This window comes from Coloeus monedula (assembly GCF_965178545.1).
Source record: "Coloeus monedula genome assembly, chromosome: 12".
NCBI lineage: Eukaryota > Metazoa > Chordata > Aves > Passeriformes > Corvidae > Coloeus > Coloeus monedula.
In genome coordinates, this window is record NC_138792.1 from 810,880 (window position 1) to 930,603 (window position 119,724).

General features: G+C 61.2%; 8 protein-coding genes across 14 annotated transcripts; 6 read left to right on the plus strand and 2 right to left on the minus strand.

Annotated features, from left to right (window-relative positions):
• Positions 1-9,741: 9,741 nt before the first annotated feature.
• On the plus strand, positions 9,742-38,949 carry NHSL2 (NHS like 2; the record flags this gene model as incomplete). 3 transcript variants are annotated; one of them, XM_082289202.1, is made up of 8 exons in its annotated part: positions 9,742-9,997; positions 29,934-30,086; positions 30,902-31,038; positions 31,129-31,333; positions 32,199-32,330; positions 33,503-35,692; positions 35,789-35,921; positions 36,269-38,949. In XM_082289202.1, the coding sequence occupies 8 exons, from the start codon at positions 9,742-9,744 to the stop codon at positions 36,579-36,581; spliced, it is 3,519 nt and encodes a 1,172-aa protein (XP_082145328.1). In that variant the 3' UTR covers positions 36,582-38,949. The 3 variants fall into 3 exon arrangements, with proteins under 3 accessions (XP_082145328.1, XP_082145329.1, XP_082145330.1); XM_082289203.1 differs by lacking the exon at positions 9,742-9,997 and adding an exon at positions 23,978-24,091; XM_082289204.1 differs by lacking the exons at positions 9,742-9,997; positions 32,199-32,330 and adding an exon at positions 23,978-24,091.
• A 641-nt stretch (positions 38,950-39,590) lies between these two features.
• PIN4 (peptidylprolyl cis/trans isomerase, NIMA-interacting 4) lies at positions 39,591-40,520 on the plus strand. Its single transcript, XM_082289438.1, has 4 exons — positions 39,591-39,679; positions 39,846-39,916; positions 40,066-40,185; positions 40,345-40,520. The coding sequence occupies exons 1-4, from the start codon at positions 39,646-39,648 to the stop codon at positions 40,501-40,503; spliced, it is 384 nt and encodes a 127-aa protein (XP_082145564.1). The 5' UTR covers positions 39,591-39,645; the 3' UTR covers positions 40,504-40,520.
• Positions 40,521-43,696: 3,176 nt separating this feature from the next.
• Positions 43,697-47,689, minus strand: ERCC6L (ERCC excision repair 6 like, spindle assembly checkpoint helicase; the record flags this gene model as incomplete). Its single annotated transcript, XM_082289753.1, has 2 exons — positions 43,697-47,495; positions 47,640-47,689. 2 exons carry the CDS (start codon positions 47,687-47,689, stop codon positions 43,697-43,699), a joined length of 3,849 nt encoding a protein of 1,282 aa, XP_082145879.1.
• A 379-nt stretch (positions 47,690-48,068) lies between these two features.
• On the plus strand, positions 48,069-69,890 carry OCRL (OCRL inositol polyphosphate-5-phosphatase). Of its 4 annotated transcripts, none has more exons than XM_082289684.1 (24): positions 48,069-48,138; positions 48,232-48,311; positions 48,775-48,854; positions 49,703-49,741; positions 50,165-50,275; positions 50,348-50,431; positions 50,742-50,862; positions 50,951-51,112; positions 51,996-52,097; positions 52,530-52,644; positions 54,399-54,515; positions 54,654-54,841; positions 56,174-56,285; positions 57,739-57,848; positions 58,784-58,919; positions 60,099-60,209; positions 60,512-60,677; positions 60,873-61,108; positions 64,505-64,528; positions 66,714-66,833; positions 67,049-67,133; positions 67,572-67,699; positions 68,269-68,380; positions 68,483-69,890. In XM_082289684.1, the coding sequence occupies exons 1-24, from the start codon at positions 48,106-48,108 to the stop codon at positions 68,605-68,607; spliced, it is 2,697 nt and encodes an 898-aa protein (XP_082145810.1). In that variant the 5' UTR covers positions 48,069-48,105; the 3' UTR covers positions 68,608-69,890. The 4 variants fall into 4 exon arrangements, with proteins under 4 accessions (XP_082145810.1, XP_082145811.1, XP_082145812.1 ...); XM_082289685.1 differs by having other exon boundaries at positions 50,168-50,275; XM_082289686.1 differs by lacking the exon at positions 50,348-50,431.
• Positions 69,891-79,111: 9,221 nt separating this feature from the next.
• On the plus strand, positions 79,112-84,785 carry XPNPEP2 (X-prolyl aminopeptidase 2; the record flags this gene model as incomplete). Its single annotated transcript, XM_082289252.1, has 21 exons — positions 79,112-79,157; positions 79,922-79,995; positions 80,084-80,194; positions 80,281-80,344; positions 80,491-80,595; positions 80,734-80,820; positions 80,921-81,067; positions 81,182-81,283; positions 81,391-81,472; positions 81,849-82,044; positions 82,176-82,265; positions 82,367-82,476; positions 82,563-82,640; positions 82,728-82,799; positions 82,904-82,964; positions 83,111-83,180; positions 83,294-83,398; positions 83,773-83,832; positions 84,010-84,086; positions 84,213-84,311; positions 84,585-84,785. The coding sequence occupies 21 exons, from the start codon at positions 79,112-79,114 to the stop codon at positions 84,783-84,785; spliced, it is 2,037 nt and encodes a 678-aa protein (XP_082145378.1).
• An 813-nt stretch (positions 84,786-85,598) lies between these two features.
• Positions 85,599-89,886, plus strand: SASH3 (SAM and SH3 domain containing 3; the record flags this gene model as incomplete). Its single annotated transcript, XM_082289611.1, has 8 exons — positions 85,599-85,715; positions 87,920-88,012; positions 88,249-88,398; positions 88,477-88,627; positions 88,701-88,849; positions 88,950-89,156; positions 89,440-89,590; positions 89,699-89,886. Exons 1-8 carry the CDS (start codon positions 85,662-85,664, stop codon positions 89,884-89,886), a joined length of 1,143 nt encoding a protein of 380 aa, XP_082145737.1. The 5' UTR covers positions 85,599-85,661.
• Positions 89,887-90,162: 276 nt separating this feature from the next.
• Positions 90,163-103,399, minus strand: ZDHHC9 (zDHHC palmitoyltransferase 9). Of its 2 annotated transcripts, none has more exons than XM_082289416.1 (10): positions 103,333-103,399; positions 102,675-102,965; positions 95,789-95,949; positions 95,075-95,233; positions 94,121-94,258; positions 93,947-93,995; positions 93,577-93,679; positions 93,340-93,443; positions 93,061-93,226; positions 90,163-92,327 (listed from the first exon to the last, which is right to left on the minus strand). In XM_082289416.1, the coding sequence occupies exons 2-10, from the start codon at positions 102,839-102,841 to the stop codon at positions 92,223-92,225; spliced, it is 1,152 nt and encodes a 383-aa protein (XP_082145542.1). In that variant the 5' UTR covers positions 102,842-102,965; positions 103,333-103,399; the 3' UTR covers positions 90,163-92,222. The 2 variants fall into 2 exon arrangements, with proteins under 2 accessions (XP_082145542.1, XP_082145541.1); XM_082289415.1 differs by having other exon boundaries at positions 95,075-95,266.
• A 1,439-nt stretch (positions 103,400-104,838) lies between these two features.
• On the plus strand, positions 104,839-110,590 carry UTP14A (UTP14A small subunit processome component; the record flags this gene model as incomplete). Its single annotated transcript, XM_082289630.1, has 14 exons — positions 104,839-104,997; positions 105,236-105,300; positions 105,499-105,563; positions 105,676-105,818; positions 105,910-106,065; positions 106,967-107,086; positions 107,235-107,329; positions 107,414-107,537; positions 107,620-107,697; positions 108,128-108,476; positions 108,629-109,086; positions 109,413-109,600; positions 109,668-109,767; positions 110,106-110,590. The coding sequence occupies 14 exons, from the start codon at positions 104,839-104,841 to the stop codon at positions 110,469-110,471; spliced, it is 2,466 nt and encodes an 821-aa protein (XP_082145756.1). The 3' UTR covers positions 110,472-110,590.
• Between the last annotated feature and the right edge of the window lie 9,134 nt (positions 110,591-119,724).

A 119,724-nucleotide genomic window follows, 5' to 3' on the forward strand; every position in this document is an offset into this window, starting at 1 on the left:
TCACTCCAGCCCACGAGGACCGGTGAGGGATTTCTTCTGGCAGCCTCAGGCACCCCGCGGGCATTGCCAGACGCCCCAAGCTGGCTGCCGAGAGTCCCTCAGTGGTGCCAGACAAAGCTCCAGAGCACAGCTCCGGTCCCTGAGGGCAGATGGGGCACAGTCCCTGTGCTGAGGTGCTCACCAGCCTCCCATCCAAGCATGTACCACCTAACCAAGAACACCTGGGAGGATGCTGACCCCCCTCTGCCCAGCCCTGCAGGGGGATATCGGCTGGGAGCAGAGCTGGCAGCCCCCGTGGCTCTGCAAGGTGCTGCCCACCGTCCTCGGAGGTGCCTGGGGGCTCCAGCCCGCAGCTGGCACATCCCAGAGCTGTTCCTGGCACGCACAGGAGCCACGGGGTGTGGACTCGGCAGCAGCTCCAGACGTGCGTGTGCACCCCCGTGTCCGTGTAACACCTGCAGTGCTCATCCCACACGCACACAAATAAACCACGATAACGATGAGCATCAGCTTGTGAGTGAAGCAGTGAGGGAAAAATAAAAGCAGTTTGCAACAGGAGCACCAAAACCCACCCCGGTGAGGCTCTGCGCCTGCATAAATCACCTGGTGACTGACAGAGCTGTCACTGGGGCTGACAGGAGCACGGCCCAGGAGCAGTTATCCCGGGCTCAGGTATCAATTACCATTGCTAATCCTGAAACGGAGACCAGCTGATGCTAACAGGGGACCGGGAATTAAACCGCCACAAGTTAAACCATCAAGTGCCTCTTCTGGTTGTTTTTGCCAGAAATGTTGAGTTTGAAATGGCCAGAAATGCTGGGACATCAACGACACAACTGCTGTGAGATAAAAGGAGAAATCTAAACCATCAACTTTTGTCTCGGGTGGATCTGCTTGTAAATGGAAATAGAGGCATTTCCACCCCACATCCCAACCCTCCCTCCATCCCACCTCCCACCCCACCTTCACCACCGGTGGTGGAACGACACTGCGGGGCTGCTGTGGACGCATCTGACTCCTCAGTACAGCTCCCTCAGGGAAGGAGCAGGCCTTCAGCTGGAGTCCAGGCTGGTCTCATCTGTACTTCTGCGGAGGGAGATGAGTAATGGGGTCAGGGATCATCTGGTTGCTATTTTTAGGTATTTTCTGGATTCCGACTTCAGTTGCACTGCAGAGCCCCGAGCTCCCTGCACTGCCTGCTTCCCACTGGGATGTCTGAGTGGGATGAGATGCCGAAGGAGTGCCAGACCCGCTGATTTATTGATTTCCCGACAAAAGAAATCACAGCTCCACCCATTCCCTGCCATCGCTGTCCTCCCTCTCCAGCCTTGGCTGCTCCATTCCCCCTGGAGCTGCTGCACAGCCCTGGGCTGGATGGGAGCATCCTCTGCCCCTTCACACCCTGCCGGGAGGGGCTTTAGGGGCTGCATGGGCAGTGAGTGGGCAGAGGCTGCACGTGCCCCCAGCATTTTGGGGCCCGGTGGTTGTGTCTTGAGGCAGGAGGAAGGGCCCTGAGCAGTGAGAGGTTTAAGGTGGATTTGCTGGATGAGCTCTTCCTCCAAAAAGAGCTTTTTAACCCAAAAGTGAAGCTTTACCTGAAGAGAAACTGGAACAAGTGGCTTTTGAAGGTGTGGGAGGCTCAGAACAGCTGAGTGCGTCAGAGCAGGGATGAAAAGGGATCATAAATAAGCCTGCACCCATGGCAGGTCCTCTCCTCCCTGTCTACTTCCCACCAGCTCCGTCTTTCAGGAGTTACCGCAGCCCTTCAGAACCCCACCAGCTGCCCAGGAGGAGCGGGAGCCTGAGCCAGAGGCAGGAGGAGAGAACCAGAGTGAGGTCCAGGATTTTAGCAGGAGGGGGAAAGCAACTGGAAAAGAACAGGCCAGGGGGGACCAGCACCCAAATCCAGAGCTCTGGGCCATCAGCAACACTGGCAGCGCGTCAGGCCGTGAGGAATATTTTCCTTCTCTCTTCTGGGCCAAATCCCTTCCCAGGCAGTGCCGCTCGGCAGCTCCAGAGCGATTGCACAGTGACACCCGCAGGAGAGCCCCGAACGCTGTCCCCACCGCAGCCGGGCACCGTGCCCGTGCCAGGATGGAGCTGACGGGGACACCCCGGCGGAGATGACAGGGACATCCTCACAGAGGAGCTCTGCGGAGCCGCCCAGGAGCGAGCTCGGAGTCAAACTCTCCCTTCCGTGGTCTCCGCTGGTGCTGGACACGTGCACGTGAAGAGAATTAAATAACTAATTTCTGTTCTAGAAATATGTATTGTGATACCAGAAGGTAACACTATTTATTTTCAGGTAGTGACCCCCCGGGCCCTATAAATATTTATATGAAGCCAGTGGAAAACATGCTGGTAATGTAGCATGCCTTTAAGGTACACGGTGCATGTGAAGCAGCTCATATTAATTGGATATATTGCTGCACCACACAGGGCTGCGGTTCAGCCATTCACAGCCACATCAAAGTTTGGATTAGGACAGGACTCAGTGTGAAGCCCAAAATGTAAAGTCACATTTTGGCAGAGAGGTGCTTTGCTCTAAGCCCCCCCCAACTCCATGCGTGTGGAGGTGACTCCTCCCTGTTCCCTGCCCTGGTGTGAGTCCAGCTGGGGCAGAGCCAGGCGAGTGCTGATGGACAGAGGTCCTGCCCGTCTGGGATCAGCCACGGCTCCCCTCTCCTGCCCAGGCTCCTCCTGCTCCATGTGTTTCTGTTTCACAGGGCTTGGTGGGATGTTCTCCCACTTGGAGGACGCTGTGGTGTAGGAACAACACTCCCCAGTTCAGCATCCCCACCGAGACTCTCCAAACCACAGTGCCACTCTCTCAAGTCCAATTGTTCCCCTGGCACTGCCAAGTTCACCACTAAACCAAGTGCCACGGAGTCATGGAATCATGAAATCACAAATGGTGACTTTGAATTCACCATGCAAGAGCAGCATCTGGAGTTGAGGGACTCGCTGTGCCCTCACTGATGCACAGCACCCGTGTGTGTGACCTCACTGGCACCACAGTCTGACCCAGTGCTGCTGGGACGTGCTGCTCGGCAGGCGGGCAAAGGGAGATTTCGGAACCAGATGGATAGCAAAGGGGGATGGGAGAGTGCAAGAAGAGGAGCTTTGGCCTTTGCCATGGCTCTGAGGTCTGGGGTGTTGATCTAGGCAAGGTTCAGCACAGGATCCAGCCGCTGGATGAGACTCAAGAGCCTTATCAAGGGCTGCTGTGTTCCCTCTGCTCCAGAGCAGAGCTGGCAGCAAAGCAGGAGGAGACTGTGATTCCCTGGCATCCTGACAGGGAGAAGTTCTCACCAGCATTTATTTAACCTGCTGAGAGACACCTGGTGAGCGACAGGACAGCAGTGATGATGTTCATCACACTCCTAATCGGGGTGGGGAGTGCGACTGCTCTGGCAGAACCGGGAGAGCAAATTAGGGAGCAGGAGACGTTTATTGTCGTAGTGGGAAGTGACAGTGACCAGTCACCCTGAGTGAGACTCCTCCTCCACGTGCTAACAGGGCAGAACGAGCCACCCCGCGTGGGATGGGGGATGTAACACGTGGACCCCAATTCTTCCTGGCTTAGCCTACAGGCATCAGCACAGCTGGCTCCCGTGAGCCAGGACAATGGTGATCCCACGGAGGGGACACATCCTGGTGTCCTCCTACAAGGATGGGTCAGTTGCCACCACAGAGCAGCATGAGGGGCTCCACCACTGGGGGACACAGCCCCATGACAAATGTCCCCGAGTGCCGTGTAGCCATGTGTGATCTGCAGACTGGCAAAATCTTGGAGCCTTTGGAGCAGGAACATTCACAGACCATCTCCAACCCTGCACCAGCAATGCACCAACACTGCCAGGGACAGGAGTAGAGCTGTGCCTGCCCCTGGGCCAGCTCCTGGTTTGGAGCTCACCTGACACTGTCCTCTGTCCTGCCATGGGTACAGATCAGATCTGGTTCTCCCGGAGCCTGTGGATGCACGTCCTCCCACACCACTGCCAACCCCCTCCCAGCCTCAACCCATGGATTTTAAACAGGTGGAAAATTTAAAAAAAAAAAAATCTATGTACTCAGAAAAAACTAATTTCACGTGTAAGAGTAAATTACCTTAAGGATTAAATCAAGAATAAATGAAAATGTTACTGTGAGCTGCCACATGCCTGGAACCTCTGCCTCAGGAGAACAGGGTGAGTAATTCTGAGTACACAGCAGGATCCATCCATGGGGCCTCTGCATGAGTGACTCCTTATTAAAATCATTAAACAATCCCAGGTATTCAGACAGCATCAAAGTGATGTTTCCTTCCTGACACAAACACCTGCACTGTGTCAATTACAGGAACTGTGTCCTCTGCCCCGCAGATGGAATTTTGCTGGCGGGTTTTGTCCAATAATTATTATTTTGCAGCAGTTTATTTAAGCACTCGCTCCCCATAGCCAGCATGTCCAGTAACTCGATGGCAAGGTGTTCACACCTCTCCAGCTACAGAAAAGAGTTTGGAAACAAGGCAAAGGCACACAGAAAGCAAAAGGAACAGCCCTTGGCACTTACCTGCCACCTGTGTTTGTTATTCTGCAGCACAGGGCTCAGGGGGCCCAGGGGCTCACCACAAAGCAAGCACAGCACATGCTGTCCGGGTGTGGAAGGAAATCTGGAGGGAGTAAACTCAAAAAACCATGAAACCTGTGAAGTCCACATCGCTTCCTCACTGAAGTGCAGCGTTCCATCCTGACATTCCCTCCCCAGGAGGGACGGGGTGCCAGGAGTCTGCACAAACACCCACCCGGGGCATCGGTGGGTTCAGCATCCCGGGCAGGAGGAGCTGAGGTTTGTAGGGAATCAAAACCAATTTGGTGTACAGCAGTGACTCAGCAGATGTAATAATGTGATTCTACAAAAAGGGAGACGTTCATTGCTGATCTGCTCTCAAAATTCTCCCCTGGGAGGGTGGGCAGGCCCTGGCACAGGGTGCCCAGAGCAGCTGTGGCTGCCCTGTTCCTGGGAAGTGTCCAAGGCCAGGCTGGACGTTGGGGCTTGGAGCAGCCCGGGATAGTGGCAGGTGTCCCTGCCCATGGCAGGGGGTGGAATGAGATGCCCTTTAATGTTCCTTCCAACCCAAACCATTCCATGATTCTATGAACATTCATCCTGTTACTGCAGCCTCTGCTCTGCCTGGCAGCAACTCACACACCTGGAACCAAAACATCACCGGGCCCTGAAGGAGTTACAGGCCAGCAAGTTTGTGTTTGTTCCTGGAAAATGGCTTTAAATTGTGATTAAAAATAGGCTAATGGAGCACAGATGGGATGACATAGATTCTGTGATGGAAAATGTGTCAGTGTCTCCAAAACATCCCTGGTACTGCTCCCAGCAGGGGGTTTGGATGGCTGGGGTAGCCAGAGGGCTGCAGGACTACGGACAGGTAGGAGCCAGGGGAAAGGTGCCTGTGTGGAAAAAATTATTTGAACAGAAAACTAAAGCACCCGATATTCAATTTTTCGTGAACATTTCCACCATGGATCTCATCACTGCGCATGTTAATGCTTTCCACAGCACTCTGGAAAGGACAAAGAGCTGGAGAGCGCAGCCCAGTCCCTGGATGACACAGAGGGAAGTTAATTGAACCCAGAAAGTCCATTGCACCTCTGACCAGCCAGGCCAGGGAGCTGGAGGATGAGTTTGTAGCTGAACATTCACTTCAATGAACAAGTGATTCAGCACCTGCATTTCAGGAGCGCAAAGCCTGGCCCCTGTGGAGCGCGCTGTGGGGACTGCCAGGGTGGGAGGGAGTGGATTTGGATGGAAAAGGAGCTGCTATAATGATTAGGAGCATGTGTGAGCCAAGAACAGGGAATGCTGTAGCACATTTTGGTGGCAAATGACATCAGAGATGGTTGTGGGAGACACCCTTGGGGTGTTGGCTGTGCCAATTAATTTTTAGCAGGAGGACAGGGAATGGGAGGTGGTGAGAGCTGGATCCATGGTCCTGGCTGGGGACATCTCAGGCTCCTTGGATGAAGTTCTGAAGAAATTGTGTTTAGCTTGGGAAATGAAGTGAACTGTGTGGGAGAAAAGCTTGATCCCAGGTGCTGCTCCCTGTCCTGCCTCAGTGTCCTGGGCCATAGGATCGTGTCTGAGCAGGCCCGTGGCCCCGGCAGCCTGTGTGTCCCTGCTGGCATCTGCTCGGCACCATCGCTTGAGATGGCCAGAGGAGACACAGGAGAGCAGGGAAGCTGCAGAACTGTCGGGCTTTGGAGCAGGACAGGAAAGGGACTTGCCAGAAGCACCACAAAGGCTCCGAGGCCACGGAGAGGGGCATGGCCAGGCAGCCTGCTCTGGAGATGTTTATCCACGGCTCGGGCACATGGAGCAGCCTCAGCTGCTGCCCCACAGAATCGCTGCCCCACAGCAAAGCCTGGGAGAGCAAATCAACGTGGAAGGGAGCAAACGGGGACAGGACCTGGTCTTGGGGCGTGTGACTGCGGTGGGGATCCCGCACGGTGCCCAGGAGGGTCCAGTGCTGCCTCCTCGCTGAGGAAGAGATCCCACCAACACCGCTCCAACCTGTCCCTTATGTTCTTCTCACCAAGAGCTGCTTTAGAAGCATCCACGGTGCAAATCTTGGCAGAGAGCACCCTCCAGTGGGCACTGGGAGGCCAGTAGGATCCCCACGCCGGGAACGGGGGGATCCTGCACCCGTGCAGCACGAGTGAGCCCCTGGTGAGGGTGGTGAGGCAGCCGGAGCAGCTCCCGTCAGCTCTGCGTGAGGAGCCACGCTTGGCTCACCTGCATGGCTGTGGACTCCAGCCGAGTGCTGCCCTGGAGCCGGAGGTCTTGGAGCAATAAGAAGCCGTTCTGCAAAAGCAGAGAATTTGGCTGTTGAACACAGAACCCCTTGGGGTTGGTCCAGCCAGTGACGCTGCTCTGGATTTACCAGCATCCAGGGATGCGGTATGGGACAGGCAGTTGTGTGGAGCCGATGATCCTCACTCCATCGCCAGATGTTCAGTGAGAAGACGCCAGGCAGAGGCAGTGGGAGTCCTCAGGATGAATCGGGGAGAAGGTCAGGACCGCCTGCTGACCCCCTCCAGGGTCTGGGCGCCACCATCCCCGGACGCCCTCCACCCAAAGCCCCAGAAAGCCCACCCGAGGTATCCCCTCTGGGCACGCCGTGTGCCCTTGCTCGGACGGGGCTCTCCCTGCGGGGCGGAGCGGAGCCAGAGCAGGGAAAGCGATGCCTGAGACATCTGGTTATAATCAGCGTTTGCAGAACTGGCCTCGCTCCTGCCCGGCCACTGGCCAGCGGGGCTGTTTCCCACGGGATGCCGAGCCCGTCGCTCCCCGCCAGGGTTTCGCACATCCGGAACAGCAACTGCATCCCGGAGCAGCCCTGGATCCCGGCCCTCCTCCGCCGAGGGGGTTCTCCGCAGGGAAACACAACAAGGCTCTGGCACTGCTTCTCCCGGGATCCCTCCCTGGGGCCTGTCCACAGCTCCAGAGCCATCACGGGGCTGTGGCTCCTCGTTTCCAGCCCTCCCACCCTGGCCAGCCCCACTCCTGATCATCAGAATAATGTGGTGACTTCATGGTGCAGCTTACTTCACATGGAAAGGGTCCTTGTCATTTTCTCACGCTAAATATTTGACATAAGACTTCAAGAAAACACAATCCATTTAGGAAAAAAAAAGCCAGTTTAAGTTGCTAAGCGACCAGATTTTTGTCATTTATTGAGGTTGCTGCACTATGTGATGGTTTTATGAATCCCTTGGCTCCCAGAGTCCAGATCTCAGTTCACACTCGATGGCAAGGTGTTCACACCTCTCCAACTACAGAAGAAGGTTTGGAAATGAGACAAAGGCACACAGAAAGCAAAAGAAAAAGCCCTTGGCACTTACCTGGCTTAAAATCCTGTTGGCTAAGCCAGCCTCGAGACCTGGGCACTGCTGCCACAACAAACCTGCGTCATGAGGCAGAACAAGAGAAAACCACCTCAAAACCAGACAAAAAATTGGATAAATTCAATTTTTGGGAGGGTTTCTTGCCCTTGCCCTGACCAGCAGGACAGTGCCCAAGTGGGTGTTGTGGCTGCTGGGAAGGACAGTTCAGACCTCGTGCTCGTGTTTCCAAACACACAGATCTGTGCTGGAAAAACCACAGAAACAGGGACATTGTCCATGTGCTCCCTCTCGGCCGGCAGTGGGAGAGGTCAGGGCTGGGAAGGGCGGGTGGGCTGGGAATGGGGAGTGAGCAGAGCCCTGATGGGGTCCAGATGCTCTCCTTACCCGGATGATGATTCATGACCGAGGCTGGCCAAGCCAAGAGAATCGGGCTGACTTCACCCTCCTCATGTCCTAGCGGGGTGTGACCCCATGCCTCAGTTTCCCCATCTGTGCTGGGAACAGAGCCAAGGCACCAGCGCTCCTCAGCTCCTTCTGCCTCGATTGTATCCAGGCAGGTGGCAGCCACCACAGTCCATCAGCCCAGGGAATGACGCATGGGAGAGCTCCAAGGCTCCTGGAGGAGACCTTGTTCAGCTCTCTGCACAGACAGCAGCTCAGGGCACCTCATGAAGCTGAAAGGGGAAAGGAGAGAAGGAAAGGGAAAGGGAAAGGGAAAGGGAAAGGGAAAAGGAAAGGGAAAGGGAAAGGGAAAGGGAAAGGGAAAGGGAAAGGGAAAGGGAAAGGGAAAGGATAGTTCTCAGTGGAAGCAGCCCCATGGAGCTGGGTTTGGATGCACAAACGTTTACACAAACCCAAGCAGAGTAGGAATAGTTCAGGAGTCCAGCAAGGTTCACCATGCACGGAGAAACGGTATCACAGGAAATTCCCAGTAGGGATTCTAGTCCTTCTGTGTTCCAGGCAACTGGAGCTGCCAGGGATGGGGTGCTGGGCCATCTGGATTGGAGGTTACACCCACCACAGCTGCTCTTCTCTCAGCTTTTGCTGCGCCCTCCCTGCTGCCAGGAGCCATGCAGCCTGGAGCTCCCCGGGGCTGGGCAGCCAGGACATCCCCACTGCACCCTGGTGCCATCCCGGGGACACCCAAATATTGGCTTTAGCAGGCGCTGGAGCAGGGAGGACGGGGAGGGAGCAGTTTCTGGAGCAGAACACCCACGGGAAATGCGGGGGAAATGCGGGATTAACGGCCTGTCCTGCTGCGGCTGCTGGGTGCTGCCCACCTCGAGGGACCCTGAAGCCCGGGGAGGCCGGGACAGGACTCGGGGAGGCCCCACAGGCCCCGGGTCCCGGCACAGGAGGGGCGGCTGCAGCTGGAGACAGAGCCGGAGGGGCCCGTGCCCCTGGGAATGGGAACGCGGCGGGGAATTGTCGCTACCGGAGGGTGTCCGTGTCCTTCGGAATGGCATCGGGAGGGAAGGGCCGGCCCCGAGGGATCCCTGTGCCCCAGCCCGAGCAGCGCCAGCTCCGGGGCTCCGGCCCCAGCCAGCCCGCAGCGTCTCCGCAGCTCCTCCCGCCGGGGCCGCTCTCTCCCTCCCGAGTGCCGCCGTGCCCCGCCGCCGGCCCGAGCATCCCCGAGCGGGGCCGCCCCTCCCTCCCCTTCCTCCTCCTCCTCCTCCTCCCACAGACCGGCTCCGAGCCCCGGCGCTGCTGCCGGACCACAGCCCTCGCAGCCGCGGGGCTCGACGGGGGGAACAGTGCCTGGCTGGGCTGAACCGAACCGGGCCGGGGGGCAACCGGGCCGGGGGAAACAGAGCTGATCCGCCCCGAGCCAATCCGCCCCATGCCGTTCTACCGACGGAGCGTGGCAGTGCGGGTCCGGCCGGCGGGGCCGCTGACCGATCTGCGGGACACCTGCAGCCTGGCGGCTCTCGCCCTGCTGCGGCAGCTGGCCGAGCTCTGCGGCCACTCGGTCGCTCTCCTGGGGGACATCGAGGGCCACCTGCGGGCGCTGGCCCGTCGCGCCGCCCGCCTGCACCGCCGCGCCGCCCGCCTGCAGTCGCTGCTGCGGGGCCGCCCGCTCCGCGCCGCCGCCACAGGTAAGGGGACACCCCCGTGGGACGGGGGACCCTGCGGGCCCCATGCCGGGGGTAGCGCTGCTGGGGCCGCTTCCCGCTCCCAGGGGTTCCGCTCCCTGCCCCAGTGCCGGAGGGCTGCGCTGCTGCCCCTCCGATGTGGTCACCCCGTGTGATGTGGTCACCGCGGGTGACCCGCGCCGGCTCCTGCTTTCGGGGCCCATCATCCCTGCTCCGTCAGCAGGGAGGTCTGGGGGAGCGGGGTAGGGGTGGCAATGCCTCACCAAGGCCCATGGTGCCAGTGGCCAGGGAACCGTGTCGGGCATGGGGGTGCGGGTGTCATTGGGATGCCAGGGCACTGGGGTGAGGCCAGGACAACCCTGCACCCGTTCCCTCTGCCCGGACTTTATTTCCCTGCTCTCAGTGGGCATTTTCCAGGCTGCCAGCCAAGCACACCTCACGCTGTGTCTGCAATTACGGGGGGCTGTTTTGGGAAAGCAGGGACACAGGGCTGTCAGGGCTGTGTGTCCCCCCACACTGTCCCTGCCTCAGGTGCTCCGCCTCATCCTGGGGCAGGTGACCAAGGGGGCTGTCCTGTCCAGCGTGGGGCAGTTTTCACTCGGGGTGTTTTGTATATGGGGAAAATGCTGGGTTGTCACCCAGGCATCCTGGCAGCTCGTCCCCTCTCCTGGCAGCCAGCGGGGTTTGGGTTCCCTTGGACTGCTTCCACTTCCCATTCCAAGCATTTCGGTCTGGCACAGGCTGCTGTGCTGGGTCAGGAACAGGCAGTGTGCCGTTTCGGGAGATCTTAAAATAAGCTCGTTTTGGAGTTGTTTATAGAAGTTTGTTTTAAAGGCTTTGCGGGGCGGGGAGGGCAGTGCTGCTCCAGCACGTTCCCCTCAAGCACCGCGCGTTTCCCAGGCCCTTGGCAGAGCGTGTGCCTCTGCTTTCGGCAAATCCCCTCGCAAGAGCTCCCTTGCTGCTCCATCTGCCTGGAGCCATGGGAAATCACTGACAGATCCTCACAGCTTGCGTCCGGGATGCCGGGAGCGAGCGGAGCACCCGGCCTGGCCTGGGAGCTGCGCTGCTCCTGCAAATGCTGCAGACCCGTCATCAGACAGAGAAGCGGCTCCCACCGTCCTGTGCATCGACCAGGACAAATAAGGGGACAGCGAGGTTTCACAGTCACCCAAGCTGACCCGTGCAGTGCACCAGCGTGTGCCAAACCCGGCAGCATCCTCCCTGTACGTGCTGGACCAGGGTCTGCTGGAGGAGGAGCTGATCGTGCCGGTGACCAGATGGTCCCTCACTGCCTGTGTCTGGCCAGCAGGTTGGGACTGCTCCAGGTGGCCACAGGAGTATTGTGTGTGTGCCACCGTGGTGGCAGGAGGGAGGATAGTGTGGGGGGACAGGGGAAGACAACATGGAGGAGATGGTGTAGGGGACAGGGGACAGCAGAGTGACAGCGTGGGGGGGTGGTGGGGGTATGGTCGGGGGACGCCTGCAGCTGCTGCTGTGGGCAGGTGGAGCGTGCAGCCCCACGCTGTGTGTTCAGCTAATTCCATGGAGTTTCTTACGGAGCAACACCACAGGTAGCTGCAGGTGTGTGTGTAAGGCAGCAGCAAATTGTCCTCCTGTGCTACAGCTCCTCGTTAGAACCATGAATATGCATGTATGTAGATGTGCTGGGCTGGCTCAGGGCTGGGGTCAGAGGCATGTAGTGGTAAAAATGCTGTGATTTATCTTGTGGGAAGAGATGGGGCAGCGTGAACAGAGCCAAGCTCACCACGCCTCCTCTTCATTCCTGCTCAGTGGCACAGAGGCTTAGGAGGTTCATTTCCCCCTGCATCCTAAGGGAGCAAGGGAGCACAGCCCACAGCGTCCTCCCACCTGCTCCACATCCATCCACCACCAGCCAGCGGGATGCAAGAGCTTCCAGTGTGACCGAACTTACTTGGGTAAAGAACAAAATTCTGACTGGTATTTCAGTGGCAGTTTGTTTTGCTCCAGCATCAGCCCATGGTGTGGGATCAGATCACGTCTTGGGGGGCCGGGAGCTCCTTATGAGCTCCCGATGCTGCAGGAGAGTGGTGGCTGCCCAGGGCTTACCACTGAGCTGCAGCACAGCAGGGACCCAGGAGTGAGGAGCAAACACTTAACAATGCCCCACGCTGGATTTGGGGTTTATTTTCTCCTCCATTTTCATTTATTGAAGAGGATCCAATGGCAAAAATCACATTTCCCCTCTTAAAATTGAACGGAAGGCCATGGAAGATGCTCCGGGGGGAGTTCACCCTGCACCAGTCATGCCCTGGCGCAGCCTCTGCTCAGCCAGCATGGGTCCAGGTCACAGCCTGCCTGGCCAGCTTGTAAGGACTGTGGTGGCTTGCCCTTCCCAAGCATGGTCCTTGTGCCAGCTCCCAGATTTGGGCATCCTCAGTCAGCTCACAAGCCTTTGCCTGGTTTTGGTTCCTACCAGACAGGTTTAGAAAGATTCAAGAGCCACGGGCCTCCTCACCCCACGGCTGGGGAGTTCAGGTCACCACTGTGCAGCAGAACGCGTCCATTGGTGTTCCCAGAGGCTGTGAGCTGAGGGAGCTCATCCTCCTCAGGAAGGGGAGATGCCAGTGGAGCAGTGTTGCTTCCAGATGAAGAAATCACACAGCAAAGGGCTGGGGAAACACTTGTCCGACAAGGCAGCGTGGCTGTTTCCAGCAGGAGACAGCAGCCAACGGCTGTTGGATTCCTCTGCTCTTATTCACCCGCAGTGGTGGGAGTGGGGAGGGCGCACGCTGGGAGCTGGGAGCTGGGAGCTGGGAGCTGGGAGCATCCCTCATCCCTTGGTGCAAGGATGCCATGTCTGGGGACAGGGTCCCACTGCAGCCAGGGCAGAACAGGGACCAGGCTCCCTGTCCCCCTCCCATGAGCACAGCCACGTCCTGGAGGGTGACACTCACCAGGATGGCTCAGCCTCTCCCGCTGGGACCCTGCAGCTCCAGAAATAAATCTCAGCGAAGCAGAGGATGGGGCCGGCGCCGAGAGCTATTCGAGGCACAGTCCCTGAAGAGCTGCAGGACGATTCTCTGGAAGAAACCCCAGGCTGTGCTGGCAGGAGCAGCTGTTTACTGCTCCTGCTGAAATGTGCAGCGTTCCCATCCTCTGACCTCCCAGTCTTCTCTGAAAGCAGCCCTCGAGATAGAGCTGCCGGCCAGCCAGGGCTGCTGCCCCCCACGCCCTCTGCTCAGCTCTTCCCTTGCTGAGCTGGCACAGATATTTTCCCCCAGATTCTGCAACTGGATTTTAAAAAATTAGCAAAAAAAGAAAAAAAAAAACAACCCCTTCTGACACACCAGAGTTTCCTGCCAGGCTGAAGTGGCTGGTCTGTCCTTCAGTCCCAGGGACAGGGGACAGGGGCTGCAGCCATGACCATGTGAACCTACCAGAGCCCCACTCCTTTGACCCCACAGCTGCCCTCGTCAGCACCTGCCCATGGGATCAGTGCCCTTCAAGTTGGAACAAAGTGCCAGGAATGGTGCAGGGCTCTTGGTGCAGGGCTCTCACTGCAGGGCCACGGGGAGGAGATGTCCCAAATTCTGGGGATGAGAAGGGTCGGTTTGGAGTGAGCCATGGTCTCAGTTCACCCTGATGCTCTCTTCCCCAGCAGCCCTGACCTGCCGTGGCCAAACCACCACTGTGAAGGGGCACTTGGAGCCTTCTTAGCCACCAGGACAGGCTGTGGCCAGTGTGGGGTGAGGGTTGCTCACCCCACAGAAGTGCCAAAGCCTCACAGTAGTGCCAGAGAGGCTTATGGGGGTCCCTCTCAGGAGCCCAGCACTGCTCATCCCAGCCACAACCCACTGCAGCCTCCTCTGCAGGGCAGAGCAGCTCCTAAAACTCTTCCAGACCTCCAAGACATTTTGTCTGCCTGCATTTCCCCAAGCCAGTGGTGATTTCAGTGTCAGAGGGGTGAGCACGTCTCCCCAGGCTGCTGGTGTGGGCGGGAAGTGGGATGCTGACCAAGGCTGGATAGTTGGCTCAGCTGCCGGAGGAGGGGGAGTGGGGCCACACCCTCCCCTTAGCAGGAACCGTCTGACGGCTCAGCGAGAGATGGATGCATGGATGGATGGATGGATGGAAGGATAACACACGGCTCCCACCGGCCCTGCTCTGGCTGAAAGCTGTCCTCGGCAGTGGGCTGATGACCACTCCCCGAAAATGTGTGCTGCAGGCAGCGTGAGGGGCAGGACACCCCAACCCTGCTGCCAGCAGCTCCCCACACTGCTGACATTCCTGCAAGGAAGGGGCAGCCCTGGCTGGGCTTTTCCAACCTCCAGGGTCACAGTTTCCCCAGGCTCCCCTGGCCGTGGGTGTGGGGCTCCTGCAGAGCCTGGCCATGCTGGGGAGACACGTGGGACATCCTGAGAGCTGGTGTTGAGGACAGCATCTCCAGCTCGTTGCTGCGACCTCCCTGCTGGGGTTTTGTCAGGGCTGAGATTCCTGCTTGGATGGATGCAAACCTTGATTCCAAAAAAAGTGTTTTCACCCTTGGGTGGTGTTTTGGAAGGATTCATGTGACAGCTGAGCTGGTGGCCCTTGCTCAGGAGCTGGGCTGTGGCCCTCAGGGGCAGTAGGTCCTTAGGGACAGCAGGTCCTCTGGACACCCATCACCCAGTGAGAAGTGCATGAAAGCACAAGGGAACACAGCCACTGCTGTCCCCTCGCAGCCTTGCACACCCCTGGTGTTTCTGATTCCTCCTGCCTGGGCCCGGCTCTGCAGAAGAAACTCCACGAGCACCAGTGTTCCTGGTTCTTCCTAGGAAGCACTTACAGCCCCACATTGGCTGGGAATATGGCAACACTTACGGACCAGGAACATGGATTGGCTTCAACTATGTGTCTCCTTGGAGCCTGCGTCATCCTAAAGCAGCGTGTGGGATGTGTTCACCTCCGTGTGGAAGCAAGAGCTGGAGCGTGCCTTGGCAGCCGGTTCTCCAGCTGTAGGGAGCTCCGTGGTGCTCCATGGAGGCAGAGGTGGGAGTGCAGGATGGCTCCCCATGGCACCCGAGCAAGTCATCCATGCAGCGAGGCACCAGTGGCTGTGGGGCTGTGCCTCGGAGAGCAGATGACCCTTGGGGAGGGACACAGGAGCCCACCAGGGACCCACCTGGCTGCCTAGGAACCCAGCAGTCCCTTGGGGATGCGTATCCAACTCCCAGCCAGGCCTGTGCTCCCCAGGTGCCCAGCACCGTGCCTGCTGGCCATGCCCATTGCCCTGCAGGTGCTGGCACGGGGCCGGCCACACGCCAGTCCCTGCGTGTGCACGGGAGCCACTGGCTGCCAGCACAAGTCTGGATTGAGCAGGAGCTGGCGCAGCGCCCAATGGGCCAAGGATGCTGGCAAGGAGAATCTTCTCCTTAGCCGTGCCAGCAGGCTCTGCCACCCTCCTCCTGCTCTCCCGCTGGCCGCCCACCTTGGCACCAGGATGCCGCTGGCAGGGAATCAGGCTGGCACCTTGGGCAGCGGCGGGCGTGGGGCTCTGCTTGAGTACCCATCAGCACGGGGGTGACCATTCCCTGTCTGTCTGCCGGAGCCTGACCCCTCACGGATGCCAGCCTGGCACAGCACAGTGTCTGGCAGCATGGAGCTGTGTGGCATGGGGAGACTGAGCCTGGTGGGCAGTGCAGGCATCAGGAGAGGATCATTACTCCTTGACTTAATTAATGGCAGCAGATCGAAGTAGACAGGGAACAAGGTAATTCTCCCCATTACCCAGACAGTGGCTGTGAGCAGCCACTTCCTCCCTTCCTGGCACCCTGAGTCTCCAGCTGCATCCATATGGAGCAGCATGGCCCCACCGTGAGCTTGGATCCTGACCCAGTGCCCCCATAGCCAGGCAGGAGGACAGGGACAGCAGGGCACCTCGCACCCCAGTGCAGAGCAAACCCCACTGGCACACGAGTGTTTGTGGCTCTGCACGTCTGCGTGTGCTCACGTGTGTCTGTCGCAGAGATGGGGGCTCCTGGCGTGCTGGGGGTGCCGGGCTCTGTGCTGTCAGCGCTCCTGGAAGGAAGGATGCTCCTGGGTTGTCTCGTGCTTGGTCTGTGCTCTGTGGAAATGGGGGGGAGTCTCTCCTGCTGTGGGGTCAGCCCTGAGATCACCTCCCCCTGTGTCAGGATTTTGTTCCAGTGCTTTTTCATCCCTCCCAACTGGCTGCCGTGGCTGTGGCTGCCCAGTGCCCACACCTCTCTGCCGGACACGGCTTGTCCATCACCATCCAGTCGTTGCCATCCCCAGGGCCTGTCACGCAGCTGTGCCCTGCGAGTGGGGAGAGCGGATCCCCCATTGCACACCCAGCATGGGGTGCCCTCTCGTCCAGAGCATGAGAAGGTTCTGGCCATCCCCCGGGTGTTCCCCTCCCCGCAGCTGCAGCCCGTGGCCTCCCGGGTGGTCCTGGCTGTCAGGCAGAGCGTGGGCTGTCGAGGCCACCTGCAAGGGACTGCCTGTGTGGGACCAGTTCCCTTCCTGCCGCACTGGGACCCCAGCCAAGGGCAGGGGGGGATGGACAGCCACCTCCCTGACAGCCATGGGGTGCTGCCATCCCCAGGAAACCTTCACCTGGCCGCCTGACCCCTGCTAGTTACAGGAGGGTCAGCTGGCACTGCCCACAGCACCCACGCAGGCTGGCACAGCCGACAGCAGAGGTGGTGGATGCCATCTCCTCTCCCGGGGACCCACCAATCGCACCCCCTTGCTATGGCTCCCAGACCCACCGGAAAGACGCCAGCTGGCAGGATGCTCCATCCCCGCTCAATCTCCACGGCTCCAGCACCCGCGGCAGGGATGTGTAGCTATGTCTTTAAGAAGGGCCTGGGCTGGGGTGGGAGAAGCGTTTCCATCCAGCCTTTCTCCAGAAACCTGGTTCGAGTTAGTGCGAGCAAGCGACTGCCAGAGCTGGCGCTGTGGCCGCCTCCCGCTCCCGGCCAGGGCAGCCGCCAGTCCATCCCGGCCATGGGGGCTCGGAGCATCCGCTGAGGTGTGGGGCAGCCGCCGTACCCCCTGGCCTTGGGCCCGGAGGGAGAGGGAGAGGAGGAGGCAGAGTTGGGTAAGTAAGAGTTTTGTCCTTTCCTGGCTGTGGGACTCCCTGCCCCGCCCAGGGAGGGCCTGGGAGCGCCGCAGGACAAGGGCAGAGAGTCGGGGGTGCATGACCTGGTGGCTGTCACTGCAGGTGGGGGCAGGCAGCAGCAGCCCCGGGGCTGGCACAGCCGCCTGGCCGGCTCCTGGTTCCTGTCTGTGCGCACCGCGCCGTGGGGATGGTGGGATGGGGCCAGCTGGGCACCCAGCGCCCATCCCGCGAGGGCTCGCAGGCGGGACACACCGATGGTGGCAGTGGGCAGAGCCCCGGGAGGGGTGCGGTGCCCTCTGCTCCTTGGCAGTGCCCGTGCCCAGCACAAGGACTGGATGTGTCCCTTCTCTTCTTCCTCACCCACTCGGGCTGGGACAGGAAGCCTCCTCAGAGGGAGGAAGGTGCACGGAAGGTGCAGAGGGGCTGGGGGAACCAGTGGCAGTGCGGGGGAGGTGCCAATACCACCCCTGGCACCCCACGTCTTCCGTAAAGGGCTCACAAATGACAGGTACCAGTGATGGTGGCACGGCACGTGGTGGCAGCCTGGCTCCGCGCTGGTCTCTGGCACAGCTGTTTTGGAGGGCATTCAGAGGAAGCTCTGGGGGTGTGGGTGCAGGCTGTGGAGTGATCAGGGCTGAGGTCCCCCTGTCGCCTCTGCCTGACCCCACACACAGCTTCATGCCGAGCTCTCGCACTGCGCGGGAGGCAGCAGAGCCAGGTGACTGCATCCTCCAGCCCTGGCACACCGGGAACAGGGAGGGCACCGCTGACAGTGCCGGTCCTGGGCAGGACGGTCAGGCCCCCAGAGCAGTTACCAGGACACAGAGCAAGGAAATATGTCTGGTGCACTGAAGGAATCCCAGGAATGCAGAGCCTGGAGGGGACTCGAGGTGGCACAAAGGTACCACGGCAGCTCCAGCCCTGCACGCAGATCCCCTGCCAGGCCTCGAGGGGCAGCTTGGGGGTCACCTTCAGCGGGGCAACACAAGATGTTGTGGGGCTCGGTGTCGCAGCTCTGCCCTCCAGCTTGGCCGGGACCCTGCCGGTGGCTCTGCTGGGACCTGGGACCTCTCAGGGTCCAATACAGCCCTGGGACTCGTCATGGTGCCGGCGCGGGGCTGGGAGCCCTGGCCCCGGCTCTGGCCCGGCCCCAAGCCGTTGTTCTCCAATGAGCTCATCTGCCTCGCTGATTGTGAGCTTTAATATGGCCTCTTGGCCCGAAAATAACCAGCTCGGCCACTTAGCAAGCGTTTATGGCTCCTTCACAGCTGGGTTCTCTGCCAGGAGGGGTCTGCTCCGGGAACGCAGAGCGGGGCCACCCTCACGCTCAGCCGGACGGAGCCGTGGCACCAGCAGTTCCCCGCGCCCTCCTGCCCCTCGAGCCTGGCACGGTGAGCCCGGGGTCCTGGATGAGCCCAGATTTGTCCGGGCTCCCAGGAGCCGTGTGGCCGGGACGGCGCAGGCAGCCTTGTGTGCCCGCGGGGCTAGAGGAGGATGCGGGGTCTGGGGCTGCCCCGCACAAGGAGACCAGCGGCTCGGAGTGATGGGCACCTTGCCTGGCTCCCCAGGGCAGGCAGCAGGACAATGGCCACGCTGTCGGATCGCAGCCCCACAGAGGGGTGTTTGTGCAGGGGCCGCTGCCCCCCTGCCTGACACCCTGTGCTGGGTTTGGCTCGGGCTTGGGGAAATGGCAGAAAGTATTTTCCCGATGGAATTTCTGCGAACCACCCCCAACTCGCCCCAGTCCTTCGCCTTCCTGGGGAGTGCAGAGGCTGGGTGAGGTGGGTGGGAGCCAGCCTGCGCTGCCTGCAGCCCCACACCCGGATCCCTGTGAGCTGAGGCACTGCCACAGCCCAGCCCCAGAAAAGGGACACAGCATGGGCACCGGGGTTCCACCATGGGTGCCACCATGGGGCCCCCGCACTGCTGCGGCTGTCACACCCACCTGCTCCCACATCAGTCACACAAACTGCTCCTTGCACCGAGTACTGATCCAATTTGTGGCTGTTTCCATAACAACCTCCCAGCGCTTTCTGGTCCTTTCTGTTGCTATACGGATGCCGAGATCCGATGTGTCAGGGATGCTCCGTCCTGGGACACAGAGGCTGGGCTGAGCCATCCCAATAATGCCTCTTGGCTCCCAGGGGTGAAGGGCTGCGCAAGTGGGGGGCCTTGGCATGCTGGACAGGTTTCCCCACTCTGGAAAAGGTTTTTTCCCCATCAGAGGGATATGATGAGGTTTGGGCCAGGGGAAGGAACCCAAGGGCAGCAGCTGATCCAAGACTCTTGGGGGTCCCTGCATGCAGCCAAGCTTTGTGCACTCATGGCACTGCCTGGGACACTCAGTGCCGAGAATAGAGACCTTGGAGGTACTGGCAGACAGAGACGACCCTGTTTCTCCTACCTGAGATGACATCACCCCCAGGCCTGGCTCTTGCAATGACCTGCAGCTCTCACACAGGGTTCCTGAGCGGACCCAGCCCCAAAGCTCTTCCCACACCTCCCGATTCCCTCTGTGCACGGCTCCAGCTGCTCTTGCAGCTGACCTCTGCCTCTCGGCAGAAGTCCCCAACCCCTTGCCTCCAAGCATCCCCTGCTCAGCCACCCACCCCACAGGGCCAGCATCGGGGTCCCCACGCAGCCCCAACACCCCTGGTGTGCTCAGCGCCAGGACCTCCCACGCAGCCCCATGGCCTCAGGGGTGCCCAGCCCTGGCACCACCTCATCCTCACCACTCCGGGGGTGTCCAGCCCCAGGACTCCCCCCACTCATCCCTAAACCAGACAACTCCCCAGGGGCTACCCAGCCCCAGGGCCCCCGACCCAATCCCATCACGCTGGGGGCTGTCCAGCCCTGGTATCCCCACACTATTGGTCTGAGGGTGCCCAGCCCCGGGACCGCCCCACGATCACCCTGGTACCCCACAGCTCTACCTCCCCGGAGGGTGTCCAGCCCCGGTACCGCCATCCCCATCACCCCAGCCCCGATCCCCCCGCCCCATCCCCATCACCCCGGCATTCCCCATCCCCGCGCCGCCCCCGCCCGGCCCCCGCAGCCGCCGCCATTGGGCGCCCGTTCGGCTCCGAGGGGGCGGCGGGGCGGGGGCCGGTGCCGGTGCCGGTGCCAGTGCCGGTGCCAGTGCCGCCCGGCGCGGCTCGGCTCGGCTCGGCTCGGCTCGGCTCGGCTCGGCTCGGCTCGGCTCGGCTGGGCTCGGAGCGGCGCGGAGCGGAGCGATGCGGCCCGGCCCGGCCCGGCCCGCGGCTCCTCCCCGCGCGGCGCGGCGGGCCCGGCGGGGGGCGGCCGGGGGGCGGCCCGGGGGCGGCGGCGCGCGGAGCCCGGGCCGGGCGGCGGCGGAGGATGGGCAACGCGCAGCGGAAGGGGCCGCGCAGCCAGCGGCGGGGCAGGATGCGCTCGGCAACAGGTACCGGGCGGGGCGGGACCGAACCTGCGCCCCCGCCGCCCCCGGGAGCGCCGCCACCCCCGCGACCCCCGGCTGCGGCGGCGGGGAGGGGGCGGCTCGGGCTGGGCTCGGGCTGCGGCTCGGCACTCCTGGCTCCCCGCTCCCGGTGGGTCGCTTGGAGGACACGGGCAGAGGTCACCCCGGCCGAGGCTTGGCCTCGACGGGGACGGCGCGGGATGGGGCCGGCGGTGGGGCCACCACGGTCCCCCAGCGTGTGGGACAGGTGCTGGCCCGTACCCCGAGCTGCGGGGAGCCAACCCCGGGTTACAGGGAGCCAGCTCCATGCAGTAGGGAACCAGCCCTGGGCACGGGGAGCCGTCCCAAAGGTGTGGGGAGCCAGCCCTGGGCAAGGGGAGGCAGCCCCAAGGTGTGGGGAGCCAGCCCCGGCAGTGGGGAGCCCTTGTAGTTGCTCTCCCTGGAGCTGGGCCCACCCAGGCAGGAGCCCAGTGCCGGTGTAGCCCCCGCAGCCCAGCTCCCTTCTCCCACACACCGCAGTGGTGGTGGGTGTCTGGGGGCTCTGTACCACAAACAATCTCGGGGAGGCGGACAGCCCTGCAGCTCTGCAGGGAGCTGTTTGAGGGGGAGCAGAGGGAGCAGAGGGAGCAGAGGACTCACTTGGGGCTGGGAGCGGGCAGTGAGGGCAGGTGCCCTCTGAGGAAGCCGGGTCAGACAAGCGGGACCTGTCTGGTCACTCCTCTGTCCCCACGTAGCTGGTCCAGGCAGTTCAGCAACCTTCCCAAGGGCTCCAGCTCTTCTTCCAACCCAGCTCCTGGGAATGCCAGAAGAGCCAGGAGCCGGGGTCTGCCACAACTCTGGCGCCAGGCCCGCCGGAGCCCCGGAGTCCCAGAGTGCAGCATGCTGGGCTCTGCTGGCCGCAGCTCCTGCTGCCCTTTCCCTGCCTGCTGGCTTGGGAGCGGGACACAGCAGTGTGGGCAGCATCAGGGAGCTGCCAGCCCTGGGAGAGACCTCGGCAAGATTGCTTAGAAACTGCAGGAGAATGGGGACTGCTTGTCACAGCCCAAATGACTGTCACAGCTTAATAATCAGTGGGCAGAGAGGGTGGCAGCACAGCCTGGTGCTGTCTAATTTTGCAACCGCTGTTTAACGGTGGGTGCAAAGCACTGAAATGGGGCACAAGAACTTTGAGTTGCACAGGAGGGGACCAGGAGAGATGCTGAGCTGCGGGTCAGAGGGGTGTGGGATATGGGGCTGCTCGGTATCCACCACATCACCCTTGGCTCCTCTCTGCGGGGCATGGGAAGTGGGCAGTGATTGGACTGCAGGACTCAGAGGGACCATGGGATGCTGGCCCGTTCCTTCCTGGGAGGCAGGCAGTGCCCAGCCCGCAGGATGCTGCCCTGCAAGTCATCAGGGATGAGGGATGCTGTGCTGGCCACTACCCAGCACAGTGCCCTCGGCTCCCATCTGCAGGCATGGAAGATGAGCAGTGCCCAGACCATCGGATGCTGCTCTGCTCCCTGCCTGCCTCTCCCACCTGGTGTCACTCAGAGGAGAGAACTAATCACACTTCTGGACTGTCAAAGGAATTCTTGGAGCTGCGGGAAGGGCCCAAGGGGGATTGTGGGGCCAGGCCCTGGCCAGAGCTGGCTCATCTCTGTCATGAGGCACAGGTCACAGCTCCCTGCCAGACTGGAGATCTCCATCAGATCTCCCTCTGGTGCCTGGTCTCCCTGAGGAGACCTGCATCTGGCTGCTGGGGGCAGGGAGGAGTGAGATTTGGCACTGCATAGCCCAAAACTCGTCTTGGGTGTAAAGCTCGAGCAAATATTTGGACACTCACAGGGCTGCCGGAAGCTTGGTGCCTGGGCATTCCTGAGCAGTTGCGCACAGGCTTCCATGCAGAGAGGTGGCAGCAGGTCCAGGCTGGAGCTTATCTGCCAAGGGGAGGGAGCTGGGGCTCCATAAGGAGCAGCCCTGTGGTGGGTGTGGGTCGCTGGTGGGGTGGGATGTGCTAGCAGGGCAGGGACCTGCCATAGTGGGATGCACCTTGTCTCACCTCAGGCAGGGTCAGCCTTCTGCCCCCTGCATGGGGAGCGTGCAGAAGGGTCTTACGCTGCATCTGGGGTCCAGGATCCGGCTTTCTTTGTGGCCCATCAGGCTGGGAATGGCTGCATTGATCTGGAGCAAGTGACCCCTTGCTCTGTCCTCTTGGCCAGTACACGTCTCTTTGGCTCCTGTGGCACTGGCGGGGGGCTCGCAGCCACCTGCACTCCTTCATCACATGCCAGAGGAGCCGAGTGGGACGAGCCCCAGCCCCTGGCTTGTGTGTGTGGTGATGTTCGGAGCGGCACCTCAGAGCAGACAGCATCTTTGTGGGCTGCTGGCACAGCTGTGATGACTTTTCAGGTCTCTGCCTGGTGGTCTGGTGGACTGGGAGGTCTCCAGTTACTGCATCTCTCTTCACTGGCACTACAGCTGCAAGATGGGTCCCAGAGGAAGCACTGGCCATGGGGGAAGGTGTCCTTTGCCCTTCTGCCCCTGTCCATCGGAGCCATGTGTCTGGGTTGCCAGGGGAAAATGCTGGCATTCGCCATCCTTCACCCATCCCGTCGTTTGGGTCTGCAGCATCGCTGGGTGCCTGGCATGGGGTGGATGGGTGGCAAGCCCAGCCCCCGGCAAGGCATGTGCTCCACGTGCTGCCCCCAGGGCCCCAAAGCCGATCCCTGAATGAAGCCCGGGCTTGGGGCAGCATTCTCAGCTCTGCTGCAGCCCTGGCTCCCAGGAGCCTCCATCCTCTGGGAGAAGCCAGCTGAGCTTTACAAAGCCCTGGGGCACTGGGAAAGTGCTCCCTGAGGAGCCTTTGCTCCAGGCGTTGGAAGGAGCTGAAGTGAGACAAAGCTCTGGGAGCTCTGGCAGCTCCCAGGTCAGAGCCAGGGGGTGCAGAGGGGCCCCTGGTTTGTTAGCTGTAAGGGCTGGGGTGCTGGCGGGCAGTGGCTCAGCCAGGCCGGGGACAGCAACAGGCTGCAGGCGCTGGTTTCCCCATGAGGATTCTTGTCCGATTGCTCCGTGCAGGAATGGCCGTGCTCTGCTGGGAGGACGAGCCCCCATGTGCTGTGTCCCCCCAGGTCGCCCAACACTCTCAGACGGTGCTTCAGCCACAGCTGGGGGATGTGTTGGTTCCGTGATCCTGTCCAGCTCAGGGAGTCCAGCCTGTCCTGGTGATAGCATCCCTCTCCAGGTGCTGCACAGAGAGGGAGGTGCATCCCTGGGCGATCCGCCGTGAGGGCGGGTGGATGTGGGACGGGCTATGCAGAGCCACAGTCCCTCCACCATCCTTCCCCGGGGAAGGAAGAGGGGCCGGGGCTAGGACAATGGGCTGTGGCACTGACTCAAACAGCCAGTTCCTGGTCGCTTCCTCTCCCCGCTGGAGCTGGAGGCAGCAAGGACGGGGAAGCTCAGTGCTCTCGGCCTGGTTTGAGGCAGGAGCTCCTGGGTGGCTGGAGCGAGCGGCCTCCCTCAGCACTCACAGCCATGGCCAAGGTGGAGTGGCTCCTGGCACCCTGGCACCGGGCAGGTAAGGCAGGCAGCAGGGCAGGGCTGGGGCGGGCAGTGGGGGCGGTGGGATCTGCAGGCACTGCTCACTCTGCAGGGCAGGACCCTGGGCTGGGGGCAGCTGCTGGGCCTTGACCCTCTGGAGGCCATGCAATAGCCCCAGGGCCAGTGCTATCCAGCAGTACCAGTCTTGTCCCACCCTTCCCAGCCTGACCTGAGCTGTGGAGTGTCCCTGTCCCTTTTAAATCTTCTGCCATTCCCCAGCCTGGTGGGGTATCCTTGCTCTTGACAAAGCAAGAGAAAGACAGAGACTCCCAGCCCATGTGTCCCACTGACCACTCATCAGTGCTGCAGGGACAGATCCTGCCTGTCCTGGTGCTACGGTGCCCTCCTGGCAGCTTCCACGTGCTGGTGGCAGCAAGAGGGAGGACCGTGGGGCCACGGACCGTGGGTCGACACAGGCATCACAGACACCCAGGACCCTTGCTGTTGTCACTGCTCTCGCTCCTGCTGTAGCTGATTTCAGGTCTCAGGCCCCTTTGTCCCAGGGCCTCTGGCCACATTCCCCTCTCAGGCGACTTCCTCACATTGTCCCGGCCCCGCGGAGTGTAAAACCAGCCGGGCACAGGGGAAGCCGTGCTTTCCTGGAAGGACCCCTCTGGAAGCAGCCTCTGGCACAGGCATCTGACACTGGGCAGAGTGGTGAGCACTGCCTGGGCTTCCGTGTGCCACCGAACAGTCCCAGCCAGGCTGGGGATGTCACCGTGGGATGGCTGGTGGGCAGCCAGCCATGGCCACCCTGTGCCCAGTGGTTCCTTCGGCCATGACGCGGCAATGGTGGGCTGCCAGGACCGGCTGGGGCTGACAGGTTGCCATGCCAGGCTTCCTGAGGCTCTCAGGAGAGATTTGTGCCTGGAGTTTTGCTGGGAAGCACGGGAGAGTGAGGGTTGCAGTATGAGAAGGCTGCCAGGGAGCCTCGGCAGGGCTGGGGGAGGGCTCTGGCTGCTGGTCCTACTGCCCATGGTGAAGGGCTTGGTATGGGAATCCGGGTCCAGCCAGACTCTGGGGCTCCAGTGCCTGCCCCAGTGCTGCTGCTCCGGCCCCGGGAGCAGTGGGTCTGAGCCCCTTGTCAGGGAGCAGCCTGAGTCCACCTTGGCTGGTGTGGTCCCGGGCCAAGCCCCGCTGCCAGTGTGGCCGCAGGTGGTTCCCATCCCCACAGCATGGGCAAATGGCACGCTGGGCTCCTCCTGGACCAGCCTCGCCAGCCAGATCCTGCAGCACACGCACCTCCCCTCTACCAAAACTCCCTGACTGGGGCCCATCACACTGCCGGGACCGAATGTCCTTGCACACTGCAACTCTGAGTCCTGCCGATGGACAGGGACATTATTGAATGGTTTGCTGCTAGTGGTTTTCATAGAAACCTCTCACATAATCCAGCCTTCTCCCCATGAACTGAGGGACCCCCACAGCTGCCAAATCCACCCTGCCAGCAACTTCTGCAGTGCCCTTGTCTCCCATCAGTACAAAAATTGGCTGATTCCTTGTTAAATGGAGCTTGGAAGAGCCGAAAGCCTCTGGCAGATCTGGTGTGTCGAGACAGTGTCATTTCTCTGTGCCTGTGGTCCTGCTGGGCACCTGTGTGGGAGCACAGGGCTGTGCTGTACCAGGGTCCTGGCATGGCCAAGCTGGGGTCTGGGCATGGCACCTCTGAAAGGCTTCCAGCCCTCTGGCCTCAACCACCAGCAGGTCAGACACCTGTGCAGGTGGCCCTGCCTCACTGGGGGCTTGGACCTGTGCCACCAGACATGTGACAGTGGGAGGTGACCTGGAGAGGGTCAGGTTTGGACAGGGCACAGTCTCTTGGCTTTCGCAGTGAGGGCTCATCCCAGGCACAGCGTGTGCAAGCGGCACACGGGGCCGGTCTGCTCAGTGAGCACCGCTGCCCTGTGGCACTGGGCCTGAGGGTGTCAGCAGGGTGTCACTTCAGGATTTCATTCAGACCTGGGCGGGCATCCGGCCCTGGAGCTGCCGTGCACGCGGATGCGGCTCCACATCCCGCGGGGAGCTGGTCCGGCAGGTCGGGTTCGGCAGGGGGTGAGCTTGGGACAGGAGGTGTTTGTGCGGCCGCTGCCAGCTCCCTCTGTGTGCTCTTTTCCCTTCCTCTCCACTCGCTGTGGAGCAGCATGCGCCTGGCTCCGTACCACGGGAATGTCACCAAGCTGCACGCGCCGGCCGTGAGCAGTCCGGTACCGGGGCAGGCCACGGCACTTGCTTGAAGCCGGTGGCACACGGCGCGGGCACTGCGGCACACGGCTCCGGCCAGCGAGCTCGGGGGACTGTCAGGTTCATTGTCGGCCCCAGGTTCGCTGCCCTCGCCCTCCGGCGTGCTCAGCGCTCCGGCCTGGCGGCAGCTGCCGCTGTGCCCGTACCCGTTGCCATGGCTGCTCTGCTGATGGCGCATCGCCTGCTGCTGCCGTTACATCATTGCTGCCAGTGCTCCACGCTGGCAGAGAGGGTCCCAGCAGCTCCAGACGCATCCCCGGCATCTCCTGCGCGTGGGGAGCGAGCCTGAGAGGGAGAAGTTTGGCGGTGAATTCAAGCAAGAGGCATCGTCTCACAGGAGCTTCGGCCTGGATTGAAACAGCTCTGATGGCTCTGTCAAATATCTCCCTGTGGATTCGGGATGCCTGGGCTGTGGGTGAGTAGGGATGCTGGCATGGAGCAGGGGTGACTCAGGAGATGCTGAAGGGCTGGGGGTCCTGCAGGGATGCTCTTCCCGCAGGAGAGAGTGGAGCTCAGCTCCCCTTCAAGTGAACTTCCCTGGAATTCAGCCTCGGTCCTTGTGTACCCGCCATGGCCACAAGACCCCGAGCCTGGACACTGACTCACGCTCAGCAGGACTCTGAGGCTGCAGCATAGGCTGTGGCTGATGGTGCTGACTCTGGGAACATCCCAGGCAGATGTCCATTGGCAGGCAGAGTCGGTGATGCTGCCTGCTCCTCTCCACAAGCCCTGGGACCAGGAGGGGGCCTGGTGCCAGCAGGGAGCATGGTGAACCCCCACCAGCCATGCCTCAGTTTTCCTCAGCAGCAAGGCTGGCCAGGCTCAGGTCGAGACTGCTGGAGTTGGTGGGGTGGAGCTGTCCCTCTGGCTCTGCTGTCCCTCTGCCTCCGCTGTGCCAGAATGCCTTTCATCTCCCGCAGGCATTCACCACAGGGTGCGAGCCCCTCAGAGGTATTTCATGCTCTGAGCCTGTCTCTGATAAGCGTGGTGGGAGGGTCGCTGCCAAGGGCACTGGCTCAGCTCAGCGGCACTATCCCCGCCAGCTGCTGTGTCCTCCTGCCGGACACTCCTGCTTGGCTGGGGCATCCAGTGCCCCCAGATGGGGGTGTCAGCTGGGCTTCCGTGGACGCTTCCGACATGCCCTTGTACTGAGCCTGCATCAGGCTGCTCCCAAATACTGCCCATGCCTTGGGAGCATTGTGGCTGTGGCACTGAATCGGGACTGCCGGCTCCTTACTCCCCGTCGCCGAGCTGCAGCGTGGCGCTGGGCTGTGAGTGCTACTCCCAAAACACCCCCAGAGCCACTGCTCCCAAAACAGCCTCAGCGTGGCTGCTCTCGGGGAGCCAAAGCCTCAGCATGCTGCTCACTCTGGCACAGTGCTGTCCTTGCGGTGCAAGCCTGGGGCATCTGGGTGCCAGGAGAGTGCTCGGCTCATCCGTTCTTTCCCCCAGCCCTTCTCCCCAGCTGGGAGATGGAACCCGTGATGCCCACGCCTTGGCAATGCCAGCACCTCGGCACTGCCAGCACCTCGGCAGTGCCTGCAGCACTGCCCACACCGGCGCAGGACTGCACTGGGTCACTCAGTCCCAAACGAGCACGCGTCGGTGAAGAGGGGGAAGCTCCATGGGGAGGACCCCGGCGCTGCGTGTTCCCCTTCTGGCCGAGGCTGTCCCCGCTGCAGGGCAGGGTGCTGGGCGTGGGTGCTGCCGCGTTTCCGCCGCGCCCAGGGCGGCCCCGGCTCTGGTGCTGTGGTTTGCCCACGCGGTCGGAGCCCAGGGTGGGTGCCGGGGTGGCTCGGCAGCACGGCCGAGGTGCGGAGGTGAGCTCCCGTGCTCCGGGGAGGGCGGCAGCGGCTTGGAGAGGTGCAGGGGCAGCAGGGGGCTGCTCAGGATGTCCCCGAGTCCTTGGTGGGGCGCGGCTGCAGGGGGATATATGGGCAGAAGGTGAGGAGCATCAGCTGTGCTGAGGCCAAAGGCTGGGGCTGTGTGAGCCAGGCAGGGGGTGCAGCAAGCCAGGAGTTGGGGTGCACCCTTGCGGTGTTCTCAGAAGTGCTGCGGCAGCAGTGGATCCCCCACCTCGCCAAAAACAGCAGGCTGGGGTCTGGGGTCTGCAGAGGTGAAGGTGTGGTCTCTGCCCCTGGCACTGTGGGTCAGGTTTTTGGGGAGATGCCCAGCCGTGTCTTGTGCACGGGCACACACATGCACACATGCGCCCCAACACCTCTTGGTTGGTATGGAAACGACTCAAATTATTTAGAGGAGGAAGAAGGGGAAAAAAAAAGGAAAAACCCGGTGTTAAGGCCCGTCGTTATGGAAACAAATTATAAAAGTAACTAGGCTGGGGACATGGCACCTTGCTTTGGGGTGCTGGGCGTTGTGCGGGCTCTGTCAGCTGGGGGAAGGGTGGGCATGAGGGCACCCAGGGGCACGAGAGTACTGTAGGCAGGAGGGCATCTGGGGGCAGGAAGGCACCATGGGCAGCAGGGGGATGCTCATGATGCAGTGCAGATGAGCTGGGCCACAGCTGCCTGACTACTGGGGGCAGAGGGAAATGTGGCTTGTTCTGGGGGTCCCACACCTGTTTTGGGGCCACTCCCCTTCCCAGGTAAATGGGATTGCTTCTGCTGCCTCCGCTGGGGCCTGGCACGGAGCAGGCTTTGGCAGCAGGGCAGTGGTGTGGTCCTGGGGCCCGGCACTGCACTGCAGGTGGCAGAGGGGAAGTGTTTGTCCCACACTGGTAATCAGAGCGTCTCAGCTGATGGGGATGGGGATGGGGACAAGGACTGTGCAGCGGAGGATGACCCTGAATCCCCAGGGATGAGTCCCTGGTCATCCATATCCCTGTGTAAAGCTCCCAGAGACCCGCTCAGTGCCTGCTGGGGCGCAGGTGCCCTCGGAGGCAGCATGCCAGCAGTGGCACTGCCTCGGCTCCATGCTGGGTACAAACCCACACCCGCTCCGAGCAGTGGTGCCAGGGCTGTGGTGTTCCCATGGCAAAGCCTGTTTGTGGGAGCAGCACTCAGCTCCCCACAGGGCCAGTTCACTGCCGAGCCCAGATCCTGCTCCCAGGGACTTTTCCACCCATTGAGGTGTTTCAGAGGGTCTGAGCAGTCCTCACAGAGGCTTCCTTCCCTGGAGAGCTTTGGGGGTGTCCAGGCCAGGGCAGGGCATGTGAGCCCCGAGCTGCAGTGCAATGGGAGCGATGGGTCCCTGGCTCCTGCCTTTCAGCTGCAGCTTCTTCTCCTCCGCAGCCAGGACGTTGCTCCACCAGAGCGTGCAGCGTTTCCTGCGCCCGGGCGCGGTTAGGCACGGGTGGCAGGGCTGGCTTCCTTCCCCAATTTCAGCCAGTTCCCTTCTTGGCAGCCCTCAGGGGCAGTGTCCAGCCCCCAAAGCAGTGGCCGTGATGAGGGCTGGTCCCAGCGGGCAGCAGCCTGCCAGGGTGGGACACAGCCACATCCCGGCATTGCTGGAGAGCTGGGGTGGGATGAGTGCTGTGCTGGCACAGCGTTATCCCACAGCAGCACCCGCAGGGAAGCCGCCCCCCACCTGCCTCTAACCCCACTCTCTCCCCCCTGCAGCCACCTCTAACCTGGACCTCGAGAGCAAGAAAGGCGCTCCCACCAAGCTGCCATGGCAGCAGCCTGTGAACGTCTTCCTGGCAGCTGGGCGCCCGCCGGGCATGGAGCAGCTGCACCAGGAGGCCCAGCTCAACCTCCAGAGCTTGCTGCAAGGTAGCAGGGAGAGGGGCTGGGGGAGGGTGTTGGGTGGGTGCTGCCCTGGCTAGGTGATCACCCTGAGACTGTGAGCTCATCTCCCACATGCATGTCTGAGCCACTCCTCGGACCTCACCAGGCTGCAGGAGTTGGGTCCTGGGGGGTCCCAGCCTCCAGTAGCCCCTCACTGACCTCTGCTCCCAAGTCACTGCTGCAGGTGCCAAAGCAACTGGGACCAGGATCACCTGCTGGGGCCACCAGGGCACCCATGAGCCCCACCAGAGCACAGTTCTCACGAGGGCCTCAGGGACCTGCCACTGATCTGCCTAACTGGATCAACGTGTCCAGTGGTTTTTGTTTCCTTCCAATCTCTGGCCCAGGCTGTCACGCAGCCCTGGCGCGGATGCTCCTCAGGCATCAGATGAGATCAGCAGCTCAGCCATCCCCCAGCTTGTAATCTCATTAAGTCAGCCTGAGCAGCACTGCTTTCCGCCAGTCCACAGCCACCAGCATTAATTAGCTCAACAATTACAGGATGGGGACACACTGAGTTCCTGGCTGTCCCCAGTGGGGCTGTTTCCCAGCGAGACCCACCACATCCCCTGACTGCGCCCCGGGAGGAGCAGGGCCAGCTGCTGGGATCTTTGTGCTTCTTCAGTTCTCCCAGACCCTCCTTGGGGTCTCCCTTCCTCACCTTCTGAGCTGCCACTTCTGAGCAGAGATGGCTAGCTAGGCTGGGAACAGCCAGAGGGGATAGTCACCATCCCTTCACACGTCCCCTGCTCCGGGGTCTGGCAGCAGGAGGAGAGTCCCAGGTGCCGTTTTTCTTGCAGAGGAGTATGAGGAGCAGTACACCGAGAGCAGGGTCACCGGGCAGACCTTCCGCGCTGCTGGACACCTGCCCCCCGACACCTCCCCTGAGCCGTCACCTCGACCCCCACCTGCCAAGCGCCTTGAGTTCGTGCTTATGGTGAGTTCTGGGGTGGCGGGGTGGGCAGCAAGTCCCTGTTTGTGTTCCACCCTTGTCCCTTTGGTGGCTGACGTGCCTTTCTCCCTGTAGCCCCCGAGCCAGCGAGAGGCTGAAGAGGAGAGCACCAGCAGCACTGCGCTTGGTGCTCGGCCCCCTGACACCTCCCTGAGCCTCCCCACCAGCCCGGACAAGCAGCCCCCCTGGCCCAGGGCCTTCCCGCTGCCCACCGTGGAGGAGAAGCAGTGGCACCAGCCCAGCTCCATCCAGACCAACATCGTCCCCATCAATGTCTCGGGTAGGGCAGCACCCCATGGCGCGGAGGGGGGACATGGGGTGCAGGCAGAGATGTGCCCCAGCAGCCATCTGGGGCAGGGGTGGGTGGTGGGAGGGGGCTGTGGCTGTGAGCTGTGTCCCTGTGGGTTAGGTGGGTACCAGGGCAGAGAGGGGATAGCAGGGATATGCTGGCATCCATCATTCCCAGCCATCCCTTGTGCCGTCTGCAGCTTTGTGTGTCTGGTCCGCTGGCCATGCTGCTGGCAGGTCTCGCATCCCCAGTGTAATGCCCCGCCAGCCAGGCCTGTTGTCTCCCGGGCTCTCACCACACGCCGTGCACCTGGCCTGTCTTACCTTCCTCCTGTCTGTCCATCTGCTCATCCTCTTGGGGCCACACCTCCCAGCAGCGTGGTCCTGCCCAGTCCCTGCAGACACAGGTGCCACGCTCTGGTCAGAGTCTGGGGCTGCTGGCTGGGTGAGGTGCGCCTTCTGAAGGGCAGAGATGTCTGTCCACCCTTTCCCTCCATCATGGAGAGCTGTGCCAGGGCCACACTGGTGCCTCTCCATGGCTCATGTACATGTCCCCAGTGTAGCTCAGCACAGCAGTGTGGGGTCCAGCACAGACCAGTGCCTGTCACGCAGCACAGGGCTGGTCTCTGCAGCTTTCCATCCATCCCACCTCCATCTGCAGCATTTCCCACCGTGCCTCCATGTCCCCCGTGCTTGCCCCACATGGCTCACACCATCCTCCTGCCATCCCACACTCCCACCTGTGTCACCATGCCAGGCTGGGGACAGGCAGAGAACATGGGTGAGGAGGGGGCCGAGCTCCCGCCCCGGCAGCGGCTCCCGGCACCGCGGCGTACCGCTGTTTGTTTTGGCTACAGGGCAGCACTTTGCTAGGCACGCGAGTGCTCGTCACTCCCTGTTTAACACAGAGACCGCGATGAACCCAAAGTCCACCCTGCGGCGTAGACGGACCATTATTGGATTCCCTAACCTGTCCCTGCGAGACCAAGGTGACGGCAAGAACCGCGCAGGCGGCACCTGGGCAGGGCTGGCACTCCCCTGAGCTGCCCTGACGGGCAGCACAGCCATCCTGGGGCTGGCAGCCAGCCCGGGCACAGACGGGGCTCCCGGGGACACCCCGCCCGCGGGAGGTGCAGGCACCCCACTGACTGCGCCCTCCCAAGGCACCGAGGTGCTGGGCACACTGGTGACACCAGGCAGGCCTGGGGCTGGCATGGCATCGGGGGCAGCCCCTGCACCCTGAGTCAGGGTTCTGAGACAGGAGTCACCCAGCCTCGGCTCCAACAGCTCCCTGTGCCCACCTTCCCTGTGGGCAGACCCTGTCGCAGGGTGCCATGGCCATGGGGCACACACCTGGCCAGGTCTTTGCTGGGGCTGGTGAGCTGGCCATGCCAGTGCTCAGGGTGTGTGTGTGAGAGTGCCTGGAGTGCTTCCAGGCTGGCGTTGGACCCTTGGGAACAGCAGCCACTGAGGCTCAGGGGCTCTCTCCTGCTGTCCCCTATGGAAGGTGTAGAGAAATCAGAGCCAGCCTGTCTGTGGAGGCGGGTAGGGACAGGGGGAGAAGCCACAGCACCAGCTGCTTCAAGGTGGTTTTCACGGGGTAGAAGGAAGGTTTCTTCCCATGACAGTGGTCAGACCATCAACTGGTTGTCACAGCTCCTCCCTTGGAGTCGATCAGACCTCAGCCCACCACGGCCTTGAGCATCCCTGTCTGCTGGGGGTGCTCAGAGTGGGGCTCCAGGTTCCTTCTCCATCCTGGCTGTGCTGAGGTGAGGTGGCACTGAGAGCCACCACAGGGCTCCAGGCTCCTTTCCCATCCCAGAGGGGCTGTGATGGGGTGGCACTGTGAGCCACCATGTCCCTCCCTGTCCCAGCTGGCAGTGCCTGACCTGGCTCCTCCTGTTCCCCATCTGTGTCCCCCCCCATGGAGCAGCACCAGGGCAACACTTTGGTTGCCATGGGACTGATGTCCCCATGGATGGAGCCTTCTGCCATGGCTGCTGATTTGCCATGGCACATTCCAGCCAACAGATCCACATTTTATGCCTGGGCAGAGGTACAGCCTCAGGACTGGCCACGGGCTGGGACGGCGTGCGGGGCAGGGCCGTGTCCCTGTGAGTGAGGCAGGATGGTGCTCAGCAGGCTGTGTCTCTCCCCGCAGGCAGCGCCAACGGCCCCACGTCCAGCACACACACTCCCATCGTTGAGTCCCTGTCCTGCAGCTTCGTGCCTGAGACCACGAGTGGGGGGACAACGCCCCAGGAGATTGGCCCTCGCCAGCCCCTCTCGGCCCCGCTGAGGAAGACCTTCAGTGACCTCGGGGCCCGCTGCTGCCAGCCACTTGCTGCCATGGATGGGGCAGCCAACCCCTGTGCCAGTGCCTGCAATGGGACACAGGGCACCCCTTTTCCCCCGCCCTGGAGTGCCCTGGGTTATGGGAGCCCCCCCCACCACACCACTGGCCCAGGCAAGGGGCCCACCTGCACCTCCCCAGGCGGCTCCATCCCGTCGCCCAGCCCAGGTTCACCCGCCGCCTCCACCTCCTTCTTCATCGCCACAGAAGAGCACATGGGCAGCAACGGGCCCAGCTTCTTCTCCGGCCCAGTGCCTGCTTCCCCCCCCAGCTCTGGGTGCGTCCAGGAAGCCAAGGGGAATTTCTTGCCGGGAAGTCGAGAGGAGCCGGAGCCAGCAGCAGGGCCGGTGCAGCTGGAGGTGGAGCGGGCAGGGTGCCGGTTCCGTGAGCGGTCACTGTCGGTGCCCACTGACTCGGGGTCCCTCTGCTCTGTGGACATCGCATACGCCGAGACCCGGCGGGGCAGCGCCAACTACGCCCTGAGCTACCCCAGTGCCAGCTCCGAGGGCAGCACCAGCACTGACAACATCTCCCTGGGGCTGGAGCCTGAGGGGCAGCGGCGGCGGCGCTCCAAGAGCATCTCCCTGAAGAAGGCCAAGAAGAAGCCCTCGCCACCCACACGCAGCGTCTCGCTGATCAAAGAGGGGCAGGACGGTGATGTGGGGCTCAGTGCGGCACTGCCCAAGGACCAGCGGCCCAAGAGCCTGTGCATCCCACCGGAGCTCCAGGGTCACCGGCTGGTGCACGCCGACCCGCAGGGGAGTGCAGGGAGGGAGCCCAACAGCACAGCCACCCCCCACCAGTGGCATCTCACGGACTGGAAGGCCGGCAGTGATCCCTACCAGTCCCTCTCTGGCTCAAGCACGACCACAGGGACCACGGCCGTTGAGTGTGCCAAGACACGGGGCAGCTCCGAGTCCCTCGTGTCCCCTTCAGTCTCCAGGGCCACAACGCCCTCCCAGCTCTCAGCCGAGGCAGACCTCAAGACCTCCTCTCCAGGCAGGCCCACGGGGCTGATGTCCCCATCCAGCGGGTACTCCAGTCAGTCAGAGACCCCAACCCCCACCGTCCCCACCTCCACCATCCTCGGGCACTCCCCGCACCAGGTGCGTGTGAGGCCACTGGTCCCTGAGAGGAAATCCTCTCTGCCCCCCACGTCCCCCATGGAGAGGAGCCCCAAGGCCAGGCTATCCTTCGACCTCCCACTGACCCCACCCGCCCACCTCGACCTCTCAGGGCTGAAGATCTCCCTGAAGGGGAAGACGAAGGTCAGCCGGCACCACTCTGACTCCACCTTTGGCACCAAGCTGGCCCAGAAGACCAGTCCCATCACACCCATCATGCCCGTGGTGACACAGTCTGACCTGCGCTCCGTCCGCCTCCGCTCCATCAGCCGCTCAGAGCCAGAGGACAACACCGACGGCCCAGAGCACATGGACGAGCCAGCACGCGTCCCCTGCCCAGGGCCGGAGAGGAAAGTGAAGCCACCTGTGGCGGAGAAGCCACCACTGGCCAGGCGCCCCCCGTGCATCCTGCCCAAGCCCCTGGTTCTGCGGGAGGAGGGTCCCCTGTCCCCCAAATCCCCGCCAGGCACTGCCGCCAAGGAGGAGGGGGTGCCACAGGATGCCGTCGTGGTGCTGCGGAGAGGGGAGCTGAGGAGGGGTCTGGGGGAGCCCCACTTGTCCCTGACCCCGGCAGGACCCCGGCGGCTCTCGCAGGGCAGCCTGGACGAGCTGCGGCCGGAGCGCAGCGGTGCCGAGGGGGAGCGCAGGAAGGCCAAGGTGCCGCCGCCAGTGCCCAAAAAGCCCAGCGTGCTGTACCTGCCGCTCATCCCGGCCCCGGCACAGCTGGGAGCTGGTGTGGGGGACCTGCCACCCACCCCCAGCCCCATCATCACGCTGGACACTGAGCCCACCTGCTGCGACCCTGAGGCTGAGGATCCGCCGTCCCCCAAGGCTGTGGGCACCACGCCTGCCAGCGAGCCTGCCTCAGAGCAAGGTGAGGGTCTCCCCACCCCTGTGGTGGGATCACCCCAGGGATAGGGGTTCCCCATGCTGCACAGGGGATTCACTGCTGTCTCCTCCCTGCCCACAGGCAGCTCAGCAGAGGCTGGCACAGAGGAGAAGAGTTTTGCCAGCGACAAGACAGCCGAGTCCATCGTGGAGGAGGACGATGAGGTGTTCACGACGTCCCGCACCACGGAGGATCTCTTCACAGTGATCCACAGGTAAGGCTGGTGCAGGCACTGGAGGGCATAGCCCTTGTGCCCACTGTGTCCCACCACTGTCACAGCACCGGGTGTTGTGTCCCCCCACCACGACACCTCCGTTTTCCATACTGGGGCCAATGTTCGTCCCTGGGGACAGCCCGGTTGCTGCTGCCTTGAGTGCAGTGCAGCCAGACTAGGCCACCAGCAGGGAGGGTCCAGATTAGTCCCACCTTCCAGGAGCACCACCTGCCATGCTCGTGTTGCCACCTTGCTCCAGCAGAGCAGGATGGGCACTGCTGTGCCCCTCGCTCTGGGGCCTCATCCCACCCCCAGGCTGCTCCCACCCGTGTCCCTTTGTTGCCTAGGTCGAAGAGGAAGGTCTTGGGGCGGAAAGAGCCTGGTGACACCTTCAGCAGCCGACCCACCGCCCACTCACCTGTAAAGACTTCAGGCTCCTCAGCTGGCGAGTCCCTGGCAGCAGCAGGCAGCAGTGGGAAGTCTTCCAGCAGGAATGAGGATTTTAAAGCCCTGCTCCAGAAGAAGAGCAGCAAAACCAGCCCTGGTACTCGGCCATCTGCCGCTGAACTGCTCAAGACCACGAACCCGCTGGCCCGGAGGGTCATCACAGAGTTTGCCCCTGAGCTGGACGGTGCAAACAGCCCCAAAAGCCAGCCCTGACCATGCAGGGGCCCTCCAGCCGGAGGGGTGGCGATGGCTGCAGAGGGAGCGCTGCTGCAAAGGGCTGTCCTGGCTGCTCGGGAGCCCCTGTGTCCTGCTGGGGGGTTCTTCTGCTTTTGTTCCCTACTTGGAGAGCTGCTGGCAGAGAGGCAGTGGCTGGAGCCCAAACTCTCATGACTCTGGGCCCTTCCCACGGGGGAAGCGGCTGGGACTGGCCCTGGCTGAGCCCGTTCCAGGGATTGAAGGCGCCTGCCCAGGAAGCAGAACAGAATCACAGCCCCAGGTGTTGTCCCATGCCCGCAGCAAAGCAGCTTGAGACTCTTTGGTCCCTTCGGCATGTGGTACTTTAAACAGCTTTTCTAATGCACAGTGGTGGTGATGTTTGATTCTCTTCCCTTTGACATTGTACCTTGAGTTTCCCATGCAGAGGTCCCTTGGATGAATTCAGCTGGACACACAGAGATGCACTTTGGGAAGACGCCAGGGGTTTGGCTGGATCTGTGGTTGCTTTCGAAGAGTCACAGGAGGTTCCCTGTCGTTGCCCTGAGCATCCTCCCTGTCACACGGGGAACTGGCACCCGGCGTCCACAGCCAGCGCCACCACCTCAAGCAAAACCCCCACCCCTTGAAAGCCCCCAAAATGCTGCATTTTGGAGCTCCTCAGCTCTCAGTCCAAAAACAAACCCCGGGGTCACCTCCACTGCCAGCGGCCCTGGCCTCACTGCACAGGGGGTCCGGCAGCCACCCCACTCCCCACCAGCCCCCGCACCGGGGGTCCTGCACCCCGCTGCCGCCCGGGGCGATGGGGGTGCTGTGCCATGGGAAGGAAGCTCGTCCCCAGCTCTGCCTCCTGCATCTCCCGGACAGACGCTGCGACAACTTCTCCTGCTGCCCCGGCCACCGGAGGCCCTGGGATGCTACCGAGATGGTGGCTGGAATCCAGATGGATATCACCTGAGCCACCTCCCTGGTGACTCCTGGGGTCCCCCCCGGGTTGCTCACCACTCACCCGTGCCCGCTGGCCACCAGGGAGCTGAGCAAGGCCGAGTGGGACACGTGCCATCAGGGCACGTGCACGGGGCCATGGAGGAGGGTTTGCACGTCCCTGGGTGGGATTTGTCCCCCCCACCTGCAGCTGCCTCTTCCTGGCTTGGCTCCAGCATGGGGGCCCCAGCTGCCAGTAACAGAGGCCGTGGTGTGGGGCTCCAGGGCAGGGCAGGGAGGAAACACAGAGCTACAAGCAGGAGCACGGCCATGTGCCCAGAGAAACAGGAAGGGCCAGCCGCAGCTGACAAGGAAACAGGGTGTTAGGGAAATTTCCGCTTTATTTCTTGATGTATTTCCACTCACTCCAGCCCTCCTGTGCTGGGACGGAGCAGTGCAGTGGGTCCAGGCAGCAGCAGGGCACCACGGGGTCTTTGCCCCACCAGGAGCATCCCCGGGGAGCACAGCCTGGGCAAACACCTCCCCTTCCTTGCCCCCACTCTGGATCTAATCGCACTGAGGCTTCAGTTGGTTCTCCTCTCCTCCTCCCTCCTGGTACTTGCCCATCTCTCCTCTCCCAGGGCTGCAGATTTAAGCCTGTAATTAAGAGCCAGGCTGAGAAACTCAGGAAAAAAAAAAAAAAAAGGACAAAAAAAATAGCTCTAATGAATGTCCACATTTCACCCCATCCTGCAGCCCCAGCCAGTGGCAGGGTGCTGGTGCGGGATGGGGCCAGGGCACATCTTGGGAAGCTCTGGGGACGGGTACATTTTGCACATGACTGCTCAGGAAACCAGGGACAGAGCCGGCAAAGGGGGCTGGGGGCGAGCACGGGGCAGGGACCCCCCTGCAACACCCCCAGCACCACTGGCAGCTGGAGTGGCCCGTGCTGCCGGGGGGAATGTCCAAGTGGGCCAGAGGTCAACTGTGGGACAGAGACTGGCCGTGGAATGGAGATCGGAATGGAAATTGGCCATGGGATGGAGATCCTAATTTCCCTGGCTGGAGGAACATGCTCTTCCTGGGGCTCTTCCTGAGGCTCTTCCTGGCTCAGTGCTCGTCCCTGGCCGCTCGCTCCCTGCTCGCTCTGGCTGCGGCTGTTCCGCTGGGAGGGCAGCGGGGTCCCGGGAGGAGCGCGGTCGGCAGGACAGCCCTGCCCGGGGTGGGGGCCGCCAAGGTGCCAACTACGGAATGTTGTACTTTTTATCTCGCCAGCTTGGTAAAGTGCTCCCTGCTGCCCGCCTGTGCCTGTGCTTCTGTGGGCTGCCGAGGGACCGGCGCTGGGGAGGTGGGCACGCCCTGACACCCCCGGGTGGCTCCGGGGGAGCCCGGCCCCATCAGCCGCGGCCCGGCGGCTCTGGGGGAGGCACAGGGACACCGAGGGGCCAGGGACAGCCCAGGCTGGGCACTGGGCACAGGCCGGAGCGCGGGCCGGGGATGGTGTGAGGGGCTGAGGGTGGACTTGGCGTCCTGGGCGCGGGTGGGATGGGTGGGAGGGAGAGGGACAGGGACAGGGACAAGGACAGCCCAGGGGGCAGCTGGGGGCAGCGCCGGGCACTGGCTACAGGCCGAGGGCAGGACTGAAGTGGGGAGGGGTGGACTGGGAGTGGACTTGGCACCCTGGGGCAGGTGGGGTGGATGAGAGGGATAGCCTAGAGTGTGGGGGACAGCCCTGGGCGGGCGCTGGGTACGGCCGTGGATGCCGAGCGCAGCTCTGTGCACCGGGCGGCTGCAGCCCCCGCCGGGCGGGCACAGCCCCGTGTCCGACAGCCCCGTGTCCCGCAGCCCCGTGTCCGACAGCCCCGTGTCCGACAGCCCCGTGTCCCGCAGCCCCGTGTCCGACAGCCCCGTGTCCCGCAGCCCCGTGTCCCGCAGCCCCGTGTCCGACAGCCCCGTGTCCCGCAGCCCCGTGTCCCGCAGCCCCGTGTCCGACAGCCCCGTGTCCCGCAGCCCCCGCCCGTCGCGGCCCCGCGCGGCGGCTCCATCCCGGCGCGGCGCGGGCAGCCGGGGGCCTCGGGGCGGGGCAGGGGCGGCCCCCGCCCGGCGCGGCGCGGGCAGCTCGGGGCCTTACGGCGGCAAGATGGCTCCGAAGGGGAAAGGCAAAGCCGGGAAGGGTGAGCGGGGCTGGGCGGCACCGGGACCGGGACTGGCCGGGCGGGGACCCGGGGGCGGCACCGGCACCGGCCGGGCGGGGGACCGGGGGCGGTGGGGGCCGAGCCGGTCTCAGAGCCCGGCAGAGGCGGCGAGGACCGGGCCGGTCTCAGGGTGCTCGGTTCACAGGCGGCGACAGCGGCGGCGGCAGCAGCGAGGGCAAAGCACAGGGCCCGAAGGGAGGCGGCAGCGCCGTTAAGGTGAGCGCGGGGGGCGGCGGGGGCCAGGCGGGGTGCGGGTTCTCCGCTCCGCCCCCGCGCCTGGAGGCTCGTCCCGCCCGCCGGCTCCGCTCGCCACAGCCCCGCTCGCCACAGCCCCGCTCGCCACAGCCCCGCTGCCCTCTCTCCAGGTTCGGCACATCCTGTGCGAGAAGCACGGCCGGGCCATGGAGGCCATGGAGAAGCTGAAGGCCGGGCAGCGCTTTAGCGAGGTGGCGGCACAGTACAGCGAGGACAAGGCCAGGCAAGGGGTGAGTGCTGCACCCGGGACGGGGCAGGGGGGCCGGGCAGCGCTGCGGGAGCCTGGGCCTGCTCCTCAGCGCTGTCAGCACGGACCCGCCCCACGGCCGCATCACCCACCCTCCCTGCACTGAATCTCAAAGCTTAACCCCGACGGTCCCTTCCTGCAGGGAGACCTGGGCTGGATGACCAGAGGCTCCATGGTGGGACCATTCCAGGAGGCAGCGTTTGCCCTGCCTGTGAGCAGCATGGACAAGCCCGTGTACACAGACCCTCCCGTCAAGACCAAGTTTGGATACCACATTATCATGGTGGAAGGCAGAAAATAAAACATGAATGATCACGATGACCTTGTTGACTGCTTGAATCCTGAGTCCCAGACACCTTGGCCTTGGAGCAAGTCGGGCACAACCAGCAACATGTCTGGAGGCAGCTGGCTGTCCCTGCCCACTGTGCTGGCAGAGCAGGGCCCTGCCTAGAAAGGTAAAGTGTCCCTGGGAAGGGTGAAACAAGAGCCTTTTACAGATACTGAAGCCCCTGTTGCCTGGCAGGCCAGCCTCTTGCTTCTCCTGCTGTGGAGATAATGGTCTGTCAGCAGAATGAGGTGCCCAGGCTTTTTAATCTGCAAACAGAAAGGGACAGAGGGGTCCCCAGGGCTTGGTCTCCATCTCCATCCTCCCCAGGAGGGTGCAGACAGCTCCCGTGGTGCAGCTGTGCTCCGGGGCTGCAGGACAGTCCCTTCAGTGAAGGGTGGGTAACACTGCAGCTGGGTCAGGCCAGGCAGGGAAGGGAGCTGGGGGCAGGAGGGAAGGAAGAGCTCTCCTGAGCACAGACTCACCTCTTCCTATAGCTCCACCTTGCCCACTCAGAGCTGGGGGAAGAAATTGGATAACTCAGGTCTGAATAAGCAAAAAGCCACTAAACGCTTGTGTGCCGCTTCCTGCGCTCCCCTGTGCTGTGGGGTGTGCAAGTGAAGCAGCCCAGCAGGTTCCTGCCATCTCAGGAATCCATCCCAGAGCCGGGATCCCCTTCCTGCCCACAGAGCCCCCAAACCAGCCATGGTGCCAGCAGCAGGCACCAGCTTTGTTTACAGGTGAGCACCATGCACAGAGCTCGGAAATGAGGAAACATCAAAGAACAAAAGGCCCTTCCAGAGATTCCACAGGAGGAAGAGGTGAGGTGAAACCTTCTCTTCCCTCCCTTTTCAGGGCGTTGGTTTTGCTGAGTATGGAAAGCTCAGAGAAGCCAACAATGGCTTGCTGTGGAGGGCAGACAGGCTGCTCAGAGCAGACACTGCCCCATTTAATGGTGCTCTATTAATAAACCACTTGTTTCCAGGCTACCAGAGCTCTGTTCTCTCTTTTGGCAAAAGCATGTTGGCACAACTGCACCAGCAGAATTAGGTCCGTGTTTGCTGTGGTTCTGAGTACAAAGAGCTCCTCTCCCAAACTGCACAGCTCAGCCAGGTGTGGAGTCCTGTGCTGCGGTGGGGCATTGCAGAAGGCAGCGTGCCATGGCACAAGGAAACATCCAGATCTGCTGCTGTGCTGTCACCAGCTGAGACTGGCAGGAGTCAGTCCCAGTGATGAGCACACCAGACTGGGGCTGTGTTGGTGAGGGGCAGGGTGGGGGTGCAGAGTCACTCAGAGCCAGAACCAGGAGCTTTTGAGCTGCTGGTTTGTGGGATGGAGCACTCTAAACCAGTTTGCTGACAATACTGAGCTGTGTGGTGTGGTCACACACTGGAAGGGAAGGATGGATCCAGAGGGACCTGGACAGGCTGGAGAGGTGGGACCACGTGAAAAGTACAAGGTCCTGCACCTGAGTCAGGGCATTCACGGGCACAGCTGCAGATTGGGCAGAGAAGGGATTGAGAACAGCCCTGGGAGAAGGGCTTGGCAATGATGGTTAATGAAAAACTCCCCATGAGCCAGCAGTGAGCACTCTCAGCCCAGAAACTCCCCATGTCGTGGGCTACATCCAGAGGAACATGGGCAGCAGGTGAGGGAGGGGATTCTCCCCCTCTACTCTGCACTCCTGAGACCCCACCTAGGGTCCTGCAGACAGTTCAGGGGCCCCCAATATAAGAAGGACATGGAACTGTTGGAGCAAGTCTAGAAGAGGCCATGAAGTTGATAAGGAGTGGAGCATCTCCCTGTGATGAAAGGCCGAGAGAGTTGGGGCTGTTCAGCCTGGGGAAGGTTGTATGGACACCTCATAGCCCATTTCAGTATCTGAAGGGGCTCTTTACCCAGAACTGGAATGACAGGATAAGGAGTAATGGATTCAGGCTGACAGAGGGCAGGGTTAGAAGGGATATTGGGAAGAAATCCTTCCCTGTGAGGGTGATCAAACATTGGCACAGGTCACCCAGAGAAACTGTGGCTGCCCCATCCGTGGAAGTGTTTCAAGGCCAGGCTTGGAGCAACCTGGTCTAGTGGAAGGAGTCCCTGCTTGTGGCAAGGGTTGGAACTGGAAGGTCTTTAAGGTCCCTCCCAACCCAAACCATTCCATGAACTACAAACCCTCTTCATAGCTTCATCCTGCCTCCAGGACCTGAGAGAAATACTTAATGTAACAGAGCTCAGCTGTGTGTGGGGAGAGGGTTACAGGATTTCCTTAGCAGAAAAAGTAGTTAAACCCAGTATATGCTGCTGGTACCTCAGGCTTCACTGTCCAGACAGAGGGAAAGGGGAGTGGGAGCTGGGAGGGGGACAAATAAGGCCAGCCTAGAGCCTCCTTTGAAGTCCTTGGCTCCTCCAGCAACACCAAAGGGTTTGAAGCTTTCAGCACTTTGCAGCAGTCAAGGTCTAATTGTGTTCCAGCCCCACAGCCCCCCATGCACACACCTGGCAGGGGGCTCAGAAGGGCCCCTACACTGGCTGTTACAGCTGGTGCCAGGCAGATGCTGTGCTGGTCTCCACTGCTCTGCTTCCTCCACTGTTTGGAGAAATTAGAGCAGCAGACATCTTTTAAATCTTTTAACTTTTCCACAGCCAATCCATTCTCAAACCATCTTACACCCAGGTTGCAGGAGTTTCCTTTGCACCAGCATTCAGCTCACCCAAATGGTGGGTGACCTTCAGGCACCCAAACTGGCTTATTTAAAACCCAGAAGGAGGGAGGAACCACAGCAGCCCAAGGCTGGGCTGTACAGTGACTGTGGGACTGCACTGTCCCCATCTTCTCAGGGGAGAGGAGCGACAGAACCTGGAGGGTAGAAAGGTGAAGCCAGGGCTGCCAGCATGGAGAGGGGTTTAGACATCAACAATACCTTTTTTTTTAATTAAATAATCAGACAGGAACATGAACCATTTTCACCTTTGTGAGCTGACTCCACAGTGAAGTTCCCTCCCCAGCATCCAACACCTGGATGTTTGGACTGTTTCCTCAAGCAGGAGGTGCTGAATTTGCTCAGTATACAGCAGCCACCAGCCTGGAGCTGACTCAGGGATCCCGGGGCCGTGGTGCAGACACACGGGAACGAGGAGCAGCCAGACTGTCTTCACAGAGCCACACATGTCACTTCTGGGCCAGCTGTCTGTACAAGTTCAGAGTCAGAAGCATAACTTCAGGATCTCCACTTTTTATGTCAAGAGCTTGCAGGAAGCAGTCCAACGCCTCCTGGAGTTTTCCATCATTCTGAAGTTTCTTCCCACTGTGCACCAAAGTGTCGTAATCTCCTGCAGCAGGAGAGGAGCTCTGCCCAATGCCTTTTTCAGACCTGTTTTCCTGGGTGAAGCAGTCAATCTGCTCACCCGACTGGAGCTCAGCGTCACCCGTGGATTCCTCCTGAGATGACTCCGTCTCCTCTGCCTCGGACTGCTCAGATTCCACACTGTCTGTGTGGAAGGACCCTTTACTTGTATCAAGGGTTTCTCCAGTAGGTTCTTCTTCAGTCTCAGCAGATTCCCCAGTGCACTCCTCAGCTTCTTCTTCCACAAACCTGTCTTGCTCCTCATCACTGTCATCGTCATCTTCCTCATCAGTGGTTCCCATGATTTCACCAATGTCCTCCACCTCATCTACCAACCTGCTGATGAACGAGTGTCTGGAAGCATTAGACCTGCTACCACTGTTATTTGGTTGGGGAGAAAAGATGCCTTTAGCTCTATTGGTGTCATATTTAGGGGTGGAAGAGCTAATTCCTTCTGGAACTCGGTGCCAAGCGCTGTCCGAGGGAGAGGAGGGCACTTGTTCAGGCTGATCTTCACTCTCACTGTCTGAAGCAATTCTGTTTAAGCGTTTCTTCCTACCAAAAGTAAAGAGACCACTGCTTTCCTCTGATGCTTCACTCCCTTGCAGAAAGGCATTTGGCTCTTCCTCAGCTGTGGGAGAGCGTTCGCCGTGGCTACTGGTCTCACTTGGCCAAGTTTTGGTTGGAGATTCTTTGTCTGGAGATTTACACAAGCTTTCTGCCTGGAGTTGTATGCTCTCCTTCTCAGGGTGTTCCACTGATCCTTCTCCATTTGAGGCATCCTGCCATTCCTCTTCAGATTCTTCCAGAACCAGATTGAAGTCAACTTGATCCTGGAGAGAAGGAGCAGATGTACCCTCCAAGCTGTGTTCCAACACGTGAGACTTGTAGAGCTCAGCATCGATTTCTGGTGTAACATTTGATAAACTCAGCACTGCAGAAGCAGAAGCTGGCTCAGGAACATTGTTCTGCTCCGTCCCCAGGGGAGTGTGTGGGTCAAGTACCTGAACTGACAGTTCTGCATCCCTTTTAGGATCGTCAGCCATGCCAGACTTGGAGGGATTGTGACAATGCCCAGACAAGTCATTCCTCGCCTTGGCCAAGCTGTCTGAATGTACCTGTGAATGCTGTTTCTCTTGGGGGCTTTGACTCTCATCAAGTGCAGGGGATGATGGTGTAATGCTAGATTCAGGATTTTGCTCAGATTCTTGTTTACCAGATTGTTCTGCTGTCTTGCTGGTATCGAGCACTTTTGTCTCCATACTGGACACATCTTGTACCAGTTTCTCTTCATCCCAGTCGGCAAGAGTCAGAGTTGTCATTTTGGAGCTGACATCGAGCACCTGGGCCTCCTCATCCTCTGTAAGATCAATTGCTTTGCCTTTTTCATGTGCATCAGCTACTGGTGGTGAAACAAAGTGATTTTTGTCATTCAACCCTGGAGACAACTTCTTAGGCCTGGAAACTGATCCCGATGGTCTTTGCCACATCTCTTCACAAGCATTTCTCATCCCCTCCATCCTCTGATCTCTGAGCTGGGACTCCAGCTGGACCAGCTCGTGGGCTTTCTGTACCCTCCGCTGGATGTACTGATGAGCTTCCTCACTCTCCACCTGCTCCTCGTGAGCCATCTCCTTTGTGTAGATCAGGTCGTGGTCGGAAATGCCAAACATTGCCAGGGAATGCAGGTAAGCAAGGTGCTCATCCAGCTGCAGATCAGACTTCCTTTGCATGGCGTGCAGGGACTGCAGCTGGATCTGAGTCGCAGACGTCCGAGTATCTTCCAGCGTGAACAGCTCCCTTAGTTCCTGTTTGGAGAAATAACGGAATGGGTTCTTTTTGTCACCAGTGGTCTGTCTGATTAAAGAGTCCTTGAATACCTGCCGCCTGTATATCTTCTCTTCCACGGTGCCGCAGGTGATCAGTCTGTAAATCACTACATTCTCTTTTTGCCCAATCCTGTAAGCTCTGTCCACAGCCTGAGCATCGGTTGCTGGATTCCAGCTGGGATCAAAGATCACCACTCGGCTGGCTGCTGTCAAGGTTATGCCGACACCCCCAACCTGCGTGGTGAGCAGGAAGACAGAGTAGTCCGTGTTGCTCTGGAAGGCGTTGATGCGCCTCTCCCGCTCCGTCAGGTGGGTCACCGTGCCATCGATGCGCAGGATCTGGAATTGTCGGCGAGACAGAACGAGCTCTATGATATCCAGCATCTTCCTCGACTGTGAGAACACCAGGGTTCGGTGTCCCTCTTCTCTCAGCCGTTCCAGCAGCCCCACAAGGAACTGCATCTTTCCAGATTCCTGGATCACAGTCTCATCAGAGAGATGATCTATTTTGTTCATGCCTGGAAGCATACCTGCTTCCATCCTGTAATCCTGCTCGGAGCCCTCCTGCTCTTCCAAGCCCAGCTGGAGACAGGCTCTCGCAGACAGAAGCCTGGGGTGGTCACAGAGTTTCTTCAGGACTGTCAGCTCAGCCAAAGGTGATCGGGTTGTCATCAGCACTTCCTTCACATGATCCAGGCAGAGAAAGTTCCTGTAGATTTCTTCCTGCACCGGTGCCAGGTACACCCACACAACAAAGTCATTTTTCCTAGTGAGAGATGGCATGACAGGGGCCTTGTTCTCACTTGGATCCTCAGGAAGAGGAGCATCCACTTTATCAGCATGATAGCTTTTGATGTCTTCCTTGGTCCTTCTGAGGAAATAGGGCTTTATAATGGCCATGAGATTCTCCGATATCTTTAGCCCCAGTGCTTTCTCACCTGGAGTCGCATCCTTCTCCCTTGCCCTGGTAATGGGATTCTCATATTCCATTTTAAAAGTTTTGGCAGTTCCCAGGAGGGAGCCTTGGCAGGCAAAGTCAAACAGGGACCACATTTCCCGCAGGTTGTTCTGCACAGGGGTGCCTGTGAGCAGGACGCGGTGCTGGGCTGGGATCGCGTACACACACTTGGTCGTTTTGTTTGACGGGCACTTGATCTTATGTGCTTCATCGAGAATGACATAGTCCCAGACAAACTCCTCCTCGTGGCGGCTGGCCAGCTGCTTCCAATTGTTTATGAGCATCTGGTAGCTCGTGATGACGATGCCATTCTTCCTCTGGACCCTCTCCAGGTTCCTGGTGCGCTCTGTCTTGCTGTTGCCGTGGAACTCCTTGACGCGTAGGCCAGGGGTCCAGCGAGCGAACTCAGCCAGCCAGCTGCTGACCAGGGTGGTGGGCATGATGAGCAGGACGTGCTGGACAAGCTCGGCGTCAAACATACCCGAGAGGAAGGCAATCACCTGGATGGTCTTGCCCAGGCCCATGTCATCTGCCAGGATGCCACCAGGCTTGCCCTCCCGGTGCAGGCGGTACAGGAACGCAACACCTTCCCGCTGGTGCTGGAACAGCTTCCCGTGCATCTCCCCGTAGATCAGCAGGCCGCTGCCGCACACGTCCACGAAGCCCTCATCCTCCTCCTCCTCCTGCTCCTGCTCGGCCGCCGCCAGCGCCTCCTCCACGCGCTGCATGCGGCCCCGCAGCTTCTCGCTGGGGCGGATGGCGGCCGCCAGCCGGAACAGCCGCAGCGCCTCCTCCAGCTCCCCGTCGCTCGCCGCCGCCTTCGCGCTGGTCACGAGCCTGGGGGAGTCACCGTGAGAACCGGGCGGCCAGGCCCGGGCTACACCCGGGAGGACCGGCCTGCCACCGCCACCCCCGACCCCATCCCAGCCCGCCCACGGGCCCCCCGCAGTCTCCCGGCCGTTCAGCCCCGTTCCCGCTCACCTCCGGTACTGCTCCTCCTCCGCCGCCGCTCCCGGCCCAGGGGCGGCCATGGCGCTCCCGCTGCCGCCCTGCGCTTCAAACCCGGCCCTTCCCGTCCTGCACCGCGCCACATGTAAATCACCATCGCTCGCAGCCAATCAACGCCGGGGGCGGCAGTAAGGGGGCGGGGCCGAGAGCTGCCCTCGCCTCCTCCGGGGCGGGGGACACCGGGACCAGCGCCGGTCCCGTCCGGTGCCTTTCCCGCCGCGTGCTGGGAACCGAGCTGCGGGACATCCAGGGGCGCCCCACAGGCCCACAAGTCCCCCCCGCTCCCCGTGCCCTCCCGGTTCCTGCCGCGCCATCGGTGCACGCCGCGGGCGCGGGCGGCGGGGTCCTCCCGCCAGCAGGGGGCGCGGCGGCGGCGGCGGGTGCCGCTCTGCTCCGCGCCCGTGACCAGCGCGGAGTCGCCGGGAGACCGAGCGCCGCCATGGAGGCGCGCGCCGCGGGCTGCGGCCTGCTCGTATCCACCGGGCGCGGCGGGGCCGGGCGGGCGCGGGCGGCGGGGCGGGCCGGGCCGGGCCGGGGAGCCGAGCTTTCCTTAACTGCGGCGCAGAGCGTTGCCGGCGCGGAGGTGCGGGCTGGGCGGCGGGAGCCGTGTGTGCTCGGCCTGGAGCGGCGGGCCGGCCGCTACGGGTGAGTGCGAGCCCGGCGGGGCCCGGCTCGCCTCGGTTGGCCCCGCCGCGGCGGGGCTCGGGGCGGGACGCGCCGTGCCCGGGCCCGGCTCGGTTCTCCGCTGAGCTGCCGCAGCCGTCGTGACTCTCGGGAGCCCTGCGTGCCGTGCCCTGCGGGCGGGGAGCTGCCGGACCGGCGCTCCGGGGGTGCCTTCCCCGCTCCCCGGTGCTCCTGCGGCAGCCGGAGCCGCTGCGGCCCCGGTGCTGGACCTGCCCCGTGGCAGGGAGAGTGCAGCAGCTCTTACTTCTCCCCCCGGCTGTCCGCGTCCTGCACGGTCTCGCCTTCGTTGCCTTTTTCCTCCTCCTGCCCCAGAAGCTTAGCGATAGAAATCAAACATTGTGTCTCTGTACACACAGCTCCCGTTTGTGTGTGCGTGAACAGGGCGTTGCTGCCGGGTCTTTACAAGCCTTCCTTCTGTCTGCAGGGTCGTTATTCGCTCCCAGGAGAAAGAAAACTCTGATCCGGATTATATTCCCATCAATAGCCGCTTTAAATGTGTGCAAGGTACTGACTGCTGGGGGAAAGGCTGAGAATCTCCTGCTGTTCATCCACAAACCCCAAATTTAGTGGTGTTTCCTGAACTGCCTCCTGAGCCAGTGGCTTTCCCTGTGAAACAGCAACTCACATTTTATGGAATCCCCTTGTTCCTCATCCAAGCAGGTTGTCAGCCCACGTCAGCATGCAGTTGTGAGGAACTTGGCTGCCTCCAATGCGTGGTGGGCTTGGCATCACACAGAGCCAACACATGCAGAACCTGGTTTCCGGGTCTGGAATTTGGTGTCTGTCTCTTGGGCTTCTCTGCTATGCCAGGAGTTGGGAGCTGTTGCCTGATTTCTGCATGTTTACATCTAAATTTCCATAAGTTGTAGCAAGCTCTCAGCTCCCAACAGCTACATGTTGGATGAGGAAAGGCTTTAGGCCTTGTCTTGGAAGGACTTAAATAGCAGCAAGTGGCCCTGGGGCAAATCCTTGTCAGGAGTAAAAGCACCTTTTCCTGGATTTGCTGATCCCTTGTGTGCAGTTTGGTGATGTTCTGCCCCGGTCTTGCTCTGTAGAGGAGCTCTGAAGCTCCTTGTCAAGTTGGTCTTTCCCAAAGTAGATGCACTGGTGGGGAAGAACCGTCCAGGTGTATGAAAACTGTGTGGTGGGAATCTCCCTGGGACACTTGTTGGGAGGTGCCTGTCCAGCTTCTCTCTGCCAGAACTGTTAGGAACGTACGGATGTAAATTAGAGCTCTTTGTTCCTCTGTCAGGACTCTTTTATGGCTGGTAGCAGGCAGTGTAATTATATGAGTCCTCAATTACTGCAGCATCCAGTGTGAGCTCTACTGATCCTGGTTTTCTCTTTTCTAGAGGCAGAAGAAACTCTGCTGATTGATATAGCTACAAACAGTAAGTTTTATAAGAGCAGTGGTGCGGCTAAAGGTCCTGTCAGGGAACAGCCACTGGTGCTTGTCTTGCCTTCCAGTCTTCCCCCAGGCTCTGTGTTTGTCCTCTGCTCAAACAGGGATTGTTTTCCCTCTGATGTTGTCATCTGGCTCTGTCAGACACTCGGTTGTCATGACAGACAAGGTTTGAAATGCAAATGATTGAAATGTTTGCAATTTTTCTTCCTGGTTTTAGAGCTCTTCTCTTCAAGATTGCAGTAGGGAGAAGGATTCCTAAAGCCAGGAGAATGTGCTAGGGATACCCCCAGCAGGGTGGGGGGACCTCAGAAACGCAGGGAGAGTAACTTAGGTGCAGGTTTCCATCACAAACAACACCTGGAAGCTCTCTGTGAGGCAGCCTGGGCTGACTCAGTGAGTGTGTTTGAAGCAGGCTGCAAGGTCCGGATACAGGGCGACGAGACGCCGGAGCGGCTCTTCGAGATCCCTGACGAGGAGCGCTGCTTGGGATTCCTGTCAGAAGTGCAGAGCATTCAGGAAGGTGAGCAGGCTTGCACCTGTGCATGTGAAATCCTCTGCCAGCAGTTTCTGACAGGGATGGGCTTTTTTCCAGCCCAGCTGAAAGCATCTCTTCCTGAACCTAAGGACTCATCCATCTGGCATCAGGTGGAGAAGAGCCTCACAGGTCTATCTCCAGGTACAGTTGGCTTTGCTCTGGGGCCTCTGCAATGCTGGGGTGCCCAGGGTGGGAGCTGAGTCTGGCCCTGCTCCCTTGTCTGTTAATTCCTTCCAGAGTGCTATTTTCACCCTTGGTTTCTGCATGTTAAGCTCCTTCCTGCCTTGACTTGTGGTTAGTGCCCCTTTCTCCCATTTCCAGTGTCACACAGTTGATACATTCCTACTATCATTTGGTTTTTTGCTTTCTGTGGAGTTACGTTTTTTTCCTTCTTGATCTGAGGTTTTTCGAATTGTTTCTGAGGGTGTTTTTCTTGGATTTTTCGTTGCAGGAGCTCTGGGATTTGAGGATGACTTCAACACTCTGAGCCTAGAGGAGAAAAGGAACATGCAAAACCACCAAACGGGATCTCGGCGGGAGCCCCCGCCTCCTCCTGTCCCTCAGAATAAGCAGTAAGTAAGGCGAGGGATCTGTTCCCTTTTTCACTTTTCTTCCTAGACAGCAGAACTGATTCTAGTGCTGCTCTCACCTCCTTCCTAGATCTCACCGAGAGAGAGAAGGTACATCCAGAGACCAGCCCAAGGTGACCAACACGATGCGTAAGATGTTTTTGCCCAGCACGCAGTCGGGCCAGAGAGAGGGGCTCATCAAACATGTGCTGGCCAAGAGGGAGAAGGCCTACATCAACCTGCACAACTTCAGGTGAGACCTGGGAGGGAAGGACAGCTGCAGGATCTCTCCTGTGAGCTCAGATCTCACCCAGGATTGGCCCTGGCAGCTGCTGATGGGTTGCAGCTCAGGTGGCCAGTGAGGATGGTACAGCCCAAGAGTCACCAAGTTTCCATGGGGCAGCTGCTCCTTTTGCCTTCTCTGTGTGTGTGTCAGATCTCCTGAGCCTTGGTGAGGCTGGAGCAGGTGGGCAGAGAGGGTGAAGACAGATGTCCCACCATAGTGTCGCGGTGTTGCCCCTTGTGGTGGTAGAAGAGCCGGATGTTTGCTGGTGGAATGTCTTACTCCAAGAGGAGTGTGCTGGGAGTGAGCCAAGACTGGGAGAATTTTTGAGGAGCAGCTGAGGGAGCAGGGGAGGCTCAGCCTGGAGAAAAGGAGGTTCAGGGGGGACCTTCTGGCTTTCCCCAACTCCCTGAGAGGAGGGTGGAGCCGGGGGGGGTCAGAGGCTCTGCTCCCAGGGAACAAGGGAGAGTACAATAGGAAATGGCCCCAAACTGCACCAAGGAAGATTCAGGTTGGACACGAGGAGGAATTTCTCCATGGAAAGGGTGGTCAGGCACTGGAAGGGGCTGCTCAGGGAGATGGTGGAGGCCCCATCCCTGGAGATGTCTAAGGAACACCTGGACGTGGCACTCAGTGCTCTGGGCTGGGTGACAGGGTGGGCATCGGGCACAGGTTGGACTCCATGATCTGGAGATCTTTTCCAGCCTCAATGCTTCTGTGAATTTCAGTTCCTCCATGGCTGGCCTGGCCCCGTGCAGGGACAGCTCAGAGTATGTGCTTCCAGCCGGAACACTGCTGTGCTGCTGTGGTTTTCATTGTGTTTTCTAACAGCTCAGCTGCTCTTGTGTTGTAGGTTCTTTGTGGGAACATGGAATGTGAATGGGCAGTCTCCTGACAGCTTCTTGAATCCATGGCTGGTGTGTGACATGGAGCCTCCAGACTTCTACTGCATCGGGTGAGCAGCTGGGGGGATCCTTGTTGCTCTTGCTGGGATCCAGGAGGGCCGGGTTTGGTTCAGGTTCCTGTTGTGCTCTCACAGGCTGCACAGAGCTGAGCTCTGTCTCACAGGGGCTGTCTGAGGGCAAAAAGCCATCGGATGAGGCAGAGGATCAGGTTGAACAAAGCTGGCATGACAGAATAGATTTTCCTGGGGGCATCCACACAGCTCGCTCATTGTCCTCTGCCTAAAGTAATGTTTCTCAGGGAGAGGGTTGCTGGGGGGTTTGGGGTAGGATCTCAGAAGCACTGTGGGGAAATTCTACTTCTTCATTTAGCAAGTGGCCATAAAGAGCTGTTCCTCCAAGGGCTGTTGCTGGAGGTTTCACATTCTCGTAGGAAGAGGGGTATGTGCAGGAGGGCTGGCGGTGTTAAGCTCTTGGGTTTCCAGGTTTCAGGAGCTGGACCTCAGCACGGAGGCTTTTTTCTACTTTGATTCCATGAAGGAGCAGGAGTGGCTGTCTGCTGTCGAGAGGGCCCTGCACCCTAAGGCCAAATACAAGAAAGTGAGTTCTGCTCAGTGGTGTGGGGTCTTCTCATGGAGCTGGCATGATGGGAAGGAAAAAGGAAAAGGGCTTCCCCTTTCCTCACCTGTCCAAGGAGCAAACCGAGGGTGATACTGGGCATGTGCATGCCTAGGCATGTGTCAAATGTGCCAAGTTAAATGTGGAGTCTGTTTCTGTACCACAGTTGTAGGGAAATACTGTGCTTTGAAATAGAAATTTGTAAAAGTGGGGATCACAATACCTTTATCAAATAGGAGCATGCCAGGGAAGCATCAGGTTCAAATTCTCTACTTGTATTACCTTCTCATCCTGTAGTATAGAAGCCAGGTGTGTCCTGAGCTGGTAAACTGAATGAACAGCTTTTCCCTGAAGGAATAGATGATTTATGAAGTGAAATCTTCCAGATGCTGCTGCCTTGGGTCAGAATTGCTTCAACTGTGGCAGCAGGACTTTGTTCTGGCTGGTTTAGAGCAAGACATTGGTTTTATCTCTGCTGTGACAAACCTTTCTGCTGTGGGGACGAGTTCGGAATACATGAAGAGGTTTCCCCTTCCTCCTTAGCCCATGTGTTTGCTGTCACAGCCCATCCTGCTTGCTCTGAGCTAAGCTCAGGGGCAGGTGTTACAGGGAATGGAGCAGGGAAGAGAGCATCTTGCTGAACTGAGACCTGTCAAGAGGAGCCAGGAGTCATGGCCTGAACTGCAGAGAGGCTCCTGCTCCCTTCCCTCCCTTTGCTTCACTTGAGTTTTGAGTGAATTTCTCCCACCTTGGTGAAAGGGAGAGCACAGGATATGGCTGAAGGAGGGGGAAGGGGCTGAAGCTGTAGATAAGGCTTGTGGTCACTTGCAAATTCTGCTCCTGCAGAGCAGAGTCAGTGCTGGGCCCTCGCAGCTGAATTCCCTGCTCTCAGCTTCTTTCCTCACGCCATAGACTTAATCCCAACACATGTGAATTTTTCTGTGCATAGAGGTGAGCATGCAGACTGTGCTCAAGCAGGTGAGGCCTGGTCGCTGTTTCAGAGTGGTGATACCACTGTTCTGGAGGTGCAGGAAGGTCACAGGCTGGGCAGTGTTGGCTTAGCACATGTAAAAGATCAGCAGCAGACCTGAGATCCCCACTGGGACAGGGCACATGAGCACGGTGTTAACCCCTGTGGGCTGAGCTCTGCAGGAGCAGGTCACTGCTCAGATCCAGAGAGGCCCTTGGCTTTAGGGAACGAGTGTTTCCTGTAAATGAGTCAGCCTGTGTGGCTCAGAGATGCCTTTTGCTACCCCATGTATCAGGCACGTCTGCCTCAGGGAAATAAGAGCATCTCTGTCCATTCCCCTCTGCACTGGAGTCTGGAGTAAGCCAAGGTGAGCTCTGACTCCTGCTGCACCTGCAGCCTCAGGACAGCCCCAGCTCTGGGCCTGGCTGGAGCACTCGGGGGCTTCCCTGCTTGTGCTGGTTGGAGCACGGCAAGGGTGAGACCTGGGGCACAAACCTGCTGCGCGTTTGTTCAGTTCCTCTTTGCCCACCCTGTTGTGTGGGAACGCAGTGAGCTCAGCACTGCTTACAGCTCCTGGGGGGTGACAGATGGACCCCAAGAACCCTGCTGTGGACAGGAGACCCTTTGGGTTCTGTTGTTGCAATTAGGGACTGAGTACAGAACACGAGGAACAGGGAGAGCAGAGCAGTAGAGCATCAGGCAGAGCAGATCAGAACTGCATTCCCACGGCCTTTCTGGGGACTCCGGATCCCGTTTATTTCTGCAGGTGCAAATGGTCCGCCTGGTTGGGATGATGTTGCTCATATTTGCTAAGAAGGATCATCTGAGCAATATCAGAGAGGTTGTGACAGAGTCTGTGGGCACAGGAGTCATGGGAAAGATGGTGAGTCACTGAGGCCAGCTTGTTGCTTCCCTGTAGCCATGCAAGAAGTGGCACAGTCTGGTTTGGTTCACCTGTGCCATCCCAGTCCCCTCCCCGTGCCTCACCTGCTCCAGCCCCACTGGTCCTTCCTGTCCCCAGGGCAACAAGGGTGGTGTGGCCATCAGGTTCATGTTCTACAACACCACCTTCTGTGTCGTCAACTCCCACCTGGCTGCCCACGTGGAGGACTTTGAGCGCCGAAACCAGGACTACAAGGACATCTGTGCCCGGATGAGCTTCATGATCCCCAGTGACAGCCTGTCTGAGCTCAACATCATGAAGCACGAGTGAGTTGTACCCTTGTGAAGTGGTGTCGAGCAACCCAAGTCAAGTCAGAATTGCAGCAACAGGAGGTTTCATGCAGATAAGTTTTCTGGCTTGATGAAATAATTTGAAGTCCCAAGGGCTGTGGTGTGCTGCAGTTCCTGCAGACAAACTGGTCACCTCCTTGCTGCGGTGCCTTGTGCACCCTGTCCCCAACATCCCTCTCCTTGCATTTGTGTGTAACTTCCTTTTCAGCAGGCCTAAGCAGAATACAAATGGTTGGTACTTCTGTAACTAATACTTAAACCATTTAAAAATGTAGAGTGGATTAGTACAGAAAAAAACTTCAAATATTAGATTATCCTTCATAATCCACTAATGGAAATGTTGAGGTTTGGCTGTAAACAGGAAGAGCTTTGGTACTAGTGAGGGGTTTAAATTTTAATCTTTAAATGAAACTTTTATGGAGTAAAGAGCAAGTCCCATGAGTGTTTCTTAGGTGCTGATAACAAGAAGGCTATAGGCCTGTTTGGAGCCCTGGAGAGGAGCAGGGTGGGAGCTGGTGCTGGTGAGGTGTGGCTGATGGCTGAGATGGGAAACAATGCCCAGGAGGTTGTAAACTCCAGGAACCTAAATCTGCTCCTGCTAATTCTGCATCAGGCGGTCTTGGCTCAGCAGGTGGTGCAGCAGTGGCCTGCTCTGGCTGAAGGAAAGGCAGTGAGAAAACAACAGGTAAAAACAGGGTGTCACATGAGGGACAACCCTGCAGATACAGGTGCCTCACCTGTCCCACTGGCTGACAGGCTGGCTCTGCTTAATGAGCTCCACCATTGCCCTCTTCTTAACATGAGAAGAGCCTCAATACCACCTGGATTTTGTGTGGTGTTGCTTCATTGGAGAGTCAGTGCTGTTCTCTGGCTTGTTTCATGCTGAGACAAATGCGTTACCTCCTACTAAACCAAGCCTTCAATCTTTTGGGAATTCCAGAGGAGATGGACTTAGTCCTGTATGATCTGCTGTCACTAGAAACTTCTCCTGTTGGGTTCAATCTTTAATGTCTCCTTTGTGTCTTCCACATGTCTCAGCCTTAATGTGGTTTACAAAAGGGAGCTGTTAACTGCTGGTCTGCTCCCAACGTTCTTCCCTGTGAGGGTGGGGAGGCCCTGGCACAGGGTGCCCAGAGAAGTTGTGGCTGCCCCATTCCTGGAATTGTCCAAGGCCAGGTTGGACAGGGCTTGGAGCAACCTGGGACAGTGGAAGTTGTCCCTTCCCATGGCAGGGGGCTGGAACAAGATGAGCTTTAAGCTCGTTTCCAAACCAGACCATTTTGATTGTATGTGTATCTTTGTTTGCAGTGTTGTTATCTGGCTGGGAGACCTGAACTACAGGCTGTGTCTGCCAGATGCCAGTGAAGTGAAGAATCTCATCAGCAAGAACGAGCTTCAGAAGCTGCTGATGTATGACCAGGTCAGTGAATTCGCTCACGTTCACCCCATCCCTGGGAGGTCACCTTGGTCTGCTTGGGAGGATCTGGCAGACATGGAGCTGGGGAAGGGGCTGGAGCACAGATCTGATGAGGAGCAGCTGGGGGCCTCAGCCTGGAGAAAAGAAGGCTCAGGGGGATGTTCTCTCTCTCTACAACTCCCTGAGAGGAGGGTGCAGCCAGGTGGGGGTTGGTCTCTTCTCCCAGGTAACAACTGGCAGGACAAGAGGAAACAGCCTCAGGTTGTGCTGGGAAAGGTTCAGGTTGGATATTAGGGAAATTTTTTTAATGGAAACTGCTGTCCAGGCATGGCACAGACTGCCCAGGGCAGTGATGTCCCTGTTCCTGGAGGGATTTAACAGACACGTAGATGTGTCACTTGGGGCCATAGGTTAGTTGTGGCCTTGACAGTGCTGGGGGAACAGTTGGGCTCAATGGTTTTGGAGGGCTTTTCCAACCTACATAATTCAGTGACACACGGCAATAAGGGTGTGGACATAAACACAGACACTGGACCCCAAGAGGGTGTGCTGGTTCCAACAACCCCCTAAAGAAAGGGGATCCATGCTGGGGTAACTGGGTGACTCAGGTAGTCACTGTGTAAGTGTGTCTGTGTCTCAGTGCAGGAATTCTCTCTTAAGTACAAACTACAAGCTGAACACAGGCATTTGTAACAGCAACAAAAGCTGCTGTGATCGGTGTTGTGGAAGAGGTATTGATTTGGAGCCCAGATCTGCTCAGCCAGTTTGACCTGAATTCTGTGCTGTCGCCTTCCCTGCTCGGCGCTTCCCTGCAGCACACGGAAACTGGCAGCAGGTGCCTTTTGGGTGAAGGGTTGCACCTGGGAAACATAAACATGAGCAACAATGGTGCAATATCACCTCTGACACAGTTTCACAGGAAATTTGATTGATTGTCCTCTGTAGCTCATTTTTGCTGTACTGCAGAGCTTCGTGCAGGAAGCAGCTGTAGCTCAGGTCTTAGTGAGGAAAACATCCAGGAGATTTTTCAGAAGGGGAAAGGAGCAAAAGAGGGTGGTGTCAGGTTGTCAGGTGAGTGCAATGCTGGAGGCTCTTGCTAAAATGGCTGGTGGGGAAAGATTAGTGATGGCAATCTTAATCCTGAAAACTGATGAAGGCATTTAGTAATTAATATTTCCCTTAACTCTTATTTGATGCTGCCTGCATGGTCTGGCGAGCAGTACCCATTTGTACTCGGTGTGTTTGGAAAACAGTCCACTTATGGGTTGAATTTTTACCACTGTTTAAGCTGTGAGGTCCGAGAGGCAGTTTGGGGGTGTCTGTGAATCCCACAGAATGGCCACAGGCTGTAGTTGCTCTGCCTGTAGATTGCTCTCTGACACTGCTGTGGCAGGGGAGGGTTTCTTGGGTTTGGTTTGGATTTTTTTCTTTTTAAAGCTTTCTTTTTCTGCTTTAGCTGAATATTCAGCGCACTCAGAAGAAAGCATTTGCAGATTTCATGGAGGGAGAAATTAAATTCATCCCCACGTATAAATATGACTCTAAAACAGATCGCTGGGACTCCAGGTACATTGGCTGCCACTGGGTGTATTTACCTGTGACATAAAACGTGTTTTCTCACAAAACTTGATTTCCTGCTTTCTAGAGCTGCGAATCCCTGTCAGTGTTATGTTTGGCCTTCCCTTCTTTCCCGCTTTCTGCCATAAGCAGCCCCTGTGTACGTTGACCAGGGACATCCCTTAAACCTCTGTTGCTGCTGATCCTGCTGGATGAAGGCAGGTGAAGTGTGAGCTCAGGTGACCCTGCACTGGAGGCTTTTTCTATTGCCAGGGACAGGCAAAGAGTATAAAAAAGGAATTGAAGAGCTAAGGAAACGGGCTCTCTGAGTCACCCTGTCCCCTGACTTGCACACCCACAGGGTGGCTGCACTGCGATAGCAGCTGTGGTTCCCACTTGGTGCCTCCCACAGACATGGCTGCATCCGCTGCAGGGGCTGCTGCAGAGGGAGAAACTCCCAAGAAGGACTTTCAAACCATGTGGTGATTGAATTTGACTCTGCTGTGTTTATGAATCAGCGCAGTAGTTAATCTGAAGAAGGATAACCCAGGATTCAGGCTTCATAATGTGATAGTAATCACTGAGTAGAGTTTCCGTAGTGGAAACAGTATGAGTGGGTTGGATTGTGGGCAGAAAGGTCTGGCAGCAAAAGAAAGTCATGTACTTGGGTCACAGCACACATGGGTTCAGGCTGTGGAAATGGGCTTGACTGAGGGTTATTTTGTTTCCTGGTGCTGGAAAGGATGGGAATTTTATCTGCTGTGTTGGGAAAGGGGAGGAGAGCAGAAGAAATAACAGAATTCAAGTTGGGGTAAGTGATAGGAGTTCATCCCATCACTCCTGTGGTTATGTGGGTGGGTGGAACTGCCTTGTTGGGAAGAGGAACAGCTTGGATGGCTTGATAGGATTGTTGGATTCCCCTGGTAACCTGTTTTTCTTTGTAGTGGGAAGTGTCGTGTGCCAGCGTGGTGTGATCGGATCCTTTGGAGAGGCGGGAACATCAATCAGCTCCGGTACTGCAGTCACATGGACCTCAAGACCAGTGACCACAAGCCCGTCAGCGCCCTTTTCCGCATCGGGGTAGGTTTGTGTGTACCTTGGGGCAGCATCCCAGCACTGGCCGGCATTCCAGGCATTGCTTTGGGAGGCGGTGATGGAGTCAGGGCACCTCTGCTAAGGCTGGTGCAAGAGCACAGATGAGCCCAGCTGGGGCCTGCCTGCTGTGAGGGTGCTGCATCTGGCAGCACTGGAATGGGTGAGTCCCGCTGTTCCCTCCTCCACAGGGAGACACAGCAGCAGCCTGGGCCTGGCAGTACCTGTGCTGCATGGGATGTGTCATCTGGTTCACACCTGAACATCTTCAGTGGAGAGTGGCAGCAAATTTGGGTTTTCTGGTGCAGTAAATGGGGACACTCCATGTCCATTTTTGCTACCTCCTGCTCCCTGGGTGGCTCAGGTCTCACAGAATGGGTCAGGTTGGAAGGGACCACTGTGGGTTGTCTGGTCCCACCTCCCTGCTCCAGCAGGGCCATCCCAGAGCACATGGCATGGGATTGTGTCTGAGCAGTTCTGGACAGTGAAGAAGTTCTTCCACATGTTCAGGTGGAACTTCTTGGGATCAGTTCCTGCCCGTTCCTCTTGTGCCATTGCTGGGCCCCACAGAGCAGAGCTGGGCCCTGCTCAGAGCCCTCCCTGCAGACAGGGACAGACAGGGCTGAGGGTCCCTCTCAGCTGTGTCTCCTCTTGAGGGTGAACAGCCTCAGCTCCTTCAGCCTTTCCCTGTGAGGGAGATGTTCCAAGCCCTTCAGCATCTCTGTAGCTTTTGCTGGCCCTGCTCCAGGCGCTCCATGTCTCTCCAGTACTGGGGAGCTCAGATCTGGATACAGCACTCCATGTGTGCCTCACCTGGGCTGAGTAGAATATGCTGAGTCTGTTTAAAGAAAAGCCTTTCTCCTTTCCCTCTGGAGAATCATGAGGAATGCTGCAGCATGCCAATGCTGTCCTACAGAGGTCACCTCCCGTGATCTCCCAGGTGTGTGACCAGTGGCCAGACAGACGCTGGTAACATCTGCAGGGGTGAAATCTGTGTAAAGTTGCAGATGCAGCTTGGGGCTGCCCCCACGTGTGTGAGTTCTCAGCCTTCCAGCTGCACAAGCCAGTGCTTAGAGAAATAATTCACTTCTGCGGTTTGCTCATGATCAAGAGAGTTCCTGTGAAAGCCAGTCAGAAGCTTTGCTGAGTGTTTTTTCTCTCCCACAGGTGAAGGTTGTGGATGAGCAGAAGTATCGGAAGCTGTTCGAAGACATTGTTCGTATAATGGACAGGATGGAGAATGACTTTCTTCCTTCCCTGGAGCTGAGCAGGAGAGAGGTGAGGATGAAACTGGAGTCATTGGAGTCACTGTCCAAGCACAGCAGCCTTCAAAGTGCCAGAACTACTTCCAAAGACTTTGGTTCAATAAACTGGATTATAGGAAATTGAACTCCATCCTTTATCATATGATCAGAAATTGGGTTAGAGAGGACATGTTGTCTTGGCTCCTTGGCAGGACTTCTGTGAGGAATTCTGCACTGGGTGGGCTCCTCGCAGCCATGGAGGGGCCACTGCAGAGTCTGGGGGCCATATCCTGGCCACTAATATCACTTATCACTTGATTTCTCTTTGCTCTGCAGTTTGAGTTTGAGAACGTGAAGTTCCGTCAGCTGCAGAAACAGAAGTTCCAGATTACCAATAACGGGCAGGTCACCTGTCACTTCTCCTTCATCCCAAAGCTCAATGACAGCCACTACTGCAAGCCATGGCTTCGGGCCGAGCCTTGTGAAGGTTACCTGGAGCCAGGTGAGCGTACTGCTGCAGACCCCCCATCCCATCTCCATGTAGTCCTTCCTGTCTTTCCTGTGTCCCACCTTTCTTGCCATCAGTCTTGTCTGTGTGTCTTGTCTGTTGTGGCCTTTGTCCCTGCCACTGTATGTTTGTCCTTGTCATCCCCTTTTGGAGTGTCCACGTGCTCTTGAGAGCTCCGGTGTGTTGCAGACGAGAGCACAGAAATCTCCCTGGATGTGTACGTCAGCAAGGACTCAGTCACCCTCCTGAACTCTGGTGAGGATAAAATCGAGGATATTCTTGTCCTGCACTTGGACCGAGGGAAGGACTATTTCCTGACCATCAGTGGGACCTACCTGCCCAGCTGCTTTGGCACCTCGCTCGAGGCCTTGTGCCGGATGAAGCGACCGATCCGAGAAGTTCCAGTCACCAAACTCATAGACCTGGTGAGTTCTGAAGCAGCTCTTTTAACCCAGAGAGGCCTGATTCCCTTCTGACTGCTCCCAAAAGCAGGAGTAGTGCCTGCAGTTCGGGTCGGCTGTGCTGGCTCTGAGCTGAGCGACTTCACAGAGCTTGAGGTGCTCTTTTATTCTTCCCTTCTACCCCAGCCAATGGCTTTTGACAGCTTGTACTTTATCCCTTTTTCCTGAGTAGGCTCATCAAATATTGTTTGATGGGACAAAAAAGTGATCCCAGCACCTCATGTTGGCGTTACTGGTGCTGGCAGGCTCAGCTGAGTGGCACTACTGTGTCATAAGAGATGTGATTGAGGTCCTCTCCTCCATGGTACCAGGGCTACTTCTGCCGTGATGAGTGCCCTGGGAGCCTTTTCCTTCTGGATGCATTCCTACTGCTCAGGGGAAGGAGCAAGCAGAAGCAGGAGGACTGAAGGAAGTCTGTGGTGTGGGTGTGGGGTGCTGAAGGACGCAGCTCACAGATGAGCAGCGTCACGGCCTCTCTGGCCATTTCCTCCCACACCAACCACAGTGAGAGAGATAAGCCTTGGGTGAGAGATAACTCATCAGTGAGAGGTCTCTGTGGTGCAGCAAACTGTTCCTCCCCCCAGCCTTTGCCAGCCCCCAGCATCAATATTGCTCCTCCCAAAGCTCATTGTGTGCGTGAGAGAGGGTGTAGTTGTGCCCTAGTCACCTCTTGTCCTTTGGCTACTCTCATAACTGTTTCTGGAGTTAAGTCCCATTTTGGGAATGTAATTCTGATTTCCAGGCTGGTTTCATTCATCTTTCCTTACTGCCTTACCTGGCTGTGTTCCAGTGAGGTGCAGCAGCTCCTGGGTGCCAGTTCATGTCCCCATTCGTGTTCAGCCAGGAGAGTCATTTCCTTCCGTCCACCTGAAAGCTCAGCCCCATTGTTTGAGTCTCTCTGCCATGTGATATCTTTCCTCTCCTCTCCTATCTCACAGTTTCACCTTTACATGAGGGGTTTTTTATCCAGTAAGCTGCTGCCTTTCCACCTCTGTGGATTTTCCAGCTTCCACTCCCATTGCTTCCACATTTTCTCTTTCCTTCAGCAGTTGTCCGGTGCCTCTCCCTGCCTCTTCCAGTTCCCATCTTTTTTGTAGGTATCTACTTTTCTCACAAGTTCAGTATACAGAAAAGTCAGTTTTATACCAGAATTTTGACTTTGTAACACACAATCAGGCTAGGCAGGATCAAGGTGGCAAGATACAGTGTTCACCTCCTCAGATCAAGCAACTGATCCAGGCTTCAGGCTCCTCAGATTTCTCAGGATTTGGTTGAAAGTCACTCTTGTTCTAGAAGTGAGTCTGGAACATTTCACTGGCCTTGGTTGCTTTTCCACCTGCTTCTTCCGGCTCAGCACCAACTTCTTGCTTGATACAGAGGAACTTGGGGCCCTGACTCTTGGCTCTGCTCTCACAGACACACTGTTAGATCTGTAAGAGTACTTGGAGGATTCTTCTCCTTCCTTTACCTATAGATTTCTTTCTCCTGTTATTCAGTGAAACATCTAGAAATACAGGAGCAAAACGATCAGCAAAGAGCACCTGCCCCAGTGTCTGCAGCAGGGACACAGCTCTCCTTATGGACACAGGGGATATTTTAAGGTTTTTGGTTCTGATTTTACCTGTGAGCTGAGAAATCCTTGGAGCCAGGCCAAGCTGAGCACTTAGTGCCTGGTGGTGGTGCAGGTCCTGCCTGCCCTGCAACCTGGAGCATTTGGGTGCAGTTCCCCAAATTTTGGTGCTGCTCAGGCTGTGTGAGGCTGGCACTGTCTGTGCCTTAAGAACCTCCTGCAGTTGCATGGTGTTAGGGCTCATCCTTCGCTGCATCCAGTGTTTTCCTCAGCCTGGCTAGACTTCGTCTGTGGTTTTCAGTGGAGAGAGGTCTGGAGACTCAGTCACTAAGGGGCTGAGGTAGGTGGGTGCAGGGTAGCACAGTGTAGGTGGGAGTTTGTGTGGGAATGGCTCTCCTGGTTCTCCCAGGAGAGAGACACTGACACGGCTGCTGTCACTGGAGCACCTCTCCTTTGGGATTTCAGTATTAGTGTCATCCTGTTTTTTCTTGAGATCCTGCTGTGGGTTTTAAAAAGCCTCTCGAAGAACCCCTGTCAGGAACAGGTGAATCTTGTGGAGCAGATTGTGCTGAAGTCTCAACATTAGGGAGAAATTGTTCCCTGTAAGGGTGGGGAGGCCCTGGCACAGTTTGCCCAGGCTGTAAGGGGCTTGAAGTAAACTGGGATAGTGCAAGATGTCCCTGCCCATCTCAGGGGGTGGAACAAGATGAGCTTTAAGGTCCCTCCCAACCCAAACCATTCTGTGATTCTGTGGAGAGGTGAGCAGCCAGGCTCAGGTTGGGGGGTGAGGCTGGAGATGACTCACCCGTTACAAAACGGGCAGGTGGCTGTCTGCCCTCCCAAACCTGTGACCGTGTGCCTCCCCCTGTGCCTCAGGAGAGAAACCTGTGCCAGCTCCTGTTCTGAGCAAGCTGTTCCCAGGAAGAGGCCGGTCTGTTGTGGCTCTGTTAGAGCTCAGGGAGCCCCCAAAGCAAGCAGGCACTGCAGAGGCCACGGGGACCCTGAGATGCCACTCCCTCCTGGTGTCCCTGTGCCATGGGAGCTGCAGCTGCTCCCGGCTCGGCCTGGAGTGCTCTGGGGCTGTTCCCACCCTGAGAGGTTGATCTGCCAAGGCTCAGCACGGGCAGCCGGCTTCTGTTCCCTCCTGCAGACCCCATGAGCCGTGTGCAGCCGGCCCTGGCTGTACAGGGATGGCTGTTTGGGGATGCTGAGGGCTTGGCTGTGCTGCCGGAGGGCTTGGCACACTCCTCTCTGTACTGGGCTAATGCTCTTAGGCTGCAGCAGCAGCAGCCGGGTTTGAGCACAAACCCTCATTTCCCTGACCGTACCCAAAGCTGCTTAGGGGCCCTGTGAGCTCCACAGCTGCCACACACTCAGAAACACAGATTTAGCCCAGGGAATGTTTTATCTCTGGCCTGGTCACAAGGGAAGATGGCTGAAATAACACAGGGACAGTGATTCTGACCAGGGAACTTCTTCTTGGCAGACATGTCTCACCTGCCCATGGCCCAGCTGTTGGCCAGTGAACGGCACTGTCCAAGCCCCTTGGAGGGGTTTCCAGAAATCCTGACGACGTTGTGCATCATGTGAGCGGGATTGTTGCTAATTGGCAGGCAAATCTCTCACCAGGTTTAATTTTGGCCATGTCAGCAAAATGTGTGAAGGACCTGGTGTTCAGTGGGTTCTTATAATGCAAATTAGGCTTCTGCTTAATCAGAAGAGTTGATCCAAGAGTGCTTTCTCCCTCTTAACCACACTTTTTCCTCTCCTCTCTTTCCTGCTGCTCTCAGGAAGAAGACAGCTTCTTAGAAAAGGTAACACAAGCAATTGCTGTGTGGCAGTCTGCTTCTCAGTGGTGTGTTTGTAAAGAATGAGAGCTTTTCCCCTGTTTTCTGTGGCAGAGGGAAGGGGAGGGGAGCACAGAGGGGACACTGCCAGCAAAGCTTCTTAGCACAGCTGTGGGCTGGATGAGAGCACAGAGAAGCACATAGTGACCCCGGATCCAAGCTCAACTGAGATGTTAAAGCTTACCAAATTTGCTTTGGGGGAAAAAAATTGCTCTCCTGATCCTGACAGCAGTGCTGGATATTCCCAAAAAGATTGGCAGCCTTTGACAGACCAGAGATAGCTCTGACCATAAGGTGGAATTCACAACATCCTCTCAGACCTGTGGGAAGAGGGCTGGAGTAGGAAACTGAGGTCTTTTGTTCCTTCTATCTTGTTGTGTCCCTGTGGAGGCCGAGGGAGGGCCTTGTGCAGGAGGTGGATGTTTCTGTGCCTCCTCGAGCAGTGGAGCTGGGGCTGCTGGCTCTGATGGCCACAATGCCCGAGCAGGATCACTGCTTCTCTTGGCACCCGTGCTCGGTGCTGGAGCCAAGAAAGGAAAGCATGTCCTTGGAAGAGCAAGTGGGAGATGTTGGGGGTGTTCCTGCTCTCCCTGCGCTGCCTCTGACATTTGTAACTTGTTTGAGCTGGTTCTGTGCTGGCTTCCCGGTCCGAGGGAGTTGTTCCTCCCTGGGCTGTCAGCGCAGCGGCAGAGTGAAACAGGAGAGGGAAGGAATGTTCCCTCTCTTAAGAGGGGATCGAGCTCCCGTGTTTAACTGCATGAAGCTCAGTCTCCTCCTGGCAGGGGAGAAGGGGGACGGATGTGGTGCCATCCTTCTTGGGAGCACATTCCCGTGGGAAGGACGTGGCCGTGCCTCCCTTCCTCACACGCGGCAGGAGAGGGCGCCCGGGGCCCGGCCAACGCGCACCCGCCTCCTGCTCCTGCTCCTGCTCCTGCTCCTCCTCCCTTCCTTCCCCTCTGCCCCGAGGCACTTCGAGCCTTCTCTTCCCTGAGAACCTGGGATCTCCTGCCTGGGGGTCTCCACAGCTCTCCCAACCATGACAAGGGCTGCTCGAGCGCTTGGCTCCAGCGATGCCCTGGCACAGGGGGTTTCTGTGGAAGAGCCTCAGCCCTGGAAGAGTGTCCACAACCCTGGGAGAGGGTCTGCAGCTCTCCCCCTTTCCCTCTTAGAGGAAGTCTCTATTGCTCTTGCCTGACATGCTGCTTCCCGACCTTCCCAGTGCATGTGGCTGAGCGAGGCAGCCGTGACTCCTCATCTGCCAGTGGGGTCAGACCTAGTGCTGTGCAGGGCAGAGCTATGCTGTGCCATGTGGCAAGTGGGGCTACTGCCTGTGCCACCAGGGCTCGTGTCAACCCAGGGTGTCTGGGGGCATAGCGGGGAAGCTGCCCCCAGCTGCTGGCAGTGGCTGTGTGTGCTGCAGGGACAGCTATGCCAGTTGTCGCCTCAGCTGGAGTGAAGTGCTTTCTGTGTGGCTTGTGGACTCCTCTGCTGGTGGCGGGGTCGTGTTCCTGCTTGTGCTGGTTCCTGGGTGCTTTGGGAGTGCTGGGCATGGCTTCCTCCTTGGAGGTCACAGGAATGTGAGTGATGGTGAAGTGAGAGTAAAATCCAGAATGTGGATCCGGTTAAAGCCTGGTGTGATGGAGACATCTGAGCCATGGAGCTCGTCAGCTGCTCCACATGAGTAAGCAGGAGCTGTGACCGTGGTGGTGTGTGCTCAGCGAGACCTCTCCTTGGGAAAACCAGGGAAGAAACTTCAGGAATCAGGACGGTTCCAGAGCCCTGAGAGCAGCCATGGCTGGAGCACACCTGGAGTCAGGGGAGACGTGGGATGAGCGGGGCCGGGGCTGGGCTCCCCAGCGCGGCAGCTCCCGCGGCACAAGGGCTGCGGGGTGGGAGCTGGGATGGGGCCGGGGCACCGTGGGCAGCCAGAGCCCCCTCCCGGGGGGCTGAGGGGGCTGGGGCTGTTGGAGAGACCGGGCAGGTTGTTCCATGGGGCAGCAGGAGGGAGAGGAGCCAGGGCCTGTGGAGCAGTGGCTGGTGCTGTGAAAGTGAGTCAGGGCTGGAGCACCCCAGGGTCCTGCTGCTTCCCCTCTCACGGCTTTCCCTACCAGGGACTAAGATTTCCCTGAGCCCTTGTGTGCTTTCTCCCCAGGAGAAATCCATCCTGCAGATGGGCTCCCTGGACAGCGAGGAGTCTACTGAGGTGCCACTGCAGGTGCCAAAGGAGATCTGGCTCTTGGTGGACCACCTGTTCAAGCATGCCCTCCACCAGGTGAGAGGGATGGAGAGGGAGAGGGCCTCTGCCACACTGGAGCTCTCCTGGTGACCTGGTTCCTCACAAGCACCTGGGGATCAACTCGAGTTAGGACAGGGCTTTTCCCTGTGCTCAAGGCACTGGCTGGGTGTCCCAGGGTTCACCTTCCAGTCACCATGTGCCTCAGCCTTTGTGGGGGAGGTAACTATCCATCACTGTGCTGTTTCTGACAGGAGGACCTGTTCCAGACTCCAGGCATGCAGGATGAGTTGGAGCAGATCATTGAGTGCCTGGACACCAGCATTCCTGAGACAATCCGTATCCTTCCGTGGTGGATCTCAGTTCTGCTGGGAGGGTTCGCTCTCACGAGAACTTGTCTGTCACCTTTACCTGGCAGGGATAGGCTCCCCTTGGTCCCCCTACAACCTCTCTGAAAGCTGAATCTGTGCTGGCCAAAGCAGCCAGGGGGCTCTGGAAGATTCTGCAGGGCTGTGCCAAGTGCAGGAGCTGGGATACTGAGGAGCATGGTCTGGAGAAGAGGCTAATGGAGCAGGGGGCTCCTGTGCAGCCAGAGGGTGGGAAACGCAGTGCAGGGTGGATGGAGCAGTGTTCTTCATAGATGCGAGACAGTGGAGGAGAAGGCGGAGGAGGAGAGGTTCCACAGGCAGGGAAGTTGCATGACCTCCAAGGAGATGAGCATCTGGGGAGGGAGGGGATCTTTCTGCTCAGCATGACCCTTGATTCCCAGCGGTCCAGCGGGCAGTAATCACTCTGTGGCTGAGGCTCTCCTCATCTTCCTGGAGGCTCTGCCGGAGCCTGTGATCTGCTATGAGCTGTACCAGCGGTGCCTGGATGTGTCCCACAGCAGCCGGCTGTGCCGACAGGTGCGGGGCTGTGCCGGCGTGTGGGGCTGCTGCCGTGGGCTGTGCCGTGGCCCTGGGCCCGCCTGGCTCCTGCTCCCTACCCAGGGGCTGGCAGTGGCTATGGGAGAGTAGGCAGCTCTTCCAAAGAGACCCCAAGTGAGCCCTGTCTCACCCCGAGCACCTGGGGAACAGGAGCCTGAGGGAGGGGCTGAGCCTCCCCTGGTCCTGAGGGCTTGAGCACCTGCTCAGAGCTACAATTCCTGTCCTTCCATGGAGGACTGTGCATGGCTCTTACCAGCTGGTGGGGCAGCAGGCCAGGCCAAGCATGTCCCTGGGCAGAGGGGGAAGTTTTGGGGCGGTGAGAGCTGGGATCTGACTGGAAACAAGCAGGAAGCAGCCCCAGGGCAGTGGGGGCTTTTTCCTGGTGATACAGCTTTCCTTGAAGCAGTGTCACCAGGAGCCACAGCCCACAAGTGCCATCAGCACTGGGCTGCAGCTGTGGGTAAGTTGCTCTGGAGCCCGGAGTGCTGCGTGTGCCCAGGCTGCAGTGGTGGGAGCTGGGAGAGCTTCCTGACACCATTTCCTGGCAGGTGATCCTTCAACTGCCGAGCTGCCACCGCAATGTGTTTCGGTACCTAATGTCCTTCCTCCGGGAGCTGCTCAGGTACTCAGACGACAACAACGTCAGTGCCACCATGATCGGTGAGTGTTGTTCCTCTGCAGCCCTTGCTCCATCCCAGCTTCCTCCTGCACCTCCCAAGGTCTTCGCTCCTCACCAGTGATGGATTTTACCTGCCTCCACAGCTGCCCTGTTCTCCAGCCTCCTCCTGCGCCCTCCGCCCAACCTGATGGCCAGGCAGACCCAGCAGGACCGCCAGCGTGCCATCAACTTCCTCTACAGCTTCCTGCTCACTGGGGACGAAGAATGACTCCTGCCGTGTGCCAAAGCCGGGGCCTGCGCTGCAGCCGGGCCTCTCACAGCTCTGAGGGGTAAAGGCTCGAAGCTCTCCAAGTGCCGTGTTTACAGTCGGAAGGGACGCGTTCCCCCTCCCTGCCATGCCACACCTCACACTGCAGAGGACCTGCACGCTCATTGCACTGCCATCCACCGCTGGAGCCTCCCCTTGTGTGCGGGAGCCAGGTGGATCTGTCGATAGCCGAGCACTGTGCCAGCGCCCATCGTCCCGTGGCAGTATCACCAGCTCCCCCAGTCACGCTTCTCTCTGTGTCACACCCATCTCCCAAGAGCTGCTGTGGAGAAGGGTGGGGATGGCTGGTGCTCTCGGAGGCCGTGGCACACGCGTCCCTCCGGTGCCGGGTGCATGTGCTGGTGCATACACCGCCCCAGACTGCTGTGGGACATGTGCCACCTTCTGCCACACAGCCCTGCCAGCCCTGATGCCGTCACTGTGCTATGGACCGTGCTGACCCAGGAAGGTTGTTCGGACGTTCAGCCTCTCCCCTTCAGCAGGGCCTTTCCCCTCTCCCCTCCCTCCCAGGACACAGGGCCCTGGCACACGGGTCTGTCCCTGCACCCTTCGTTCTGCCCTCATTATCTTGTCCCTTCCGTGCCCCAGCTTCCCCTAGGGACACAGGATCGTGGGTGGCTCATAGTGGCCAGGGTCAGGCAGAGCCATGAGCTGCCCTCTGCTCCTCCTGGGCTCTCCTGTGCATCTTCAACAGGATGGGACTGCTGTTCCTCCAGCCCAGCCTACAGTGTGGGGGTAGGACAGGCTTGGGTAACTAGGTGCCACTGGATGGAGTCCATTCTCTCCTCCCCAGGGTGCTAGCAGAGGGTGCAGGTTTGGGGGGGTGAAGGGAGCCAGAAATGCTCGTTGTGGGCCAGAGGAGCAGCTGGGGGGCTGTGCTGGGGGGCTGCAGTACAAGGGTGATGTACAGCTGGCTGAGGGCACAGCCCTCTGTAGGGGTGGTGACTGAGGGTACAAGAGTGGCCTGTCCCACTGAAACACTAAGAGGCCTGTGGGGCCATTTGGCCTCAGGTGCAGGAGGCCAAAGCCAAGGGGAGGGGGCTGCAGTTGTAGAGCCCCGCCGGTGCCTGGGCTTAGCCCAGGGTGTCGTGTGGCCCTGCGGTCCCCATGCACAGGCTGAGCTGCCGTGGGCTCCCTTCCCTTCTGCCTTTTTCTTTTCCTTAAAATTTTTAAATTACATAATTTATTGGGAAACCGTTCGTTCCAAATAAACCTCCATTGTGCAAGGCCTGGGGGTTGCACCGGGCCCCCCTTACGCAGCTCTGCACCACCACGGAGCCCTGGCCAGAGCTCCAGGCCCGCTCCAGGGGCAGCCGAGGGCTGGGCTCTCCCCCAGCCACTCCAGCAGTGTGCTGGGCACAGCTGGGGGACAGGAGCAGAGGGTCCCATGCCGCTGTTTCCTGCTGGCTGAGCTCCTGCGTGCACCCCTGATGTGCTGACACCGTCAGCCCAGCGCTGGTGGCCCGTCCGGCAGTGGGTGGTGGCATGTACCACACCGGGATGGAGATGGCACTGGCTCTGGCCAGGGCAGTGGGTGCAGCAGGGTGCCGGTGCCCTGTGTGGCACACGGCTTTGGCAGCCCTGGGCACTGATGCCTGTGGTGCCTGAGGCGCTGCTGGGCCAGCGAGGGGAGCGGTGGTGGAGAAAGCCCGCACGTCCTGCCGCAGGAAATGGCAGCCGGTGTCATCTCCATCTGCTTCCTTCCGGCTCCTTGGGAGCAGGGCTGTGCCTGGGCAGCTGCTCCCGTGCTGTCACGGAGGGGACCAGCGCAAGGTGCCGGCATTGTTCCCGCAGCAGCCACATTCCTGCCACTGCCGGCGGAAATGCCGGAGCGAGCGAAGGCCTGATGCTCCCTGGGGATGGGACAAAGCCTAGGCCTGCCCATCCTCCTCCTTGGGAGGGCACAGGGATCCTTGTGGGGGACCCTGGAGGCTGTTGGGGTGCAGCTCTGGGGGTCTCACACATGCATCAGCACACCAGGAACATGGGCACTGAGGGATGCTGGCGGTGCCCAGATGGTGGGGCTGGAGGAGCTGGTCGTGTGTCACAGCCACACCGAGCATCCCTTGCCAGCCCTGGGTGGGCAGTGAGCTCTCCCTGTTCCCCCCAGGGGCATCCAGAGGTCCCCAAGGACTGCAGGGCTCCTGCGACTGCTGCAGCCCTCTCCCAGTGCCCCTGGCATCCCTGCTAAGTGAGCTGGGACCTGCAGACCCCATCCTTGCCCTGCTGGGACAGACCCTGCTTGCACACACAGGAGCAGGACTGCCCTGTGCCCACTGCCCACTCTGCCCCAGCTCCCTGTTGCAGTGCAGGGGCTCTGGCACTGCCGTGGCACACGGGGCACAGGGAGAACGGCCGAGCTCAGCAGCTCCCACCTGCCTGCGGGCAGCAGGCCAGGCCAGGAAGAGCCAGAGATTCCTTAGGTCTCCCGGCTCAGAAGCTTTTCCTCCTTCCATGCTGGCCACAGCCCAACCGGGAGGTCCTCCCTGGCCTCCTCCTTCCAGGCTGGCGCAGGAGGGCTGGGGTCAGGGCTCAGCTGTGCAGCCCCTGGCCACAGCCCAAGCACTTGGGGCTGGGCGATGCCTGGGGGACGTGGGACATCGCTGCCTTGCTGGCACAGCCGTGGCAGTCGCTCCTCAGGTCTGCTGGGCCCCCCACTGCCTGTCCTGCCCATGCCCAGGCAGGGACCTCACCAAATCTCTTGGGCAAGGTGCCTGCTGCTGCAGCTGGGGAGGCAAACCACGGGCATTGAGGGGTGGTTTGAAGTGCAGGGGGAGAGCACTCCCAGTTCAAACCAGTAGCAGCAGCACTGTAGGCTGGCAATGGAGGAATGATAACCCCCCCCAGCATCCCAGAGCTGGAGCTGGGGGCATCTGGGAGGGACTGTGGCTGGGGCACCATGTCCCAGCTCTGGGAGGCTGCTGGGGCTGGAAAACTGGGCATGAGGGCCAGGACAGGACTGGGCAGTGAGTGGGCAACCCTTGTGCACCCACGCAGACCATCATGGGGGCACCGGCAGTGGCTCCTGGGGGCTTTGTGGGGTAGCTGGCGGTGGTTGATGGGGTGGCCAGCAGGGGTGAAGGTCAGTGGCAGTGGCTCCTGGAGTGGCTGTGAGGCAGGGTGAGGGTGGCAGGGCCTTCCAGGGACCCTGGGTGGCGGTGGTGGCTCGGAGGGCCTGCGGCTGGCAGTCGGTGGCTCGCTGGCCGTGCAGGGTGGCAGTCGGTGGCTCGCAGGCCCCGCGGGTGGCAGTCGGTGGCTCGCTGGCCGTGCAGGGTGGCAGTCGGTGGCTCGCAGGCTGTGCAGGGTGGCAGTGGTGGCTCGCTGGCCGTGCAGGGTGGCAATGGTGGCTCGCAGGCTGTGCAGGGTGGCAGTGGTGGCTCGCTGGCCGTGCAGGGTGGCGGTCGGTGGCTCGCAGGCCCCGCGGGTGGCGGTGGTGGCTCGCAGGCCGTGCGGCGGGCGCGGTGGCCGCGTGGCGGGAGCGCTGGCACTGGGCCGGGGCGTGCATCCCGCCCGGTCCCGGCGGATGAGCTCATGGAGGCCAGCTGGGTCCCGGCGCTTCCCCAGGCCCCGCTCCCAGCCCAGCTGCAGCCCTTCCGCTCCTCCGCAGCCCCTTAACCCCCTCCCCGCCGGCACTGCCGACCCCTGCCCACAGCCCCGCGCCCGGGGCATCCCCCTGCAGACACTGCGGGGAGTGCAGGGCCCCGCATGGGCACCGCCTCCCTCAGGGCTCCCAGCCACGGCTGGGGGTGTCCTGTCCCGTGGGGTCCCCTCCCTTCGCAGGGCTCAGCCCCTCCTCCCCACCCGCAGGGTCCTACAGGGACCCTCAGTCCCTGAGCCTTGACCCTCCTGCCCCCCACACGGGCCCTGCTCACACCCAGCCCCGTGGGGTGGGGACACCAAGATGGGGATGCAAGGATGGGGACACGGAGGAGAGGAATGCCAGGGATACCCGGGACAGGGAGGGATAGCAGTGACTGAACACAAGGGACAGGGATGCCCGGGATGGAGGTGGCAGTACCCAGCACTCACAGCTGCCTGGGTGTACAGGGCTGTGGGGCAGCTGCCCAGGGCTGGTGGGGTCAGGGGGAAAGGGAGGATCCAGCAAACCACCCAGAGTGTCCAACAGCAGTGCAGTCATACGGAACTAGTGAGAGCTGTGACCAGGACTGCTGGTGCCCCAGCCCCTCTCCCCTTCTTGCCCAAGGGACCAGCATCCCTGTGCCCTTCCAGCATCCCCTCCTCCATCTCTCAGCCTCTCTGACCTGTGTTTTCCCACTCTCCTCGCCAATTCCACAGGCTCAGCACATGGCTTCACTCCTTGCTGAGCACCTTCTCTGCTAGCAGTGGGCTGGGGAAGGGGCTGCCAGCACCCCCAGTGCCTATAGACAGCCCCAGGAGGGAGCAGAGGGACCTGAGATCCCTCCCCACCAGCAGGAGAGCAACCCCTACCTGCCCTTCCAGAAATCAGCATTTACTGAGTTAACAATCATAACTCTTTATTATAAAGATATATTTACATGGAATAAATCTTTACAGACACAGGAGATGATCAGCAGGGCCCAGCTCAGAGCCAGGGCCCCTCCTTTGGTGTATGGCAGAGCTGGACAGAGCCCCCAGTGCCCCCCTGTTCCTGCTGTCCCACGGCGTGAAGCAGAGGGGCCCAGGGCCCCAGAGCATGTCCTGGGTGGGCACCCCACAGCACAGGGGTCCCCGGGAGGTGGGTCTGCCAGTGGGAAAGGGAGGGCAGCTCACCCAGGGTGTGGGATGAGCACCAGGGGAATAAATAGACCCAGGACAAGCTCTGTGCTCCCCCCTGGCGTGGGGGTGACAGACAGGGCTGGGGCAGGACCCCGAGGCAGCTCACGGACCCCTGAGGAGAAGCTGCTCCACCTGACAAAGTGCTTTGCGCAAAGCCCGCGGTCCCAGCGGGCCCGTGCCCAAGCCAGCCCCGTGCCCACGGGAACAGGGCATCGTGGCAACCCTGGCCCCTCTGCAGGCAACCCCCTTCCAGCCGGCCCTGGGAGGTGGCGAGGAGGGGCAGAACACACCCACAGTGCCAGACACGGCACCGGGGCCACCAGGAGCAATCGCCGGGAGAAGGTGGGGCCAGCCGAGGGCTTACAGGGGGTGCCCCGCGCCCAGGGCCGGAGGATGAGCAGAGCGGGCGAGGACGCAGCGCGAGCGATGGAAGCCGTGTCCATGGAAGGCTGGCGGCAGCCCTGCAACGAGAGCAAGCCCAAGTACGTATGAGTTCCCTCATGTACCGTCACACGTTTCCCTGCGTCCCCCACGCCCCACCGCACCTCACCTGGCTCAGAATGGCATGGGCCCCTTGTGGGAGAGCCGGGGCCGGGGCCGCCGGTACCTCCGCCAGCCGCCCTGCCGCTGCCCGGTCCCACGCCGTGCACCCCGCGGCCGCACCAGCCTTCGGGTGAGGCCATCCTGGGCATCCTTCCCGTCCGGCGCCTGCCCCAGTGGCCCTGAGGACACCAGGAACAGCGTTAGCCATGTGTCGCCACGCAGGACAGGGACAATAGTACCGTGGACTGCCTGGCCCCGGGCCGGCCGGTTTCCTGGATTGTCCCCAACAAGAGCCATCACTGCCAAGTGCTTCCTGTGCCGGGGCGGCCCGGCCACCTGTGCCACGCATGGCCACCTCGTGCGGCCACGGCCACCAGCCTCACCGCGGGGCACGGGGCTGTCCAGCCCCCGCCTTCGGCCACAGACGCCCCCTCCTCTGTGCCACCGAGACCCTCAGCCCTTCACCTTGAGCCGTTCCCCCACATCCCCGTGGTGCCTGGTGCTCCCAGCAGCGATCCCATTTCCCCGGGGCCCTGGAGCCCCTGGCCGGGATGCTCTGGTCCCTGAGCACTGGTCCTGCTCCCCTGGGTGCCTGGCGGAGATGCTCCACTGCCAGCACTGGTCCTGCTCCCCCGGGGCGTCTGTCTGGGATGCTTTGGTCCCAGCTCCTGTCCCAGCACCGCCAGCCCCACACCCCCGCGGGGCCGGTTTGCAGCCGGGGCCGGGGCCGAGCCCCGCGTGGGTCCCGCTGCGGGACCCGGCGATGCCCGGGGCTGTCACCGCGGCTCCGGACGTTCCCGCTGTGCACGGGTGACCGGGGAGTTTTAGGCTCCAAAGTAAGCGCTTTGTGTTTCCGCAGCCCAGCGGATCCCGGCGGTGCGGGCCGGGGTGCCGGTCCCCCCGCGCCCCCCAACCCGCGGCCACCCCGGCGCGGTCTCCACCGTCCCCTCTTCCCGCACTCCCTTCATCCCCCGCTGCCGGCCCGGGTCCCCGCGAGTGTTCCGCTCTCACCGGGGGCGGCCAGGACGAGCCCCAGCAGCAGCAGCAGCAGCAGCAGCGGGGCCAGGAGCCGGCGCGGCGCGGCCATGGCGGGGGGCGGCGGGGGGCGGCGGGGGCGGCCGCCGGGGGAGCCGCATTTGTAGGCGGTGAGAGCCCGGCCCGGCCCCGCCGCCGCCCGTCATCTGGCCCCGGGATGGGGGGAGGTGTCCGCCCTGCCCCGCCCCGCCGCTGGACACCTCCACGGGTTTCCCCCGATCCGTGTTTGCTGCCTGATCCCCTCCCGGCACATCCTCCGGGGGATTCCCCACCCACAGCCCCCTCATCGCGTCCCCAGTGCTCTGAGACCACCCCAGCTTGTCCGGGGACCCCCATCCAGCCCGAATCTGGGACCCGCTCCCAGCCTGGCCCCGGCCTCTGTGCCCAGTGCGGCCCTGGACCCCCTACTCAGACTGACTTTGGGACCCACGCATCCAGCCTGGTCCAGGACCCCCCACCCATGCTCGTGCTGGGCCCCCAGACCCTAACACTGCTGCCAGCTTGGCCTGGGACCCTGTGCAGCCTGGATCCATCCTGCTCCTGGGACACCCCTCCCAGCCCGACCCTCAGATTCTGGGACCCTCCACTGTCCTGCCCCCCCAGCCACAGTCCCCTCCAGCCCCCCAGCCAGGCAGTGTCCGCAGCCCCCACTCCAGAGGGGAGGAGGGAGAGAAAACGGGAATGACTTAGAGCCCAGGAGGAAGGGAGAGGTGGGAAAAACGGTTAAGGTCAGGGGTTTTTTCTCATTACCCTGCTCTGATTTGATTGGTGATAAATATATAAAAGGGGAGATTTAGATCAGATATTAGGAAGAAATTCTTGGCTGTGAGGGTGGTGAGGCCCTGGCACAGGGTGCCCAGAGCAGCTGTGGCTGCCCCATCCCTGGCAGTGTCCAAGGCCAGGCTGGACACTGGGGCTTGGAGCAGCCTGGGACAGTGGGAGGTGTCCCTGCCCATGGCAGGGGGTTGGAACAAGACGGTCTTTAAGGTCCCTTCCAACCCAAACCATTCCATTATTCCATGATTTTATGAAATTCAATTAATTTCCCCAAACTGAGTCTGTTTTAACTGTGCCCGTACCTGGTCACATCCTGGTCCCTATCTCCGTCTTTTCCTTGTATTTTCCCTCCGTGTCCAGTTGAGGAGGGAGTGATCCAGTAGTTTTGGGGACACCTGGCAGCTGGCCAGGGTGAGCCCCCCACAAGGTGGGTGACATCAACCCTCAAGAAGGTGGGTGACAAGTACACTGCACCCTGGGACAGCCCCTGCCAGCGGGGTGAGGGCGGCTGGTCCTGACAAGGTGTGGGGGCAAAGAGGGGTGTGGTGGGGGGGGGCTGTATGGGGGTGTGGGTATATGGGGGGCTGTAGGAGGGGCTGTAGGGGGGTCGGGGTGTATGGGGGCACTGTAGGAAGGGCTGGGGACTGTATTTGGGTTGGGAAGGTTGTAGAGGGAGCTACGGAGAGGTGTGGGGATGTAAGGAGGGGCTGTACCAGGTGTGTGGTCACCATGTCACGGCCGCACACGTGTCTGTGGTACCCCGGGAGGGGCACATCCCCTGAACCTGTTCCAGCCCTGTTGGCTGTGGCCCCTCATCCCAGCCAGGTTCTCCTGCAGCCCCCGCTTCTGGCGCAATGTGGGGTCAGCGCTTCCCTCCAGCGCTGTGCACCCCCAAAGTGGGGGTGCTCCTTCAGGGGGGCCAGGAGCTGCAGCCTCACCCCTGCAGCCCGGCTGCCGAGCTCTGTGGTGCACCCCCGGGCAGGCATCCCCAGGCACACCCTGCCTGCCGGGGCACCTCAGGGATGCTGGCAGCATCCCGGTGCCACCACCGCCTTCCGCATTCCTGCGCCCGCACGCCCTCCCCGCGTCCTGTTTGCCGGGCGCGTCACCCCGGCCTGAGTCACCCCGCGGCCTCTGCAGGTGACGGAAGGCCAACAATAGCCCACAAAGGGAGGATGTCCCCCCAAAGCCTTCCTCCGGCTCGTCTTCGAGGAAACCTCCCGCGGGAGGGACGGGCCCCACCGGACGCACGGCGGACAAGGAGCTTCGTCCTGTTGACGCTGGCTCGGAGCGACACGCGGCCCCGGGGGTCCCCAGGGACGGCCCGCGCCACCCCCGCGCTGGGCGAGGAGGAGGAGGATGCCGTTGAGGATGATGGCACCGGGCTGGCACTGGGTGTGATGGCGTTGCAGGGTGGAGCTCAGTGGTGAGAATAAGGGGGGGTGGGGACCCCCTCGCCGTGCGGACCCCCTGGAAGTGGGGTGCAGCCGTGGGGTGAGGGGCGCAGCCCCCGCCCCTGGCAGGAACCAGGCAGGGAGGATGAAGCATCATTAACGCGTGTCACTAATGAACAGGGTGGCAGCAAAGTGCTGCCTGACTGTCCCCACGCACCGCATCGCATCGTTGGGAAACAATCGCTGCAGCTTTGGTGTCCCCCTCCCACCTGTCCCTGTCCTGCCCCTTATGGGGACCCCCCTCTGCCCCTTCCTGGGTTCCTCTCACAGAGGGGACACCAGCGGGCGACGGGGACACAGGCAGCCTGAGAGCATTCGTGACATGAGCGTTCCAGGGCTCAGCCGGAGGGACCGGGTGGCGAGGGGACCACCCGGCCCTGCTGCTGCCGGAGCTGCAGGGTGCTTAGGGACAGGACACGGGACAGTGGGACACGGGACAGGGTCTGTGCGGCTCCGGCGCCGTCCTGGTGCCACCTCGTGGTGAGCAGGGTCCCAGTGCCACAGCTGGACAGCCGGAGCGGTGCCACGGCGGGGGGAAAGGTGACACTGCCGGACAGGCGGGCACGGACACACCGGACAGTGTGGGGACGCAGCCGGACAGGCACTGTCCAACAGGCCGTGAAGTGCCACTGGGAAGAGGCAGCAGCAGCTCGGAGGGTTCGTGGTCCCCACACAGACCCAGCTTTGTCCAGCCTCGAGGCTGAGCCTGTGAGAGCTGGGGTGCAGGGACCCCAGGCCCAGGAAGTGGGGCCACATCCCAAAGATCTTCATGGGCTGTGATGAGCAATGATCCTGTAGGGAGTGCTCTGCGAAGACTGGGTGGGGATGTGAGGCTGTGGGGACAAACTTCTTGGCCCGACCCATTGCAACAGATCAAGGTGGGGTGGTTTTAAATTAAAGAGGGTTGGTGTGGATTAGATACAGGGAGGAAGTTCTTCCCTGTGAGGGTGGGCAGGCCCTGGCACAGGTTGATCGGAGAAGCTGTGGCTGCCCCATCCCTGGAAGTGTCCAAGGACAGGCTGGAAGGGGCTTGGAGCGACCTGGGATAGTGGAAGGTGTCCCTGCCCATGTCAGGGGGTCAAAACTAGAGGATCTCTAATGTCCTTTCCAGACCAAACCATGACCTGTCCTGGGTGGGAACGTGCATTCATCCCTGAAGATCTGTGTCCATGCCCGGGATGGACACCTCCAGTGCCTGTGGCATCAGGTCTGCCCCTCTCCCAGCCCTTCCCTCCACAACCAGAGTCATTAAAGCCGCTGGAAGAACCTGTGCCATCAGTGACGGGCCTCGGGGTCAAGGCTCCTTATGATGAAGATAGTGAGGTTTTAGCAAGGCAGATGCACGGAGGTGCGGAGCTGCTGCGCCTGGCAGGACAAAGGGCGCATCCCAGCAGGATCCTCCCGTGGAGCACAGGGGCTGCTGGTCCCAGGCACTGGACAGGGGCTGGTGCCCACCTGCACGGCTCCATGTCCTGTGGAGGAGGAGGGATGGCCTGGGGGCCTGACTGGCTTGGGGGGCATCTGGCCCTCACCCCAGAGATCCCATGTCAGCTCTCCACAGCTCCGGAACACAGGGGTTCCCCAGGGAGCAAAGCCTTTCCCTGACTTCTCCCTGGCCACCAGGCAGTGCCAGGCTTAGCTGGCACGCTCCCACCTCTGCTCCTGCAGGATCTTTGGACTTTGTGCTGATTTTGCTGTTTGCTTTTATTTAGCAGTGGAATTCACTTTCCAAAGGGACAGCAAACTCTGCTCCCCACACCCTGTATCTGCTGGGGCCTCGTCCCTCCCATCCCGCATCCCTCTGCCCCTGGGGCAAAGGCTCAGGAGGAGGGACCTGTCACCCACAGTGTCCCCTTGGTGCCTCGGCCAGGGCAGCCATGTGCCCCCCTCTCTGGATCGCAGCCTGGGCGCTCCTGCTTCACGGTATGGCCGGCGGTGGGCTGGGCACTGGGGTGGGACGGCACATCTGCGACCTCCAGGAACCACATACGGAGAGCGTGGGATGTCCCAGCCACAACTCTGGGGGAAGCAGGGGTGGGTCCACCCCGGGGTAGGAGCCAGCCTGTGTCATGGGGCTCACCCTGCCCAGCTGCCCCAGGGATGGGCCCGGGGCAGGTGACAGGTCAGGAGCAGACCTCCAGGGCGCAGAGACAAGGTACCCAAGGCCTCTCATGCTGGGTATGACCCCATCCTGCATTATCCCATGGACCCAAGCCATGTGCCCTTGGCCAAGGTGAGAAGCCAGGTGCCAGCTGGTGATGGAGAGCCCAGGGAGTGGTGGTGGGACCCTGTGCCAAGCAACCCTGGGAAGAGACCGGGTCTGGCTGGACACAGCCCCACCATCAGCCAGCTCCTTCCACGGCCCCAGCGCTGGGATGCTCCGGGCAGGCTCCTGGCAGCCCCTCTGTGCTCCGTGCTGGGCACCAGCTGCTCCCTGTGATGATCCCAGTGTGCCATAGGCACCGGCAGATTTAATTCCTCTTGAACCAGGGGATGACGTTGGTTTTCACCCACTGTTCCTGGGGCTAAAAACACTGAGTTTTGTAAAAAGCCCCAAAGCTGGGCTGGCTGGCATTTGGGGCTGGGGACGAGGGTCACAGCTGCCTGGGGCGGTTCCGGGCTGGAGCAAAGGGCCAGCAGGCCCCCAGGCTGCAGCCTGAGGCTCCCGGGTGTCGCCGTGCCCACAGGCTGTGCTGCAGGGCGGGTGCCACAGGCTCCTTCCACCAGGAATGACATCCGGGACTGCTCCGTGGACCCACCGGTGAGCCCCGCCCTGCTCCCCCTCCCTGTTCCTGAGACCCCCGGCATGGGGTCCCCCCCAGTCCCAGCACGTCTCCCTGTGTCACCAGTACCTGCCACCGACGGCCACCAACACGACGGCGCGTCTGGCCGCGCTGCGGGGCACCATGCGGACCCACGGCGCCCTCGCCTACATCGTGCCCTCCACGGATGCCCACATGGTAAGGCAGGAGTCCCCCCGCGCCCCCGGGGAGCCGCTCCCCGCCGGCGCCCACAGCCACCGCTCACGGCTCCATCCCGGCTCCAGAGCGAGTACATCTCCGAGCGGGACGCGCGGCTGGGCTGGCTCACCGGTTTCACCGGCTCTGCAGGTGAGGGCATCCCCCAAACCCTGCTGCTCCTCATTCCCGGGGACCCATGCACATGGCATGGTCCCACTCCCTGAGAACCTCTGGGGGTCCCTGCCAGCTGCAGGGAGAGAGAGAGAGGTGAGCCTGAGCCCCCGCTCCTGTCCCAGGCACTGCTGTGGTGACGCAGGACAAGGCTGCCCTGTGGACTGACAGCCGCTACTGGACCCAGGCAGAGCGGGAGCTGGACTGCAACTGGGAGCTGCAGAGGACAAGTCAGTGGGGGCAGGACGGGGGCTGCTGAGTCTCCCCGCTCCCAGGAGCCCCCCAACCCCTGCCACAGCCTCCTCTGGGCTCAGCGCAGGCTGGGACGCAGCACAAACTCGTGGTGCCACCCCAGCTCTCCCCTGCAGCCTCGATCGTGTCCATCGGGATGTGGATCCTGAAGGCCGTTCCTGCGGGGGGGAATGTCAGCTTGGACCCCTTCCTCTTCTCCATCGGTAGGGCTGGCTGACACTGGGGGTCACCCTGTCCACGGGAGGGCAGCCCCTGGGTGCAGATTTACCAGGACCCCCAACCTGCGGGCTGCTCACCCCCCAGACACCTGGAACAGCTACAGCCGGGCTCTACACGGCTCCGGCCGGACCCTAATCCCCCTCGAGACCAACCTTGTGGATCAGGCATGGGGTGACCAAAGACCCCTTCCCTCCTCCACCGAGATCTACAGCCTCCCAGCAGAGTTCACAGGTCTGACCCCAGATCCCACAGGTCTGATCTCCCACAGCTGCTGGGTGGGCGCTCACTCACAGCCTGGGGCTGCGGTGGTCCCTGCACTGAGCTGACCGCTTGCCCGACTCCCAGGGAGCAGCTGGCAGGAGAAGGTGGCCGGGATCCGGCAGCGGATGGAGCAGCACGTGCGACGCCCCACAGCCGTGCTGCTGTCGGGGCTGGAGGAGACGGCCTGTAAGTACCCAGATGCCGTGGTGGTGCCATGGCAGGTGCTGTGGGCTCGAACCCTGGGGCTGGGAGGGCAGTGGCAGTCACAGGCATGGAGGTCTCGTTCCTGGCAGGGCTCTTCAACCTCCGTGGAGATGACATCCCCTACAACCCCGTCTTCTACTCCTACACCCTCCTGACCAACACGACCATAAGGTGGGCAGCATGTCCCTGTGGGCACGGGGCATGGAAAGGGCTCACCACCCACCCCCCTTCCACCCTTCCTTTCCTGAGCCAGCCCCCATGGGGTTCTCCTCTCAGCCCCGTTGCCCCCAGCCCCAGAGCCACCACATCCTGCCATGCCCAGCCCCACCGACTGTCCCTCTGAGACACACATCTTTCCCAATCCATCCCCCGGCTCCCAGACCAGGGCACGGCACACTCCCTTTCCTCACAGCCTGAGTTCCTCCCATTCCCAGCCCAGCATTCCCTCTGAGCCCCCCAGGTCCCTCCTCTCTGCCGGGCTTGGGGGGAACCAAAGGCAGCAGGTGACCACCACATCTCTGCCTGCCCCGTCCCGCTCCCTCCCCAGCCTGTTCGTGGAGGGCTCCCGGCTCTCGGTGGCGGCGCGGGAGTCCCTGAGCTCGGGCTGCCCGGGGCCGCTCTGCGTGGAGCTGCAGGAGTACGGGCAGGTGAGCGCCCACCTGCGCCGCTACACCCAGGGCAACGTCACCGTGTGGCTGGGCACCGAGTACACCACCTACGGCCTCTACGGCATCATCCCCCAGGTGGGCACCGAGCCCGGCCATGGGGCACGTGGCTCCTGCAGGCGCGGGGAGAGCCCCATGTCACCGCGTTGTGGCCGCCCCTGGGGCCTGAGGGGACAGGCAGCTGTGCCACCTCCTGCCTGCCCTCGCAGGAGAAGCTGCTGGAGGAGAACTACTCACCTGTCATGATGGCCAAGGCTGTGAAAAATGCCCGTGAGCAGGAGATGCTGCGAGCTGCCCACGTAAGGGCTGTCCCCCTCCCCACAGTCCCCTGCAGACTGGGGGCAGACCGGAGGAAGCAGGGTGCTGATGCCCCCTCCCCGGTGCCCCCGGGCACCCCCAGGTCCGGGACGCGGTGGCCGTCATCCAGTACCTGCTGTGGCTGGAGAAGACAGTCCCGCAGGGGCAGGTGGACGAGTTTTTGGGGGCTCAGCACATCAATGCACTTCGCTGGTCAGTGCTGCCCCCCAGGCCTGCCTTGCCCAGCAAAGGGCAGCCGGGGACCCCCAGCACCTCCCTGCCCCCCTGCTGCCTTCCAGGGCCCAGGAGCACAGCCGCGGGCCCAGCTTCCAGACCATCTCGGCCAGCGGGCTCAACGCGGCGCTGGCCCACTACAGGTATGGCTGGGGCAGTGGTGGGCAGTGGGCAGGGGGCAGTGGGCAATGGGCAGCTGGGAGAGGGCTCTGACCCCCCTCCCCTCGCAGCCCCTCCAATGGCAGCAGCCGGACGCTGTCTGTGGGCGAGATGTACCTCTTCGACACCGGAGGGCAATATCTGTGCGTAGCTTTGACCAGAGACCCCCCCCAACAGCCCCACATCCAGGGGCCCCCAAAGCCAGCGCTGGGGCTGCATCAGCCCCGTTCATGACCCCCCTTTGCAGGGACGGGACAACCGACATCACTCGGACAGTGCACTGGGGTGAGCCCACCCCGCTGCAGAAGGTACCAGCCTCTCCCATGTCAGCCAACATCCCCCTGCACTGCCCAGCACTCCCTGTGGCACTCAGCACCACAGTCCTGGCCAGGGCTGGATGTGCAGGGGTGAGTGTCTGGGTACCACTCTGCTCACCCCCTACCCTGCCCCACAGGAAGCCTACACCCGTGTGCTGATGGGCAACATTGACCTCTCCCGCCTCGTCTTCCCGTCACACACAGCAGGTGGGTGCCAAACCCAGCACTGGCCCTGCACAGAACCCCTGGCACAGGGAGCAGGAGGGCACTGGGGGGCCTCATAAACTCCGTGGCCCCTATCCCACCTCTTCATTCCCCAGGGAGAACAGTGGAGTCCTTCGCCCGCCGGGCGCTCTGGGACGTTGGACTCAACTACGGCCACGGGACTGGCCATGGCATCGGCAACTTCCTCTCAGTCCACGAGTGTAGGTGCCACCAGCACTGGTGCTGGGCATGTGGGCTGAGCTACAGGGACAGGGATGAGGACAGGAGCTTGCTGGGGGCTTCTCATCACCCAGCAGAGCCTCTCCAAGGGGCAGGGAAATCCCTACTTGCAGCATGTTGTGGTTTTTGCCAGGGTGGACCCATGATCCTTGCCAGGGTGACTACGTGGTCCTTGCTGGGACGATCCTATGATCCCTGCAGAGGTGGTCCCAAGGTCCTTACTGGGATGATCCTATCAGTGGTCCTTGTCAGGATGGCCCCACAGTCCTTGCCTTGGTGGCTCTGTGGTCCTTGCTGGGGTGTCCCTGCAGCACATGCCGTCCCCAGAGCTCTAACCCACCCCATGTCCCTGCAGGGCCCGTGGGCTTCCAGTCCAACAACGTGCCGCTGGAGGCCGGCATGTTCACCTCCATCGGTACGTCCCGGCACCCCAGCGGCACCCCGGCTCTCTGGGACAACCCTGGGCACAGAGCCCAACCAGGGATGGGGTGTCAGCTCTCAGCCCCACTCAGGGGCCAGATCCAGCCCTGCTGGGGTGGGCTGGGGGAGCCTCTGGGGTTGGGGGCTCACGAGGCATCTTCCCGGCCCTCAGAGCCTGGCTATTACCGGGATGGAGAGTTTGGGATCCGCATTGAGGATGTCGTCCTTGTGGTGGAGGCACAGACTGAGGTAGGGCGATGGGGATGGGGTGACAGGGGGGACAGGGGTGGCACAGCGTGGGGGCCTGCATCGAGTCAGGGGTGAGGGCAACTCTCAGGGGGTTGGGGACACCCCAATGACGCCGCTCTATGGCAGCACCAGAGCGGGGAGACGCCTTTTCTGACCTTCGAGATGGTGTCCCTGGTGCCCTATGACCGCAACCTCATCGACCTCAGACTCCTGTCCCCAGAGCAGGTACGGGGGTGTGCTTGGGGTGGGGAGCAGAGCAGGGATGCGAGGTCAGCACAGGGGGCTGGGGGGTGGATGCAGCAAAAAACGAGAACCATGCCATGAGGCTGGAGTGGGTAAATGAGGACAGAGCAGGGATGGATGTGTGGATGAAGAGGGACAATGAGCTCTGCAGGTGGGGCCAGTGGTCGGGCTGTGGGGCAGCTGGACGGGGAGGGCCACAGGGGGGGGCAGCATCCAGGCCGCCCCCCCGCAGCTCCCCGTGGTGCCTGGGTGCAGATCCGGTTCCTGAACTCCTACTACGAGAGGATCCGGGCGCACGTGGGCCCGGAGCTGCGGCGGCAGCGGCTGGAGGAGGAGTACGAGTGGCTGCAGAAGAGCACCCAGCCCTTCCCGGTGAACGGCGCCGGCACCGCCGCCGCGGGAACGCTGGTCCTCGCCTCGCTGCTCTCGGTGCTGCTCGGCGGGCTGGGGGCCTGAGCCCGCACCGATGGCCCCTCCACCCCCTCCCAGCACGGCCGGGTCTTCCCCCGTGCTCACTTCCTCGTTTTGTTGGATGCTATTTGCTCGTTTGTGATTAAACATGAGCAAGGCGGGCCCTGCTGTGCCCGATGTGCTGCGCGCTGCCTCGACGACCGGTGTAGGGCTGCAGTCCGGCCCCCAACTCCCTCCCGTGACCCGGCTTGTGCCCTCTGTCCAGCCCTGGGGCGACCAAGCCAATGCCGACAGTGAGAAGATGGATCTGGGCAGATTGTAATTCTGGGGCAGAAGATGGAGGATTTGGAGTGAGAAGGTGCAGGGCAGCCAGCACAACCAGGGATGTCCCCACGGGTGCCAGCAGTGGGGTGACCATAAGCATGTCCCACCTGGGTGTGATGCCGACACGGGGGGACCTGAGATAACGGGGGACATCCCCGACCAAGTGTCAAGCAGAGGGCTTGGCTATCACGTCCCAGCAGGATGAGCAGGCACGACAGAGGGGTTGGGGACTGTCACCTTTTGCATTGGGGGACACACGCTGCCCATCTGCAGATGGCCAAGGGGCAGCACCACCGACGGGCAGCAGCACCGCCGAGGGGAGGCAGGGCAGGGGCAGCGTCACCGAGGGGCAGCGCTGCCGAGAGGTGCAGGGCACAGACACCGTTCCCACCCAGGGGCCCCGGGCAGGGCAGCAGCTCGGTGGAGGGTTTCCTTCCTCCTGCCCCAGCCCGCGCCTCGGCAGCCACCCTGAGCACGGCTGCAAGCGCCTCTCATGTGACCGCCAGCTTCCTGTGCGCTCCCGGCTCGGTGCCGGTGCCGCGGGTCGGGACGTGCTCGGCGCTGCCGGACGCTGCCCTCGCCACCGGCCCCCGCGCCATGCTCCGCCGCAAGCCCTCCAACGCCGGGGACAAGGAGCCGGGACACAGGAAGGTGAGTGCTGGCGGCATCCAGCTGCCCTCAGCACCGCGGATGTCCCGGCACACCCAGAGCTGTTCCAGCCTGGGCTGCCGGGGGATGCTGAGCAGCAGAGCTGGTGCCAGGGGGCTGGGACAGCGTGGCAGCGGCCCTGCCATCGGTCCGTCTCTGCGGCCACCAGCCACTGTGGCCTCGCCAGTGCGTGGTCCTGGCCTTGTCCACCTCCCACTCTGGCTTCCATGCCGTTGGGATGGGTGGCTGGGATGCACAGCCCCCGGGGTCAGCGTGGGTGCCAGCTGGGGTGCCGGTGGGACCCGTGGGGCTGTGCTGGGGGAGGCTGTGCTCCCCCCCCCATGGCCTCGCCAGGCGTGGGCGGCCGCCCGTCATTTCCTGGGGGCCATGGCTGTGCAAGGTGCTGCGGTCGGGCTGCAGCTCCGTCACGTGCGGCAGCCGCTTCCTCCGGCAGCACCGCTCCGAGACGGGAGCCACGGGAGCCACGGGAGCCACGGGAGCCCCAGCTGCCGGTGCCACGGCCTCTCGAGAGCCCCGTGCATGGAACGGCCATGTGCCACCCTGTGGCTGAAGTCACCAGTGGGGCCCAAACTCGCTCCTCATCCCCCGCCAGGTCTCGCACCAGCTGGCACTTCAGCTCTTGCCAAGCTTTGCTGGGCTGGCATCAGCATCAGTAAGTCACCGCGGGGAGCAGGGGCAGTGCCTGGTACGGGGTCCTGCCCGTGACAGGCACACTCCTTGCTCTGGCAGCTCCTCCGTGCTGGTGAGCTCCTGCAGGAAATCTGGGTGAAGTCCCCCTCCCTGCACCGCGGTGGCCCATCCAGCCCGGGCAATCCCAGTGGGCATCCCCTGCCCTTGCCCAGCCACAGCCAGTCTCACTTCCCCCTCCCTGCCCTGCGCCGGGAGAGCCCGGCCACCCTGACTCACATCCCACTGCCGGGCCCTCCATGGCTCCCCCAGCCCCCGGGCAGCGGCTTTCCCAGCTGCAGAGCTGTCCTGTCTCAGCACTGAAGCCCTGGAGGAGTTCGGTGCACCTGGATCGGGTGGATTCAGGGCACTGGGGTGGGAGCAGGGCAGAAGCCAGCATCCCCTCTGCACGGATGCACCTGGAGCTGGCCCTGCCACATAAAGCCACTGCGGATGGGCAGCTGGGTGACACACTGAGAGCCAGCCCTCTGCAAGGAACGGCAAAACCGAGTGCTTAGTGATGTGAGGGGCGAATGAGGAGGAGAATAAAGAGGGGACAGCACAGGGCCAGGCTGTGCAGGGCTGGGAAGGGCCTCAGCCACCACAGGAGCTGGCAGAGCTGCTTGAGAACGGAAATCCCTGGTGGTGGTGGTGGCAGCAGAGCGAGCACCGTGGTGTGTGCTCCAAGGGCCTCAAGAGGGCTGGCGGTGGCAGCCGAGCTCAGCGTGCCCCAATGTGAGCACGCTGGTGCTGGCATCCAGGGATGAGGGACACCTGGGACCATGTGGCTGTGCTGGCACCAAGGGTGCTCCTGGCGTGGAGAAACCCTTCCGTGTGAGACAGGCACCTGAGGCCAGGGAGAGGAAGGCGGGCAGGGGGCACAGGAAAGAATGGAAGGGGCAGGGATGGAGAGGTGTGCCAGGACTGAGATCCAAAACCAGCTTTGATGGCTTAGGCATGGAGGTGGCACCAAGCCAGCTGGGGATGCTGAGGGTGTGCTCTCTGGGCTCTGGGGTGACACTCACAGGCGGAAAACACGGAAACTTTAAGTCCTGGAGCTGACCCTGTGGGTAGCAGCAGGGACATGGCTGCTCTGGTGCTACCAGCCGTTCACTGCCTGCCCACCTGTGCTGAGAGGAGCTGTGGCACTGCAGAGCCCTGTGTCCCCCCATGTCCTGGCCCACGTGCCAGCATGGCAACATGGCACAGCCCTGGGCTGCTCCCAGCATGGCAGTGCCAGGCTCCACACCAGAGCATCCCTGCCCTGGGAATGCTGTGCCAAGCAGCTGCACAGGCACCGAGAGCTCCGCATCCCAGGTTGGGGAGTTCACGGCACACGGCAGCTCCTGGAAGAGGGCAGACAGGAAAGGCTGTGCCAGCCAAAAACTCTTCCCAGCACTGGCATCACCCTGGGATGGGCAGAGCAGCCCAAAGGGAGGAGAGGAACTGGGGCAGGGGATGTAGGAAGAAGCCCTCACACCTTTCCATCTCCCCCCTCACACCTCTGCCCCTGCTCCCAGCTTTCCCTACAGCGTTCCAGCAGCTTCAAGGACTTCAGCAAGTCCAAGGTCAGCTCCCCCGTGTCAAACGAGGAGTTCAGCCTGGAGGAGAACGTGAGTTCCCAGCATGCCTGGGGCAGCAGCACCCCTTGACACATCCTGCTCCCCCGGGAACAGCCCATTTCAGAGCTGGTTCCCCAAAACTCCTGGTCTTACCAGTGGCCCAGGTGTCACAGAGCAGCCCCAGGGTGCCAGCCTTGCTGGGATTTGGGGTCTCACAGCCCTGTGTGACCCTGCCGAGGCTTGCCCCGGGTGGGGGGCTCTGCCTTCACTCTCCATCCCCCTGGCAGATCCCTGAGGATGATGCCAGCAGTGCCAGTCCCGAGGATGCCGGGCGGAGCAGCGGGACGAAGCTGGGCAGGAAGTGGCGGGCAGTCATCTCCCGCACCATGAACCGCAAGATGGGCAGGATGGCCGTGAGAGCGCTGGCCGAGGGGAAGGTGAGCAGGGCTGTGGGGACATGGACAGGTGAGCAGGGGACAGCTCCCCCTCCCTCGGCCTGACCCCGGTACCCCCAGCAGGGAGAGGTGGAGGAGGAGGGGTCCCCATGCCCCCTGTCCCCAGCCAGCAGCACGGAAGAGCGGAGCCATGACAAGGTGCCCCTGTCGTACCTGGAGCTGGAGGAGGAGGAGGACGGGCGCCCAGCCCTCAGACGCCAGATGTCCAGCGGTGAGGCCGGCCCCGACAGGACACTGGCCCCGCGTCTCCAGCCGGGCACATCCTGACCCCCTCCTCTCTGCAGGCAGCGACCTTCCCAGCCCTGCCGATCCCGGGGACAGCCGGCGGCTGGAGGAGACTGTCCCAGCCTACACCGGCCCCTTCTGCGGCCGGGCCCGTGTCCACACCGACTTCACCCCCAGCCCCTACGACAAGGACTCCCTGAAGCTGCGGGTGAGCCCCTGGGGAGGGAGGGAGGGTGGCTGGGGACACCCCTGAGGTGGGGGTGTTCCCCAAGGCTGCACCCACCGCCATCCCATGTCCCTCGGCCTAGAAAGGGGACATCATTGGCATCATCGAGAAGCCGCCTGTGGGCACCTGGACTGGGCTGCTCAACAACAGGGTGGGCTCCTTCAAGTTCATCTACGTGGATGTGATCCCTGAGGAGACAGTCCCTGCCCGCAGGAGCCGGGGCTCCAGCCGGAACAAGCGCCTCAAGCCCAAGACCCTCCATGAGCTGCTGGAGCGCATCAACCTGCAGGTGGGGGACAGGGGCCGTGGGGGACAGCAGCACCCAGCTGTGACCAGCGTGCCAGCACTGGGACCACCCCCTCCCCTTCACTGTCCCCCGCCCGCGGGGGTCCCTCCACCAAGCACCCAGGGGCACAGAGGGGACACATGGGGCATTTCTGGGTAACGTGGGGGCAGGTGCCCACCATGGACCCATGCTGAGGCGGGAGCCACAGGCCAGCACTGAGGGTCAGGGGAGGGAGCCAGGGGAGCCACGCGAGCCCTGCTCACCCCTGCCCACGCCCCCCACCCAGGAGCACACCCCCACCCTCCTGCTGAACGGGTACCAGACCCTGGAGGACTTCAAGGAGCTGCGGGAGACCCACCTGAACGAACTGCACATCACGGACCCCCAGCACCGCGCCAAGCTGCTGACGGCCGCTGAGCTCCTCCTGGACTACGACAGTAAGAGTCCTGGGGAGGGGTGGGAGACCCCCCAGTCCTGGGGAGGGGTGGCAGACCCCCCGACGGGGCACCCCAGCAGCACCACTAATGCCACGGCTCCTCTCCCAGCAGCCAGCGAGCCGGAGGATGCTGACACCTCCGAAGCCCTGCCATCGCCCTCAGGGCCCAAAGGGGACATTCCTCGGGACTCCGGCTGCTTTGAGGGATCAGAGACCCTGGATGGCAGCCGGGAGGAGGCCGAGCTGAGGGGTCCCGAGGAGCAGCTGGGGGCTGTCTCCATGGCAGAATCCCCCTGAGCCCGCCAGCACTGCCGCTTCCCGCTCTGGCCCTAACAGTGGGGTGGACTGGAGGGGACGGCTGCTGGTAGGGGACAGGGGAGCCCCAGTGGTGGCACCTCGGGGCCCGGCTCGGCCCCTGCACCAGAGCCAGATGCTGGGTGGGCACAAGGAGCCCCAGGACATTTTGCACGGCACTGCCTGGCACCACTGCCAGGGGCTCTGGGCACGCCGGGGCACCGCGCTCCCTGCCAGGACACCGCAGGCATTGGCTGCCTTTTCCCAGGTTTGCCAGCAGGCTCAGGAAGGGAGCTGGGGAGGGAAGCTGTGTCTGCAGGCAACTAAAGCCTTCCCAGGACACTGACACTTCCCAGCATGGACACACGGAGACCCCCCTCACCTGCCGTGGGCGACAGCAAGATGCAAATAACACAGCTAAGACACACTGGAAGTGTGAGATGGAGAGGCCTGGAAAGACACAGGGAAGGGGGAAGAGGCAGCTGGCTTGGGGCAGTACAGACACGCAGGGGCTACAGCTCAGCCATTTTCAAACCAATTAAGTTTCCTTCATTGTTTTAAAATTAAAAAAAAATAATAAGAAGAAAAAAAAAAAGAACACCCAACCCTCACCCAACCCCTTCCTTGCTTCTGGAGACCCTGACCCGTGCAGGCAGGTCCCGGCAGGCAGCACTCCACACACCGCGTGGAACAGGGAGCAGCAGAGCCAAAAAATACACTTTTTCACACTGAATTGGAGATTTGGTCAGTAGCGTGTTGGGGTGACTCCCACGGGGTGGGGCGCAGGACCCCTGTCCCCGGGGGATGGAACAGGATGGGGCTGGGCTGGCTGCGGGGCCGTGGCAGGGAGGCCGGGGCTCCTTCCCTGGCACACTCCAGCTGGGAGCTGCTGTGGCAGCTCTGCCCTCTCACCCGGGACAGGGGGCAGTGCAGGTGCCACTTTAACACCGCACCTCACCCAGGGCCAGCGGCAAGGAGCGAGCTGGGAGGCACAGGGAGGCTCCAGAGGGAGCAGGGTCCCGGCTGCACCCGCTCCTCACCACTGCTGAGAGCAGGGTGGCACGAGAGGCCAGGGAGGGAGCTGCAGCCATTTCCCACTGCCAGGCAGGAGCATCACGGACACACACACGGGACTGGCCAGGCTGGACACCCTCCACCTGCCACCACCCACCGCACGCCTGCGGGGAGAACGGGAGCGCCCAGTGCTTGTGGCGTGGGATGCGGAGCTGCCGGGGCACGGAATGGCCTCTCCTCCACCAGCAGCCTCTGTGGGGACCCCACAGGTGTGAGGGTCCTGCCAGTGCAGGATGGGGGCTGTGGAGCGGGGGGAGCCCTGCCATGGCACAGAGCTCTCCCACCATCCCCCAGCCTCTCCTCCGCTGAGGACACACAAGTGACCAACACCACACAGCCCAGCCCTGGGCAGCTGGCACAATCCTGGGAAGATCCAAGGCTCCCAAAGCCAGTCTAGGGTGGCTGAGAACTGCGGAGCAAGGCAAGGAGGGGGGGACATGGGGACGCAGTGACACAACACAGAATCGGAGCTGAGGTTCTGCAGAGCAGCCGTGCCACAGCCGGAGAGGGCTCAGTGCGGACACGCGGCAGCAAATGCAGCCCCAGCACCAGCCAGGAGCCAGTGGCACGGGCAGACCCTTCCCTGCAGCTCAGTCCACCCCGGCACAACTGCTCTGTGGCCAGGGAGGGGCAAGGGCTGTCCTCTCCCTCCCTGGAAGCCCCAGGGTGGTGTGAGCCCCAGGGCAGGATGGGAGGGAGGGTCCCCTCACAGCTGCTGCCTTGCTACACCACATGAAAAGGAGCACAGGAAGAACGCTACTTAAAAACCGCTGCCAGCACAACTCCTTCCCGCTTGTTTGGGTCCTTTGGGCACCAAAATGTCTCCTGACAAGCCTTGCCACGCCAACCACAAAACAACGCGACAGATTAGAGGAAGGAGTGAGGAGGGGAGAGAGGACGCTGCTGCCACGATTGCTCTCCCCTTCCTGGGGGGATTCCTGGTCAGAGCCGGGCCCCGGCAGAGGGACAGCCCCAGCCCCGCGCCGGGATGGAGCATCCAGGACAGCCCGCAGAGCCAGAGGCCCGGCCCCAGGCAGAGCTGCCCTGGTGGTGGCAGTGCCCCGTGGTGACCAGGGCGTGCTGCCCACGCTCGCTGTCCCGTGCCACCGCGCAGGGCCAGCGCCGCCCGCACCGCGGTGAGTAATGACTAAAGCAAAATGGCCATGGGGAATCAGGTGCCTGCCATCCAGCCCTTCTCCTCCTCTCCTCCACCACTTCCAGCTTTGATTAGACAAAACAAGAAAGTTCTCCCTTCCAAGCAGATGCTAGTGCTCCGCTCGCCCAGCGTCCGGGGAGGGCACCGGGAGCTCCCCAGGCGTTCGCTGCTTCTCCTCTGGCATCTCGGTGTCGCTCACGGACGGCGCAGGGACCTGCGGAGAGAGGACAGAGTGACCTGCAGGAACAGCCCAGTGCAGAGCCTGAGCACACAGCCCCCACCGCTCCGCTACTGCCTCCAGCTCCACTGGCAGCCGTCTCAGCTGGGCTTGGGACAAGGAGAAACCAGAAACCAGGGGCCACCCAACAGGCAGAACAGCAGCTTCAGGGAGAGCTGGAGCACTGGACTGCTCCAACAGAAGTGTCTGGGCTGTGTCCACCAGAGAAGCGACAACTCATGCCCAAGCAGGAGCAAGCTGAGCTATTTCCCACCACGTTCATGGAATAATTTAGGTGGGAAGGGCACTCTGGAGGTCTCCTGTCAAACCACGTCCTTAAAGCAGGACTAATTTCAAACACAGAGCAGGCTGCTCAGGGCCACAACAGCTTTCTCCAAGGATGGAGATCCCAGGGACAGACCTGCAGCTCACATGCAGCACCAGAACAAGATGTGTGCAACCTCCCAGCCCTCCCAGCCCCATCAAGCTCCATGGGCAACAGCTCCAGAGTGCTCTCATGGCAGGACTGATCTCCAAAACCCCAGCCGTGATCTCCTTTGAGGAAATCCAAGGAAACCAACACACGCTGGTTTCCAGGGTCAGAGCAAACAAGCTTTTCAGCAGCAGCCTCTCAGCACAGACCCCCCATATCATTTTGTCCTTTCTAAGTCACACTCAGCTTCCTCTTGCTGTCCCAGAGCCCCCCCCAGCTCCCAAGAAGATCACTCACGGCACTGGGGGGAGGAATGCTGCCGTCCTGCTGCTTCATGCCACCCTCCTGGGCCTGCCCAGGGCCCTGCGTGGCTGGGGGCTCCTGCGTGCCAGGCCCCTGCAGGCACGACCCCTCCTGAGCTGTGCTCTCCTCCTGCTGCAGGATGCCCCGTCTGTCCAGGACGCTGCAAGGACACAGCCACGCCATCAGAGACCCATGTCTCCCCAAATCCCACCTCTCTCCCCACCAGAACTGCTGCTGGAAGATGAAGGTCAAGGCTACCCCTCAGGAGCTCACCTGGGGGGCAGGGGCCCGCAGAGCACCTCGCAGCAGTTCTTCACTATGTTGCCGTGGCTGTAGGGATTCTGCACGCGGTTCTTCCCAGTCCAGGACCCCTTAATCTGAAATAGTTGGGCACAAGCTCAGGTTTACTCCAGGGACACCCTGCCCCAGCCCCCAGATCCCTGTGCTGTGCACAGCCTTGACACACTGAGAAACGGCGACAGCTCAGAGGAAGAGGAAGGCTCTACTTACGTCTTCGTTGGTTGTCTGATTCAGTGCCACCAGGAAGGTGTGGAACCCAGTTAACCCCACCACCGACCACAGCGTAAAGAAACAGATGAGCACCTCCAGTACAGTGAGAACAGTTAAGGACTAGGAACAGCCTGAGAGCAGGCTCAGCCCACCTGTTACTGCCCCCAGAAACACCAACTTCTCTTCCTCTCCTAGCCACTGTTTTCTGTTTTGTTCTCCTCCCAAAAGCCACGAAACTCCTCCCCACATTGTCACCTGGGAGGAAAATGCTTTGAAAGACTCAGAGTGGCCAAGGCAGCCACTCTTCAGTGCAGCTCCCACTAACCCCCAGCTTTGGAGAAGCCAAGCCCTCAGGACCATGGAAGGATATGTCCCTGGGGTTTCCTTCAACGTGTTCAGAAACCCAATCTTCAGAGATTCTGCAGTACAAAAAGAGAGAGATTCTTTAATATGGAACATCCCACTGTGTCCAGTTCCCTGGTTTCACACCATCTGTAGCCCCACTCTGTCCCTCCCAGCCATCCAGCTTTCCAGGCAGACTCACTCAGTGCTACGTAGACGATGTTGAAGGTGAAGATGTAGATGGTGAGGAGGGAGAGCGAGAGGATGAAGAGGTAGAAGTAGCGGTAGTTCCTCTTCCCCACGCAGTTGCCCACCCAGGGACAGTGATGGTCGAAGCGCTCTGGGGAAGCCAAGATGAAGATTAGCACTGCCCTGGCATGGCCCTGCCCACCTCTAGATCCTTGCTCCTGTTTCCACCTCGAAAATCCAGGCTGGCACAAACTGACAAGTCCAACCCTCCGCTCACTCAGGACCCCACATTCTGGCCTCCTTTCAGGAGGTCAAAAGTCCAAAATCGTTTGATAATGAGTCATTTTGCACATTAAGAGAGAGTTTGAGCTTGACCCCTCATGTCTTCTTTCCCTGGGGTACAACAGCCACAGCACATGGGTTAGATGAAGGCCTGGGGGTCCCCAAGTTCTTACCCTGGAATAATCAGGAGAGGGTTCAAGGAACTGTACAAACACACAAAGGCTGGGAATCTGAAAAGGAGCAAAGGGGTGCAGAAGGATGGGATTTCTGCCTGGAGCAGTGATGCTGAACATGAGCCAATTACATACACAGAAGGAGAACAACAACCAGGGCACCCCAGGGAATGGCACAGTCTCTGTGCTGATGAAGGAGCTGCTGTCACCTGAGACACAACTCTCCACTGCAACCCTCCAGTCCTGCAAGGCCAGAGTCCAGTGGAACTCAAAAGCGGGCTGCACGTGTACACAGAGCAGCTGGGCTCGGTTAGACTGGTTACTGTCAAAGTCCTGGCAAAGAGGAACCACCTGGCTCCAGATTCTGAGCAAACCTCAAGCTCCTTGAGTACAAGACAAGGCAGCCCGGACACTCCAGCAGTCCAGAGCTGCCCAGCACAAGCCCGGGCACGGGCCCGTCCCTCCCCCGAGGCTCCCTGCGAGGAGCAGGCCCAGCTCCCAGCCCCACTCACCCACGCAGTTGTCGCAGATGCTGCAGTGCGAGGCGCGGGGCGGCCGGAAGATCTTACACGTGTAGCAGTACTTGAGCTTCACGATCTGGTTGTTGATCTGGAAGTTCTTGATGCGCGGGGGCGGGCGCTGACCCTGCGGCACGGTCCCGTTGGTGGCCTCTGCCAGAGAGAGCCGGGCACAGATCGGACCTGCTGCTACAACACGCCAGGCCTCAAACGACAACTCACTTCCCTGCCTTTCCTACCAGCGGGATCAGAGCCCACTGGCTCCGGAGCCGGAGGCTGCAGCTCTGCTCATGCGGGCCAGAGCCAACCTGGCAGCTTGGAGGCAGGAAAAGGGATGCCAGAGCTTTCATGGGCATGTTGAGAGTGGGCTGGGTGTTATCACCCACATCCACCAAACCTCCTCCCTCCCTGAAGGACCAAGGGGATCACTCCAGGCTTTCTACACCCCTTATCAAAAACAAACTGAGTTTGTATGTACATGGCTATGGGAGAGAAAGCAGCAGGTGAAACGGCTCCCAGGGAGGGACGCAGGTACATCCTGCCAACTTTCTGAGACTTGGCCAAGTACAGTGAGCCAGCAGATTGGGGCAATCCTCACTTTTGGAGGTCCAGCCAGGAAGATAAACTCTGCAGGGACTGTAACCTAGAAATATGCCATAAATAGAGAGGCTTTTCCAGCCCTCACCAGCTTGGCTGCTCCACACTCACCGATCTCCATCTCAATGAAGGCTGCCTCGTCGGGCAGGGCCCTCGGGATCACGCCAGGGTCGCTGAAGCTGGTCCGCAGCAGCGTGGCCATGGCAAACAGGAAGAGAACTGCTGCAAACACGGGGATGGCCGGGGACAGCTGGACAGCCAGGTACCGGCACCTGCGGACACGGGGCGGGAGGCAATGAGTCAGAGTCTGCCGGTGCCGGGCCGAGCGCCTGGCATGGCATCAGAGCCCGGGCACTGCTCAGATCTGGAGCAGAGAAGCTGTTCAGTACATCCTTCTGATCCCACCACCACAAGGGAACACTCCTGGGGCAGCTCCAACAACCAGGCACCATCACAGCATCTCCGTGTTTTCCACCAGCCAGGCACAGATACTTCCCAGCATTTGTTCTGTTTTCAGCTCCCATTTTAAGTAATGCCAGAAACACAACCAGGCAGCTGGAGAGACCTTGTCCACTACATTCCTGGTGCCAAGGGATGGGCCAGACCACTGGGAGAAGCACCCAAAGCCTGAGGGGATCCCAAGCCTGGAGAGCCAGAAGGCATGGAAGCCTGTGGGGATGGTGGGACTCTCTGGCTGGCCCCTAAAGGGCAGCAGCTTCCAGCACCACAGAAATTATTGGGATTAGGTGCATCCTGTGCTTCTCAGGAATGGATTCCTGTGGAAGCACAACATTCCCATGCAACAAGACATCTGGCTTCCTTTGGCTTTTCTGAGACAATGGACTGCAATGCTCCAAATAAAGCAGAAAGGCTCCTGCTTCAAGACCCCCAGCTCCAAAGGGAACAAGGTGTGTTTGCTCTATAAATGCAGCAAGGCCCAATGAGGAGTTTATGGTGCTGATGCTGCTGATGGAGGAGATGCAAAGGGAGCATGGGACTCATCTCACCATGGCTGTGCTGCTCCTGGACACCCACAGCCATGTCCCCATGGGTGCCACAACACAGGCTGTGTGGGAGGCCTGGGCAGAAGTCATGATTTAGAGACATACTGAGCTGAAAAAAAACACATTTTACCCTGATTCCTTCAGAAAACCCCACTGATGTTGGGGTGAAGTTTAAGGGAAAGCCCACCCACATCCCACCATTTGTGCCATGTCTCACCTCTCCTCGCACACATCCCTTCCCCAGGTGCCTCCTGAGGCAGCTGGGCACCCAGGCTTTCAGGCTCCTGCCTTTCTAGGATCCACCCTTTATCCCTTCTGCTAAGGGCTGGATCCAACCCAGACTCCTGCTGTTACACAGCTACCCTCCACGGGAGCATCAGGCTACTGCAGTGAGGGGCCAGGGATTATCCTCCCTGGTGGGGCTGCCATCCCAAGCAAGGCCACTTCCATGACCTCCACAGCAGTGTTTAATTCTGGACACCATTCCCACCATAGATTCCCCAAACACAACACAGTTTCCAGCTCCAGCTGGCAGCACTGGGCTCTGCAGGCCCACTGCAGGAACGTGTCCCGGGCCATTGCCCGACTCCAGCGGCTGTCCCCCACGCATGACGAGGACAGAAGGGCTGCACACTGAAGCCACAGCACGCTTTAGTCACAGCTGCAACACCAGGAGCCCACAGCAACACAGAGGGCCTGGCCCCTAAACCAACATCCTTCATTTCAGACACTGCACACTCTGCAGTTCCCCAAAACAACGTCCCTGTGCCCAGCCCTGCCCACAGACGAAGAACTGGAGGGCCGAGCTTATTGTCTTCAGGCAGCCCAAGATAACTTCGCATTCCCTTTGCAAGGGCAAAGTCCAGGGACAGCTGCGAGTCAGTCAGCAAGTAAACAAAAACCTTGGAGCTCATTTAGAGCTCTCATTTAGGTAGAAATATGGGGTTAGGAACATGGAACATGGATTTAGGCGCAGGTCAGCCTCCTCTCCCAGGTAGTCAGTGACAGGACAAGAGGACACTGCCTCAAGCTGTGCCAGGGGAGGTTCAGGTTGGACATCAGGAGAAATTTTTCTATGGAAAGGGTTGTCAGGCATTGAAAAGGGCTTCCCACAGAGGTGGTGGAGTTCCCATCCCTGCAGGTGTCCAAGGAACAACTGGACATGGCACTCAGTGCTCTGGGCTGGTTGACAAGGTGGTGACCAGTCACAGATTGGACTTGGTGGTCTTGGGGGTTTTTTCCACCCTAAATGATTCTGTGATTATTCCTTGAAAAGCTGGACACTGTCTGCCCCAAAGGGCTGCAGCCTGACCCTTGTCCAGCTGATACGACAGCTTTTGGAACCGCTGTGGCAACATGAACGTATTGTGGGTTTAAATACGGATCCACGAGCCGTGTTAAAGCTGAGCCCTGGACCTCCTGCTTCCACACAGGCTAAGCTTAGCTTCCCTTAGCTGGGCTGGCTTCTGTGGCCCCTTGCAGGTGAGAGCAGAGGTAAGAGCCAGAGGAGCTTCCACCACGGTGAAACTGCACCCCAAGGCCCAGCATGGAGCCCAGCATGGAGCCCACCAGCTGTGCTGAGGGGCCTCGCTCTTCGGGAGGGGACTCGGGGAACACGTCCACAGCAGGGAAAGCAGCCACACAAAGTCTTGGGTTGGTACTCAGGTACGCTCTAGCACTGGGGTATCTTCAGTCCACGCCTTATCTCGAAGACAATTTCACTGCTCAGGAACAGACATTTAAAGATCTTTTGTTTGGGAGAGCTCAGAGCCAACAGAGATGCTCTGTTGGCATGTGAGGACGCTGCTCCCCCACTCCCAGCACCATATCTGTGCTCTGGAGCGTTTTGTCACCAAAAAGCAGACAATAACAGCACTATCACAACTAATCATCACAGCGGGATGGGCTGGGGGCAGGCAGGCTGAACAAAGAGATCATTGGAATGGGGAGCAGGGGGAGAAGCAGCTGGGAGGTGCCATGAGTTACGGTGCTTGGCTGGTTATTTTGCACCCACTTGGGAAGGTCTGTTGTAATCGGCACATTGAGCAAAGCCCTGGAGGAAGGGGAAAGCCACCATGCCAGCCCTGGTGACAGGGACTGCAGCCACGGCCACAGGGCAGCACAGCTCCCAGGGCTTAGCACAAGCTCTGCAGTATCACTCACTCACCCACTGTTGTCTCACCTGCAAATCACCAGTTTAACTTTGCTCAGCTACAGCACAGCCACACCGTGTGCCTGGTGTGAGTGCCAGCAGAGCTGTACCTTTCCCAAATGCCTGACCCTCACCAGGGCACTGCAGCCTGGCTGTGCTGGCTGTTCACACCAGCCCTGGGATGGTGTCTAGCAGCTGCTGGGTTTGAGGTAAGCGTGGAAGCAGCTGCTCCAAGGCCCGGCCGCACCACAACACTGCCCTTCCCAGCAGCACAGGCAGGGCTGGAGCTCTCCATGGAAGCTCTCCCCATTTGCCAGCAGTGACATATCAACTGTTAGCACACGCCATGTGCTTCTGACCCAACTGAGGCAGGAGACAGACATGTTATGCCGATGTCATTGCTCCTTTCCCAGCTAAAATCTCAAATCTCCACGCAGGCAAATCACCCCAAGATCCATCTGGGAATGGGGGTGCCACAGAGGATGTGGAGGCTGCAGGGAGGGCAAAATCATCCCCTGAGAAGGAACCCCATATAAGAAAAAGGTCAATCCAAACCCCACGAGTGGCCACTTCCTGCAGAAACAGGAGCAAAACAAGCTGAAGTCTGGACACCAAAAAGTTCACTTCTATTGAGAGAAATTACAATGATTAAAAAGCACCACTCAACTCACATGTAAGTTTTGACCATGCTTGACACAGATCTAACCAGAGGTAACGCCAGCTCAGAGGCCCCTCTGTCAGACTTGGGTCTCTGGGGTTTGGAAATCAAAACTACAAAATAAAGTCACACAAGCGGCAGTGTAGATGTTTTCAACTCAGCAGAAAACAAAGACATTTTCATCTCTACAAAGCTAAGAAAGTAGGAAAAACAAAGTGACAAACATGCTTGGGCACTGGAAAATCCAAGAGCAGCCCCCTCCCGTGAGGAGCCAGTGTTGCTGGTGCTATCATGCCTCTAACATTTACAGACGCCAAGTTTTGTGCTGAAAAGCGAGAGACAAAAGAAATCCCATTCCCGTCAGCTGAGCATGGAACTCGCTTCAGGAGAGACAGGAACGGCAAAGGGAACTCCCAGACAGTGCCTCCCATTATCCCAGGTCCTAAAGAGAATTCACAAGTGCTTTATCTGGTCTTCTCCTCGTGCTGGAACACCTCAAGCAGACAGCAGCTAAGTGCCCAACCACAGGGCTGACATACCATTAGGAGTCTGAAATAAGGCCAAGAGGATGTGAAACTGTATTTTATGGGACCTGTTACAGAGCAGACCCAGTTAAACACAGGTCTCGGACTCTGCAGGGGCCAGCCCCAAGCAGTGGGAGCTGCTCCCTGCCAACAGAGTGGTGAGAGAGGTGCCCTTGGGCACAGGACTCCGGTCGCTGCAGAGCCCTTCCCGGGAGCCAGCACAGCTCCGTCCCTCTGCCTTATCTAGGAGGGAGGAGTCGGATCTCAGGTACAGCACTGAGTTCTGCCAGCCTCTGGGTCCTGTTTGCTCCTGGCTGGAGAGATTTCCCCGATCCCAGACCACAGCGCTGCGGTTTGGGGGATCTACAACTCAAATTCCCAGCCACGGGGCTGAGGTGGCTCAGCCCCCTCACCTGTGGACACCGCGGAGCCGCTGACAGCACTGGAGCAACTCGGAGGAAAAAACCACCACCAGCAGCAGCCCCACGAGTGCGGCCATGGCTCCAGGGCTGGGAGGGAACTGCGGTGGCTTTTCTCCTGACCTGGGTGCCCGTCCCCACCGGCCTCAGCTGTAACTGGAGCCAGCGCAGCCTGGAGCACCGGGATCCAGCCCAGCCCGGCGCAGGGCGAGCAGCCAGACGGGTCCTGGCTCCAGGCACCCCGGAGCCGTGCTCAGACAAGGTGTGACTGCGCAAGTGATTCAGCTGAATGGAGCAGCAGCACGGCACAGGCAGCCTGCAGTGAGCGGGCAGCGAGGGAAAGGGCTCCTCCGCCCACCGCCGGCTGCCGCTCCAAACCCAGACACGAACTTTAAGGGGGAAACCAGGAATTTCCATGCAAACGCTAAAGAACCTGCCAAACACTGAGACAAATGGACAACACAGTGAAAGATCGAGGCTGAGATCCTCACCCAAAACTCCCTACACATGCAGGGCAGGAAGGGCTCCCAAGAAGCCAAGCTGCTTATCTCAGCCTGATCAGTGAAATAGAGACCTTGGGCAGTGTTTACCGTTGGGAAGGCAACATTTCATCCCCATCCCACATTCAAAAATCCCCAAACAAGTTCAAAACAACCCTCCTTCTTCCAAAAAAACCAACACTGAGGTGTTCCGCACTGAAAGAATCAAATGGCTATTTGGATTTTCCCAAACTTTTCCTAATCTCCCTCAGATGATTTAACTAAAATTCAGAGGTGATCTTGTTCCCATAGGCACTCCCCCCGCAGAGCCCACCCTCCAGTTCTAGGCACGGCCTGGATGTCTTGGTGCAAGCGACCCCTCCACAGGCCTCTGCCTGCCAGAGCATGGAAAGGGGCTTCTCAAGGAATTTCCAGTCACGTTCCTGACTAACCACAGCCTAGGTCTGCAAAACAGCCTTGGCTCACTCTGCCTAGTGCAACCACGGCAGAGCGGGATGTGGTTCACTCTCCTGCTACGGACAGGATCCACAGGGAGCCAGAGCAATTATCCCTCAAATCAGTGTTTCTGGTGCAGCAGTAAGCATTTCTGGAGCACCGACACTTATTAGTTCTTCCTGTAAGGCAGGAAGGCTCAGCCCCATTTTTTAGATGGAAAAACCCCCAAACATCAAACCAAGAGCGGTGTCACTTGGTACCTCGGAATTCAGACTGAGCCAGGGATAATTTGGGCAGGGAAGCAGGGAGAGACACGCTGGGCCAGGGAATGTGGAAACAAGTTCCCTGGCTTAGGAAAGATGCTGAGGAGGACAGCATCTGGGCCAAGGGCTTTTTGGACCTGCAGGAATAGCCAGGGCTTAGCCAGCAAGCAGCTCCTTCCACTCGTTCTTCCTGGCTTAGCTTTTGTGTTACCCAACCCTGTTTCAGCCCTTCTCCCGCCCCAGAACACAAACATGCCCATGGAGACCAAGCAAGGGAAGTTTTGCAGTTGTTTAGCTGATCCAAGCTCATCCTCTAACCAGGCAACAGGGGTGTCCTGCCCCCTCCCACACCATCGGCCCAGACAAACACAGGCTTTTCCCTTTTTGCTTGTTTTTTGGTTTTCGGATTAGTCTAAGGCCAGCCCAACTCCTCAGCCCGGCTCCCAGAGAGAGCTGAGGGGAGGGCAGATCCCTCTTTTTCAGCAGGATCGAAGGTTTTGGCTGAAGGCCTTTAGGCTGCTGAGGTGATGTAAGGAGTGGTCGGATCCTTCCCAAACACCAGGATGGCTCTGGCTGCGGGGGCTCTGCTGTAGTGCAGCCTGGAGGCTGGGGGTAGGTTGGACTGGCAGGACCCCCAAGCTCACTCCTCATTAATCCTCCAGTTGGGGTCAGCTCGCTGGTGGGGCTGGCGTGGGAGCTGCACGTCCCCTCGTGGGTAAGGACGCAGGCTGGGCCCCGGGGCTGCAGCAGCAGCAGCGCCCTTTCACCCCAGCTATCCTGGAGCCAGGAACACTCGGGACAAGGGACTGCCAAGTCCCAGACAGAAGGTGACCCACGGGGAAGAGAGGCCAGTGTCACAAGCTCCAGCAGGGCCCGTTCTCCCCAAAACCTCCAGGGTCGGTCTGCTGAGGGTGAGGAAGCAGATCTGGACTGGGAGAGCCACCCTCTGCCAGGCTGCACCGCGCCAGGCTCCCCTCCCTCTGCCGAGGGCCCCGGGCACCCCATCCCCATCCCCGTCCCGCGGGGTCCCCGGGGAACTCACTCGAAGGCGAAGAAGAGGGCACAGGTGCCGAGGATGAGGAAGAGGGTCAGGTAGAAGATGCCCTTCTGCCGGGCCATCATGATGCGGCCGTCGCAGCAGAAGGTGTTCCTGCCCGGCAGCTTCTCCCATTTCCGAACCACCTTCTTCCTCGCCACCATCACCGACATGGCGGGGCCGTCACTGGGGCGGCAGCGGCCGCCGCACCTCCGGGCGCTGCTGCTCCTCCGCCGCCCGCGCGCCCGGCATCATCGGGGCCCCGCGGGGCCGCGCTGGGCTGGGCTGGGCAGGCGGCTGCGGGAGAGGGAACGGGGAGAGCGCTCGGTCAGCACCGGGGCGGCGGCGGCGGCACCGGCGCGGGGGGCGACGGCCGCCGTCGCCATGGAAACCCCGCGCCCGGGAGGGGCGTTGCCGTGGGAATCCACCAGGGAGGGGGCGCGGGGCGCGGCCAGGAAGACCCTCGGCTGGGCGGGAGGGGCCGGCGGGGCGGCTCCGCACCGGGAGGGGACACAGGGCAGGGCCGGGCCACACAGGGCAGGGCGGCTGCGGCTCTGCGGGCGTGCCGGGATCCGGAGGGGAGAGGGCGGAATGGAAGGGTTAGAGAGGAGACGGGAGAGGACGGGAAGGGAGGGGACGGGAGGGACCCCGCGCCGCCGCTCACCCGGTGCCGGTGCCGCTCGGGCCGCGCCGGTCGCTCCCTCCGCGCCGGGAGGGGCCGCCACGCCCCGCGCCCCACCGGGGCGGAGCCGCCACCGCCATTGGTCCCGCCGCGCCCCCCGCCCCGCCCCGCCGCCTCCCGCCTGCCTATTGGCCGCGCGCGTTGTCACTCGGCGGCAGCTCCTCCTACCCCGCCGCTTCTCGCCTGTCCATTGGTCACCAGCGCTGTCACTTCGCGGCGACTCCTCCCGCCCCGCCGCTTCTCGTAGGCCCATTGGCCAGAGGCGCTGCCACTCCGCGCGGTTGGCCCCGCCCCGGTGCGGACAAGGGAGGGCGGGGCGGAGGCGGGGCGCGGCACGTGGCGGCTCCGGCCCCGGCCCCGGCCCGGTTTGGCCCGGCCCGGCCCGGCCCGGCCCGGTTCGGTTTGGCTCGGCTCGGCTCGGCTCGGCTCGGCTCGGCTCGGCTCGGCCCGGCGGCTCCCGCCACACCTCCCGGTGCAGCCCCCGGTGGGGCCCGACCGGCGCCGGCCCCCATTCCCCTTTTCTTTTTCATTTTCTCGCACCGGGTGCCCACAAGCACCGGGCTGCCGAACCCCAGCGCCGCGGGGAGCGCACGGGTTGCTGCCTCGTGGGTTCCCCGCCCGCCCCATTCCCACATTTTGCACAGCAGTTTTCACACGGTTTTGCACACGCAGACCCTGGGGTTGGGTTCGGAGAACTCCCCAGCATCCCATCCCCGGCATCCTGCCATCAGCATCCCATCTATCCCTGGCACTCCGCCTCGGGGCATCCCTCCCTGGCATCCCACCCCCGGCATCCCTCTCCGGCATCCCACGCACGGCGCTCCCCGTGGGCACGTGGCTGCCGGCAAAGGCAGGGCCCGGAGCGTCAAACCCGAGGGGAAAATACGGAACTTTTCCCGCTGTTGTTGCTATGGAGACGCGAGCAGATGGGGAGCAGCTCGTTATCCCTCTCCCTTCGGCGGGCCCCTGCCCTGAGCCCCCCTGTGCGCCCAGTTCGGGATGGAGGAGGAGAACGACAAAGAGGACGAGGAGGATGGATGGATGCTGCGGGCGCAGGTGACAGACACCGGCACCTCCCCGTAGCTGAGAACTCCGGGAATTCGCTCCAACGATCCTTTGAATCCCATAAACCCCAAAAACGCTCCCTGGAGCCGGGGCCGGGCGGGCGGGAGGAGCCGTAGGTGAGGGAGCTCCGTCCCCGAGCCCGCGGCACGTCCCGGGGGAGAACAGCGAATCCCGGAATCACCGGGGCTGGGGGGACGCGCGAGGGTCGCGGACGGAGCGGAGACCCTCAGAGCTGCTCTGGCCCGCGGTGGGCACCGCCGGCTCCCGCTGACCGGCGACCCGGGGGCGTCCCGGGAGGGGCAGAGCTGTCCCGGAGCCCCGTCCGGGGCCGGGCCGGCGGTGCCGGTGCCCCGGTCCCTCCCGGGCCCCCCCCCGGTCCCCACCGATGCTCCCGCTCCCGCCCCGCCCGCCGGGCCCGCTGCCATGGCAACCCTGACGTCACGCGGGCGCGCTTCGCGGCAGAGCGCGAGGGCCCGGCGCGACACTCGGTGGCGCTTTGCGGCAGTGCCGGCGTGCGGAGCCATGGCGGAGGAGGACCCGGGAGCGGCGGCGGCCGGGAGCGGCAGCGAGAGCGACGAGGGGGTGAGCGGGGCCGGAAGGAGTGCGACGGGCTCTCCGGGCGGCCTCCACCGCTGTTTGCGGGGCTCCGAGCGCTCTCCTGGCCGGGGTGGACGGCGTGGTCTGGCCGGGGATGCCGGGTCCGGGACTCGGCCGGGCGGCGCCGTGGGGGCACGGGGGAGCGCCTGGGAGCGGCGCGGGGCCCGTCCCCGTGGGCGCGCTCTGCCAGGCCGGGCCTGTGACCGCGTGTGCCGTGTGGCAGGAGGATGGCGAGCGGCGGCACCGGCAGCTCCTGGAGGCGATCAGCGCCTTGTCCGGACGGAAACGGTGAGCGGGGAGTACGGGCGTCCCGATGGCTTCGGCCCCGGGGCTCCTGCAGCAGCCGCGCCGGGAGAGGCTGCCCAGGGAGAGGGGCGGGTGTGGCGGTTCTCGGCCCCTGCCCTCGGGCACCGGTCGCAAACCCTGCAGAGCCCCCGAGGGGGACACGAGGCACCTCTGGGGTTTTTTTCTGTCCTTCTCTCGCAGGCGGAAGCTGGCGGAGCGCTCGGAGGCGAGCGGGCAGGTGTCCGAGTTCAATGTCACCTGCAAAGGTGAGGCAGGGAGCTGGGCAGGGCTCGGGAGGCCGGGACGGCGCTGCCCACCGAGCGCTGCTGCGAGGGCTGGGACAGCTCCCTCACCTGGCAGTGCCACACCTGCGCGTAGGTGCTGGGGAAAAGCTGGTCCTGTCGGAGCTGCTGCAGCCCATCCATCCCAAATCCACGCTGGGCAGCGTGAGGAAGGAGCTGGCCAGAGTGAAGCGGAAGGCAGCGGTGGAGCTGCCACTGAGCAAAGAGGAGGCCAAGAGGGTGAGTGCAGGGAGCCAAGGGGCCCTCGGTACCCCCCTGCCGCTCCCGGGGGCCGGCATGGCCTTTCTCTGCCCGTCCTGTTCCCCTCCAGGTGGTGAGGGAGGCCGCCTACGTCACCACCTCGAAGGACGTGGGGAAGTGGCAGCAGGTGGTGGTGCAGAACCGGCGCGCGGAGCAGCTGGTGTTCCCCCTGCGGCAGGACATCGCCACGGTCACCCCTCTGGAGAGAGTGACCTCGGCCTGGAAGGTGGGCACTGGCGGTCACACAGCTGGGCCGGCTCCGGGGCTTTGGCCAGGGTGCTCCAGAATCAGCTGGGGCAGGTCGATGTCTCCTGGCTGCACTGGGAGCAGCAGTGGAGGTGAGGAGGGCCCAGCCCGTGGCTGACGCGTTGGGCAGGTGCCCGCTGGGCTGGGAGGGTTAAAAGGGCAGTCAGTGTTCTCACACAGAGCAGGTGTGTCAATTCCATCTGGGACAAGCCAGGTAAGGTATGAGCAAAGGGTTTGGAGCCTGCTCTGTCCCCTCCCCTCCTTATAGCTTCTCAGGGCCAGGCACATGGGAGTGTCCCTTGGCCACAAGTGCTGAGACAGAGGGGGTTGGTTTGCCAAATCCTGCACGCCTGGAAACATTCCTTACAAAAGAAGGATGTGTGTGGTTTTGAATGCAAATTCCTGTGGGGTTGTGATGCTGGCAGGGAGTCACTGCCATCCCTGGGAGCTGTCAGATGTTCAGGTGAGGGAGGGGCAGCCCCTGCTGAGCTCCCAACAAACCTGTCACTCACATTGATCTGCCCCAAGGTCCCTTTCTGTTTCGGAGGGACATGGCATTGCGTGGCCTGGAACTCCTGCTCCATGCTCCCTGTGTGGTGCCGCCTGGTCAGCGCTGCCTGGCCACTGGGAGGCCATTTCTCCAATGTGGGAGGAATTCTACCTGCCCTCCCCTGGCCACGGGGCTGGGAGAGTGCCCAGGGGCTGTGGTGTGGGACCCCTGAATGGGGCTGTGACCACCCAGTCCCCCAAGGGGAGACAAGGTGGGGACACTTCTCTGGGCCTTCCACAGACCTCCTTGGGGGCAGCAGATGGGGACATCCAGGGGAACATTGGCCCTTGCAGTTCTCCTCATCCTCTTCCTGTGTCTTCTGTCCCAACAGGCCCGAACTCCGCTGGAGCAGGAGATCTTAGGATTGCTCCACAAGACACAGCAGCCCATCACAGACCCGCTGCTGACACAGGAGGAGATGGCCTCGCTGCAGGCCATGAGCTTGGAGGAGGTGAGGCTTCACCCTGCTGGGCCCTGGCTCTGGGGGCTTCTTCCTTGGCCCCAGCCCTCAGTCTGTGCTCCCCATCCCTCACCCCGTGCTCCCCATCCCTCACCCCATGTCCGCATGTTCCCATCCCTCACCCCGTGCTCCCTGGCAGGCCCGGCGCCGGCGGGCAGAGCTGCAGAAGGCGCGGGCAGTGCAGTCCTACTACGAGGCCAAGGCCCGGCGAGCGAAGCGGATCAAGAGCAAGAAGTGAGGCTGGGCTGGGCACGGTGGGAGGGCTGGGCCCTGCCCTGCCCGTGGGCTGCCCAGCCCTGAGTCGCCCCTGTGCTGCAGGTACCACCGCGTGCTCAAGAAGAGCCGGAGGCGCCAGGCCCTGAAGGAGTTTGAGCAGCTGCACAAATCGGACCCCGCGGCAGCCTTGGCACGGCTGGAGGAGCTGGAGCAGCTCAGGATGCAGGTGCTGCCTTGGCACCTCTGCCCCATCCCTCAGGAGAGCCCTGCTCCTTGGGGAACTCTGTGTGATGCTTCTCTTCCCCCAGGAGCGGATGAGCCTTAAGCACCAGAACAAGGGGAAATGGGCCCGATCCAGGGCCATCATGGCTAAGTATGACCTCGAGGTGAGATGGGGCCACAGAAGAGTCTGGTGGGAAGGGACCTTAAAGCTCATCCAGTTCCACCCCCCCTGCTGTGAGCAGGGACACCTTCCACTATCCCAGCTTGCTCCAAGCCCTGTCCAACCTGACCTTGGATGGGGCATTCACAGCTTCTCTGGGAACCTGTGCCAGGGCCTCCCCACCCTCACAGGGAAGAATTTCTTCCCAATATCCCATCTATCCCTGCCTTCTGCCCGTGTGCAGCCACTCTCCCTTGTCCTGTGCCTCCAAACCATGGTATAAAGTCTCTCTATCTCTTATAAGCCCATTTATGCATTGAAATGCCGTGGCAAGGTTCTCAGCACTGCTTGGGGAAGGGGGGGAGGCTGAGGTGGGCAGGGAAGGTTAGGAATGTTGTCTCTGCCCTGGGTTAGAACCTCTCGATGTCCCCCAGGCCCGCAAGGCCATGCAGGAGCAGCTGGCCAGGAACAAGGAGCTGATGCAGAAGGTGCGGGTGCAGCCACCTGAGGAGGAGCTGTGTGAGGTGCCCGAGGAGGACACCACGGCCCTGCCTGTGCCCACCGGGGCCAGCACAGCTAATCCCTGGATGCTGGGCAAGCCCAGTGGCCCGGCCCCAGAGCCTGAGGCGCAAGAGGGTCCCAGAGATGGCACAGTGCCTGGTGCTGTGGAGAGCAAGGATGAGATGGAGGAGGAGGAGGAGGAGGAGCTGTCAGAGGAAGAAGCTCTGCTGCAAGACTTTGAGCAGAAGCGACGGGAGCGGACAGGGAACCGTGAGGGGCATGGTGAGGAGCTCAGGGCCCTGAGCTGGGTGGGCTGGGAGTGCTGTGGGGCTGGACAAAGGAAGGGGGATCTGGGGACAGTTTTTGGCTGGTTTCACATAGCTGTCCTTACTCTGCTGCCCTGTGGAGTGACCATCTCTGCCCTCAACATGTAGGTGCTGATGAGACTGAGGCCAGTGCTGAGCGGCCCAGGGACAGCCCAGTCCCTCCAGTCTGTGCTGTGGAGCTGGGGGACAGCCCAGTCCCTCCAGTCTGTGCTGAGGAGCTGGGCGACAGCCCAGTCCCCCCAGTCTGTGTGGAGGAGCTGGTGGGTGTGGGGCCGGAGCCGCCCCCTCAGGCCCAGGAGCAGCTCCTGCTCTCAGAGCAGCTACGCCGCGTGCAGACCATGGAGGATGTGGAGAGTCTGGCCAAGGAGGAGCTTGTGGAAGAGCAGGAGAAGGCAGTAGCCCCGAGAGCAGGGAAGCGAGCGCAGCGGCAGGAGGAAGGCAGGGCTGGGGACAGACATAGCAGGAAAACACCAGCCAAGAGGAAGATGATCAGCCTGGAGGCTGTGCTGGATGGGAAGCCCCAGGAGATGGACTGCCCCAGCCTGCCAGTGGTTCTGGAGGAGGAGGTGAGCAGGCTGTGCCTCCCCCGTGCTCCCCAGTACCCAGAACATCCAACCAGTAATGCCCAAACCATTAACTCCCAGTAACCCCAAACCCTCTCCTGGTAACCCTGGACTCCCTCCCAGTAACCCCAAACCAGTGACTCTAAACCTCCTCCCAGTAACGAGAAGCCCGAAACTAGTAACTCCCAGTACTCCTAAACCCCCCTACAGTAACCCCAAACCCCACCAGTAACACCCTTCCCACTCTCCCCGGTACCCACAAACCCTCTCCCAGTGCCTCCCAATTCCCCCAGTAACCCTTAAATCCACTCTGCCTTGTCCTTCTGCAGGAGGGGGGCATCGAGCAGCGCGGGATGATCACGGAGGCCTTCGCTGGGGATGATGTGGTCGCCGACTTCCGCCGGGAGAAGCGCAAGGCGGAGGAGGCGGCGAAGCCACAGCCGGTGAATCTGGTGCTGCCAGGCTGGGGCGAGTGGGGCGGCACGGGGCTGAAACCCAGCGCCAGGAAGGTCAAGAGGTGAGTGGGGGAGAGCTCAGGGATGCGCCCAGCCCCGTGCCAGCCCTGACCCCTCACTTGCCCACAGGTTCCTGATTAAGCCGCCGCCAGCGCCTCCGCGGAAGGACAAGCACCTGCCCCACGTCATCTTGAGCGAGAAGCGCAACATCCACGCGGCAGCACACCAGGTGGGGACACCCGGTCTCTGTGAGAGCTCTGGCACCTGGGCGAGCCTGCGGCATTCCTGTGATCCCTTCCCAAAACGTCCACAGCCCCTGCCTGTAATCCCTGCCCAATGCTTAGCTTCCAGCTTAAACAGCTCGGAAATGAAGGAGGAGGGATGTACAGGGCTGCTCCCTTGGTGGTGGTGGTTGTTCCAGCCCTGCTGGGCTCTGCTGGCAGCGGAAAGGGAAGCAGCGTGTGAGTGGGTCCTGGACAAGTGGGAAGGGGTGGGCATTGGGGGCAGCATGGGCTGGAAGAGCGGGGCTGGGTGGCTCGGAGCTGTTACCCCTGTGTGTCCCCACAGGTCAGCGAGCTGCCCTTCCCCTTCGAGCGGCCCCAGCAGTTCGAGCAGAGCATGCGGACGCCCGTGGGCCCCACGTGGAACACTCAGCGTGCCTTCCAGAAGCTGACGGCCCCTCGCATCATCACCCGCGCCGGCCACATCATCCAGCCCATCTCGGCCGAGGACGTCCCCGACACGGCCCCCGGCAGCGGGGCCAGGCTCGGGGCAGAGGCCATGCCCAGGAGGAAGGCTGTGCCCGGGGGGAAGGCTGTGCCCGGGGGGAAGGCTGTGTCCAGGGGGAAGGCTGTGCCCGGGGGGAAGGCTGTGCCCGGGCAGAAGGCTGTGTCCAGGGGGAAGGCGCAGCCCCAGCGCCACAGAGCGCAGTAGTTCTGTGCCTGGAGCCTGGGTGCTCCAACTGGAGTGAGCAGAGGAACCAGGAGCAGCTCCTGGTTCTGTCCAGTTCCTTCTACCTCTTTCCCTGCAATAAAACCCAGGGCTGCCCTTTCTGTGCTGTGTGCATGGCTGCCTTGGCAGTGTCTGGGGCTAGGTTGGGCTGGTGCCCTCCATCCTGTCCTTGGGTCCACGCAGGGTCAGGTGCTTTGGCTGAGTTGAGGGTAAGAGCTTGGTCAAGAGCTCATAGTGGGACAGGTCTGGGAGCATGGTGAGGGACTGGAATAACTGCCAACATCTTGTCCTGTGCCATTGTCTTTCATATCCCCATTTTTGTATCTATATAGATTTTTAAGTCTTGGCCAAAGGGGCTTTCTTCCCACCTTGTCATGCTGAGCCTGGTCTCGGGGGTGTTTCTCAGGTCTACCTGCACTCCCAAAGTACCTGCTCAGCCCTAATGAACCTGATCACCTGGAAATAGCTCTGTGAGGTGTTGCTGCTCTGCACATGCTGGGAGCTGGCTCTGCCCACGGGCAGCCCTCACTTCTGCTGCCCCCTCCGAGCCCCTGCTCTGTGCCCAGCCACCCCTCGGAGTGTGACAGTGAGATGCTGCCCAGGGGTTGGCTGGTGCACCCAGCACAAGTGGAGGGATGTGCCAGAGCCTTACAGAATGGGCAGGGATCCCTCCAGGCGTCTCCCCGCACTTCCAACGTGGGCTGTGCTTCGCGCCAGTTGGGGAAGCACTCCCCGGCCCCAGCGCAGGAGCTGGAGCTGTTGCTGGTCCCAGGAAACGTCCCTCGTGTCAAGGACGCCTCCTCCCACCTCGGCCCCGCAGCCCGCCCCGGGCACGGCCTGTCCCCGGGGCCACCCTTCTCCGTTGCCACTGGGTCAGACCAGGAAAGGGGGGCCGACTGCGGGTACCCCGTGACTCCGGGCTCTGGGTGCTGGCTCGTCCTGGGCTGCGCGGGGAGCGGGGGCTGCCGCGGGGCTGGGGCCGTCGGTGCCGTGGCTTTGCCGGGGACCCAGCCCGGGTGTCTCTGGTCCCTGCTGCACCCGGGGCGGGGGGGTCAGAGAGCGCTGGCTCGTGATGGGGCCACGGTTGTGTTGCTTGGGGAAAAAAAAAAAAAAAAAGGAAAGGAAGCGGAGAGCATTTCCGTGCCGTGACGCCGAGAGCCCCTCGCGAGGCCGGTGGCCCCAGTAGAGCCTGCGTCCCTCTGCCATGGGAAACCTTCGCCCCCGGCGATGTCGTGAAGTGCAGGGGGGGTTCGTGTTCGTGTCGTGAAGTGCAGGGGGAGTTCGTGTTTGTTTTAGTAAAAGGTGAAGCGCCCTGAGCAGGGGGAGGCAGCGTCCCCTGCCTGCAGCCGCCCCAGCCCCCGGGGACTGAGGCCAGCAGATCCCTGCGGCACCGCTGTCCCTGAGCCTCTTGCAGGGGCCCTCCCGCGCCTGCCCCGGCCAACGGCTCTGCCTTCTTCTCCCCAGCCCGGATAGTGTTTGGCTGGACACGATGGGCTGCCCCAGTACCCAGCCCACCTCCTCAGCTCCAGCCTCGGCATGCTCAGGGTACCCGGGCTGGAAAGGGTCAGGGGCAGCCAGGACCAGGCAGGAAGAGCAGAGCTGGTTCGGGCTCAGCAGGACCTGCAGAGCGCTGTCCTGCTGTTTGCCTCTCTGCAGGGAGGGGAAACCCCCCACGTGCCTTCAGTCCCCGAATTTGGCCCACCCCACGGCAAAGATGCTGCTGCGGTGCACGGTGCTGCCTGTGTCCCTGAGGAGGGGAGCACACCCCCACGAGGTCTGGCCCTGCCCCAGCCTGAACTGGGACCTCACCAGCTCCGATGGAATGCTCCCTGCAGGGCCGGGAAGATTGTGGCACCAGGGTAGTCCTGAGGTGCAGATCCTGCAGAGCACCGAGGACGGCAGGTGCAACACCAGCTCAGGCCTCGGTGGAGCCAGCGGGTCTGCAGCTGTCACAGGCTGGATCACCTGGAGCAGCGACAGGACCTGCCGAGGTGCAGATTCCTCTATGGATCCCTGCCTCACACAGAGCTGGTGGGTCTGGCAACCTGAGTGTGGGTGATGCTCAGCGTGGGAGGGAACAGCTGTAGCCACACAGCTGGATCTGCCTCATCCTGTGAGGAAAAGCAGCACTGGACTGGACTGGCTTGAACAGTATCCAGAGATGCTTCAAAAATAAACGGGGACAGCATTAGCATGAGCTGCTGGGTTGAGTGGGAGGGACCCTGGTGCGGGGGGACCGCTGGTGCTGACATCCTGGCCCCTCCAGGCTCCCGCTGCAGCACAGGCTCCTCTGGAGCCCCCACATCGAAGCAACGCTTGTCCCTCTGATTTCTCTGCAAAAATGGATTTACTGGGCCCAGGAGTTTGGGGTTTTTCAATTAATAACCCGTTTCAGGTCTGCTGCAGGAAAAGGGGATGCCAGGGATGCATCACCCCCACAGGAAGTGGGGAAGAGCCCTTTGCAAGGAGACAGAAACGGGCCGGGGAACCCTGGCACTGCTGCGGGTTGGGATGGCTCCCTGCGGGGACTTCCCCGGCCTGATCGTCGCTCTCCCCGTGACAGCAGGGCCGGCCGCAGGCTGGCAGACAGTGTGCGAGTCGGGGAGAACCTGGACAAAGCCCTGTTGTCGCTGGCCACCGCGTCGGCCACGGGAGCCCCGGGGCCGCGGGGCGAACACGCAGCCCTCCCTCGGCCGCCCCAGCGCCGCGTCCCCCGAGAGCCGCGAGCGGCTGCGGTTGCTCTTACTGGCCTACTTTCCGGGCTACGTCAAAGCCGGGCTTACGGAGCCGGGAGCCGCGGCGAGAGCGGCCGAGCTGCTCCCGGTGCCAGCGGGGAGCGGGGGCTAATCCCGGCCCGGGGCCGCCCAGCCTGGCTGGCACACGGGCGGTGGGCAGCGGAGCAGGGCCGGCGGCGGTGCCGTGGGGCTGGGGACGAGCACGGCCACCACGAGGTCCCCCGGGGCAGGGACCCACCCGAGAGCGAGGGCCGCGCCAGCGCCGGGGAGCTGCCGGTGCAGCCGGGCTCCTGCACCCGGCGTCCCGGGAGGCCAGTGGGAGCGGGTTGGAGTAAAAGGCAGATTTAAAATCAACAAACAAAAGGCTTTTGGTCCCTGTTTTTTGGGGGGTTGGGGTTTTTTTGTTTCTTTTTTCTTATCTTTTTTTTAATGCAGTCTATAAATAACCTGTAAAATATTTCGTCTGGGCTGTTTCTACAGCTGAAATCTTGTCCCTCTGGCTTCCCAAGCTCAGGATGTGAGTGCGAGCACTGGGACCGTCATGGAGCACCCCTGGATTCCTGGGGTCCTCCTGTACCTTTGCTCATTGGGATCGGGGAATTTCCGTGTCCCTGAGCACCTCCAGCCCCCATGGGCTGGAAACGGTCCTGCCCAGAATGGGCCTGAGCTCCACTCTCCTGGGTGGGAGAGGGGCTGAACCACCCCCCCCCCCCCCGACCGGACAGAGGCGAGAGGCTCAGCCTGACAGTGCGGGACAAACAGGGTAGGGGTGGTAAGTCTGGGGTTGGAACGTCAGGCTCAGAAATGCTCTCCCCACCCTGTCCCGTGCCGGGGACAGGGCTGGTCCCTGCTCTCCGGGTCTCAGTCTCCATCGCCCCGCACCAGGGGCGCGCTGACAGCCGTCCCTCCCGCCGCGGTACCCGGTGCCCGGCGCACCCCGGCCGCATCCGGGCGCCGCAGCGGTTTCCGTGGAGATGGCATCTCCCAAGCCCGCACCGCCCGAGCCGGGGGTTTCCATGGAGATGCCGTATCCAGCACGGCACAACCTGAGCCGGAGATTCTGCCGAGATGCTGTAGTCGGGACCCTCGCCCCGCAGCGGGGCCATTCCCGGGGACGTGGGTGGCCAGGGCCCGCCGTGGCTCGGGGCTGCCTGTGGTGTCGCCCACCGCTCCTCACACCAGTTCGGTGACAGCGCTGGGACACCGATAGCTGCAGCTCTGAACATCCTGGGGGAGCTATCACCAGTCTTGTCACCCTCCAGAGCGGAAACCCACTCACTCGGGCTGTGTTGTCACATTCAGGGTCTCCAAGAGATGGCGGGTCCCTGCCTGTACCCAGCTGCCTCGAGAGGAAAGGGGGAAATCCCCGTGTCCCCCGATGACTTTGTCCCAGGCGCCACCCTGCAGCTCCCACAGTGACACGTCAGGGTGGGATGTCAGTGACACCAGGTGGGGAGCACGCACCGTGCTGCACTCCTGCACCGGGGGTTCAGGGGCCGCAGCCCCGAACCAGCAGCATCCCAGAGCTGGGGGACACCTGATCGGTCCCAGCAGCGCCAGCGCACCAAAAACCTCCCGGGGGAGGACGTGAGGGTCCCCAAAGGGCAGGATTGAGGCCAAGCTGAAGGGTGAGCAGAGGCAGATGTCCTCCTGGCAGGCAGCTGTGTGTATGTGTGCCCTGGCCAGCGTTACAATCGCAGCTTCGTTTGAGCACAGCTACCGCAGAGGTGGCACCTTCCATTCTGCACACAGCAGAGCTCTGGCAAACCCCAAGCTCCCGCTGCAGAGACAGGAGGGAGAAGCACGGGAACACCACTGGGACACATGCTGGGACACACGCTGGGACACACTCCTGCCCACTCAGTGCCTGTGGGAGATATGGGGCCAGTTCAGCCCCCGTGTCCCTCCTTGCCTCAGCCCCCTCCACGCTCCTGCTCCACCTCTGCTCCCGACTGGACCTTCCTTGGCCACCCATGTCCTGCCCAAGCCAAGGCCATCTGGACCCTCCACGGGGGCTTCTCAGCTGGCAGAGCAGCAGCAGCCGGCAGCCTGGGGGTGATGCCTGAGGCTGGGCATTGCTGGCCATTCCAGCCTCCAGCTCCTGGGGGGCCTCAAGCCCCCACACAGCCTGGCCACTGCCAGGACTGCCAGCAGCACTTCCAGCGTCCCCAGGCACAGGCTGTCAGATGCAGCACTGCGGTCAGAGTCCAGCTCTTTGTCTGCTATTATAATTAGGAGCCCCCGGTGGCTACCGAGGCCGGACCTGGGGAGCTCAGGGCTGGGGAACCGACACTAAAGGAGCTGGAATCTGGCATGGCAGCCTGGGAGCAGGGGCAGGCCCTGTTCTGCCCACAGCCAGCTACTCTCTGGAGCCTCCTGCTGCATGGAAAAGGGCTGGAGCATAGCCAGCGGTCACCCTTCTCACCCCTGCCAGCCCTGCATGGCTCCTCACCTGCTTTCTGGGGGGCCTCCCCTGGCATCCCAACCTCTGCTCACCCACTGCATCCTCCTCCCCTCCATCACTTTGCCCTTGCCCTCGCCAGCTCTTCCCTTGGCTCCCAGGCACAACATGGTTCCTCCCAGCCTTATCCTGGTGATGCCACATTCCCACCCATCAGTGGTGCCCTCCCAGCCCAGGGCTTCTCCTGGGATGTGGAGGAGGAGGAGGGCAGCAAGAGGCAGTGTGTGCTTGCTGACTCCTGTCTGTGCTGCTCACCATGGGCAATACACACTTCTCCAGCCAGCACGGAGGTCTGGGGTGGATAAAGAGGAAGAGGCCAATCCCAAGCTCCCTTGAATGGTCCAAGAGGAAGCCACCCAAAACCTCAATCCATGAAATTCCCTTCCTGAGGCAGGAGCAGCCTTGTTTTGGCCCCAGCAGCTGGGTTCAAAATGTCAGCCTCTGAGCTCACAACGGATCCAGTTTCTCACGCAGGAGGTGGGACTCTGTCCCGTGTCCCTCGTGAGCGCCGGATCCCTTGGGGAGCAGGGGGAAGAGGGGCCGCACAGCAGGACAGCAGGCAGCAGCCTGGCCTGTCATGTGCCCAGCAGGACTCGTGGCCTCCCTGGCCCCGAGTGCCAGCAGGGAGGACAAGGCAGCCACTCTGACATTGCCGCCTTCTATCTGCACTGCCAGCCGTGCTGCCAGGGTCTGTGGCTGGAGCGGGGACAGCCCATGGAATGCGGGAGGACGAGGCTGCAGTTAGAGGGGACACCTCTCAGCAGTGCCACTGCACCAGCCAAAACCAGGTGAGCTCTGCCCACCCCAGAGGGAGCAGCCCCGAGGATCCTTCTTCAGAAAAGTCCCGAGAAACCCAGTGAGAAACCTCCAGACCCCGCAGCAATGGACACCCTGCTCCTCCCAGTGGGACACCCGTCCCCTGGCTCCTCAGCCACAGCCCCACCTTCCCAGTGGAAGCAGAGGTGTCCAGGGCAGAAGCAGCCCTGCACATGGAGGTGACACGGAGCACATGAGGCATCACCTCATCCATCCCTCTTCTTCTGGTGCCAGGAACTACAAGCCACCTTTGCTGCCACCAGCTGCCACCACCCTACCAGAGGAGAAGGCTCTGCGATCCCAGCTTGTCCAGAGCCTGCCAGCCTGGCTGCTTGACCACAGCAGGCCACAGCGTGATTCCCAGAAGGGCCAGGGTCTCCCCATGGCAGCCTGGCAGGAGCAGAGTGTGCCATGCCCAGCTGGGTGCCTGAGCCAACACGTTCTGGTTTCTGGCTCAGGGAGGGGGCGACGATGTGGACTCTGCCCAAAAAACAGCTGGAAGGGGAGAAATAAATAAAAAAGAGACACGAAATGGAGCAGTAATGACAAAAGCAGCAGCAACAGTACTGCAGGCGAGGTCAGAGCTGAGCGCTCAGGCCCTGGTGGCCCAGGGGACCAGAGCAGGCAGGGGACACACGGGTCAGAGGCTGCCCTGAGCACTCGGAGGGCTCATGGGTGCCCTTGGACCTGCGGAGCTTGGCAGGAGCCCTGCTGCCCGGGAAGGTGGTGTGGAGGAAATGCAGAGCTGAGGCTGCCCACAGCTCGGGGGTCCTGGGGACGTGCCCCAGGATGGAGGGGAGGTGAAGGAGCCCCCAGCTCCCCCTGCGGCATAAGGCCCGGCTTGATTCCCTCGAGGAATTACCAGTGGGGGCTCCTCGTTGTATTTTTGCTGCAACAGATCATTGCCATTGGCATTTCTTCAAGTTAGTCCATGACTGGTACCTGATCAGCTCCACTCCATGATGGAGAATGCCCCTTATTCCCCAGACTTTCCCACTTCCCTGGAACATGAGAGCCGCAGAATTTTTCACCACCACCTTTTAAAGTTGTTTGGTGCAAATTATCCCATCCTGAAGATTTTAAAGGTTCTAATTAAACGGGGCAGAGCAGTGGTGTGTCAGAGGATGCGATGGTGGGATGCAGAGCTCTCCCAGCCAGCACCATGCAACCCTCAGTGCGATTCCTGCAGGGATGGGGTGAGGCAGCTGCAGGATGAGGCTGTTACTCAAACTGTCTGTTTTTAATTGCACCAGGATGCAAATAAGGCAGGTCTTTATGAACCTGGGGTCATGTGCCTGTCTCAGGCTGTGCCAGCCTGGCTTTCTGACCATCACCCGTCCTGAAATGCCTCTTGGAGCACCTCTTTTGCCCACAGTCTGGCTGGAGGCAACAGTGGGAAAAGGTTCAATATGATGAGGAGAAGTGGAGTAATTCCCCTCTGCAGGAAGAGCTTCCTCCCTCACGGCCTTCCTCAGTGGAGCCCTGGCTCTCTGCCTTCCCACGGTTCTGGCAGCCCCATGTTTCACCCTGCCATCCCTCACGGTGCTGTCTACAATTCCCGAATCTCATGCCCCACAAGCTCAGCACTCTTCTGCCCACAGACCCCTGCCCCAAACCGCTCCCCAAGCCCCCACACCCCCAAAAGGGGGGGACAGGCCATCTCCTGCCCCAGGCTGCTGTGGCCTTTTCTGCAAAAAATAGAGCTCGATCCCTGTGTAAGGTGTTTTTTCCTCTCCTTAGGCACTGAAAAGGTTCGGGGCTGAGGCTGCAGAGGACTCTCCCGGCAGGTGACACCAGGGTGTGGCTGCCACCCCAGATGTGCCATCTGGGGGTGGCCACACCCTGGAGCCCGTGCCCACCTCCCGGAGGCCCTGGCCATGGCAAGCCCTGAACTAAGAAGAGACTTTGCCATCCGATGGACCAAACCGGGGGAGGAAACGGGTCCTGCAGGGGTGAGGGCAGCACGGACCCCGCGGAGATCATCAACGGAGCCCACGGGGGTCCGAGCAGCACCCCACGGGCGCGGGACGGTGATATCCGCCAGCCCCCCCGGCGCCCACGCAGGATCGCGGGCCGCGGTCACCACAGCACCGCCCCGTTCCGAGCCCACCCCGCAGCCCTGCGGGGCCCGGCCCCGGGAAGCCCCCGGCCCCTGCCCGCCCCCGGGGCCGCTCCACGCCGGAGCGCGGTGCCAGCGCACGGGGACGGGGGAGACAGTGGCGGCCCCGCGCCCCCCGCCCCGGGACCAGCCCGTCCTGCCCGTCCCCGAGCAGCCCCCGCGCCGCGGGCCAGGGGGGGCCGGGTCCCGCCCTCCCCTCCGGGTCGTGCAGGAGCGGGGACCCCCGCGGCCCCCCCCAGCTGCCGGTACGCGGGGGCCGGGCGGAGGGGGGCGGCGGGGCCGGGCGGAGGGGCCGCGGGAGAGGAGCGGGCACGGGGCGGTGCTGCGCGGGGCCCGGCACAGCCCGGGGCGGCGTGGCCGGGCAGGGCCGGGCCGGGCAGCCGGTGCCCGCACGGCGGGGCCGCGCCAGGGCTCTGCGAGGCCGCCGGTCTCCGAGGCCCGTGCGGGTGCCGGGGGCGGCGCGGCCCCGGGCCGGGCGAGGCTGTCAGCGCCGGGGCGGTGCGGGACGGTGCGGAGCGGGCCTGGCCGGGCACCACGGGGGGTGCGGCGGCCTCCGGGCCTGCGGGCCCCGGTGCCGCGGGCGGGGACCGGTGACAAACTTGCGGCCGCCGCACCGTGCCGTGCCGTGCCGCTCCGTGTCCCGCATGGCGCGGGGGAGGCGCCTCGACCCCCGCCCGGGGCCGCCCCCGCCCCGCAGCGCTGCGCGCCCCGCGGGGCATCGAGCCGGGGGAGGTGGGGGGGGGCGGGCCGGGGGGGTCACCCAGCGGCATCGTCGCCGGGATGGGGGCCACACGCCCACCTGGGCTGGGCAGGCGGGTCCGCGTTCTCTCAACCGGCCCGGCCCCGCTGCGCCCGGGGACACCCACCCCCTCCGCGGCCGCGCCCGGCGGTGGGCACCGGGCGGGGGGTACCGGGCGGAGGGCAACGGGGCGGGGGGCAGCGGGGCATCGGGCACCGGGGCTGAGGACTCTAGGGCTGGGGACATCGGGACTGCGGGCACCGGGGCTGCGTGCGCCGCGCTCGCCGTGCGCTGCCCGTCCGGCTCTGCCCGCTGTCGGGCGCCCAGCGCTGCCCGGGCGTGGAGCGAGCGCCCGCCCCCGCTGC

Bases quoted from the DNA above. Each gene is read 5' to 3' on its own strand.
- PIN4 (XM_082289438.1), top strand. From the start codon at position 39,646: ATGGCTCCGAAGGGGAAAGGCAAAGCCGGGAAGG. The intron at 39,680-39,845 runs GTGAGCGGGGCT...CTCGGTTCACAG, and splicing joins GAAAGGCAAAGCCGGGAAGG to GCGGCGACAGCGGCGGCGGC. The intron at 40,186-40,344 runs GTGAGTGCTGCA...CCCTTCCTGCAG, and splicing joins AGGACAAGGCCAGGCAAGGG to GGAGACCTGGGCTGGATGAC.
- OCRL (XM_082289684.1), top strand. From the start codon at position 48,106: ATGGAGGCGCGCGCCGCGGGCTGCGGCCTGCTC. The intron at 52,098-52,529 runs GTGAGCAGCTGG...TTGGGTTTCCAG, and splicing joins CCAGACTTCTACTGCATCGG to GTTTCAGGAGCTGGACCTCA. The intron at 67,134-67,571 runs GTATCCTTCCGT...CCAGCGGTCCAG, and splicing joins CAGCATTCCTGAGACAATCC to CGGGCAGTAATCACTCTGTG.
- ZDHHC9 (XM_082289415.1), bottom strand. From the start codon at position 102,841: ATGTCGGTGATGGTGGCGAGGAAGAAGGTGGTTCGGAAATGGGAGAAG. The intron at 95,950-102,674 runs GTGAGTTCCCCG...CCGTGTCCGCAG, and splicing joins GCCCTCTTCTTCGCCTTCGA to GTGCCGGTACCTGGCTGTCC. The intron at 94,259-95,074 runs GTGAGTGGGGCT...TGGCTTCCCCAG, and splicing joins CATCTGCGACAACTGCGTGG to AGCGCTTCGACCATCACTGT.